Genomic DNA, 125,906 nt, shown 5'->3' on the forward strand with positions numbered 1-125,906 from the left:
CATTTCCCTACTCATATTGAAATACTGCCTCTCAATGAGGCCAAACTTAGATTCACAAAATGCATACCCCTGCGTCCCCCCCAGAAAAAAACACTGCCCATAGGTGTAGATATTTATTCACACATATACATTATTTACATACCTTCTTTATTACAGCCCAAAGACCCGCAAAATCAATTTTAAAAGCAAAGTACAGCAGAAATACAGAAAATACATTACTAGGCAGTCACTGTGATTTCTCCAAGACATGTTGATTTCTAATTCTTACTACCTTCGAGAGAAATTTTGCCACACCCAGGGTTATATCATTTTGCTTATCTTCAAATAAGTACTTGGCCACCCCAACACCAACCCAGACAACATCAAATCACACTCCCCATTCCCCAACTACCCCAACAACCCACACTCTCAGCACCCCCCCTGCTCCAAGGACTCCACCCATAACAAAAAAGGGCCACACATACAAAAATAGACACATACACCAACCTCTCCATCTCCTTCATCACACAAAGGCAACAAACAAAATAAGCAGGTAAAAGAAAGGGAAAACAAAGAAAGAAACCCACACCAAGTAAAATAATAACCCCAACCTCAATAAAACAATCCACAAACAGGCTAAAATCTGACATACAAGCAGCACAATGGTGGCTCCAGAGAGTGCCAACACCCATATTCCTACCCCAACATACCAATGATGTTGTTAATAACACTGACAACATTGCTTATAAACTTATACCCAACACAGGCGTCACAAAGACGCTTAACACCATCTCACAGGGAAGATGGTCTGTTTTTAAACAGGGCCCTCCATGCCAGCTGAGACCCAGGATGAACCGGCTAGATGTCAGATGGTCCAAGATACCCCAAATAAACACCTATATGACTACATATAGGCTACTTCTGTAATCTACCCCACACTCTTTAACCCAAATCTAATCCTAATCCCCCTCCTCCCCCACCCACTACACTCTAAGTCAGCACACCTTAATAGGTTTGACAGACAATACAACGTGAGAGACACAGGGCAACCCAGATGGGTTGGCAGGGAATCATCCTACAAAGTAGATAAGCAAGATGGCTAGCTGAAAAGCAATTATATTAAATGTGAGGGTGTTGGGAAATCCTATCAAAAGAAAACGTATCGCCTTGGATGTAAACACCATGAAACCACACATGGCCTTCCTACAAAGAAGTACACAATCCACCCAAAGGAAGCAAACTCCTGAGCGATACCCACTTCAGTCCTTGGACCTTCTCCAAGATAGCCTCCATCCCCAAACCACTGAAAGACAGCATCAAAGTAGAATCATACCGCCCAATCTTATTAATAAACCAAGACTACAAGATATTCACATCAATCTTGGCCAACCACCTAAAAAATTTCCTACACAAAATAGCCTGAGACCAGACTGGCATCATCCCAGGTCGCAATATAACAGACCCCAACAGGAAACTACTAAATCTGATTGCAAGGTAACTAAACTCCCACTGACAATTATGTCCCTAGACATCCTCAAAGCTTTTGATTGCTTAGAGTGGAAATACCTACTAGCAGTACTAACTAATATAAAATTTGGTCCCAACTTCTTACAACTTCTTACAACCCTCAAACAAATATACCATGGCAATCCAAAGAGGCGCAAAACAAGGATGCCCACTATCTCCCTTCCTTTTCACCCTGACTCTGGAACCCTTAGCAATCTGAATATGAGCAGCCACAGACATCAAGGGAGTGGAAATAAAAGGCAGAACCTATAAATTAGGGCTCTTGGGAGACGACCTAATGGTCACAACATCAGACCCCATAAACACAGCAACCTCCCTAATCAGAGAACTCAACACATTTGCAGTGGTGTCAGGCCTACAGGTAAATTTTGCAAAGTCTGAGGCTATGTGCTTCAACACCCACCCTCATACCCAAAAAGAATTCTCCAACATCACCAAGATAAAACTTTGCCGCACCAAGTTCAGATATCTAGCGGTACAAAAAACCAGAAACCTCAACAAATTATACCTCCACAACTACAACCCCTTGTGGTGACAAATCAACAAAGACCTGAGGAGATGGAACAACACCAACTTCACTCTCTCAGACAAGATATCCATGATCAAAATGATCATCCTCCCAAAATTAACCTACCTATTCCAACCCCCCCCCCCAAATCTGGATTATCCCAGCCCAACTTTGCAAATGGCAGAAAAAATTACATTTATTTATCTTCTCACACAAAAAACCAAGAATAAGCCCCAAATACCTGGACCGCCCCGCCTCAGAAGGAGGATGGGGAATCCCAAACATGGGAGCATATTACATCACATACACAGCCCAACAAAACAAGAACCTGCCAACAGCATGTGAATCAATCTGGCTAACCTGATCCAAAAAAAATCCAAAAACACCCCCCCCATTCACACATGAAAACAAATTTCTCTACAGCCAATCAAAGACAACCAACCACACCTTAAGCCACCCCCAAACCTCTCTCACCACCAAAGAAATACAAGCGGATAATAAAGAGAACCCACACAAGTGACGCTGACACAAAACCCCACACATACACTACGTAGAATAGAAGCATTGCCACCCACTCACCATTCCCCCCTCCACCTCTTTCCCCCTTTGCTTCCTAATGTAACACTAATGTCTCAACAAATGAACCTGATCTGCAGAAAACGTAGCTTGAAAAAAGAAACATTGCACACACTTTTGTAAACCAAGAGATCTTTAATAAAAATATATTATAAAAAAGGAGATAATTGGGATAAAAGATATCAGAGTTTCCAGGTAAATTTACCAATGAGGGCTTAATTAATTGGTTCCTAGCTTGTTTATAGGGACACGGGTGGCTCTGTGGTCAATCAGAAGGTCAGTGGTTCGAATCCCCGCAACGGGGTGAGCTCCTGTTGCTCGGTCCCAGCTCTGGCCAACCTAGCAGTTCGAAAGCACCTCAAAGTGCAAGTAGATAAATAGGTACCACTCTGGCGGGAAGGTAAATGGTGTTTCTGTGATCTGCTCCGGTTTCGCCAGAAGTGGCTTAGTCATGCTGGCCACATGACCCAGAAAAACTGTCTGCGGACAAACGTTGGCTCCCTCAGCCAGTAAAGCAAGATCAGCGCCACAACCCCAAAGTCGTTCGCAACTGGACTTAGCTGTCAGGGGTCCTTTACCTTTACCTTTTTAGCTTGTTTATACAGTCCACAGTGTGGTAAAAAATGTTTCATGCAATCAACAGCCTGAGAACATAAACAGAGTCTATTCTGGTAAGGTATACCAGTCAGTCTGCCATTTACAACTTCAGATGGGAATACATTTAATCTAGCTTTGGTACTAACAAATTCGTAAGATATGAGGGTAAACAGAAAACACGCCCATAGTGAATTCTGGATGCAAATGGTCCTCAGGTTACATATGATCAAGAATGAAGATCGCTGTATGCAATATCTGCCACAGCCTCTGCCTCAAGGATTTAAGGGCTATCTATATCATAACCCAAATGCGATAAAAAAGACGGTGAGAGCACAGTTGAGGAGGCTTTCTGGCCATACTTTTCGACCAAGGGCTGATAAACCCCTCATTGGATAAATGTCCCAGTAATCCCTTATCCAGGCCGAAACTGACATCTTTAATCAGTTCAGCTGTACCTTGGTTCTTGAACGTAATCCATTCTGGAAGTCCGTTTGACTTCCAAAACAATCGAAAACCAAGGCACAGCTTCCAATTGGCTGCAGGAGCTTCCTGCACTCAAGTGGAAGCCGCATCGGATGTTTGGCTTCCGAAAAACATTCAAAAACTTACTTCTGGGTTTTCAGCGTTCGGGAGCTAAAATGTACGAGCACCAAGGCGTTCAAGAACCAAGGTATGACTGTACAGTGGTACCTTGGCTTTTGAACAGCTTAGTTCATAAACAACTTGGAACTCAAACACCGCAAGCCCGGAAGTAGGCGTTCCAGTTTGCAAACTTTGCCTCAGAAGCTGAATGTCTGGTGCGGCTTCCGATTGGCTGCCGGATGCTCCTGCGGCCAATCGGAAGCCAAGCCTTGGTTTCTGAATATTTCGGAAGTTGAATGGACTTCCGGAACGCATTCTGTTTGAAAACCAAAGTACGACTGTATTTCAAAACAGCCCACCACACTTGGATGGAAAGAAGTCATTCATCAGTTTCCAGAAACAGAACTGAATCAGGAACACAATTTGGGACCTGAAATAGGGACCGAAATAACTTTGCCTGGAACCTGTCTAGCTTTGGAAATGAACCACAGTACCAGACATTTGCAGCATTTAGGAGTTGGGAATCAGATTTTGCATTAAAAACTCTTATAGCTGATGGAACATACTGACCTCTATTTTGGGGGGGGGGGGGGCAGAGCATACTGCAAGTTTGCTCATCTCCACCTTCTGACAGCTAATCTGCCAGTGGAAGCTCCAAGGCTTTGTGCGGTGAAGCAACAACCCCAAGTACCGGAAACATTTAGTCTGCTCTAAATTATGGCTAATACCTATTTAGAAGGGGAATAACTTTCCATGAAGACAGGTGCTAGGAGCACCCTTAGAGGTAACTTCAGGGAGGCTTTGCATGTCATTTGCCTGAGTTCTGTGAAAAAAAATCACTTTCCACAACTGGAAGCAAGTGAGAAAACTAGGCATGTCGCCTGGTAATATGTTACTTCTGTCACTATGTATAAAATCATGCATATGTACAAATCTGTTGTCAAAGCAAATGTTCCTGTAAACAACTTCAAAAGCATCCATATGTACCCCAAACACTTTCTCATAGCTGCTGTCTTGAATAATTCTAGGCACATCTCCTTGGCACCCTTACGCCAGAACCCTCTCCCTGGAGCCCCCCCCCCCCAGCCCTTATCTCTGGCTTATCTCACGAAGCTTCAACCAAAGGCAGCTACTTCCACCGCCCTCGTCATGACACTCGCTTCTCCCCATGTTCCTGATGGCTACCCTCGAATCTTCCTTTGTTATTACTTTTATGATTACCAGCGCCCATGGCCCATGACGGAGTCACTCAAAGCAGAGGGATTCCTGGGATCTGTTAGGTTCCCCTCCCCTGCAATAACTTCGCCCGCATCACCTGCTTGCTGAGGAAAGACTTCGCTGGCGGCGTTCATTCGCCTTTGCCCCAATGTTGCGGCGCAACTTCGACAGGGTTTTTTGTGTCTACACATGGTCTGAATGGATGCAGGAATGGTAGAATGCACAAGTTCAAAAACTTGGGCTTACTTGTGAGGAAGAGAGAGGTGGTTGCCCCAAGTGCTGCCGTCCTATGCCCGCTTCTTTCCACGGGAGTAATGCCACTGAACTGGGGGGGCAAGCTCCTCGGGGCAGAGACCCCGGCGGAAGCCCCCCTCAAGGCTCTCGGCCGCTGCCCGGCGCCGCCAGAGAGCGAGCCGACGGACCCCTCCCCCCCCCCCGCCTACTCTGTGGCGGAGCCGCCGGAGAGCCGTTGACGGCTGCGCGCCTCCCGACGGAGGAGAGGGAGGGGGGCGAGAGGGGCTCCCGCGAGACACGCGGGCGCGCAGCAAGGCGGAGGGGGCGGGGCGGGGAACTCTCCCCTCCCCGCGCGCGAGAACAAAGAGCTTCTCCCGCCGCCCTTTCCCGCCCGCACGTGGGGGGCCGAGCAGGCCCTGGCCCCGCCTCCCGCGGCCGCCGGTTGGTGGGTTGCGCGGCGCGCGCGCGGGCGGGCCCGTCCAATCGGGGCGCCGGCAGGCCCTCGCCAAGGAGCGCGCTGCCCATTGGGCCGCCGCCGCCGCCGCCGAGTTTGCCGCCCGCGCTCTTGTTCTGAGCGGGAGGAGGAGGAGGCGGAGGGAGAAGGCGCGCGGAGACGCGGGCGGAGAGAGGGCGCCCGAGGGAGAGAGCGAGGCCGGCGGAGGCGGGAGAGGGCGCGAGGGTGAGCGGCGGGCGGGCGGGCGGGCGGGCGCCTGAGGGGGCGCGGGGGGCGGGGCCTGCCCTCCGGGAGAGAGCGCCCCTCCCCCTGCAACTGCCACGGGCGGGGGGGGGGGGTCGGGGCGCCGCCTCTTCTTCGGGGAGCAGCAGGTAGGGAGGGGGCGCCGGGCGGGGGGGGGGCCGGAGCCTCCTTCCCTCCCGGGGCGGGGGGGGGCCGGGGCGCTTCCTCCCAGCCCGGGACGCGGCGGCGCTGGGCTCGGGCGCCGAACTGTCCTTTGTTTGAATGGGCGCCGCCTCCGCGCGCCCGAGGAAGCTGCCGAGCGGGAAGCCCGGCTCCGGGCGAGGCGTCCCTGCCGCCGCCGCCGCGCCCTTGCCTGCTTCATTGGGCGTCGGGGGGTGGGGTGAGGGAGGGGACCCTCCTCGCACCTGGCGGACCCCGGAGCAAGGGGGGCTTCCATGCATTCGCCGTGCGCTGGGCTGCTCCTCAGACATGCTGCTTTTCAGTCTCAAAATGCTAATCGCTATAATCGGGATTTACCTTTTCTGGGGGGAATCCAGTAAGTGCAAACCCCGCCTCTGATTCCCCTCAGTAGCGCCCCCGCACCAGAGCACCCCAGGACGCCTCAGCCTTTTGAATCGAAGGTGCTTTCCCACTTTACCAGAAGCATGATGGGTGATGCCGGTGGAAGAATTTTGAATAAGTTGTTGCCGCTACTGTTTCCAAAATTGAAAAGCCTTGCGTATCGAAGCAGAATTCCTGTACATGTGTACTTCAAAATAGACATGCATAGGATTGTGCTGCAAGTCTTTTGTGTGACTGGTATTGGTAGAAAAGATTAATATAATGCTTGCTTTAAAGTAATCCACAATTTTGTTAACCCGGAGGATGGATTTAAGCAGATCCAGTCCTGCTGATGGCAGTGGTAGTTCTTAATTTTTGTGGCTGGTGTGAAGCCTGAAAATACAGTGTAGCCCATTGTGGGCTTTCACTAGAATTTCCATCAGTGGAAGTCCTGACATTCATCTGATGGCTGCAACTGTGTTTGAAGGTGTCACTTGATTAAACAAACAATGGATGGATTTTATGTCTGCAAATGAATGAGCAACATGGAAAGGAAAACATTTGCTTTTAGATAATGCCTGTATATGTCGCAGTAGGTACCATCTCAGAAGTATTTTAATTAATAAATAACCATGTGTAGAGGGGGGAGTGGTTGTTTTTGTTTGTTACGATGTTAGTATTCTTGTGTTTTTATATTGTAAACCAACCTGTGATCCTCAGATGAAGGGTGATACAGAAATTTAATAAATAAAGCAAAAATTTATTGCTGTAGGGTAAGGAAGAATTCCTATTCTAAGAAGCTAGCTGCCATCAGCGGTTTTTGTAAGCTTTATATGAAATAGAAATCAGACTGGAGTCCTAGGCATACATTATTTCAGAGCTTTCCAAACTGTGTGTCATGACACACTTGGCTGCAGTGTGTAGGTGTGTTGCGCGAATGCCCCACCCCCTGCTCCTCTCAGGGCTGGAAAGGTGTTAGTTTAACCTGTGGTTTGCTAGTAAAACTGAATTACTGTGTCAAGAAATGATGCATGTCCTAAAAGTGTGTCACCAACATGAAAAGTTTGGAAAGCTCTGCATTACTTGCTAAGGAGTAGGCCTAATTGAACTCGGTTACTTCAGAGTTGACAGGTGTATTGTTGTATTATCAGTTTCTTTTAAAAAATGTGCTGCCAAGTTGATCAGGAATAATCAGAAGATTTTTGGTTGGTCAACCAATTAACAAACATTTCAAGCTTTATTAAACTGGTATCACTTTCTAGCCCACTTTAATATGTTCCCACAAAGCTTATTCTTGCGCAATATAAAAATAATTTTCTCTCTCTCCCCGGTATATTTAGTGGGTATAACAATTTGATGCTTTTAAAATGGGTAGGCTAATGAATTGAACAAAATGAGCATGATACTTAAAAGGAAATAGCATGTCCAACTGTCTTTCTTTGTGGTTTTTAAAGATACCACATTGTGAAGATAGACATTACTTTTCTTAGGCAGCAACACTAATTTTGAGAGAAGCCAGCTTAACTGTGTCCTAGTGCCACTGTTACTCATTGTGGAAAAGTCACAAGGAGGATGTTTAGTTTGATGCACGTTTATAGAGTATGCCTAATTGGCTGTGACTTTCTGTCATCTGATATATTTCCAGTATATACTGTTTACTGGCAACATACACACGTTTCACTTGTGCAAATTCAGCTTGGCCAAATATGTAAAAAATCTGCCATTGCCCTCATCTTGGGAGAGCATTCAGAGGTGCAGGTAGAGTACATTTTTTGACAATATGCAATTTTGTTCAGGAAGCTATCCTCCAGCCTTGGGAGCCCGGCGCTTCCCACCGGGCTCCCAAGGCTTGCGGACAGCAGCCTGCAGGCCGAAACCCGGGGAGCACAGCGGAGCTACTTCCGGTGCTCCTCCAACCCAGAAGTGGGCAGCCACACAGCACAGCGCCGGTAAGAGCGAGCGGTGGCAGCGGGCGGTGGGGGTCACCATGGGCCGGATAAACGAGTCCCGCGGGCCTTAGTTTGGGGGCCCCTTGTAGGCTGCCATCTGTGGCTGATAGACTGCATTTGAATTTGGCAGTCACAAGTTTTGTGAATACATTCGAAAGCCTAAGAGGCAACTGCATTCATTTCACAACACAGTTTCTCATTTAGGGGAAGTTTTTGACAATTATATATTGCTGAGTATTGCGGGGCATGGTAGCACATTCCTAATGTGCGCTTGACTAACATCTGTGTTCATAATCCACTAAATATTTTCAAACTTGCTGATGTAATAACAGAGCTTCCTTTTTCTAAATAATCAGCAAGCTATTATTGTAATAAACTGAAAACGTGTACATTGCAGTGCATTTTGGTATGCAAGGGGAGCGAGATCCATAGCACCCAGAAATTGCGTCCTGTTTTCTCTTCCATATTTTCAAATTCTTCTTGGTAGTAACTTCAAGATTAGGATCAGAATCCAGGTAGCAGTACCTGGCCCTCTTGAAGCAGAGCAATAGTTTAGTTAGTTGATGTGACAAAGTGGCAGAGTTCAAAGTTTGACTTGGTTGCTTTTGGATAAAGTGTTTCCGTTTGGAATTGGGGGAGAGGAAGGAATACGGACTTAATGGCCAGTGGGGTGTGGAGAGAACAAGACCCAGAAACTATTAATTTATCACACAGTTTTTGTAAAAATAATATGATCCTGCTTATTCCAAGAGTATGTGTGTAGGTAGTTTTAAAAGTAGTTTTAAGAACTGTGTTAGTCATATTTTAAAATCCTACAAACCTTGTTTAAAATGAGCCTTTTAAGCGAGTTCCTTTAAAAAAAGAAGTCCCTAGTCTTCTAAATTTCCTTTTCTTTCTCTTTTAACCTCTCTTCTATTTCTTTTTAAAAAAATCTCTTTATTCCTTTCTTTTCCCCACCCCAATGTTATTAAGTTCTGTATTTTTCTCTATAAAGCCTAATAAAAGTTATTTATTTTTTTTAAAAAGGGGTTTCTCTTGGAGCATACCTGTGTAGTATTTCAAAACAATTGAGTTCCATTATCAGGATCTAACTTGTGCCTAATAGGAGCAAAATGGAGCTTAAAAGGAAAGGGAGAGAAGTTGTTGGCTTGGCCCTGTTACTAGTTGTTAAGTCTGGCATTTAGATATTGCTGCTGTTAATCAATAGTCTGGACTGCATGGTGTTGCAGTGCGAGCCACATACAGCCTCTGGTGGTCCCATTTGTCGGTTGACTCAACATAGCATACATGTGGTGGCCATTAGGCAGGGTTTTTTATTTGTTCTTTTTTCTTAAGAAAACCAATACAAATGGTTGAATATTTAAGGTGAGCCAGAATGGTTATCAAAATTAAGACAGCATGGCATGTTAGACAATAGTTGTTCTTGCAGTCATGAGATGTGCAGATTTCAACCCAATAAGTATGCAAAGAAACAGTACTCCCAAGCACTGTTATTGAAAGGATAATCTCAAGAGCCAAGAGTCTAAGAAGAGGGCATTGTGTTTCTCTGCATATTTATTGGGTTGAAATCTGCACATCTCATGACTGGAAGGCCAGCAAGTGAAATTGTACTAGAAAATGAATAGGAACTTAGCAGAGGGCAATAAAATAAGGTACCTAAGGATCTTGATTTGAGTTCTTCAGTTAACCTACACTGTTGGTTGTCATTTCCAAAAAGACCTATAATTGTAATTTTAATGAAACAGCATTTCATTTTATCTTTGTGTCTGTTTTGGACATTCCTCAATCTGTTCAAAGAAATGAATATGGAAAGTCAATTTTTATCATATTGTGAGGGGACTGTTTATCATATTGTGAGGCAACTCCCCATTTGCATGCTACCGAACACCCATGCGGTGCCAGGAACCCAGAAGTGTAAACCAGAAATGGGGAGCATCCTGGAGAGTCCTCATGGCTCACAAGGAGACCCTTCCCAGAACCCAAAGAGGACATCCTCTTTGGGCTCTGGAGAGGGTCTCCTCATGAGCCGGAGGGACAGTGGATCTTGTTGAGCAGCTCAGCTGATGCACAGGGAAGAAGATTCCCCATGCATCTGTGGTGCAAGCCCCGCTGCCCCTCCAGGGTGCTCCCAATATACATGATTTTGGTTACACGCGGGGAGGCCTGGAACGTAATCCTCACATATATTGGTAGTTTCCTGTATGTTTCCTTCTCCTTATGAGCAATGCTGCTAGCTGCTTCCACCACTGTATGCCAATTCCATATATTTATTAAAATAGCTACAGAAACTTGCTTATTTCAGATGCAATGATAATGTCTTCATTATTACAACCCAGGGCATAGACATGTCAGAGACCAGGCTGAGGAGTTCTGCTCTGATGAGGAATGGTGAGAGCCTCTTCCTCCCCCTGCTCCTGACCAGGATCCTGAAGCTGCCCAGGAGCAGTGGAACAATCTAGATTTAGAACAGTGGTTTTGCAGAGGAGCATAGTTCTGAAGACAAAAGTTGGGGCGAACGGGGAGGGGGGGTGAACAGCAAGGTGAAGAAGAACTGGAAGAGAGAGCTAACAGACTCTCGCTGGAAAGTGTCCAGTCTATCAGTCCAAGGTCACGTAGAGCAGATAACAGAAAAAGCACAGAGGTTGCGAGATCAGGTTGCAAGGCACGGAAGTAACTAGGGGGGAAGTTGGTGGAAACGTTAATTGGGAACATCTTCATTCTGAGAATGGCTGCTTTGTTCTTTTGCTGTGATCATTAAATAATCTTTAAATTGTAAGTGACTCTTTTCACTTTGTCCTGCTTATCTACGGCCAAAGGTGGGGGAAGGAAGCTGTGTCCCTGAAGCCTGACAGGACATGAAGCAGATCTACTAATTACACAGTCATTAATGTGTGTGGTTTATTTTAATTTGGAATCTAATTAGGAAAGAAGCTATATTCTATGTAACCCCATACTATGAAAAGCCTTCACTTTTATCATCCCTTTCCAAAAAGAAGTAGCAGCTGCCGGCTGTATATTTTCAGCTACTCACCTTCATAGAATCATGGAATTGCACAAATTGGAAGGGACCCCAAGGGTCAGCTAGTCGAACCCACTGCAATGCAGGAATCTTTTGCCCACGTGGGGCTCAGACCCACAACCCTGAGATTAAGAATCTCATGCTCTCCTGACTGAGCTATCCCAGTTCTCAATTGTAGGTAAAGAATTATCTTCATATTCTTATAAAAGCCTATTATGTTTAAAATAAATAATTGAGGGGTATCAATTGCTAACATGCAGATCACTTATTTTAAGAATGTTAAGGAAAGGCTCGTGTACTATTTATTTATTTATTTATTTATTTATTTATTTATTACATTTATGTACCGCTGTTTTCTTCCAAAGACCTCAATGTGGTCCACATGATTCTCCTCCCCATTTCATCCTCACAACAACTTGGTGAAGTAGGTTAGACTAGGAGATGGTGACTGGGCCAATGTCGCCCAGTGAGCTGCAGGGCTGAGTGGGGATTTGAACCCTAGTCTCCCATGTCCTAGTCCAACACACTAACCATTATGCCATTATTCTTACTTAGTTGTAATGAATTTAGTTTTGAAAAGAAGGCAAAGGCTATGATCTCTTTGGAGATAGATGGGGTACATGTAAAATACAATGATAATGTGATCTCCAGTTCTATTTATTATTGCATCTCAGGCCATATATATCTTCCAGCATTCCATTGTTTGCTTATTGTATAGGATTTAACTTTACACAGACCTTTCTGTATGTGTACAAAAATAATTTTACAAATGTTAAAGGTAGCCCTGTTCTCCCATAAGAAAAAAAATCCAAAATTCATATTAGCACAGTAACTGTTTATTTGCTCAAAGCATGGGCAAGATAGAGACCTAAAGGAATACCGTGACAGTTCATCTCCTTCCCTGTTAGTTTTGAACATGCATATTGTCAAGAAAAAGCAGTTGCCTTTAAGATCCTTTTGAAAAGAACAAACATAGTATATGCAGAACTTTCAAACACCTATCATACCAACTCCTTACATTAGAAAAAAATTCAAATTACTTCTGGTACCTTTTGTAGTCTACATCTAAAACTGAAAACTTTTACTCTGATGAGGTTTTATTGCTAAAGTTGGTATGTCACTAAAAAGGCACCAACCTTCTCATTGCCGTTGCAGTTGTCACGTAGATATATCATTTGCATCTCCTGCCTTGGCCACTGTCTCATCTTTCTTAATCTTTTATCTTTACTTAAACTTTTTTTTAAATGAGGTTGTATGTAAATGAGGTCACCAGGTTCAGATAACATTTTTAGCTGGGTTTTCTTTTTAAATCTTGCACACACCTATAATTATTATAGAAGTTGTTATACAATGATTCCTCTCCACTCATAAATTGGGGCTTGCAGTGTCTGGGCCGAGAAAGGGGTCTTTTGGGGGGGGGGGAAGGGGGGCAGCTCAATGAAAATGTGAAAAGGGCAGATGCTAAGCATGAGGAGGGATCATTAGGAAGGCGGATGAATATAAATCTGCCAGCAGCACAGTGCCAAATCACAACATCACAATTGTTGGAACAGCTGAGAAGTGGGAAGGAGGCACATAGCATTTTTACTGCAGCCCCGTACCTCCTGTATCTGCCACCAGTGCCGGGGCTGTGAGAGACGTATGTAGCAGCCACCGAGGGAGGACATCCTGGCTTGTGTGAGACTGACACCTAGCCTCTTCAACAGCAGGAAATTCAGCTCCAGAAGGAGATTTGGCATCCCATGTGCTGTAATGCTAAGAAAAGAAGAGGAATGGGGACTTCAATGCATTGTTGCTTTGCTGTAGTAACTATTATACCGCCGTCTATTTTAATTGTTATTTGAATATATACAGGCATTGCCCCCCACTTACACGGGGGTAATGGGCTGTGCCCCCGCATGCATCAGTGAAATTGCATAAAGTGAGGAGCATCCTGCTTTAATAGGGTGTGAATGGAGGACCCCCTGGAAATCACTGCTTGGTATACGTAGTGTTGGGCCAGAGAATGAGAAACTTCCATTGGATTGTCTGCTGCAAATGTTGCAAGTAAGTGCTCTAACTTAGATAGGACAAGTGGAAAATAGGCAAAGCTCTTGGCTTCCTAGAACGGGGGTTTCCAAAGCGTCCACAGACCACCAAAGGTCTGTGAGCTACACTTAGGTGGCATGTGGCCCCAGCTCTGTGGAGCAGGATAGCTGTGCAGGTGAGCAATGGTGTGCTCCATTGTTCTCAGAACGAGCAGAACGTGACCGAGGTGGCGAGGTGCCTTTTGTCTTCCCAGAGGGACAAAGCTGCAATTGGTAGCAACATGGGGGATGGTCCCAACCGGGGAAAGAGGCTGACAAGGCACTTAAGGAGCAGAGTGTCAGTGCATGGGCAGAATGAATGCTGACTCCGACTGAAGACTCAAGCTGACATAGATTACACCAAACATTGAAGAATGTTTAACATTTCCATTGCTTTTAAATTGCCTTTAATTGTATTTGTACTTTTTCTTACCATGCTGAATTCCATATCCTTTTTTAAAAAAAAAAAAAGTTGAGCATTTAGTGCAGCAGATTACAAATGCTAAACAACAGGCAGAAAAACCATTAAGTGGTCTGCCAAGACACCAATTTTCAAGTGGTCTGGTTGAAAGAAAGGAGAACCACTGTACTAGAATGAAATGCTCCTGGTAGTAGTAATCAAAGGGACATGGAGTTGAGGACAGTGACATTTACATTGTGTACCTCGCTGCGTCAGTTTACTTACATTATTGATGCTTGCGTGGCTTCTGGCTAATACGTTCACCATGTTCTATATGCAATTCTAATGAAGTTTAAATTCTGCAGAAACGCCCTAAACAACTAGAGCTGCCGTTTAGTTCATTTTCTTCAAACCCCACCCCTCAACATAACCATGAGCTTTATGGTCCTCTTAATAATACTTCGCAAGTTGAGTGTGCTCTCATTTTGCCTGTTGAGATTTTATTTTTATTTTTACAATAATTTCACTCTATTAGACGCACCGGAGGATAGGATGCACCCAGTTTTTAGAGGGGGAATGCAAGAAAAAAAAGTATTCTTTAAAGGGAGCACTGAGCAAAGCCTGTATGCATCCCAGGCTCTGCTCAGCGCTCCCTTTCACTAGCTGCGTGGAGTGTGTGTGTGGCGCTTGCAGGCTTTCCCCCGGCTCTTGGGGGCTTTTCTGGGAGGTGGGAGAAGGGATAGAGCCATACGCTCTCTCCCTTCCCCCACCTCCCGCAAAAGCCAGGGATAGCTGCACGAAGCCTCCGCAGGGCAGCGGGATGAAGGCTCTCCGTGCCCTGCAGCGGCTTCTCGCGAAGCTAGAACAGCTAGAGGGAGCGCTGCGCAGTGCTCCCTCTAGCTGTTCTGGCTTCTGGGGTAGCCCGCAAAGCCTCCGCAGGGGAGCGGGATGAAGGCTCCCCACTCCCCTGCAAAGGCTTCACGCAGCTGAGCTAGAAGCTAGAACAGCCAGTGGGATCGCAGCGCAGCGATCCCGCTCGCTGTCCTGGCTTCTGGCTTAGCTGTGCGCAGCCTCTCCGGGCAAGGGGAGCCTTCATCCCCTGCTCGGGAGAGGCTGCGCGCAGCTAAGGCTCCCCCAGGAGCCGCGCTCCCTTTAAAGAGCCGTGGAGAGTGTGTGCGGCTCTTGGGGGCTTTTCCCCGAGGAGGGAGAAGGGAGCAGAGCCTCCTGCCTGCAGTCACTCCATAAGATGCACACACATTTCCCCTTACTTTTTAGGAGGGAAAAAGTGTGTCTTATGGAGCGAAAAATACGGTGTATACCACATTTAAGGTAGACCTCACAAGGCAGTTTACATAAGATTATTTCAATAATAAGCATTTTTAAAAAATTTTGCAATGGAATGGAAAAGGCAACTTGTTTGGAAAAAATATGTAACCGCCCCTTCTTATTTGGCTCAGGGTAAGATGGTTCTGCCCTATCCATTCTTAAGGAAATCAGCCCTGAGTGCTCACTGGAAGGACAGATCTTGAAGCTGAGGCTCCAAGACTTTGGCCACCTCATGAGAAGAGAAGACTCCCTGGAAATGACCCTGATGTTGGGAAAGATTGAGGGCACAAGGAGAAGGGGACGACAGAAGACGAGATGGTTGGAAATTGTCCTCGGAGCTACCAACATGAGTTTGACCAAACTGCGGGAGGCAGTGGAAAACAGGAGTGCCTGGCGTGCTCTGGTCCATGGGGTCACGAAGAGTCGGACACGACTAAGCAACAAAAAGATGGTTATGCAGACTTCCCTGGGGTAACAGATGATGGGGCACTATGGGAGCTGCATGGCGACAGTTCCTTAGACTTCTTTCTTTCTTTGAGCCAGCGAACTGGAAGGAGACACTGAAGGAAATCAGTGGTCCCTTAGACATTTGAGAACATAGCTGGTCCTTGTGCGTATCCTTGGTTTTCAGATACCCTGTTTATAAAATGATACCAATGCCATGGGATGACTTTTTAGGCTTAACATCTGGGTCTGGGAAAACTAAACAAATCACAGTTTGTATATAACAGCCCTGTCTGTCGTCTTGCTATTTTTTGTGTGAAACACAACAGTTTGGTGGAGGAGCAGAACAAAGAAAAGGAAACTTTTTCCCCCTTTGATGCAAGTGATGGGAATACCGTCTCCATTTCAAATCTTATCTGCTCTGCAGATTAGCTCTGCCTGTTTTTCAGTAGAGTATGTTTATATTTACTTTGAGAAGTTGTGAATGTTGTTGCAGCTTTGCAGTCTGTTCTGCAGTGTTAACTAATGTTCCGTAGAGGAACTTGTCCTTTTGTTTTTTACAGTGAAGTTATTTCTTCTATAGAAGTAATACAGTACTAGAATTTCTGTGCTCTGAAAATTCATGCAGATGGTGTTTTCTTTCTTGAGCATGCAGTGAAGCTCCCTATGGCACAAAAATGTATTTACTTGATGAAGAAGCTGCAGGACATGAAATGTATAGGAATTAAATTAGTCAAAAGGGACTGATACAGATAAGAGGATTGGAATCTGTGCTGGACTTGTAGCCTTTTGATTTGGTTTGCATGATGTCTGGGATAGTCATGGGCTGTGTTTTGTCTTGGTTCAGTGTGAGAATGTTCAAGCCATTTGTTGCTTTTTTAGAGAAGGTCTTTGTAACTGACTTAAGTATTGACTGCTGTATACCAAATACATGCAGATAACAGCTTTGTAATTGTCTAGTTCCTTTTTAAGTTATTGGGGCAGTCAAGAGTTTCTGAATGTAGCATAATTGACTTCCTTCATTTTGGTTTGATATACTTTCTCTTTCTTAAACTTACTCATTTGTATATTTCTGCTCTTTGGGTTTATGCGATAATCAGATTCAGAATTAATTGCTGTTTTGCAGAACAATGCCAATTATTGTGCCATCCAAACCCGAGATCCATTGGAGGGGGCTAGGATACAGCAGAACTGGTTCTGTCCCAGATACCAGGAAGGGGCCTTTGGGCCTCCATGCCTCTCCAGAGGACGGGAGAAACTGGCATCCTCAGGAATAGGCCTTTTTTGTACCAGATTGTGGTGGCTAAACCCGAGGTGGTCTTGTGCATTCGTGATGGGGGCCTGGATAAGGAGTGCAGCAGGAAATGGTACACAAATGCTGTTGAGAAGAATAGCACCCTGGGCACCCCCCATTGGGGATTGCATGTTCGAGTGATGTAATAACACTGTGTGCTTGGGAGATCAAGTTTGTTCAGGCATGCCATTCCAGGAGGCACTGAACAAGAAGGCACTCACACCTATCATGTCTTATGAGCCAGTGCACGGCAGTGGTGTTGGCACCCTTACAGAAGGGACACACTAATGGAGTGGGGAACACAGGTGGTGGATACTGGGGTTACTTCAAGCATAGTGGTCATGCCTCTTCTCCTTCAGTCTTTTTGTCCAGTTCCTGTTAATCCCATGCTGACCCAGAATGTATGACAGTCAGCAGAATGCTGGTGACCCATCTGCACCTGTGAGCATGGTGGTCCGGCAGAGGAAGTGGTGGAGGGTGTGGAAGCTGCCTGCCTGGTCTGCCCATCCATCCCTTTCCTCTTTTTCTTTAGAGCCCCAACAGCGAAAGTGAGTTTCGTGCATGTCTTCCTGTGTTCCAGGGGTAGCCCCTATGGGCTTCTTTGTTGGGCACAGGGATGGTTCCCTGGACCCGGATTAGTAATGCCCCTTCCTTTGGTCCCCTTGCAGGCATTCTTCCCATCGGCCCAGCAGCCTTTGTGAACATAGTGGCTGGGCTCCCTCCGGCTGCCTGCCTGCCTTCTCTGGCCACCCTCCCATAGCACACACCAATGCTGGTTCTCATACTGACACTGCTCTGGGTAACCACAGATGCCTCCAAAGCAGCTATGAGGCAGAACCTGAGTGGCCAGTGGTGACTATGGTAGAGTTGCACAGAGACATTGCGGTGGGGCTCTCCTCGCTGCGGGGGGGGGGGGAGGGTTCTGTGGTAGGGGAAGGTGGTGCTGCCATGTCTGATGCTGCATAGCAACAAGGGTGCCAGAATGCCCCTATGAGCAGGCTGTGGAGCCAGGCAGAAGTCCACATTTGCATAAGGCATTTTGTTTGCAGTAAAGGGTTGTTTTTGCATTGGCCCCTGTGAAGTGCCAGGTTTCCTTGGTCTGATGTGGGGATCATTGAGTGCTTGCGCTGCTGGCAGAGCCATGTGCATGAGTTCTGTGTGTGCTGATGGTTGGCCACGTGTGTTTTGAGTGAGGCAAGTGTTCCTTTTAGGTGGTGTGTTTGGATTGGCTGGCAATGGCAGCATTGCTGTGAATGTCATGGGCCTGTGTTTGGGGCTTCTGCTGAGCTCTTAAGTTTTTAGCTGGCTTCAGATTCTTTTTTCTCTGGCAGAGTGCATGAATTTTTTTTAGCAAAGTGGCCTGCTCAACTACAAGCTAAATACTAAATACTAAAGGCCCTTGTATGTGTAATTGATATATCCGAATATTTTAAATTTCCTATAATTTAAACTTAAAAAGCATTAAGGCTTATTCAGCTCTGCAACCTTGTAAATTTCTGTTGTGCCTTTCTTTCTAACACAAGCTTCCATGGCAGCTATCAACATTTCTTCATCATAGTAAAAGAATTATCTACACAACTTAAAAATGATTTCTAATTGGGAGGCCCAGGCTAAGTTATCTTAGCACTGAGATCATCTCATGTTTAAGAGTGAGGATTGATGTTCATTATAACTCTGCTAATAACAGGTTCCTTTTCCCCACTCCTTGTGAGCACTCTGCATTTGTGACTAATGAATTGCTGGAGTTATTTGTCATGACCAGAAACTGCAATCTCTTATCAACACGCAACCCACATTTGTAAGATTTGCAGTGGTGAATCTAAGGAACGGAGCAGAAAACAGCTGCCGCACATTGACCCTCAACCTAAATGTCAAGGATTATATCTTGATACTTCTGTGGTTTGTGGAACCCATACTATTAGAATGGAGTGGCAGCAAAGCCTAGACTTCTTTACTACTAAGGCAGGGTTAAGGATAGGACTCTGGAGTATACTATCATTTGAATTTTCCAGCTGAAAAAGTAGCACTGTAATGTTGGAAATGAGTGCTGCAGACGGGCTATAGCCCATTTCAGATATAGGCTCCGTTGCATGCATAAACAGACCCTTGGTGTTAGAATAGATATCAGCCACTTAGTAGGCCTGACTGTGTTTGATCATATATCTAGGTTCTGTTCCTTGCAGGGATAATCATGGGTCAGACCGGAAAGAAATCTGAGAAAGGACCAATTTGCTGGAGGAAGCGTGTAAAATCAGAATATATGCGACTTAGGCAACTCAAGAGATTCAGACGGGCAGATGAAGTAAAGGTAACTAAGACACCTAATCCCAATAATAAGGTATTAAGATGACTCTTTTTCAGTATGAATTTGTTTTTATACTGTAGTTTTGTAGTAAAATATTTTGCTTTTGACTTTCACCCTGTATTGGTTCTCATAAAAGGGCAACCATGAGAGGATTCAGCATTAAAATGAGGCTGTCCCTCGTTGAGTTTTAACAATTGCTCATGCATGTTGTGATCTATTTAGTTCTGACGATACCCTGACTCTGGAATACCCTTCTAGGGAGCCTTAACCAGTGCTGACATTACAATTTTTTTAGAACACCAGGTTTAAAAAGTTATTCCCTTGGGCATTTTAAATTGTTGTTATGGCCTCTGTTCTGCCTTTGTATCTCTGTTTTGTTTTGTATTTTTATTGTCTCAATCAGGAATTACTGTGAAAATAAGGAAGGGGGGGCACACACCAAATGTTATTCTTGCTCAGGGCACAATATTACCAACAATGTACAACAATAAAAATACATTATAATTCTAATGCAACAGAATATCCCTCAAACATTGATAATATTGACAATTTATTATTATTATTATTATTGCATCCCCTTGGCTCCGTGCCCTGTGCAGGGGAGCTGCCTGCACAGCCCTAAATCCAGCACTGCCTGGAATCCATTTGAGCAAAGGGCAGTCTAGATATTTTAAAAATAAGTAAATAAATAGCTGTTTTCCATTCAGTATTGTTGTCCCTTTTAGAAAGATTCATATACTGCATTGGCATTAGAAAAAGTTATACTTATATATGCAAAGTGCATAATATCTTACCACCCTCAGTACAGAAATTGTATTTTTCCAACAGAGCAACTATACTCTAAAGAGCCCAATGGGATTTCTGACTTTGAACAGTGGACACCCATGTCATATTGCAAACTACTTTTGAAAGTGTTGTCAATTTCTGAAGGGATCTGCTAAGTGGCACACAGGGCTGCTGTTTGAAAAACACAACCCCCAAGGAAATCTTGGGCTCATTGGCCAGCCCCGAATTATAATTGCCATATAATGCAAGTGGAGTAAGCAGAATGAGTGGTGTCCTGCAAAATTTAATTTAAAATATTGTATTTGTTGAACACAAATTTAAGTACCTTCTAAAGGTGATGCTTTATTAAAACAGCTTTCATCTTTTTGAACTGTTTATTCACTTTAATATTGTTTGGAAAGAACTGTACTCTGTAACTTTTCAGGACCTCTTTCCCATAGCATCAGTCAGCCCTCCTGTTGCCAGTTGCTCCTAGAAGTCTGGGAACATGGAGTGGCATCTGGTACAGTGTGAGGGCCTGCGGTCAGAAATCAAAGTTGTAGACAGTCCAATGCTCTAGGTGTGAACATGTGGTTCTTTAATCAATATATTAAAACAATAACCCTGATGGTAAGCTAATATTACCCATATATTGCAAGGGGTGTGGGCTGCGAGAGATGGTTGCCCAAAGCTGTCTGGAGAGATTCCTAGTTCATAAATCATGTTCTTAAGCTCTACATTACACTAGTTCGCACCTGGTTTTGCTGTCTATAGCATTGACATAATGAAGTATGGTATTGTATGTGCATAGCTCTTGGTCCATCTTTATATGCTGCTTAGCAAGTCTTGTGATTGTCCATAATAGAATGCCTAAATTAGTTTACCTCTTATTTTGTCAGATGCAATGAAAATATTCTAGTGGACTATTTTTGAGAAAAGGTGTGTCTGAAAATCAGTACGGGTCAAGAGTTCTTAAGCATCATTGTTTTGAGGACCTTGGGAACTTGCCCAGTGCAAATAGTGCAAACCTCACGGTTCTGCGCATCTTGTTTTAAGCTCCTGGAGTCCAGCATTTTGTCATTATTTGCTTTTGAAGAATATATTAGTTGTTTTCTTTCATTTTTTATATTGTCAGAGACCATTTGAAAATATACTGTGGACCACAGTTTAAGCACTCTTAAGGTAGATGATAAAATACCCTTGCCTCCTGAAATATCTGGACAATAATGAAACCTCTAGCAGTTTTGGTCAGATGCATATGGCATAGTCATCAGAAGCTGCTTTATTCTGAGTCTGATCATTGGCCGTGGGTGTCAGGGCTGAACCGGGGGTCTTCTGTGTGCAAAGCATGTGCTCTGCCACTGAACTACAGTGAAGTCAAACTCCAGTGTTTCAGATGGGAGACTTTCCCAGTCCTGCTTGACAATGCAGGGGCTTGAATCTGAGACCTTCTGCACGCAAAGCAGATGTTCTGCTATGGAGCTATATCCCTTCCCTGTCTTTCACAGTCAGATGAGCATTGTTTTTAGATACCCAAATAACTTTACAAATGCTTGTGGGTTCTCGGTTCTTAAAACATTATTTTATTTCCAGAGCATGTTTAATTCTAATCGTCAGAAGATTCAGGAAAGAACAGAAATATTAAACCAAGAATGGAAACAACGCCGGATACAACCTGTGCACATCATGACTTCTGTGAGCTCATTGCGTGGGACCAGGGAGGTTGGTTAACATGATGTGTTTGCTTGAAATGTTGTTAGAAAGTACACATTACCTTTACTATGTATGGTGTGCACCATACCTAAGGAACAACCCTATCTGAGTAAAAGCAAACATTTATAAGCACTTTTCAATGTTAGCATTTCTTTTTGAATTAAAACTGTTCACTTTATCCCTTCGAAATGCACACCTTTGTTTGTCAAGTCAGGTTTTTGCTGCTATTTAAAAACAACGTACTACTAGTAGTGTAATTGTATCTCTTCTTCCAGTGTTCAGTCACCAGTGACTTAGATTTTCCAAAGCAAGTAATTCCCCTCAAGACTCTGAATGCTGTTGCTTCAGTACCCATAATGTACTCTTGGTCTCCCCTTCAGCAAAACTTTATGGTAAGTGAAATACGGGACTAAACCAACTGAAATGGAAACCAGCAAAAGAGTCTGCTGAATAATAGTTGATGCCGTCTTTCTAGTATAGTGTGACTCTGCAGTGCTACTATGCCCAATAATAGTTTTAATGGTTCAGCAAACCTCATTGTGTGTCAAATTGATTCCTGATAAAATTAATTTTATTATTTGCAAACGCTGCATTTTGCAGAAAGCATCTGAATGCATCTTTTGAGTAAAGTCACAGTGTCATAATTCTTCATGGATGAATAAATCTGGGCATTTCTGTTTGAGGAAATTTTTACAGAACTTGCACCAAACATTTAAGAAATGTAGGAAGTGTTGGCTACTCACTGATGCTTTATGGTCTTCAGAAGCTGATTCACAAAAGGACTCAATTTTGGACAGATAATTTGGCATCCAATAGACAACTCAGAGTAGCCAGAATAAAGAATTAAAATAGAAGAGTTGCATTGAACTGTGCTTCTCGGCTGATGGTTTGGTTCGTAAGGTAAGTGGGAAGGGAAGCAATTTTCAGTGTCTTTCTCGCGGACTCTCCTTCGTTAGAGGTTTTAAAGCAAAGGTTGGATGGCCATCTGTCATGGATACTTTAGTTGAGATTCCTCCATTGCAGGGGGTTGAACTAGAAGACCCCCAGGGTCCCTTCCAGCTCTATAATAGCAGGTCACCTGAAGTCATTGTGATGTCAGGGGATTGGCAGATGACTCTTCCCACCAGTTAAAATTAGCCTGCAGAGGGTGAGAGAGGTAAGGATCTGGCCCACCAGCCTGATCCAATTCCCTTTCCCCACACCTTAAGAGGCATTTAAAAAGAATCATTAAGCCTATTTTTATTTGCTTTTATTTTCTGTTCAAAAAATAACACCTCCAACAATAAATAAATAAATCATCCATTAAAACCAGTATTAAACTAAACAGAAAATTTGAAGGGCAGTATAAAATGTGTAAATAAATTGCTGGCGTTACCATGTCAGTTGAGCAGCTTGCAATAGATAAAACTGATTTATAGAATTGCATTGACTGTAGCAGGTATACAAGCAGGTTTAGAAGAAATAGGTAGGCCAAATGCACCCTTTTCTCTACATATACATTGGTACCTCGGTTTACGAACAGGCCTGTTTATGAACGATTCAGTTTACAAACTTCGCAAAACCAGAAGTAGTGTCCCAGTTTGCGAACTTTACCTCGGTCTAAGAACAGAATCCGAATGGTGGAAGGGCAGCAGTGGCAGGAGGCCTCATCAGGGAAAGTGTTCCTCGGTTTAAGAACGGTTTCGGTTTAAGAATGAACTTCTGGAACGAATTAAGTTCATAAACCGAGGTACCACTGTATAGAGAAAATTTATTTGAAAAAAGGTAGTAGCACAAAAAATAGTATAGTCACAAAATAAATATTTTATGCAACATTTTCAGCAAGGGCATTCCTTAATAGACTTCCGCCTTGTGGGATCCACTTTATTTCTTTTTGCCAGAACCTATATAGAGAAAAAAGAAATACATTTAGAATTAAATATTTCTATGTCCAGGTATTTGTTTTGTGTACAGGAACTAAGCTGAGCTCCGTCATCCCAAGCAAAAATTCACTTCTGGTTACCCTTAGCTAGCAATATAATTTAGAGCAGGGAAACTTCAGTTGGGAGTCCTTGCTAATCTTTGCAGATTACCTACAGATCTATCAATAAATTCCAATCTACCTTCTGCCCACCCCTCCCTAAATAAATAGGTTTTTAAAAGTATTGTTTAACTATGATTTTATGTATTCACACACACATTCGATTATAAAATACAATATGCCTTTTATGTCTTAATATGAGTACAGAGCTGTTTAATCTATGCAAATGATTAACTACAGAAGGTCACTCTTCCCTCATAAATGCGCAGGAACATACACAGAAATGCTGTTACATGAGCTTCTGCCTCACATGGTGACTGTATACTGCATATGACTACTGTAATGCGCATGACTATGGCATTTGGGGAAAATTTCCACTGGAATGTCTGCTAAAGAAATTGCTATGGCCCTTTGTGTATATTCTACAAGATCACTCCTGACTACACCCCTTGCAATGATCTGGATGTCCCTCTTGCACTTTTGTAGGGTCACAAAGTATGAACTGTGCAATAGTTTAGCTTACAAAACAGTTCATTACAGTGAATGCTCATTGCACAGCAATTTCTACCACAAGCCTAAAGGAAAACGAGTAAAGACCATTTAGACCATTGCCCAATCCAGAATCTAGCATGTGTGCTGGCCTCTTCGTTTCAATGGAAAAATCACATGCATGTGTACAAAGGAATGTGCAGTTGGCTTTGCTGATTCTGTTCTTAATGAAAGGGACATCGCTTTCAGATGAGAGGAGGAAGTAGAGATGAGGTACCATTCTTAGGAGACCTTGCTATATAGAGGTACCATATATTAGTGGACGGCTATGGAATTTTGATTAAGTATCCATGGAATTGTTGCTTTTGATGCGAGTTGTTAGTTGCTTTGCTTTTTGGCTTTTCCGTGCCAGGGATTGATGAGTGATCAAAATTTGTGCTTGTGGTGAGAGACTTCTCTCCCCCCCCCCTTTGTTATATTTTTTACCTTATGTCTAGGTAGAGGATGAGACAGTTTTACATAACATTCCTTATATGGGAGATGAAGTGCTTGACCAGGATGGAACTTTTATTGAAGAATTAATCAAAAACTATGACGGAAAGGTGCACGGAGACAGAGGTGAGTTCGGATGTGTATGTTTGTAAGTTGACTGCTACTGATCGCCAGTCTGGGTGGCCTGTGCTGTTCTGAGCTTAACTACCTAAAAAGCCAACCACGATATAAAAAGCACAATTATTTTGCTTCACACAGAATGAGAAACGCATGATTTAGTACAATAATTATGCCTTTGGAAATAAACATCAATTCTCATATTTAAAAACAAGAATGAGCAGTAGTACGTATTTCCAAAAATGTAATTATTATTCTAAATCACATGTTTTCCATGAAGCAAAATACTGCATTTTTTGCTCTATAAGACTCACTTTTTCCCTCCTAAAAAGCAAGGGGAAATGTGTGTGCGTCTTATGGAGCGAATGCAGGCTGCGCAGCTATCCCAGAAGCCAGAACAGCAAGAGGAATTGCTGCTTTCACTGGGCAGCGATCCCTCTTGCTGTTCTGGCTTCTGAGATTCAGAATATACTTTTTCTTGTTTTCCTCCTCCAAAAACTAGGTGCGTCTTGTGGTCTGGTGCGTCTTATAGAGCGAAAAATACGGTAATTGTACTCGCTGGCTTTCCAGATAGTTGGCTCCACCTGCAGAATACAGGAATATACCCTTTTTTACTTCTCACATAAGGGTTTTGTGGCTCTGCAGAGCTCATTCAAGGAGCTTGTAAAAGCAGGCTAGAATTTTGACCTGTGTCCTACCTTTTTATCCCTTCAAAGTATGTGGCTCCTTCTCACTTTTTACCACAGCAGTCGCTTGTTCAGAAATCCCTTTGGGCCTGGAACGTTCTGAGAAGAGACCTGTGTGGACCACCTGGGCTGTTCTGCACCCAGTCGGCTGAGGGTGCTTTCCCATGGCCAGAGTTGATAATGTCACAGAGTCCACAGCCGGCCCAGTCAGCTTCTGCAGCATTTTATCCTTTGCCTCAGGAAGCAAAATGTCTTTGTCCAACCTTGTCATTTGTCCATTTGCAGGGAAGATGAGCAACTTTCTTGGTGTGAGTTTATTTTGCAGCTGTTTCTGTTCACAAGCAACATTTTAGTTGTAATAGCATGTGCTCTGAGAGCAAGTGAGGTCTGACCGCTGTAACTTGGCTCTGTATTGGGGTGGAGTGCTTGTTGAGACCTGATGCTTTCCTCCTTCTAAAACTTGTCATTGTTCCTCCTCCCTTGTCCTACCCGTATTTCTTCCAAGCCTGGCATTGGACATAAAGAGGGCTTTAGATACCTTGGATCTGATCCCTCCTTTTACTTGATGTGTTAGGGGGAGTTGGTGGCAGTTCATCTGCTATAAGATGGCAAGAAGAATGAACCTCTCTCTACACAACATTTTGCTTCTGGATTTAATTGAAGGTTCACCTCCACAATGAGCTTGGCAAAGTTCTCTGTTCTGGAGTAAGTCCAATCTTACTCCACTAGGGTGTCTTCCCCAAGAGTCCTGCTGATGGACTTCTGCTGTGCTAACTCTAGGTTTCAACCTTTATTCATCTGCCATTTCTGACTTTATCTGAAAACCTGGGCAGGTGACTTCTCTGAAAGGACTATGCTCATCTCTTTCATTTCATAACACGTGCCTTGCATCTGGTAAGTGAGCTTACTACTGCACCTGTATATGGGGATAGACAAAGACCACAAGAAGGAATACATTGCTCCCTTGTCTATATAGTTGCACAACCCACCTGCCTCTCCCGCTGCATATGCTGCTGTGCCTGTTGCCCTTCTCTCCCTCTCCTGCAGGGCTGCTATGTCAGTCCAAAAATGGAGCTGAGTGGGAAATTGGGAAAAATACTTCTTAATGCATGCACATGAAAGAGTCAGGTGGAGTTCCTGTGAAAACTCTAGCCCAGTTTTGGAAGCTTCCTGTTTGAGTTCTGCACAAGCACAGAATCCATATACATGGCTAAACAGATGACTGCTTTAATATCTAGCACTAGATGTGCAACCTGTTCTTTATAGCACAATCCTATTCATGTCTGCTCAAAAGTAAGTCCCATTGAGTTCGACTGGACTTATTCCCAGGTAAATGGACTAGGATTGCAAAATAATGCTGCTCTGAATTATCTGTGATTAGGGATAGGAATGATAATGAAATATTAAATATCTTTCTGTCTTTGGCTTGGCTACTCTCTCATTTTCTGCAAGAGAATTATCCCAGGACTCAGTTATAAAGTTGCAAATATAACGTTTTAAGTGCATGATACAAATGTGACACTAGATGGTGATGGTGAGCTAATGGGAAATTCAATATATATATTACAATTTTTTTTAAAAAAGGCATGTTCACAGTGTTTTTTATATGTGTCTAGATTCAGCGCAAATAAAGTTCTGTGTTGTGTCCTGAAAGACTAAAAAAGCATAGTTGAAGAGAAATAGCTACAAGATCTTACTCATGCCCATTTTCCTGTGTTTCCAAAGTTAATTTACTTTTAATGTTTTTCTGCGTAGTGAGCTATGCTACCTGAGGATATGCACAGCCTGTTTGCAAATGCATATCTCTTCCATTTATGTCTATACCTGATTTCAGAATGTGGGTTTATCAATGATGAGATATTTGTGGAGCTGGTCAATGCTCTTGGGCAGTATAGTGATGACGAAGACGATGAAGATGACGACGATGATGGTGGCGAAGACGACAATCTTGATGGGAGAAATGAAAAGCAAAAGAACCGAGAGGCCAGCAGAATAGGTAGGTTAATATGGTGCAAAGACATTTATTTAAATGCCTTTCCCCTTCTGCAGAGGTGGGAATGTATTAGAATGGTCCGCTCTCAGATGGTGATGGCTCCAAATAGTTTTCAGATGGCTCTGGGGGATTTTCCAGCTGATATATATGACTGGCTCTCCTGTTGAACCCCTGGGTAATTTGTGGAATACAGAGGACCTAGACCATGGACATAATTGCTTCTGAAGGCCTTCCTCCTGTTGGGCTTCCCCTCAGGCCCGCCCTCAGGCTCTAGCCTGAGAGGGGGCCTGAGCTGAGGGCAACAAAGCAAGCCGTGAGAAGGGTTGAATGCGGGTGGAGGAAAACACCAGGTGTGACGGCTAATTATTGAGCCTACTTAGTGGCAGTGAAGGCAATGAAGAAGAACCACTTAATTGTTTTTATTGCTTTGTTCATATGATGCCTAGAGCTGCTTTCCTTGGTAGTACAGGGCCTCTTACAGTCTCACCTGAAGGGGAAAGGAACTGACGGTGGCCTGTTGTGACTTCTTTGTGAAGCATTTGGAGGACAGAAGCCACATCTGCTGGCATCTTGACTCCACTGTTCCATCAGATGAATTTCCAGAGGCATCTGGAACACTTTCTAGGCTTCTTGTGTTGGATAAGTTTCAGTTAGTATGGCTTGAAGACACAGACAAGGTTCGGTTGACTGCTTCTGATCTTGCCCCTCATGGCTGATTAAATCTAGCAAGGAGGGGACAGCTTGTTACAATCAAAGCCTCCATGGGGGAGTGGGTTGTCCGTGCCTGCCTATATAAAGCAGTGGTAAGAAACTTTAAACCACAGAGTCTAGGACTTGCCGATCAGAAGGTTGGCGGTTCGAATCCCCGCGACGGGGTGAGCTCCCGTTGCTCGGTCCCAGCTCCTGCCAACCTAGTAGTTCAAAAGCACGTCAAAGTGCAAGTAGCTAAATAGGTACCGCTCCGGCGGGAAGGTAAACTGCATTTCAGTGCTCTGCTCTGGTTTGCCAGAAGTGGCTTAGTCATGCTGGCCACATGACCCGGAAGCTCCCGGCTCCCTCGGCCAATAAAGCGAGATGAGCGCCGCGACTCCAGAGTCGGCCACGACTGGACCTAATGGTCAGAGGTCCCTTTACCTTTAAGAAACTTTAAGAAAACTTCTATGGACCAGAAAATCTAAGCAATCAGTTGCTAGTGTCCCCTTCTTGGACAAGGTTCTTCAGTGTGTGGTCACAGGTCACATCCAGGCTCTCTTAGATGAGACTTGATGTTCTAGATCAATTTCAATTGGAGTTTCGACCCCGTTTTGGCACAGAAACTGCCTTGGTCACCCTGTATTATTATTTTTGTTGGGAGAAAGACAGTGGGAGTGTATCCCTGTTAATTCTCCTTTATCTCTCAGTGGTTTTCAACACCATCAACCCTTGTATTCTTCTGCAGTGATATTCATTGTATTCTGGAATGGGCTGTACTTCTTTGCAGTGGTTCCAGAGGTTCCAATCCTACTTGGATGACTGTCTCCAGGGATGATGCTTGGGAGGATGTTGCTTTCAGTGTGAAGTGCCACATTTTATTATCATAAAATATATGATAATATATTTTAGTATGTCAGTCTCTGGTAAATAGCACCTTGTACCATTGAATGGCACTGCAAAAACCAGTTACTGGCCCTAAATATATAGAAACCTCAACTGTTTAAATCAAGGCCACCTCACATGCTGTTACACATAATTGTATAGACCTAGTTACTTTTAAGTGTATAAAGCATTAAAGCTACTTTCTGTAAAAAAAAAAATCACACCGTACGGCCAAGGGTATAGAATTGCTAAGAATAAGGTCATATCAAAATGGGGGGTGGGGAGGCTATTACATATGGTTGAAATACATACAAATTCAAATGTTCATCAAATTAAATGAATAACATTTTAAAAACTTTTAAACAAATGTTTTCCATAGCTCACATTTCAGAACTGCCTATGGTGAATGACACAATTCCTAGTAATGTAACTGGATAAAATATAAATTATTCATTACTTACACTGGCAATAGCACAGCTTGACTTATTATTTACTAGATTTTTAAAATGTGGGTTGTAAAAATGGTTCTTACACTAGAATTTACAGTTTGTGGAGAATATTCTCTGGATAATTTTCTAGCAGAGAATATTCTCATTCTCGAGAATATTCTCACCTCACATCACTAGGCCGGCCATATTGGGCCAATGACATGCTGGGACAGCTCCATGGTCATCATGGAAGTCATGAAGTCCTGAGCCACCCCAGAGCCAGTCGCTTTGGCATGGAACCTCAGAACCAGTCTGGGGCTTCCGGTTCTGGCTGCCTTAATGGAACCAGGTCCCACGACAACGGGAGATCGTTGGCATAGATGAATCAAGGATGATTGAGGATAATTATCCTTGCAAACTCCCCCCACAGGGATGGGGAAAACAGGCTGCACCTGCATATCGTCTCGGTACCTGGCTTTTGCTCTGGCATGGAATGCAGGAGGCAGGGAGGCATTGAGTGCAAAAGCACTTCGCCTGTTGGTAACCCACCTACGCCACCATTAAGAAGGTTCTGTTCATTAGAGATTATTTGAAACTAATGTACAGACGTACGCTGGAGAAGATGGGATAAGATCACAAACTGCCAAATTGAAACAGCTACAAGGTCGTTAAGATTTGAATTGGAAATAAGACTTCATTTGATGCAAAAGACAGTATGTAGTATGGAAAATCCAAAGTTCATAGAGGATTTCTAAACCATATTGTTAGAAAATCAATTTATGCTGTTTGGGGAAAATATAAGAACTTATTAGAGAATAAAACCCCATGATAGATATCACCATTGGAAGCGTCAGTTTTAAAAAAAATGGAAAAAGAATGGGCAATGTATAATGAGTTGACCATGGAGGGAAATCAATTGAAAGTAAAAAAGTTTGAAGACATAAGGCATCTGTTAACTGACTGGCTCCAATATCACCAATTAAATGACATCTTTAGGTTGGATAAAGGGGTTGGTTTTGGTAAAGAATTTTCGAGATTACAGAAATAACTGTTGGGAAATAATGAAAAAGTTCTGTCGAAAATGTTTAAATTGTTGCTGGAATGGGAAAGAAAAGATGAGGAATTAAAATCTGTAATACACTGGGCAAAAGATGTGGGATATAATATACAACTTGCTTCATGGGAGAAGTTATGGAATGAGGATTTAAAATTTACAGCCTGCTGTACGTTAAAAGAGAATTATATGAAAATGATGTACAGATGGTAATTTGACTCCTACAAGATTATCGAAAATGTATAAGAATTCGACCAACAAATGTTGGAAGTGTAAAGCTAAAAGATACATTCCATCATATGTGGTGGACTTGGAAAATAGCAAAGGCCTTCTGGGAAATGATTTATAATGAACTGAAAAAAAATTTTAAAATAATTTTTGTTCAAAAACCAGAGGCCTTTTTATTAGGTATAATAGGAGAAGAATTACCAAAGGATAAGGAAGTACTGTATGTATGCGACGACAGTGGTAAGAATGTTATTTGCCCAGGGATGGAAAGAGGAAAGAGCCCCATCGAAAGAGGAATGGATAATGAAGTTGATGGACTATGTGAAAATGGCAAGGCTGACCGGGAAGATCAGGCACCAATAGGACAGTAAATTCAACAAAGAATGGCATAAGTTGGCCCCTCTATTAGTCAACTTATTTACTTTGACAAATTCAGGATATTACCAGATGTTTGGCTAAACATCATCACTCCTAAGAATTACCGTCCAATAAATCCTTGGCAAAAAGTATGATTTTTCCTCAAAGTCATCAAATTGTCAAATGGAGACTAGATAATCACCCCACTGACCAGGTAAAATCTTTCAAATACCTAGGGATACCTACCAGTCAAATTTAAACTGAACAACACACAGACGCCGAATGATCATCCAAGCAAAATGCACCAGATCTGTGATTCTTCATTTTTTCTTCCTCAGATGCAACCAGATGGTCCCGCTACAATAAATATTTTTAATGCCAAGGTCCTTTCTCAGTTATTGTACAGCATTCCAATTTGGATACAAGCATTTAATAGAGAAGTTGAACAAATTCAAGCAACTTTTCTTTGTAAGATCCTTGGTGCCCCTAAATGTATAAGTTACTTAGCCTTATGTGTTGAAACCGGTCAACGTCTGATGGAAACCAAAGCATGGCTGACTACAACCAAGGCCTGGCTGAAAGTCCACTTTAGAACAACAGCTAACTCCTTCTTAACCTCTGTGGTTGAAGACCGCATTTCATCTAGATGGTATAGAGCAATTCAAGATAAAATTCGTAGTTTGGGCATTGCGCTCGAGAGCCTTGAAGCATGTGACGCAAGTTACAAATTCCAAATAATCGAGCAGCAACTCTACGACTACCAAAGACAGCGCTTGTTACTTCATACTCCGAGATCCTGTCCTCCGGAGGCCTTAGGTATTACAACATCCTATGGAACCTGTGCCAAATATCTACTACTCCCCTCCCATTGAAGAGCCTTTATGTTCACGAGATTAAATGCTTTCCCTTCTGCAGTGACCAAAGGCAGATTCTCACATACTCCATATCAAGCCTGTTTGTGTGCCTGCAACGAAGGAGTACCTGATTCAATGGACCACATTCTCTTAGTTTGCTCTCTACACAGCAGACCTCGCCAACTGATGCTGAGGAAAATGTTGGACTTCCAGCCTATAACTCCGAGAAGAAGTCAAATGAGGTTTCTCCTGGCAGATCGGGACAAAGATATCACTGCTTTAGTAGCCTCATTTTTAGCCAGAATCTTAACCAAAAGGTTTCCCAGTGATCCATCCTTTTGGGGAACAGACAGGGTGAAGCAGAATATCTAAGTGCACACGATCACAGTGTGACCTTATGACCCTTGACAATTTTTAATTATCCCAGTGACTTGAAATGTTTTATACTTTAATGCCAGTAAAGGTATTTGATTTGATTTGAATGGCATAACTTTATAGAATATATTAAAGAACACTGTAAACATTTAAAAACGTTAGCAGGATTGACATAGCACTTGTAATTTAAAGTGACAAAGGATAAAATTGAAATGTAATAATTTAGATAAATGTAATTAGATACAGTTGAAAAAGGAAGATAATTTTTGGAAGCCAAGGGAGGGGTGGGGGAAGTCTGGGAGTTCAGGGAACCCCATAAAGATACTGATATGAATTATCGTTTAATGCATGGGTCAGCAAACTAAGGCCCGTGGGCCGGATTAGGCCCATTTGCCCTCTGGATCTGGCCCGCAGACAGTCCTGGAATCGCCGCTTAGATCGGTGTGATCATTCTGGCTGTGCCATTTATTATTTCATTTTTTGCAATTTTTTTCGGGCACCATTTCCCCCCTCTCCTCACACACACCGCGGGGGCACCTCCTCCTTCCTCCCTTCCTCCTCCTAGCTTCTCCCCGCCCTGTGGAGGAAGAGTGCTGAGCTTTGGTGCCAGCCAGTCCGAAGCCTCGCCACCTGCCCACCAGCCTCTCCATCCATGGCTGCGCTGTGGGCATCATGACGGGCACATCACAGAGTTTTGGCTGGAGCTTGGTGCATCTGCTGGCCCCACAACTGCTGCCCAGGAAAGCTGACCCGGAAAGGAGAAGCACCACCACCACCCATAGCTGTCAACTTACAGATTTGAAAATAAGGGACCAGCAGCCTTGAAAATAAGGGATCAGCAGCCAAAATAAGGGACCTGCAGCCTCACCTGTTCCAGGCACTCCAGTCTTCCTGTCCTCCTGCAGTCTGGTCAAACTCATGCTGGTAGCTTCGAGAACACTGTCCAACCAACTTTGTAACCAGAGGTTCAACTGAATAGAATCTGAATCACATGCACCACAAGGCCTACGCAGCCTCAACTTAAGATGGCTCCCCGGCCTGGCTTTGCAAAGTTTGCAGCAGCACATGCAACAAAATGGCGTCCAGCATTCAAAAACCCCCTCAGCTTGCATTAACTAGCCACACACACACAGCCTCCCCCCTCGCCACGAGATCGGCAGTCAATAAGTCAATCGAAGGAGCCTCCAGAACAAATTCAAAAGCCCCCCCCACGAGATCTCCTTTCCTTTCCCCCCACCATGTGCCCCCACTCCAGACAGACCTTTTCGCTGGCAAAGGTGAGTGGGCCGTCGATGACGTATCCATCCGATTCCGATCTGAGCACTCAGCACAGGTATGTTCAACTTCTGAGCCCCTCTGAGCCAAAGGCAGAAAGCCCAGCCAGCAGCCAAACGAAGCCTCAAGGAAAACCACCGTCACCTCTCCGCTGGGAAGCGCTGAGCAAAGGCGAGTCCCCAGGCAACGCAGCCGATTTGATCAGCACAAGGCATGCAAGCTTCCAGTCGTTCTTAGACTTCTTATTGGGTGAGCAACACAGCCAAGCAACACAGTTGGGGCCTCCCTCCTCCCTGGCCAGCAGGGAGGGAGAGGAGCTGCTTCCTTTGAAATTTAAGGAACATCATTTAAGGGACATCCATCAATAAGGGACAGCAGCGGGACATGGCGCTGGAATGAGGGACACTTGGCAGCTATGCCACCACCGCAGGCAGAGCGGAGGAGGAGGTAGGAGAGCAGGGGGAGGGGCAGGGCTGGGGGAGAGAGAACCCCCCCCCCCGCTGCGTGTGTGTGCGCGCATGCACAGTCTGGCCCGCCACAAGCTCTGAGGGGTGGTAAACCAGCCCCCTCCTAAAAAAGTTTGCTGACCCCTGGTTTAATGTAAACAAGTGTGTCTGTGTTTAACAAATTATTGTTTTTTGAAACTTTGAAAATAAAAAATTTAAAAAAGAAAAACAACAGCAACAAATCCCCCCCACAAATTAAAAAGGTAAGACAGGGGAGGCAATTAAAAACAGTTAAAACAACGCATCATGTATTGGATCTTCGACACTTCTCAGCTTGACCTTTGGGCAAAACACCCTCTCCCATTTACAAGGTGGCTCTGAGACTAAAGGACCCCTGACAGTTAAGTCCAGTCGTGAACGACTCTGGGGTTGCGGCACTCATCTCACTTTACTGGCCGAGGGAGCCGGCGTTTGTCCGCAGACAGTTTTTCCGGGTCATGTGGCCAGCATAACTAAGCCGCTTCTGGCAAAACCAGGGCAGTTCACGGAAACGCCGTTTACCTTCCAGAGTGGTACCTATTTATCTACTTGCACTTTGACGTGCTTTCGAACTGCTAGGTGGGCAGGAGCAGGGACCGAGCAACGGGAGCTCACACCGTCACGGGGATTCAAACCTCCGACCTTCCGATCGGCAAGCCCAAGAGGCTCAGTGGTTTAGACCACCTTCAATATTTACTGTGTTTTGAGATTCCTGCATTGCAGGGGGTTGGACTAGAGGCCCACCGGGGTCCCTTCCAACTCTACGTTTCCAAGCTTGGAGAGTTTTTCATAGAACAGCTGCATAGTCCTCACTGTTGGTATCATTTCAACTACCTCATTAGGCAGTCACATGATGGCTGCAAACTTGACTCGCACACTTCTGCAGCAACTGCCTTTGCTACAGAAGGTCCTTTCTCTTCTACACACAGCTACTTAACCTGTCCATCCAAAGTTAAGTAGTGGAGATCCCATTGGGTACATAACTGTGAATTTTGCTTCTGATTTCAGTTCCTTGGAGGTGTTGAAGGCCCTCCTTGGTAGGTGCCTCCAGCTGATCACGGGGACCACTTTTCTGGATCAGGGTCTTGAGCCCTCAGTTTTCTCTCTCTTTTCCCCTTTCCTTTTCCACGGCTCCAGTGCCTCCTGCTTGGCTTTCATCCAAAATATTGCTGTAAGTCCAGCCCAGGGAGAGGCCACAAGCAACAATAACAATTCTGACCTCCTTTCCTGTTTTCTGAGGCTGCTCTCAAGACCCTTCTCAGGAATCAACCTTCACAGTAGGATTCAAATAATCCTAGTTACAGATAGGTAGCCGTGTTGGTCTGCCATAGTCAAAACAAAACAAAATAATTTTTTTTTTCCTTCCAGTAGCACCTTAAAGACCAACTAAGTTAGTTCTTGGTATGAGCTTTCGTGTGCATGCACACTTCTTCAGATACTGTCTGGGTCAAGGGCAGCTCCCAGTGGCCCTGGTCTCATGCTGATGGTTGAGTGCACCTGATCTAGGTATAAAACTTGAACTTGCTGTAACCCCCAGAGCATAGAGTGGGACACAAATTCTAATAAGTATGCTCATCTGCGTCATGAGATGAGAGTTAATTAAGCAATCAGCTGTTATAGAAGAATAAAAACAGATTGCTTCTGATAGCTCAAATTCTCATTTTCTCTCTCCATCGATGCCATGGCAAAACAGTAGAATAGCTTGGAACTTTGCCTGAGTGTTGGCGTAGGGGAGTAAGTTGCCCATACTGCATGGCAACTGTGTCAAAGCAGTCATAAGTCAAGGAAATAAGAACAGGTAGGGCATTCTTTGACAATAAGAAAAACCAGATTGCTTGGCTGCGTGTACCTGGTCTTGCCCTGGTTCTGGAAGGCACACATTAAAGGCAAGCGGAGTGCAGATTACTATAGAAGGGAAAAAAATAATCATAGTGGGCATTTATGCTCCGAATAATAATAAATAATAATAATAAATAATAAATCAGAGTTTTTCAAGGAGCTGGAAAAGAAGTTATGGAATTAAATTGGGGAGAATATTGTTCTTATGGGAGATTGGAATGGAGTGGTCTCGGTCGAATGGGATAGAACTTTTAGAGGGAAACTTACCAATGAAGGTAAATTACCACTCTCCTTTTTCCAGATGGTGGACAATTTTGACCTCTGTGACTCATGGAGAATTAAACACCCTAATGGGAAAGATATTACACACTTCTTGGAAGCTAAAAAATCAGGGGGGAGGTTAGATGCTATTTGGATCTCTAAAGGGCTGACCCTCTTCTTAGAAAAAGCAGAAATTCTGGGAAGGACTATATCAGACCATAATCCAGTAACAATACATATGGAAATTAAAAAGCAAACAAAGGGAAGGTGGAGGATGAACGATGAGATATGGAGAGACGACCAATGGGTGACGCAAGCAAAAATCAAGTTAGCTGAATTTTTCGAGATAAATGGGAAACAAAATACAGATATAAATGTAGTTTGGGATGCAAGTAAAGCGTACATGAGGGGTCTTGGAATACAACAAATGGCTAGGCTGAAGAAGATAAAAGACAATAATATCCAAGAGCTAACTAAACAGATAAGAATTAATGAAAAAGAGCTGATCAAAAATCCAAAAAGTCATGAAATATTACAAAAAATAAAGATGTTGCAATCCCATATCTCTAGTATATTAAATAAGGAAGTAGAAAATAAAATTAAATGGGCAAAACAAAGGTATTTTGAGTCCGCCAATAAGCCCGGTAAGTTGTTAGCATGGATGATAAAGGAAAAGCAAACAAAAAAAGTTATAAATAAAATTTTGGACCAAGGGGAGGAAATAACAGACCCAGTAAAAATAAAAATAAAATTCTTAAAGCTTTTATAAAGATTTGTATAAACAAGAACATTTAGAGGTTAATAAAATGGAAGAGTATTTACAACAAAATAAATTACCAAGAATTGAAAAAGAAGTTGAGGCCCTAAACTCCAAAATAGAAATAGATGAAATAGCACAAGTAATAAAAAAAATGAAGAGTGGCAAATCGCCAGGTCTTGACGGAATCACATTAATGTACTATAAGAATCTGGAAGAAGTATTCCTCCCTATATTACAAAGAATAATGAATAATATACTGGGAGGGAAAGATATACCACAATCACGGAAAGAAGCACAGATCACTCTAATCCCAAAACAGGGAGTGGAGTTGACAGACATGAAAAATTATAGACCAATCTCCCTGTTGAATACAGACTATAAGATCTATGCTGGGGTGATGGCTAATAGATTAAAAAAGACCCTAAACAAAATAATCAGCAGAGACCAGGCGGGCTTACCGGATAGACATATAAAAGACAATACAAGAATAATAATTGATCTGTTGGAATATGTCGAAATGAAACCAAGTAAAAAGATGGCCATGTTATTGGTTGATGCAGAAAAAGCTTTTGATAGAGTATCATGGAATTTCCTATTGGAAACTTTCAAAGGTCTGGACATAGGGGAGAAAATAATTAATGGAATTAGGGCGATATATGATAACCAAAAAGCAAAATTGCTAATAAATAACGAGATCACCAAAGAGTTCAGCATCGAAAGGGGGACAAGCCAGGGGTGCCCTCTCTCCCCACTTCTTTTTATTGCCACCTTGGAACCACTTTTAATAGCAATAAGAAAGGATAAAAATATAAGAGGAATTAACCTAGGAACTCGATACTACAAAATTAAAGCCTTTGCCAATGATGTAATTGTAACCACTGAAAATCCAGTGGAAAGTATCCAAAAAACGCTTGCACAACTGGAAGAATTTGGGAAGGTCTCTGGGTTCAAACTGAATAAAGGAAAATCCAAATTATTAACGAAAAATTTACGTAAGTTGGAACAAGAGGAACTGGAAAATACAACGGGTTTAAAGGTAGCCAATAAGGTAAATTATTTGGGGGTTTGGATCACCAATAAGAATATAAACTTATATAAGGACAATTATGAGAAGAAGTGGAAGGAAATAAAAAAAGAATTAGAGACTTGGGGAAAATTGAATCTGTCCCTGTGGGGGAGAATATCCACAGTTAAAATGATGGTATTGCCAAAGATGATTTTTATGTTCCAAACAATACCTATAATTAGAGGCGTAAAGTGTTTTAAGGATTGGCAGAAAGACCTTGCCAAGTTTATTTGGCAAGGGGAAAAACCACGCATAAAATTTAAGCTACTAACAGAGTTGAAGGAAAAAGGAGGCTTCGCGGTCCCTGACCTTAAACTGTACTTTGAGGCAGCGTGCTGGACATGGATTAAGGACTGGATATTAATTAAAAACACGGAAGTCCTAAATCTGGAGGGATGGGATAGTTAAATCCCACAAAGGATTTTTAAATCATATTGTGAGAAGGACATTATATGAAGTATGGGAGAGGAGTAAAAATCAGTAGTAACCAAAACACCATGGTGGCTGTCACCAATGGAATCTATGTCGGTTCACAGGATGAATATGAACAGCGATTGGCTAACATATAAGGATTTAGTAGAGGAAACAAGTAGTGATCCGAAAATAAAGGACCTAAGCGAATTGAAACAGAAGGGAATAACCTGGCTGGAGTATTACCAATTAAAAGCCGCCCTTGAAAAGGATAAAAGAACCAAAGGATTTGACAAAAAAATATCCAATCTGGAGAAGGATATTTTATATAATAATCAAAAGACACTTTCTAAAATGTACAAACTACTTTTGAATTGGCAAAGAAAGGAGGAAGATATCAAAGAAATTACAGTAAAATGGGAGAGGGATCTGGGACATACGATCAAACCCAATATTTGGAATGAATTATGGACTAAAAATATAAAAATATAAAATTCACAGCTTGTTTCCTTATAAGGGAAAATCTTATGAAAATGTACTATAGGTGGTACTTGACCCCTGTAAAACTTGCAAAAATAAATAAATCAAATAATAACAAGTGCTGGCGATGTAAGGAGCAGATAGGAACATACTACCATATGTGGTGGTCCTGTCTAGAGATACAAAGATTTTGGAACATGATTTATGAAGAGATAAAGAGATTGATAAAAACTACATTTAGCAAGAAACCGGAAGAATTTTTACTAGGAATGGTTTCAGATAATATTCCCAAAAACAAAAATAGGCTATTTATGCAACGTCAGCAGCAAGGGTTATAGTGGCAAAACACTGGAAAGATAAAAATACACCCACTAAAGAGGAATGGGTAGTCAAATTGTGCGAGTACTTGGAGCTCGCAAAGCTGACAGATGCAATAAGAGATAAACCTAAAAAATTGGTGAAAGAAGAATGTTGTTGTTGTTGTTGTTGTTGTTTAGTCGTTTAGTCGTGTCCGACTCTTCGTGACCCCATGGACCAGAGCACGCCAGGCACTTCTGTCTTCCACTGCCTCCCGCAGTTTGGTCAGACTCATGTTTGTAGCTTCGAAGACACTATCCAACCATCTCGTCCTCTGTCGTCCCCTTCTCCTTGTGCCCTCCATCTTTCCCAACATCAGGGTCTTTTCCAGGGAGTCTTCTCTTCTCATGAGGTGGCCAAAGTATTGAAGCCTCAGCTTCACGATCTGTCCTTCCAGTGAGCACTCAGGGCTGATTTCCTTCAGAATGGATAGGTTTGATCTTCTTGCAGTCCATGGGACTCTCAAGAGTCTCCTCCAGCACCATAATTCAAAAGCATCAATTCTTCGGCGATCAGCCTTCTTTATGGTCCAGCTCTCACTTCCATACATCACTACTGGGAAAACCATAGCTTTTACTATACGGACCTTTGTTGGCAAGGTGATGTCTCTACTTTTTAAGATGCTGTCTAGGTTGGTCATTGCTTTCCTCCCAAGAAGCAGGCGTCTCTTAATTTCGTGGCTGCTGTCACCATCTGCAGTGATCATGGAGCCCAAGAAAGTAAAATCTCTCACTGCCTCCATTTCTTCTCCTTCTATTTGCCAGGAGGTGATGGGACCAGTGGCCATGATCTTCGTTTTTTTGATGTTGAGCTTCAGACCATATTTTGCGCTCTCCTCTTTCACCCTCAATAAAAGGTTCTTTAATTCCTCCTCACTTTCTGCCATCAAGGTTGTGTCATCTGCATATCTGAGGTTGTTGATATTTCTTCCAGCAATCTTAATTCCGGCTAGGGATTCATCCAGCCCAGCCTTTCGCATGATGAATTCTGCATATAAGTTAAATAACCAGGGAGACAATATACAGCCTTGTCGTACTCCTTTCCCAATTTTGAACCAATCAGTTGTTCCATATCCAGTTCTAACTGTAGCTTCTTGTCCCACATAGAGATTTCTCAGGAGACAGATGAGGTGATCAGGCACTCCCATTTCTTTAAGAACTTGCCATAGTTTGCTGTGGTCGACACAGTCAAAGGCTTTTGCATAGTCAATGAAGCAGAAGTAGATGTCTTTCTGGAACTCTCTAGCTTTCTCCATAATCCAGCGCATGTTTGCAATTTGGTCTCTGGTTCCTCTGCCTCTTCTAAATCCAGCTTGTACTTCTGGGAGTTCTCGGTCCACATACTGCTTGAGCCTTCCTTGTAGAATTTTAAGCATAACCTTGCTAGCGTGTGAAATGAGTGCAATTGTGCGGTAGTTGGAGCATTCTTTAGCACTGCCCTTCTTTGGGATTGGGATGTAGACTGATCTTCTCCAATCCTCTGGCCACTGCTGAGTTTTCCAAACTTGCTGGCATATTGAGTGTAGCACCTTAACAGCATCATCTTTTAAAATTTTAAATAGTTCAGCTGGAATACCATCACTTCCACTGGCCTTGTTATTTGCAGTGCTTTCTAAGGCCCATTTGACTTCACTCTCCAGGATGTCTGGCTCAAGCTCAGCAACCCCACTACCTGGGGTGTACGAGACATCCATATCTTTCTGGTATAATTCCTCTGTGTATTCTTGCCACCTCTTCTTGATGTCTTCTGCTTCTGTTAGGTCCTTACCACTTTTGTCCTTTATTATGGCAATCTTTGAACGAAATGTTCCTTTCATATCTCCAATTTTCTTGAACAGATCTCTGGTTCTTCCCATTCTGTTGTTTTCCTCTATTTCTTTGCATTGCTCGTTTAAGTAGGCCTTCTTGTCTCTCCTTGCTATTTTTTGGAAATCTGCATTCAATTTCCTGTATCTTTCTCTATTTCCATCGCATTTTGCTTGCCTTCTCTCCCCCGCTATTTGTAAGGCCTCATTGGACAGCCACTTTGCTTTCTTGCATTTCCTTTTCATTGGGATGGTTTTCGTTGCTGCCTCCTGTATAATTTTGCGAGCCTCCATCCATAGTTCTTCAGGCACTCTGTCTAGGAAATCTAAATCCTTAAACCTGTTCCTCACTTCCACTGTGTATTCATAAGGGATTTGATTTAGATTGTATCTTACTGGCCCAGTGGTTTTTCCTACTTTCTTCAGTTTAAGCTTGAATTTTGCTATAAGAAGCTGATGATCTGAGCCACAGTCAGCTCCAGGTCTTGTTTTTGCTGACTGTATTGAGCTTCTCCATCTTTGGCTGCAGAGAATATAATCAATCTGATTTCGATGCTGCCCATCTGGTGATGTCCATGTTTAGAGTCGTCTCTTGTGTTGTTGGAAAAGCGTGTTTGTGATGACCAGCTTGTTCTCTTGACAGAACTCTATTAGCCTTTGCCCTGCTTCATTTTGCTCTCCAAGGCCAAACTTGCCAGTTGTTCCTTTTATCTCTTGATTCCCTACTTTAGCATTCCAATCCCCTATAATGAGAAGAACATCCTTCTTTGGTGTCACTTCTATAAGGTCTTGTAAGTCCTCATAGAATTGGTCGATTTCAGTTTCTTCAGCACCAGTAGTTGGTGCATAAACTTGGATTACTGTTATGTTAAAAGGTCTGCCTTGGATTCGTATCGAGATCATTCTATCATTTTTGAGATTGCATCCCAGTACTGCTTTCGCCACTCTTTTGTTGACTATGAGGGCCACTCCATTTCTTTTGCGGGTTTCTTGCCCACAGTAGTAGATATGATGGTCATCCGAACTGAATTCGCCCATTCCCGTCCATTTTAGTTCACTGTTGCCCAGGATGTCAATATTTATTCTTGCCATCTCATTTTTGACCACATCCAACTTACCAAGGTTCATGGTTCTTACATTCCAGGTTCCTATGCAATATTTTTCTTTACAGCATTGGACTTCCCTTTCACTTCCAGGCATATCCGCAACTGAACGTCCTTTCGGCTTTAGCCCAGCCGCTTCATCAGCTCTGGATCTACTTGTACTTGTCCTCCGCTCTTCCCCAGTAGCATGTTGGACGCCTTCCGACCTGAGGGGCTCATCTTCCAGCGTCATAACTTTTATATGCCTGTTGTCTTTGTCCATGGAGTTTTCTTGGCAGGGATACTGGAGTGGCTTGCCGGTTCCTCCTCCAGGTGGATCACGTTTGGTCAAAACTCTCCACTATGACCTGTTCATCTTGGGTGCCCTGCTCGGCATAGTTCATAGCTTCTTTGAGTTCTTCAAGCCCCTTCGCCACGGCAAGGCAGTGATCCATGAAGGGGGAAAGAAGAATGGGAATGTTTAAATAATTATTTACGGGACAAGGGCTCAGCAAGAAAGATCTGGCTATGTTTAGAATGATACCGCATAGAGAAATGTTCCCTGATACCAAGATGAGGGATTCCTTTGGAATGCAGATAGAGTCAATTGATAAGAATAATGATCTGTTGTGAGCTTGATGGAAGTGTACAATAGATGAGCTTTCCTGCTTTGACTCATCTTCCTTTTTCTTTTTTTTTCTTTTTCTTTTTTCTTTTCTTTTATCTTTCCCATAATTGCTTATGTTCTGTGTCATGTACTTCAGTTTTTTTTTGTAGTTTTTTTAGTTTTTTCCCCCATTACTATTAAGGAATTTTTCTTTGTAATTTTGGTTGTCTATATTTATATGTACCTGTTTACATGTACCTGTTTAAAGCAAAATAAAAGTATAAAAATAAAGGCAAGCGGAATGAGGAAGCCAAGCACTCTGTCAGCCCCTGCCTTCAGTTTCTAAAGGAGGGGGGAAGCTAATGCCTTGACCACCCCCAGCACTTCCATTTTCGTTGCCCTGGGGTGAATGAGATGTCAGTGTGGAATTCTGACGCAATTCAGTTTGCCTGCCCCTTTGAGAATCAATGTGGGAAGATTCTAAGCTTTAGAGAACATTGCTTGTGTTTTTGTTTCTATGTAGATAAAGAGAGTCATCCTCCTCGTAAATTTCCTTCTGACAAGATATTTGAAGCCATTTCCTCAATGTTTCCAGATAAGGGTACAGCTGAGGAACTGAAAGAAAAGTAAGATGTATTTTATTTATTTCATAAATCCATACACCGTTTGAACATGGACATAGCCAAGGGGGACAGGGAGAGGCAGCTGCCCCCCCATGTTTAAATAGGAATTGTTGACCAAGTTTTGTACAAAGGTTTACTTTGGTATGGGATATGGAATCTAAGTAATTTTGAGATGACTGGGCAGGGAGTCACTTTAACGGAACCCTGTTTAGTTTTATTCTTTTTTAATTAAAACATCTCATGGGTGCAGCTGTAACCTCACAGAGGGTATTTCTCTAGATTTATTAAATTACCAGAATGAATTATTGCAAGCAGGTGTGATCCAGCAAAGTTAAGGAATTCAAAGGCCCATTGATATTGATAGGCTTGCTGAGCACCTTTATAATTCCCTCTCCCTGAAACAAATAGAATTTGGCTAGGGCAATGCCATCCTCATAGCACTTAAAGAATGTCAGCGTTGGCTATTTGATTAGGCAACTTCTTCCCTTTTCTTTACAGCATCACAGATCAATGAAATAAGCAATGAAGTAAATGGTTTTAGCCAGACAAATGTCATTTATGTCAATGCCCATTATTTAGATTAACTGCATAAGCTGTACTTTTCCTGCAAGGACAATAAAGCCGGGCTTTTGGCATATAAAATAGGAACGTTTTTACTACTTCTGTAGATACAAAGAACTTACAGAGCAGCAGCTTCCAGGAGCTCTTCCTCCCGAGTGCACACCAAACATAGATGGACCAAATGCTAAATCTGTTCAGAGGGAGCAGAGTCTACACTCCTTTCATACTCTCTTCTGTAGACGATGTTTCAAATATGATTGCTTCTTACATCGTAAGTACTAAAATATTTCAGTCTGTCCCTTGTATTCAAGAACGTTGAGATATTTTGCTTGCTCTGCCCCAAGCCTTGGACTGCCTATGTCCTTTTAAACATGTTTGTGGGAGGGGGTGTTGGTTTGTTTTTGTTTTTATTATGTATTTTTAATTCTCATCTTATTTTTTATGTTGTAAACTAGCCTGTGATCTTTGGATGAAGGGCAGTATACAAATTTAATAAATAAATTTTATGTAAGTAAGTCATGGCTACCCCAGCTGTTAAAATCAATAGAAAAGGCTGTATATTAATTGGAACCTTTAAGTGTGCATGATTTATGTCAGCTGCCTAATTGATCCACTTTTGTGAGATGATTAAAATTTGATTTTATGCCCTTTCTCAGCCAGAAGTACACCCCTGCAACAGTATATAACTGGTTAAAGTACAATACAGTGGTACCTTGGGTTAAGAACTTAATTTGTTCTGGAGGTCTGTTCTTAACCTGAAACTGTTCTTAACCTGAAGCACCACTTTAGCTAATGGGGCCTCCTGCTGCCACTGCACCAAGAGCATGATTTCTGTTCTCATCCTGAAGCAAAGTTCTTAACCTGAAGCCCTATTTCTGGGGCAGCGGAGTCTGTAACCTGAAGCGTATGTAACCCGAGGTACCACTGTATGTTAAATAAAAGAAACAAAAATCCCACAATCAGTTATGCCGCACAGTGTGATGTACAACCAGAGAAGAGAGAGAGAATGCACAAAATCTGGGAGCAAAATAAAAGACTGAAGTATTATAAAAAGCCTGATTGAAGAGGATGGTTTTCACTTTTTGTCAGAATGAGGAAAGAAAGGAGGCTGAGGGAGGGCATTCCAGAGGCCCGCAACTGGGTCTGGGATAAAAACCTCACCAATTTCATGCAGGATTGGATTCTTTCTTCACAACCAGGGAACCACACATCCCTCCAGACCACATCCAGCCTTTCACCCTAGAAAATGGTCTAGAGAAAAAATTAACACACTCCCCCCCCCCGCCCACTCAGAGAAACAGACAAACAACTCCACAAATAAAAGCATGGCCATTTTTTTAAAAAAATGTGTTAAAAGCTCTTAAGAGAGCACATCGTTTTTTTCTTGGCTATTGAATCAGTTTACTTAAATGTTCCTCTCAAATTTTATTTTATTTTGGTTTTCTTTATGTGACCATATTTTGTTCACTTGTTTGCCTATTTGTTTAAAAAATCTCCAAGCAGCATACAATATAAAAACAATAAACAATATAATTAAAATAAAAATACAACATAAAACCAGTAAAATAGTATAAAGGCATATACAGTCAATCCTAATTTTCCATTCGACCCCAGTGCATGTCAGCAGGGTGCACAGAAGCCCTCTCTGCCACTTTTCATGAGATTTTATGACGTATGGGAGCTGCTTCCGGATTTGGTGCTGTGCACGTGGCACATGTTTGCAGTCCCACATCATTTGGACATGGCTAAACTGGGAGTTGCCTGTAAAACAGGAATTATGGTGATTCTTTCAAACGAAAACAATGTTGGAACAAAAGCTGGAACAAAAAGCTCCATCTTTATCAGATGCCTCAAGTGTCTCATGTGTGGCAGAAGGAAGGACATTCTATGTTGTAGGGAGAAGAGCGGGAGACTCCCATTTTGGGGTCACCAACCTAGGACATTTTATGGAGCACAGAAAGACAAGTAGAATTTGGATCTTCCATCAGGGGTATCCAATGGAAGGGGATACCTGCAGGGGCTCTTGGACTACCACTTCCATCATGCCTGATCTTTCTCTCTGGCTGAGCTGATGGGAGTTGCAGTCCAGTGGCATCTGGGGGAAACCACCTTGTCTTTGCTCAGTCCAAGTGTTACTACCATTCTGTACCATTCTGCTAGGTGGTCTTCCAGGTAATTTCACTTTTAATATAATTTCTCCTTACAAATATTAAGTTTGTTCTTCCTTGCATCTTTCAGCAAGCAAGTGCTCATGGCCAACACCAAGAATTAATTAAACAAACATCACACCACCCCCAGTTCAGCTGGAGGCCTCTCCGTCAATGATGTGGGGTGTAGCTTTTCACAGAGCAATGTGTTGTGCAACACTTTCTAAAGCACCTAGGCTTCTGTATACCATGGTGCCAGTGATGCTCTGGATTGTAGCTTATTATGCAAAGGGTTTTCTTAAAATTGTAGTGTAGCCATTATTATCCCTGCAGTGCAAAGTAGCCTGTAAAATCCTGGGTACTTATAATGTATTACATTGTTTTTATATTGTTTCATGCTGGTTGGAGACTCTTTGTTTAAATGAAGATTCATTATCAACTTTTTCAGTATTATGGTCTTTGAAGGTATTTCTAAGAAAACGGCTTATTCTTCTTTTTAAACAATTTTCTGTAGCATTCCATGCAACTCCTAATACTTACAAACGGAAAAATACGGAAACAGCAATAGATAATAAACCTTGTGGGCCACACTGTTATCAACATCTGGTAAGACAAATGTTCCTTTGGCTTAAGAGTTAATTAGCTCTCTTTTTCACTCTTGGAATAGAAAGAAAGGTACAGCTGATGATAAAGTTGATTTTATTTAGCTGTTCCCAGGAAAAAAGTGCTGGAATCAAATAGGATTTATGATTTGCTGAATGCTAACATCTTTATGTGAAAATTCCTGAGGAACCTCCTACTGGCTTTGAACAGCATCTTTGGCTTATCCTTGTGTCGATTGAACTGTCATTTGGCTAGAGATGGGGCTGAATAAACTGGCACCCTTCTGATCATTGCGTGTTGCTGTTGCTGCCAACTAATTTGTGAATTCTTCAACAAAAGCTCAAAACTCTGTATTTTTCAGATTCTATGGTTGGGATGCATAATTTTAAAAAAGGTTGACCTAATTTGGCTTACACCTCCCACTTTCACACTTTGGGGTTTTCTTGACCACAGGCTGTCTGCACATGGTCAGAGAGACCTTGGTCCTGCAAGACTAGTGAGCAAGTATGTGCTGATTCTGGGATATTTCTTCAGAGCTAGTGCGCACTTAGAGTTTTGTGCTGGCAGTGTTGGAATACCAAATTTTGTGATGAAGCTAATATTTATCGTTGCTTCTTTCCTGGTAGCAGTGTGTGTTTTTCTGAGCTAAACCGTTTCTCACTCATAACTGATTCATATTACACTGAGGGTATTTGTAGGACTATAAAGGCAGTTTATAATTAAAAGAGAGAGTTTATACATAGGAGCTTGATTGGACTCATTAGATGCCTCTTACACCTACCTTAATATGCAGAACAAAAGCACTGGAGAAGTGGAGTGGCTTATGGGGATGCAAATGGAGAAAGTCTTGGCCTCCATACTGCTTGGCTTTTTGATCTCTACTAGCAGCAGTCTTTAGTAATTTTGTGAAAACTGTCAAATGTTACCTACTTTCTACACTCAAACTCACAGAGCCCTTGGGAATAAGCACATTGCAGTGCTTCGTATGCAAGGCTAGGTGGCTTTTCAGTTCCTCTTTAATTCCAGCCATTTATTTGACCAGCAGTAATCATCTTCCTGCTTTGTTTAACTCTGAAGGCCATGATCCATTAATTCTTCTCACACCCAATAAAAATTGTCACAAATTGAGCTCTCTGGGTTATCCCTCCTACTTATTACCTTTCTATAGATTGATCTATGTCTCATGAACCCACTTTGCTTAAAGCTTTTCACTTCCAGATTTTGTATGTGCCCAAAGCAACCAGTTGCACCCTCACTTTGTTCTTTAGAGAGAAGAGAAGAACGAATCAGCTGTCTTCCCTTTGTCCTTGTGCAGGCAGCATGTCAAGTGGCATAGTCCTGTGAAGAAATAGCTATGTCTGAAAAAGCAGCTTTCATGCTTTTCTTTCTAAAAAAATCTGTCATGTGATGAGATGAGTACAGTGGTACCTTGGGTTAAGAACTTAATTCGTTCTGGGGGTCCATTCTTAACCTGAAACTGTTCTTAACCTGAAGCACCACTTTAGCTAATGGGGCCTCCTGCTGCCACCATGCAATTTCTGTTCTCATCCTGAGGTAAAGTTCTTAACCCGAGGTACGATTTCTGGGTTAGCGGAGTCTGTAACCTGAAGCGTCTGTAACCCGAGGTACCACTGTATCTTCACTTTCAGTAACAAAGATATGACGCCAGATAATCTCAGTTCTTTGGAAGGATTGTTCTCTTGTCAGAGTTTCACCACATTCATATTTTCCTTTCTATATGAAGGACTTTGCTTTTCATTATTCGATCAGATGGTGTACACTAGATGAAAAGAAATTACCTACAAGTGAAAGTGCCTGGAAAGTATCCCCATCTTTCCATGCTACATTGATAACAGGAATGCCCTCCCATTGTCACTTCAGCTGCTCAGTAGTTCAGACACTGAAAGCCTCCTAACACCGAGGCTTCTAAGACTTGAGAAGCGTGGACTCTACTGTATGACAAGAGTGGACTGCTTTTCAATAACTTCATCAGCTTAGGGAGTTAATGAGAATCACCCCATGTGTTGAATGAACAAATCATGCTAATGGTTCCTGCAGCCATTTATATGAGTAGCATTTATACTGCACTGTTATTTATTTGTTTTGAACAAAAATATTGCTCAGAACATAACTAAAGAGAGAATGTAGGTGGACCACTAAAATGAAAGCTACATAAAACAAATATTTCTTAATAGTGCATCCCTCTTGTGTAGCACATATACCTTGTGAGCATGAGGTTGAGTGGCATCTGTCATGGGTGCTTTACTTGATATTCCTGCATTGCAGGGGGTTGGACTAGAGGACCCTCGGGGTTCTTTCCATGTCTACAGTTCTAGGATTCTCTGAAAATTATCCTGAGTTGAAATTCAGCTAAGCAGTTGCATTTACAAGCACTCAACATTTGCTGTCTAAACAATAGAATAATAACGGAATATAACTTCAGCCAAAGAGCTGACTACCACTGTGCATCCAAGGAAGGTTGAACTTGGATTTTTCAAGAGCAATGTTACATTTTAAGGTCTGGCACAAAAGTAAGCATCTGTTTTCCAAAGGTGCAAAAGGCAGCAAGCAGGAAATCACCCTGAGCCCCCATTGCAGCTCTTTAGCTCTGGTCAGCCTATTTTCAGCTAGGATACATCAGCCATACTTTTTTCTCCTTTCCTTAAAAATCCATGTCGTGCATGTGTTTCTATTCCTACGTAGGAAGGAGCCAAAGAATTTGCAGCTGCTTTGACTGCTGAGCGAATAAAAACACCGCCGAAACGCCCAGGAGGTCGTCGAAGGGGAAGGCTCCCTAATAACACCAGCAGGCCTAGCACTCCCACTATAAATGTGCTGGAATCTAAGGATACAGACAGTGACAGAGAAGCTGGGACTGAAACAGGAGGTGAAAATAATGACAAGGAAGAGGAAGAGAAGAAAGATGAGACTTCAAGCTCCTCTGGTGAGACAAATGTGGAGGGTTGCTGGTTTTACTAAAAATAGTCATATTTTAAAATGCTTGTTTCTTCCAGTAATAACAACAACTACAATTTTGTTATTTGTACCCCGCCCATCTGACTAGGTTGCCCCAGTCGCTCCATATTCGGGGGGGGGGGATGTGTGTGTTTGATGGACAGGAGGTTCCTTACAGATTTTTGTATTCAAGTATCTGCTTGTGAAACTTTAAAATTGATTTGCAGCACTTTAATTCCTTGCATTATGTTGCTATAGATTCTGTGGAGAATGAGAGTTTGAAGGGCTGAGTTGAACTCCAGACAGTTCAAGTTTGTGTTTCAGGTTTCAGTGCTCCAAAGGATATGGTCTCCTTGTGTACAGGGCCCTGAGTGAACAGGGCACTCTTCCTGGGATGCTGAGGTTTAAAACCAAGAGGTCAAGTGTGGCAATCAGTCCATGCATGTCTCCTGCAGGGACTGTTGAAAAAGCTAGATTAGTCATTCCCCAACTGTGTATTGAGGCATGCAAGTGTGACTTGAGAGAACCTCTGGGGTACCATGAGAAATCAATTTAATTATACACTTAAAGGTTCCCCATAGGCTCCAGCCATGCCTCCTTCCAGTCTTGACTCCTCTGAGAGCATGGTATCCTGCTTTCTCGCTGAATCAGGTGTGAATGAACAATATGAGGATTGTCTCCCCCACAAGGAAATTGCTGTGTTGCTGCTCTGGAGGTGCTGCTAGTTTAAAGTAAAAATATTGTGTCCCTCAGCTGACAGATGTTTTGGGAACCCTGAGCTAGGCTGCCTTTTAGGAGCTCAGCTGGGGCCAAAGTCAAATCATGTGCTTTTATATATGAAGCAGCAGCCTATTCCATATATGGTCTCTGTTTTTTTGTACATAGGTGTTATTTCAGCAGTCTTTTAAGAACTGCTTTAGTGTTTTGTTTTTGATATTGCAGAAGCAAATTCCAGGTGTCAAACACCAATCAAGATGAAGCCAAATATTGAGCCTCCTGAGAATGTGGAGTGGAGTGGAGCTGAAGCTTCCATGTTTAGAGTTCTCATTGGTACCTACTATGACAATTTCTGTGCAATTGCGAGGTTAATTGGGACCAAAACTTGTAGGCAGGTAAGAGTGGAATGGTATCTAAAAGAGAATGTTTTCCAACTGAGTAGTGCCTTGATATTTAGCCTTTTTTGTAGAGTGCAAGCAAATGACACACTGTTTTAATAAAAACCTAGTTGTGCATCATTAAACACCTTCCAGGCTCTAAAGCCACTGTTCCCTCCCTGCCCACCTCTGCTCCCTAGGGCTGTGCAGTTGCTCCACTCAGTAGGTCTGCCCCTTTCTTTGCTGCCTCTGGGGTTGTGGTGAATTTCCTCCTCAGACCACTGCTCACTGCTGCTCTGCTTACCTCTCTCCCATCTGTCACCTTCTGTGGAGGCAGAGGCTGAGTTAGCGAATTCATTCAGTTCCTGCAGCCACACCAAGCCCCTTCTGGTTTACACTGTTTACATCCAGTCATGCCAGATGTAGCACAGTGCGGTGATCAAGGTTACCCTGGTTACCTCCCAAAAGTAGAGAAATAACTTTTAACAACAGGATTAATTAACAGAATTAATTAGTTCATTATGTTAATATGTTGCCTATGTAAATATGCAGTTTCGCCCAAGGTGGAAGAAGCACATATATGCTAATGGGAATTGGCTGACTTCTGCCATTGAGGATCTAGTCCACAGTATGTTTGTCTTTACAGGTTTATGAGTTTAGAGTAAAGGAATCTAGTATTATTGCTCCTGCCCCGGCTGAAGATGTTGATACTCCTCCAAGAAAGAAGAAGAGGAAACACAGGTAAACCAATGGACTGCCGGCTTCCTGGCAAACTGAGGGCTAAAAGGCTTTTTAAGGGGAAAGAACAGCACTGAAAAAGTAATGCCACAATCAAACAGGTGGGGGACTAAACAAATATTAACTTTCCAATGTAGAAAACACATTTTTAATTGTATTTGCATGTTTTATGGCCTGATCACAAAATTTTCTGTACGTGAATATAAGTGCTTTTGGTAGATCAGCCACAAACCTGCCCATAAAATGACCAATGCAGTGTTTGTTCAGGCATTGCAAGCAAATCCTGGTGGAATTTTTGTTCTGGAAATCCCACCTTGTGTTTGTGGTCTTGTACTAATAATGTTTTCTCTTTACCTTGGAGTAATAATAGAGTAAGCCACCAGCTTTTTCTCAGCTCTCTGAATGACTCGGTCACTATCTTTCTCATTAACACTCCCTATCATCCACTTTGGAGAAGCAGAGAATTCAAATTAGTACTGTGATTGTGATGTTTAGGCAATCACTGCCAATATCAATTTGAATCTGACCAGGAAGTGGTCTGACTATGATAGTGAGGTCATCACAACCCGCCTCATTCCAGAGCACCCCTCCCCCCATCCTGTGGCAAACACCAGATCAAAGGCACTGCCTGTGCTACATGTTGGAGCCATGATTTATGAAAACAGCTCTCTGGCAGCCATAGAGTCCTGAAATAGCCCGCTGAAGGCATCCTTGGTGTGGATGCTGCAGTCCCTCAGAGCAGGCTTGTAGCCACCCAGGCACATTATGGAGGGGCAGAACAAGGACCTGACTGGCCAGGAAACTGATATTAGATGAAACATTCAGCTGAGGCTCTCCAATGCCACACCACAGCTATAAGAGTTCTGATAGATCCTCTTAGTAAATAGGAAGCAAGTGCCTACGCCACCAGCATCAGAGCGCACCAGAAATATTCTTAAAATGCAAAGCTCAATAAAAACTATAATTTGCAGTAAGCTATCAAACAGGCAGTAATGTAAAACTAATATGATTGCTGGGCATCAGGGATGGTGACCAAAATGCTAAACCAACCAGCATACATAGATATACACGTACACAGCTATGCCACTCACTCCAGCAACATCCAATTCACCCTTTCTTCCCAGGAGTTCCCCTACCCCATTAAGCCCCTCACACTTACTTAGGAGATAACGAATCCCAATCACTGGTTGTGCTATAAGACTTTCACCCTAGTAGGCCACCCTCAATAGGATAGGCCTCTCGTGCCTCTGCTTCAGATATCCTGTCTGATTTTGAGCATAAGCCAAATCAGAGAAAGGCTTGCGTGGGTGGAGAGAACTTTAGACACTATTGGTCCAGTAGATACTGTGTTGATATGACTTCTTTTTTTTATAACGAGTAGAAAAGAGTGCAAAACTCAGCAATGTACCAGAAAGCAGTTTGATATGTATCTTTCCATTTCAGTATTTAATTCATTGTCCAACCAAGTAAAGTGCCAAGTATGATGTAAATAAATTAAATCTGGCTTCATAGTTTAGGAAATATCATATATAAGATGCAATGTACCCCAGGCAATCCATCCATAAAGTTCCATGTCTGTGTTGATAAACTTAGGTTTTTGTCTCAATTTCCCAGCTGTAGAGTTAACAATGATTTATGATAGCATTGACTTTCAAAGACAAAGACTCATATACAGTGGTACCTCTGGTTGCACACGGGATCTGTTCCAGAGCTCTGGTCGGATCCCGAGGTGTGCGTATCCGGAGATGCTGCTTCTGCACATGCGTGCAGTTTAACGCTTCTACACACACACAGCGAAACCCGGAAAAATACTCCCAGGTTTGCCGCGCATGTATCCCAAAGGATATGTAACCAGAGGTGAACATAAGTAGAGGTACCACTGTACTGAGCAACTATCCAAAGTGAAACATACACTTAAATGTGTTTAAGCCCACTGAAATTGATGGACAAGCATACCTAACTGAATTGGATTGTGCTTGAAATGACTATGATTCAAATTGTAAGAATATTAAGACATGCACTGAAGTGAACATGAAATACTACACACACAGCATGCAGAATCATAGGACTTACTGCTTCCATTTTCAGTGATCATTCTATTCAAACATTTATTGTTATCTTAGTACATTTGTGTAGCCAAGGAGAGACTGTTTGCATAGAGAAAGTATTGTGTGATCTAGCCCTGTATTGAATAGAAAGTTGACAGAATTCTGCACCCCCCCAAAAGGTGTCCCTGTTCATTTGAAATATTCACTGATGGTTCTTAGGTAACAGTGTTTGTTTATTGAAGTTTTTTATTTACTAAGAAAAATACATATACAGTATTCAGATAGATTTCTTTAAAAATGGAACATATTGAAATCTCTTGTTATCTTGACTTTATTTAGGCTAGCAAAAATAAACTAGATGTGTAAATAGAAATACAAAGGGTCAAAAGCCTTCTCATGGTTGAACTTTGAAATCTTAGCCTTTAACTTAACTGTAGTATGATTAAATACTGTAGAATAGTTTGACTAGTGAAAATATCTGTTCAGCCCAACTTCAGAGCAAATTTAGATTTCTGATAACATTTTAATAAATTTTATCTTTACAGGATATTTTATTACCAACATGTAGAAAATGATAATTTTTCTCTGTGTTTAGCTTGTTGTTTTACTTGTACAAGACAGGCTCTCAGAGACACTTTCTGAGATTCAGCTGGACAGTTGCATTTTCCAGCTCAGTACAGCCTGCCAACCTCATGCTCCGTTTGTGTTTTTACAGATTGTGGGCTGCTCATTGCAGAAAGATACAGCTGAAAAAGGGTAAGCATCTTTACATTCTACTTTATGTCCAGAAATTCTCAGATGGTGTTTCTTTTAAATAACAATAATACTGAACAACCTGGGAAACCAGAGCATACAAATCCCTCTTCCAGGGAATCTTTGTAAACAAGCGTTCTCCCTTTCACACATGGCAGTTTCCTGTCTCTCAGGGCTTCCCAGTTGATTTCAGGGAAGCAAACTGTATCCCCCCCTAGTAAGGAATGTGTGCATAGGAACATGAGTCCTGGTGAGCAGGAAGATTTATATGTCTATTGCAGGTGGGGTGCTGAATTGCAAAGAAGAGGTAGGCTTTAAAGATAGTTTGAGAGAGATGAAAAAGTATAAGATGCTGTCTTGTTAATTGTGACTTCTCTATATGTACATGTGTTCTATCTCTTTTTTTTTAAATAATATTTATTACTTTTAAAGATTACAGAAAAGGAAAAGAAAAAGAAAAAAGAGAAAAGAGAAAAAACAAAGAAAGAAAAAAACCAATACAATATATAAACAATACAAAACACAACCTAAACATATTAAACTAAACTAAACAAAACCCTAACCCACCTTAACCCTAAACAAAACAAAACAATAACCATTTAAAAACATACATCACACCTTTTCCATACTCTATCTTTCATTCCCTTGTTTCCTCGACTTCCTCTCACCTCCCTTTTTGTATTCCACTTCTTTTAATTGTTTCAGCAAATCCTTTCCATCTTTCTCTATTTTCTGTCATATTATAAATATCTTGACATATTTTTTATCATTAGAACTAAAATACTTATATATGCTTAACTCCTTATAACATTTCTGCTAAGGCCATAAAATTTCTTTCCACCATTTTTCTATCATTCATTAATTTTACAGTATTTCTATATATAAACTTTAAATTCTCTAATCTTCTTCCACCATCTCTTCTCCCTGGTTTCGGATTCTGCCAGTCCTTTCCGTCAATTCCATATAGTCCATCAACCTGGAGATCTTATGTTCGAGGCTCTTAACTCTTTTGCAGGTCTTCTTCATATTCTTTAATGCCAAAGAGCAGATCTTGGGAAGACTCCAACCTAACAATGCTTTTATTCCTTCCAGGCAGGTCAGCCAAATTTCCATGGTTGAAGCTGAGGTCTATAAGATGTTTCATGACATGTTTCAAAATTCCTCCAAATCCAAAGGCCCCCAGAACTCCAATCTCCTCCAGACCCAAGTCCATGTCCCAAAAGTCAGTTAATCCCTGCATAGAGGGATCTTTCCAACTTTCATTCTTCCATCCAAGCCGGGATCCAATCCTCAAAATCTGGCTTTTTCTAGATTCAATCATAGAAGGCCTCAACTTATAATCCTCAATTTGCTTCTGTAAGACTAAGGATCCCGCTTGTATTACTTTAGGCTCAACAACCACAGCTTTCTCTTTCTCCTCCACAATTTGTCCTGCCAAAGTAGATTCTTGTACCAAGTCCTGAATTATTTCTGTGTTGGTGCTCACTTTTTGACTCCAATTACCGTATTTTTCGCCCCATAGGACTCACCGGCCCATAGGACGCACCAAGTTTTTTGGGGGGAAAATAAAGAAAAAAATTATTTCCCCCCCAGGCGCTTGTGCCTCCCAGCTGTGCCTCCCAGCTGTCCCCGGAGCTTGCGGGGCAGGCGGCGGGGAGAAGCGCTCTTCTCCCCGCTGCCCGCCTGCAGACCAGGTTCGGGGACAGCGGGAAGACGCGCTGCGCCTCCCAGCTGTCCCCGGAGCTTGCGGGGCAGGTGGCGGGGAGAAGCGCTCTTCTCCCCGCCGCCCGCCTGCAGAACAGGTCCGGGGACAGCGGGAAGACGTGCTGCGCCTCCCCACTGTCCCCGGAGCTTGCGGGGCTGGGGGCGGGGAGAAGCACGCGTCTCCCCGCCGTCAGCCTCCAAACCACATCGGGAGACAGAGGGATGGCGGCGTTCCGCCTCCCCGCTGTCCCCCGACCTTGTGGGGCTGGCGCTGCGGCTCTCCTGAAGCCTGGAGAGCGAGAGGGGTCGATGCACACCAACCCCTCTCGCTCTCCAGGCTTCAGTGAAAGCCTGCATTCGCCCCATAGGACGCACACACATTTCCCCTTCATTTTTGGAGGGGAAAAAGTGCGTCCTATAGGGCGAAAAATACGGTAGTCACTTTTTGATCAAAATTGTCAATTTTAAAAGACATGTCATCCGTCTTCTTATGAAGCTGTTCCAGCGAGTAGCTTATCTTGCATAATACCGTCACAATGGCTTCTCCTGTCAACATTTTGAGTGGTCCAAGGTCAATCTCTGGTTCTCACAATTACTTATCTTGCAGCTGGTGATTCCCCAGTTGCACTCCTGTGACAGTTTCAAAAACTCCCTCTAGAGGGAAACAGTCTCCACTTGTATCAATCCTTTCAGACACAATTCAAGCCATAAAAATAGTTTCAATTTCCAGTTACTTTTCCTCCTTTTTAAACGCAGAAGAGGACAATGGAAACAGTATCTTTCTCTTATTTAACTAGCTGTCAAAAATGTTTTGTTCTCAGTCAATGAACTCTCCCAAAACTTCATTCTTTCTGGCAGCCCTTTCCAGGTTCGGAGCAGTGGTAATTTGGTTTTTCACTCTCTCCTGCAGGCTCGCTAAGTCCAAAATTTCCCCCCTCTTCTCCTGCTTCCAAGGGGGGTTTTGTAGTTTTAACCGATGAAAATTTAATCCTTTGCCAAAAACTTTCAAAGACTTTAGCTTATAACGTCTTTGCTTCAATCTATTTACAAAAGGGGAAGGCGGACTTCCTGTTTAAGACCTTCCCCGTTTCAGTGCCAAATTAAGGTATTTAAAGATCCAAATTTCCGTTCTACTCACGGGTAGTTGTTTAAAATCCAGTTGTCCACAGGAAAAAGTCAGCGCTCTCCGGCAACAGCAATGCGGCTTCACTCCGTGAAAGAAGCAGTCAATTCGAAGCACTGCGCCACTCACCCCATGTCCCTCCGGATCCCCGAAACCGGGTTTCCCCGTGAGTAGGGGAGGCGCAAAAGGTGCCAGCCGAATCCCAGGTTCACAAGCTTCTCCTGCTTGTGATTTCAATGGGTCTCCGCCTTCGCCGTGGCGGTCAGACCCTGCTTTTCACAGAGCAAGTTCCTCCCGATCGGAGGAGCTCCGCCATTGCCGGAGGCGCCAACCCGGAAGTCTCCATGTGTTCTATCTCTGTAGGCTTTTGATTCTAAAAATAAAATTGTGGCTTTATCATCTTGATTTGCATTATCTGTTATACTGCAAATACGCTGTGAAATAGACATGTTTGCAGTATTATGTTAATTTACAAGCATGGAAATGCTTTCTCTGTAATACATTCATAACGGTGTAACCTTAATACGTTGTAAAGTAATGAGGCCAAGACAAGTAAACTCGGTTAAAGTCCTAGGTTCATTTTACAGTATGTTCATCTGTTCCAACTTGAAACTTTAAGTATTATAGCTACGGTTTTCAGAGGATCTTTTCTATCAAATGCCATTTTCTTAAATTTTTCTTAATGTTATTTTTTTTTATTCAGATGGGTCATCCAATCATGTTTACAACTACCAGCCATGTGATCACCCACGTCAGCCTTGTGACAGCTCGTGTCCCTGTGTAATTGCTCAAAATTTCTGTGAGAAGTTCTGTCAGTGCAGTTCAGAATGTAAGTCATTTTGGAAATGGGTATATTGTATGAGAGTCAATGCTTCAATGAGTTGGTGGAATTTAAAAGCTCTGGAAAGTTTCATGTCTTGTAGGGATGGAAGTGTTCAGACCAAACTAGATGCGAACCAAATACGTTAGGGGTTTGCAGATGGTGAAAAGTTTAAAGGGCTCTGTCCCAGGAAGTTCTGAGAGAGCCATTTTGCTATGACTATTTTCAAATTTGACTTTTGTCTACATCTTTTTTTTTGGCATGTTAAAGAAAGTTATTGTTGCTATATGAGAAATGAAGACAGCTCCAGCTACGTACAGGCAACTCCCCATTTGCATGTGTTCAAGGCACGCACAACCACTGACATGTGCACTCTTTTCGGATCCGGAAGGGGGCGGGCTGACACACACGGTGCCTCAGAACACAACCCCCACGCCAGTGGGGAGTTGCCTGTAGATGATTGCCTATTTGAAAATACTGTCTGCCACTTCAGAGATTTATCAGGTCTCATGTTGCATGAAATAAATTTACTAGTGTGAAAATAAATTTATTTTAATGTACTAAGCATATCAAATTGAAATGACATTTGTAACTTTTCAGATGAACAAAATTCAGGTACAGGGCAGGTCTGTTCCATGCAAAATACAATGTTGGCCAAGCTGCTCATTCTTCCTGCTTTGTTCTTCTTAAAGGCCAAAACAGGTTTCCCGGATGCCGCTGCAAAGCTCAGTGCAACACGAAGCAGTGTCCTTGCTACTTGGCTGTGCGTGAGTGTGATCCAGACCTTTGCTTGACATGCGGAGCAGCAGATCACTGGGACAGCAAAAATGTGTCTTGCAAGAACTGTAGCATTCAGCGAGGATCCAAAAAGGTGCTTCCACTTTTTATGCTAATCCCCAACAGCTCAGGAAAACGCCTCCCACTATAAAAGCAAGTGCTTTCTTGGCCAACAGTTTGGAATATGGTTTCTACTTAAACCAAATTGTATAGCACCACGTAGATTCCTTTAGAACTTTCACATTGGCCGTTTCTACTTTTTCACCCCAAGGATGATTAACGCTTGTAATTTGTTTCATGGGATGCTGGAAACGGTGGATTGGGTATTTCCTCTCACATGACCTACGGCAGGAGCAGAGACTTGTGGGAGGCAGGCACTTCCTCCTCAGTTTTTTCTCCTGCCTGACTCAGTAGTATGGTTCGCCTGGCTCTCCTGCTTCTTCAGATAAGTTTTTCAATTTGGATCTCATTTTATTGTTGCTTTATTTTATCTAATCTTCCTTAGTTTTAGCAACTTAACACCTGTCTTTGAGTCTTGCACGCATACACACACACGCACGCACAAAATATTTTTTAGAATATATATCTTCCAAAAAATATTTTGTCCCTCCCTGCCACCATGTTTTCCCTTTAGCAACCTTAGTTCTTCTCGTTTTTATTTTATTTAGTTTACTTTCTTGCAGAGCGTCCCTGTATACTGCTCTCCTACAGGGTCACTGAATATGCTTGGTTTTTTGCACACTGTGGCTCCGTTTTGCCGTGTGCCATTTTACAGATCAGATTTAAAGATAAGTTGGGGGGGGGCGGAATCCTACCTGAGGTTTTTTGCAATTGCATCTCACTTTCAGTGGCCGCTGGCTCCATATCACCACCTCATTTCTTTGGTGATTTCTACAGCCTTTAGCCATTATTTTCTGTATCATTTAAGGCTTCATATTGACTGCTCTCCTAGTCCCTGGTACAGCAGAAGGAGTAGGGGTTATTGTTCCTCAGCAGTATATTCCCCTCCCGGTTCGCAGTTGTGGTGATGGAGTAAGCAGGCACTGATAGATTGCTTCTGAACCTCCTAGTTAAGGAGTGATTCATTCATTCATTCATTATTATTCTTTACGCTTATTATTCTGTGACTTGCGGTCTATTTCCTCCTAGTCCACTTGTGACAGCATTGGAGAGATGTATATTTTTCCTTTTCCCATAGTCCACTTTTGTGGCATTGGAAGTGAACGCTACTCAGTCTGCCCTGTGTGGCTGCGTGCAGAACAACTTCATTTGTTTCCATTTATTGATTTATTATGGAGCCTATACAAGGAGCCCCTGAACCTCTTCCCAAAAAGGCTAAACAAAAGCTTAAACACGTCCTACCCTCTAAGGGAAATAGGTGCAATGAAGCTTCTACTACTTCTGTTGCCCCAAGAAAAAATATTTCGACTGCAGTTTTATTGCAAGCTAATGAGCCTGGCCCTCCACAGACTCCAGTTCATAGGAATCAGTCTGTGTGTGTTGCTGTTGATTCTGCTCTTCCACCCTATGTTATAGAAGATATATATGATTCTGAACCAGAAATGTTAGGATTCACGGATGACCAGGGTGCAAAAGGGTCTTTAACATCACTCTCAGACCAGGCCAACTTCTCAGCTCCCATCTTTCCATTCACTCCAATTGAACAGTTGAAACGGGCACCGATTGCTTCATTATCAGAGGATTTACAGTTTAACATACAACCTAAAAAATCTACCTCTGTGGTTAAAAAGGTGACCTCCTCTCAACGTGTGGCTAAATGGGGGGGGGGGCTCTGTGCCCAATCCATTTCCCTCTATGGGGGAGGATTTATCTGATGCTGAGGATGTAGCACTTTCTTCCCAAATATCTTTTCTAGAGTCAGAAATTGAGGCAGAGTGGATTGATAGTTCTGTCTTTCCACTAGATTGTTCCAGGAAGCTAATGCTCCTATTTTAAAACGCAAAATGCATAATGCATGCACTGGAAATGGCCCCCAAGCCTACCACAATTCCCAGTCCTGCCTCTGAGAGTCCAGTTACTTTGCTCATTGATAACCGCACGAAATCTAACTATATGCTAGTTCCTTCAGTGCTAAAAACAGTAGTCAAATCAGAGTTATGCAGTCCAAAAAGAATTTATCTCTAGCCTGTAAACTATATGATCTGGATCCTGACTTCATATCATATATTAAGACACCTACAGTAGACAGTCCTGTTTTACTTTTGTCTTCTTGGAATCTTGTTCCTAAAGAAAGAGACGCCCAATTGAAGGATGTAACTGATAGGAAGTTGGAGTTTGCACTTCGAAAAATCCAAGCTGCAGCTGCCCTGTCTATAAGGGCATCTTGCGCAGCATCTTCCTCTGCACACGCCGGCATTGTGTGGCTCAAGGACCTTTTGCACTCCCTTCCCCCAGGTGCCATTCATCAGCGCCAAGCCATTTCTAAACCTTTACAAGCACAAGCCTTTATGGCAGACGCAACTATGGACACACAATTTGCAACTAGAGCTATGGCCTCTCAAATAGTGGCACACTGCATGCTTTGGCTTAAGAACAGGCATGCTGATTCCGCGTCCAAAGTAAAGCTCTCTACTGTGTCCTTTGCTTAGGAGCAAAGGTCACTTCAGTTTCCTTAGCTAGAGGGATTAGGGTGTGCATTTTCTTAGCTTATGATACTATGAAATTGCCCCACCCATCTCATATTTTGCGCAGTCCTCTGGGTCAGCCTCGACTTCTGCTGCCTTTATGGCTGATGCCACTTCAATAGAGAGTTGTAGGGCAGCCACTTGGTCTCCTCCTTCCACTTTCACTAGGCATTGTGAGTTAAACTAAATGTCTTCAGCTCAGGCAGCTTTTGGCCGTACAGTGTATACCAAGTTTGGTAATCAGTGTGTCAGCCATGTGGACCCACCCAGTTATTGGGAAGTGCTGTGGTATGTCCCAATCCACTGTTTCCAGCATCCCATGAAATAAATAGAACACTTGGCTTACCTGAAGTGTAGATTTGTTAAATCGGGACGCTGGGGACAGTGGAACCATCCCTGTGATGGTCTGCAGTCACACTGGTTTTTTTTCCTATAAGAGGGGTACTCAGTTGCTGCTCTATTTATTGATTTATGAGCTGGGAAGGGAGGGAGGCTGCTATTCTTTCAGGTGCTTTGGTGAACATTGCTGCTTGGCAAATCCAAAAAACTGAGGAGGTGCCTGCCTCCCACAAGTCTTTGCTCCTGCCTGAGGTCATGTGAGAGGAAATACCCAATCCACTGTCCTCAGTGTCCCCATTTCACAAATCTACACTTCAGGTAAACCAATCTTTCCTTTTAACTGCTTAATGATGACAACAGCAAGTGGGGATTTGTACAGACACCACTACTTGTGATTGTAGGTTCATGCATGTGTGAACTGCTTCCGTGCAAAAACCACCTGCACTCTAATAAGGATTGGTCCATAATACCGCCAAATATGGGTTAACTACACCCCCCCCCAATCCTAGGCCACCTTTGAAGAATTTGTTCATGATAGCTTAAGTAGCTTAGTTTGCATGTAATGCTAAGCCCCAAACCATGATGTTGCACACAGAGGCAAGGATGCGGGTTCCTTATCCAGCGATCACAACAGCAGCACTCCTCTCCCAGACCTGCTGCTCCCTGGCTTCTTGGGGCTAAGCTATGGTTTAGTGTTGTTTGAACTTGGGCTCATGGTTTGTCTTGCTCTAGACGTACCATGAGAAGCCAGCAAGGTTTGTTCTTACAACTTGAGGTTTCTGGGGAAGACAAATCGCAAGCTTGGGTTCAGGTGTAATGCTAAGACAAGCCATAGTTTAGCCCCAGGTAGAATGGCCTGGGAGTGGGCTGCTGCTGCTGCAATCCTTGCTCCAGGAGCCCACAAATGTGTTTGTTCACACTAAGCTGTGGTTTGTCTTATTGTTATGTGTGAACTGGGCCATTCTTGTAGCAGGCAGGAAACTGGGGGGAGGGGAGCATTCAAGAACTGGCTTTGTACTTGCTGTTGAATTCCTGCTCCCATCGGGGTCAGGGGTCAGGGGTCAGGGCTGGTGGGAGCTGCAGCCCCACGTCAGGAGAGTCACAGATTCCCTGCTCTAGAGATTGCGACATTAATTTCAACAGAAATTAGCAGATTCAGAATTCTTGTGAACAGGTAGTTCTAAAGTAACATAACTATCAAGAAGATTGCTACCTAATCTTTCATTTGTCACTTGCAAAGCCTTTCCTATATCCCAATACTGAACTTCCCTCTTGCTTGCTTTCCCACTTGTGGCAGTGCTAGAGAGATCTCTACAGCAGAGATGCACAGCTCAAAAAACTTCTAAGTTCCGTTCATTATTTAATGTCTGAAAAGTGGCCACATGCTTTTTAAATAATAATTTTATGTATTTAAATAAAACCAGGATTAGAGGTTATGGCAATATGATTTACATATTATTAATCTCCAGATACTGATTTTGGTGGGAAAATAAAATACATGACAGTAGAGCTGTGAACACACACAGCAGCAGAGGTGAACTAGTTATATAAAATAAATGCTATACACTGCTAGAAGAATGGTCTACGGCCTGCCTTACATGGGAGCATGCTCTGCAGGGATTAGCTCTTGGGATCGTTCTGTACCACCTGAGACAGTCATTGTGTGCACACCCAGGTTCCATTCCTGGCGGCGTGGCTTGCAGAGAAGACTCATTCTGGCAAGGAAGCTTTGGGGAGGAGATGCTCCTCTGGAACATGCCAGCCCTTCTGTGAGTCTCAGCCAGAGCGTGACACTATTCACCCAAGTAGACTGCTGACAGGAACATTTGTCTGAGCAAAGCAAGTGTTACTTTACTCCAGCTGGTTTCCTTTTCTGTAACAGCTGCATAGGTATTTGGATAGAGTTACATCTTTTCTGCATGTTTAAGGGGCTTCCTTTTTCATTCTGCTAGCATTTGCTGCTAGCACCTTCTGATGTGGCAGGCTGGGGCATTTTCATTAAGGATCCAGTGCAGAAAAATGAATTCATCTCTGAATATTGTGGTGAGGTAAGAAACAAAATTTGAATAAAGTTAGCCTTTTCATCTACTACTTCATAATCCAGTCTTCAGGAAAGTCCTCTGTATTGCATGCCTCTTAGTTAATACAGTGGAGCTTCCGGATACGAACTTAATTTGTCGCGGGGGTCCGTACTTAACCCCAAAAAATCCTTATCAGGAGGCGCCACTTCTGCACATGCGTGCACAGCAAAACCCAGAAGTATACATTTTCTGGGTTTGCTGCATTCGTAACTCAAAACTATGTTACCAGAAGGTAACGTAACCCAAGGTACCACTGTAATTCTGCTGTATGTCAAGCTGCAGTTCCTCAGCCCTTTTTCAAATAAATCATGACTTTGAGAGACAGCAGGGACAGATGTGAAAAAGAGAGTAACTTGATTTTTATGCTGTTGGTGCAGATAGCCTAAAGCAGTAGCAGACTTGCAAATGCTGACGTAATGTGGTGGTGGAGGATGATAAATTACTATTTTTTAAAAAATCCCACCTTCCTATTTACATGATAAGATGCCTTTCAGGGTGTACCAATAAGCAATACAAATCTTCAATAAAAATGTATCAACTTTATTGTTTTAACATATCAGCATGAAGTACTGCATGCCAAGGTTTAAACTGAGTATTAGGATACTCTTTCCCTATAATCTTATTAAAAGTCAGTTTTGGCATGCAACTGCTGGAAATATCTAAATATAGTGTTACCTTGTTTCCCGAACTCAATCCATTCTGGAAGTCCGTTCGATTTGTAAAACGTTCATAAACCAAGACGCAGCTTCCAATTGGTTGATTAGCCCTGGAAATAATGCTGACAGCTGAAATTGACATTTGGGTTCCAAAAAAACGTTCGCAAACTTACTTCCGGGTTTGCGCCATTCGGGAGCCGATTTGTTTGGGAGCCAAGCCGTTTAGGAACCAAGGTACCACTGTATCTGAATTCACCTGCCTAGAAGGCACACAGGTTTGATCTGGCTTTGAGTCCTGTGAGACTTTCTGCAAAAGTTGCCAAAAGGCAGTTTCTCTACTCAACTGCTGAATCAGCAATCGTGTAAAGATAGCTGGTAATTTGGGGGATGAGAGACAGTTCTGTTTGTGCATGTTACCAAAACAATGTCAAATAAATCTTCCTTTCAGATAATTTCTCAGGATGAAGCAGACAGACGAGGCAAAGTATATGACAAATATATGTGCAGTTTTCTCTTCAATCTGAATAACGGTATGTGTGCTACTCTTAATCCCTCCACTATTTAGCCTCTCTTGGGATATGAAAAATTGCTTGTTTTCATGTGACTGTTTCCAGCAAAGTGCATCCTCAGGTTTCAGACAGTAGGAGGGGCATGGGATCAGAACAGCATTTATATTTAAATTAGCTACCTTGTTGGGGGTGTCAACATTTAGTCCAGACTTGCATAGATCGTCACAACAAACCTTTTTAGGTGGTGTTATAAACAAGGCTGGTATATAAGGCAAGCAGAGCCGTGATGTAGCCTGTGGGGGTGGGGGGCACAGGAGTGGTTGCTGCTGAAAACAGCTTCTCCATGTGAACCAGGAAGTGACCTCTCCAGACAATGGAACATCTTTTCTTACCTCTGCGGCTGCAATCTCCTGGGTGATGTGGATGCCGTTAGGCAGTTGAATGCGCAGGCGCACTCCGTCCGTTTCCCTCCCACCCTCTGAGCGGCCCTGGGCCCTGGCAACCCAGGCTACACCACTGAAGCAGAGAAAGCGTTTCATTAAAAAACATCCATTGTTTGAAATTAAAAACTTTTAAAAACGTGTGTAAGATAAGCTTCTTGTATAGCATTAGACACGTATGTAAGATTACAAGTAAACATTTTCATAGATAAACTGGCTGTGTTCAATGTTATTACAAGTTAAGCCAGAGACAATAGCATTTTAACTGTAGTGACAGTCTTCCAGATAGCAATTTCAGTGAATATTGCCATAGTATCCACTTTTCAGTCTGTTGCAGACATTTTAACAACAGTCTTTTTATTTAGATTTTGTGGTTGATGCAACAAGGAAGGGTAACAAAATAAGATTTGCAAACCATTCAGTCAATCCCAACTGCTATGCAAAAGGTGAGTGTTTATACATTTTACGGGAGTATAGCTAAATGAGCAAGGAATCCGATTAGCACTCGAGATATTTAAAAAGCCTTGCACCAACTTCACTTTTTGTTTTACAGTTATGATGGTTAATGGAGATCACCGAATAGGCATATTTGCTAAGAGAGCCATTCAGACTGGTGAAGAACTGTTTTTTGATTATAGGTATGTATAGCGTGTTCAATACCAACCACATTTCTCATTCAACAGCCCAAATTTATCAAGTGTTTCAGCGTTTAGGTCTTGGGAATGCAACCTGATCATTTTACCAAGAAGGAAATGCCGAAAGTGTGGTAGCCAAAGAACTAGCAGATGACAGAAATGATTGACTACAGGAGTCATTTCTGTGCCACCCAGAAAATGTTTCTGCCCTGACACCCACAACAGCACTTGCTCCAGCCTGGGATCTTCCACAACTGCCCTGCTAATCTGACTTGACTTGTGTAGAGGTTTTGAGTGGTAAACTCAATTTGCAGACAAATTGCTTTTCATCTTTATTTTTCCTTTTGTTTTGACACTTTAGAAACTCCTAAATTTAACAAATCATTTTGTACTTTGTTTCAGATACAGCCAGGCTGATGCCCTCAAGTATGTAGGCATTGAAAGAGAAATGGAGATCCCTTGATACCAACTACCTCTTCTGTAAAACAGCTGCCTTATCTTCAGGAGTTTCTAGTACTGTGGGCAATTTTTTTGAAGATTGAATTGATGCAATTTCAAATGCAGAATTTGCAAAGTACTGTACCTGTAATTTATAGTGACAAATTTTAAATCAACTTTTTATTGCCTTCTCACCAGCTGCAACCCTGTTTTGTACCATTGAACTTTTGCAATAATGCAGTATGGTACATTTTTAAACCTTGAATAAAGGATACTTGAACTTTGAATTTAAGTGGTCTACTTCCATCATTAATCCAGGTCCAAGGCTGGATGAAAGTGTGTTTGAGCTTTTGGCTGAGAAAAAGCTCATGTTAGGTACTCGCCATGACAGATCAAACTGAATGCAATGGATTCTCCTGTAGTAAAGCCTGTAACTATTGTTTGCAGCTGCTGCTAGCAAACTGTCCCGCCTCCTAAAAAGGAAGAATGTTGAATCAAAAACATACTTGAGCTTACAGCCGGGGTGGATTCAACCTAAGATGACAACAAGAATCAGTATGCTTGGCAGAACTTGGAGGCATAGGTTCAAATCCATGAACCCCCATGAAACTTTCACCAGTAACCACCCTTCATTTGATTTTTTTAAGCAGAGGTTGGAAGGCCACCTGTCCTGGATGCTTTAGTTGAAGATTCCTGAATTGCAGTGGGTTGGACTAGATGACCCTCGGGGTCCCTTCCAACTTTGATTCTATCATCACTCTTACAGGTTTGCAATTTTCATCCCTTTTCCCATCTTCAGTCAACAGCACAATGAGCAGTGAGGGCCTCAAGTATAGATGTCCTTTTCTTGATCACACAGCTGACTTTGTCTCCCTAAACATCTGCTTGATTGTAGAGGGTCTAAAGTAAGAATAAATGTTTTCATAATTTTGTGACATTTGACATTTATCCACTGAACTTAAACTATCAAATGCATCTTTGTGAAGTCATCTCTGTAAAGCACCCAACAATAAGAACCAATTTTAAATCTTCCCAGAATACCCAAAGATTTGTGTATTATCACAGAATCATCCAACCTCTCCTTAAAAACCTCCAAGGCAGGCACTGGCTGTTGACATTCAAGAGCAGGCTGGTTAGACTTGGGCGAACTGAGCAGGCATCAGGATACATAATAGGAGCTTGAAGGGATAGCTGCAGAATCTGGGTAGACTCGCACAATTTGGCTGAGCTTGCCCCAAGAAATGCCTCCACCTTTGTAGTACTTCTGTAGTAGTAAACAAAACAGGAGGAAGGGAGGCATCAGGTTCATGACAGGCTCCCTGTTGTTACTGGAAGGATCAATGAAGTGCTGAAGCAGCTGCTGCTTTAGAAAAGGCAAATTTGCAGTGTGCTTTGGTGGCAGCAGGGACACGGGTGGTGCTGTGGGTTAAACCACAGAGCCTAGAACTTGCCCATCAGAAGGTTGGCGGTTCGAATGCCCATGACGGGGTGAGCTCCCTTTGCTCGGTCCCAGCTCCTGCCAACCTAGCAGTTTGAAAGCCCGTCAAAGTGCAAGTAGATAAATAGGTACCGCTCCGGCGGGAAGGTAAATGGTGTTTCCGTGCGCTGCTCTGGTTCGCCAGAAGCAGCTTAGTCATGCTGGCCACATGACCAGGAAGCTGTATGCCGGCTCCCTTGGCCAATAAAGCGAGATGAGCGCCGCAACCCCCGAGTCGGCCATGACTGGACCTAATGGTCAGGGGGTTCCCTTTACCTTTGGTGGCAGCAAGCCTTATTCCAAGCAGTGAGATTGGGTGTATCACAGCAACCGCATTTGAGACAGCCACCATAGCAGGCCTCACAGATGACCAGGGTTGTTCTAGAGAATGAGGCAGCTGCTATTAAGCTGTTAAAAACAAGTGTGGCTGCTGCCAAGTCAGCACACACACTTGAGACTCATGAAACACACAGTATTAGTCATAAGGACTGAAGTAAAAGGCAGAGGCTTAAAAAAATCAGCTGCCCGTATAAAAAGCAGGAAATGGACGGGATATTCAGTGGCCCTACTTCCTTGAATTTGTGTGCATTTCCTGCCTTGTACGCTAGGTAGCCACAATAGCCCCTTTGATGGACCATCATCCACTAAGAATGTTCCAACCATTAAGTTCAATAACCTGAACAATCTTAATTGGCATAGATTTATTATTAAAAACTGAAATCATTTTAACTTAGGTCCAAATTTCTACCTGATTTCTATGCAGTGTTTATATGCAACTGACAAACTTTAAAATTTCTAAAAATTAGAATTGCTCAAAGCTGTCTCTGTATTTTAATGACCATGAACTGTGTTCATAGCATCTTGTCATGCTTGAAGTTTGAATCAACTGCAATGCCATGTCACATGTCCCTGTATCTGTAAATAATCATGGCGAGTTTCCATATACAGTACCATCCTGGGGCTTTAAAGTCAGTGTGTGTAATATGGCCAGGCAGCTGCTTGTGTGCCCCACATATGCTAAATATCACATGCCCCCATACCTGATGATTATGATGATGTATTCATCCACCTTGGTATAACTGGTGATTCTATGAAAGTGCATGATTATTGGGAAAAGGTGGATTTGTAATACCAATATTAATTTCAGATGGAAGATGGATTTTCTGGCCAAGGAAATATTCCTTTAAACTCCCTCTCACTTTTCACATTGCAATAAAAGTTTTGGGCAAACTTCACTTTTCCAGTACCTGCAACCAGACTTTGACATCACTAGAAGCAATACAAAAAGCAAAACAGGACTAGTTTATCTGGCTTTCATAATTATACCTTTTATTTACATTTAAGAAAGAACTCATGGAACTTAACAATAAAACCAAATGCAACTTGTACAGAAAGTTTTAAGTTTTTATTTATCACACATTAAAAAATGAAACACACTATACAAATGATTTTATAGCAGATTACACATGGGCCAAATTAGACTCTCTCAAACTGCTGCCAACATGTATGTATAAATGCTGCCTGGCAACAACTGTTGCTGTATAGCCAATGTATTGATTTAAATGCAAGTAGCATGCAACCTCCAAGGGAGGTTTCAGATTCCTTTCTGTTCTTAAATTAGGTTAAATGGCATTGGTGTCCATATTTACATACTTGAAATGTATCAATCCTGAGCAGGTCTGATGTAATTTCAAGACTGGCAGATGGAAGTCCTAGTCTTGGTTATAAAAATGGAGGTCCAGACGGCAGCAGGCCAACAAGTTCTGTTCTCATTCTTCAATCACTTAACTACTTGCCACCCAGACAGCTGCTGAGAACCGTTAAGCCAAGTAACTGTAGGTGTCCTTCTCGCCATCCACTCGCTCCAAGTATTCCTTCTCTATTAGAATGTCAATGCACTTCTGAAAACAGAAAGATGTGACATTGTTCATAGCCATTTTAGGAAAAAGGAAAAAGTACTGTATTTTTCTGTCTATAAGATGCCACCTATTTTTGGGGAGTCCAATTTAAGAAAGTGGGGGGAGATCTATCAGTGTATAAGACGCCCCCAAATTTTGGACATTATTTTTTAGGGGAAAAGCCTAGTCTTATATACAGAAAAATACAGTATGTAAACTACAGCACTATGCTATAGTACAACTTCAGTATTGTAGTATTTTTTTAATGGGACTTAGGTAGCAATAGAGGGGGAACAGGCTAGAGGCAGTAGCACCAGCATCCCAAGTCTGAACCAAGTTAAATGTCCTCAGAGACGACATAAGCGCAGCAGGCACTGCATGGAGCCAGAGGGTTCTGCTGGATCTCATCTGAGCAGCACAGGAGTACAGTCAGCCCACAACTTAGACACATTTAGCTTGTGCGCAATCATTTTCACATGCTTGGCAAAATAGTAATAAATAAAAAGAGGGTGGGCATCTGGGGGAAAAAGACTTTGGGCAATCCCACCTGCCATTGCTCCCAATGTATTTTGACTATACGCAATTCTGGCTTTAGGCGCAATCCCCTGTGTAAGTTGAGGGCTTACTATATCCAAAAAAGAATTTACAGTCACGGGAAATAGAAAGCACACCCTTGAATTCTGTGGTTTTACATGTGAGGGTATAAGAACCAACATCTGCTCCTTAGCAGGTCTTAAATCTAGGTAAATACAACCTGGGATGAACAACACATGGCATATTACACTGTGTCATGGTTTATTTCCCCAATACTAGCAGTCATCTGCATTTGATAACAGTAATCTTCGTTACAGCTGATAAAAAGTGTTTGTAAGAGTGCACAGAGCAACTTTAAAAAAACCACACACAACAACCATGGCTTTCTACAAGAACCATCTATGTAATTATAGTAGCTATGTAATTATATAATGATTGTGCGCGCACACACAAACGGGGGGAAGGGAGAGCGAGATTTTTTAGGGCAGGAAACCTTTCCAACTTGATTCCCTGCAAGGCATCAGAATGTGAATAGTGAAAGGAGTGAAGTCCTTTTCGAAATCCTGCAAAAGGCAGGCAACTTTTGCAAGAGCAAAGGAACAGCTGGTGCTGTTGTAACAAAAAATAGTCAAAGATAATATATTGGGAGGTAAGGAACGGTAGAGAGATCTCTACGTGGTGCTCTTGCACAAGAGCCTGGGGTGCGTGTCCAGGAGTCACCTGATCCTAGGTCAGTTTGCCAAAATTGCAGTTTTTCCTTGCCACTGCCCCACGACCCCGAGCGCTGAAATGCAAGACGAAGCTGCCTTCTAGCAATCGTGGATCTACCTCCATATTGTCTACACTGACTGGGCAGCTTGTGTCCAGAGAAGGAGCAAACTGGTAGTGTGGAGAGAGAGAGGTCACCCAGAACTTGTAGCCACACGTGGCCAACCCACCAAAAATGCACTAACCAGCTTCTAGACAAGCACAGACTACAGATGCTGATTTTATTTCTTGCATTTGCTGCAGAAAATCTATATTTAAATGGGGTAGTATGAGCCGTGATTTGGATGAAGGTGATGTGAGATTAGACACTATGGAAACCTGTCGTGTGGAAGCACCCTTTAAAGTGTTGCTGAAAGTTTTACATTGAAGTATAATGAAACAGGATCAGACAGTGTCATAATTCTACTTGAAGCTTGGTATATTTTATGCTAATCCCTATTTTTCTGTATGTGGAAAGGGCTGCAGATGCATACTTCAGGAGAAAGATTTGTTTTTCCAACTACAAGATGGCGCTTTAGACAAACCTTTATTACTGGAACTCGTGGCTTGAACCTTGATGACAGTTGTGTGAGAACTTCTCCCAGCAACTGCTGGTGTTTCAGGACTTTTCTCATCTTCATAATCCTTACAATGGCAGCCTAGCATGCAAGGGGGGGGGGGGGAATCGTTTTAGTCATCCAAGATCAGCCACTGGTTACCAAAGACTTTTGACCAATCACAATTGTTATTATGGAGACCGTGTTTTATAGCAAAACAAATCTATTTGGCTGTAGGAACATTTCAGCAGAAATAGCCAATCTTACAGATTTTCCCCCTTCTTACTTTATTTCATAAAATTTATATACTGCAGTTTAAATGTTGCTCACTTATGTGTTTGGAACACACAATTTTAAATTCCTAGATGGCAGAATATTTCCTTTATAGTATCAGATGTCGCAGCCAGATCGCCCTCACATCCTTGTCCTTTGATGCTATGGCCTGTGGGCTACGCAAATAAAGTCTATTCATTCATATTCGTATCACCTGAATTAAGTACCGTATATACTCGAGTATAAGCCAACCCGAATATAAGCTGAGGCACCTAATTTTAGCACAAAAAACTGGGAAAACTTATTGACTCGAGTATAAGCCGGTTCACCACACCACAAACCTGGTGGTGGTGGCAAAGGCAGAGGAGGAGGAAGGAACAGCCCAAAAGGGCTCATTTCAGGCCACTCGTCCCTCTGCCACTCGCAACAGCAGGCATAGGAGCCGCGGTTGGGAGAGGCGCAGCGCAGCATAGTGCCTCTCCCAATCGTGGCTCCTGTGCCTGCCCTTGCAAGAGGCGGGCGGCGGGACCAGCGGTGAGAAAGGGCTCCTTTCAGGCCGCTCGTCCCTCCGCCGCCACCAGCCGCCTCACTCGGATATAAGCCAAGGGCGGCTTTTTCATCATAAAAAATGTGCTGAAAAAGTCGACTTATACTCGAGTATATACGGTAAATTTAAAAGCCAGCTCTGCATTAGATATCCCACAAGATCAATGAGCAATTCCCTCAATCTAGTCAAGAGACTGACCTCCCCCCTGGCTGTTGCATGGAGGAACCTGCCCTTTGGGACGGAGAGCTGGAAGTTAATGTGGGAGTCACTAAAATACCTGGGCAAGTGCCGCCGCCATTCTACTGCCTCAAAAAACCTTTTTGTTTGTTTGTTTAGATAAGCTGAAGCAGACATGTACTTTTATATGTACATTTGCTTTAAAAGCTGTTGGTATTCATTTTATTATGTCTACTGTTTCTAAAATGTTTTCATTGCCATTTTAACGAGCATTGCTATACCATTTTATAAAAGGTATTTAAATCCTGCAGGACTGCATTCTGCCCCATGGACATCTGAACAGCAGCAGGCATGTTCTGCGTGCAAAAGGGCCCTGCTCAGTCCGGGGCTCAGGCAGCTGGCCTGGGAAAGATGGGAGGTTTTCAAGAGCCTGTCTGAACAGACCAGGGCGAGATGGAGCAATGGGTCCAACTCTGGCGTTTTCCTTTCTGCTTATAGCCATGAATCTGTACACTTCTGACACAAACCTCTGGCCAATGTGTTACAATCCTGGGAATGAAGCCCCTTTAGCTCTTGTGGGGCTCCTCCAAAAAGAGTCTTCTGTAATTTCACTTTGCTAATCACCAATATTAACCATTGCAGAGGTAAGTTCTGTTAAAAGCAAAATTATTTCATAATTCTGCCAGCCATGAGAACAAAGAGAACCCCACTAGATAAAGATCAGCAATATTCAGAACTTCTGCACATGGTCCAAGTTCCTGAGCTACCTATTCCAAGTCACCTGGATTAGTAGTTTTCGGTCTTCCTCTATATTCTTATGTGTAGCTTCCTGTTCTTGTTTCTGCTCAGTCTTCATTGGCACATTAATGTTCACTCGCAATTTTTTGCTGCCAGGAGAAAGGCAGATAAATAACTTTACAACGCACAGATAAAGAAAAACAACAACTATAGAACTGCCTGGAAATTTTACTAGATAAAAAATGTATGAGCCCTATTCCACTTACTGGCTTTGCCTTTTTACTTTTCACTTCGGTGCATTGAGGAATGTTCTCCTTTGGCCAAGGGCTGCAGGCATCCTGGGGGTGGCCACAGCCTCTCCTTTCCCCCCTCCCTCCCTCAGCCACTCATTCTCCCTCTCCACCTCCCAGGCCACTGCCTGCCTAGGTGCTCCTGGGCAAGAGAATGCCAGAAGGTCTTCTCGCAGGTGCTAAGGCAGCCCCATGCCAAAGCAGAAGGCAGACTCTCCCTCCAGCGTGTTCTGTGTCAGCCCTCTGCCCAGGGCAGCTGGAGCATCTTGTGGAAGGCACTCAAAGACATGGACTTTGGTAGACTGAGAAACTGGATGGATGGACACCATGGATGAGCCCCTAGGACGGACACAGCAGGACTTCTCCTGCATTCTCATGACGTAGAAGGCTGCAATAAGACTTTAAATGGCAGGGGAAATGTGCTGGGAATTGGGGACAGGAAGGGGCTGCAGGGGAGACAATGCAACTGACACTGCTCTTTCCTGAGCATTTCCCTTCCCCCTTCTGAGTCCTCAAGACGGCTTGTTTATTTTGCCCCCATTTTCATTTTAAAAAACTGATATATAGACATTTCCAAGGAGATGCAATGGTTCCAATTGTATTCTTTAAATATTCCTATATATGCACTTTCTTACATTTATGCTTACTTGCAAGCCAACTTCTGTTGTTTAAACAATGCCAACTCAACCATTTAGAATCACAATATTAACATCCAAGTTATTTTCTAATGACTAAACGAGGGCATTCCCAGTGAAGTTGTGGAACTCTCTCCCCAGAGATGTGTCTAGCACATTCGCTAAACAATTTCCTGCAACTATACCTGAGGTGTATATGTTTAGGACCTCTTCTACTTTTGTCACTGAAATTTTTTTTAAACTGTTTTTCATGCTGTGCTTTGAATTGTTGTGGCCTGGCACATGTACCCAGGGCACCTTAGGGTGTAGGGCAGGTAACAAATCAAATTATTAATGTCTAATAATAATAATAATAATCAGGGACACGGGTGGCGCTGTGGGTAAAACCTCAGCGCCTAGGACTTGCCGGTCGTCAGGTCAGCGGTTCGAATCCCCGCGGCGGGGTGCGCTCCCGTTGCTCGGTCCCAGCGCCTGCCAACCTAGCAGTTCGAAAGCACCCCCGGGTGCAAGTAGATAAATAGGGACCGCTTACTAGCGGGAAGGTAAATGGCGTTTCCGTGTGCTGCACTGGCTCGCCAGATGCAGCTTGTCACGCTGGCCATGTGACCCGGAAGTGTCTGCGGACAGCGCTGGCCCCCGGCCTCTTAAGCGAGATGGGCGCGCAACCCCAGAGTTGGACACGACTGGCCCATACGGGCAGGGGTACCTTTACCTTTACCTTTACCTAATAATAATAATAATAATAATAATAATAATAATAATAATAATAGCAGCAGCAATCACTATTCTTCCAACAAGTAGCATTTGCCAGAAGCACTAATCCACTTTATGGCAGATTCAAAAGGCTTTTTACCCCAATCATTAATTTTATTATTATTGTTTATTAAATTTGTAAAGGTAAAGGACCCCTGACAGTTAAGCCCAATCGTGGACTCTGGGGTTGTGACGCTGATCTCGCTTTACTGGCCAAGGGAGTAAACATTTGTCCGCAGACAGTTTTTCCGGGTCATGTGGCCAACATGACTAAGCCACTTCTGGTGAACCAGAGCAATGCACAGAAACGCCGTTTACCTTCCCGCCAGAGTGGTACTTATTTATCTACTTGCACTTTGTCGTGCTTTCGAACTGCTAGGTTGGCAGGAGCTGGGACAGAACAACGGGAGCTCACAAGGTCTTTCAAAATTCAGTCATTGTGAAACAGCATTTCAATTCTAAAAATATACTGCAACAAATTACACAGTTCTAAGAAAGAAATATTCTATGGTTATGCATAAATGGTTTATATTAGTTGATCTGCCTTACTTTTTGTAACCAAGATAAAGTTTTATTAAGGTATCTGGCTTCAACTCCACCTCGTCGACATTTGCATTTTCATCTTCCAACACCTACAAACAAAAGAAACAATGCAGGAAAAAGTTGTCGACAAATCATTTCTCTCACATCCTACCCCAGCAAATCAAGAAGACTTACCAGCAACTTTGACTTTAGCAAAATCTGTAGAACTTGTCCCAAAATATCCTAAAAGACAAAGGGAAGGGGGAAATATTAGTCCTTCATTCCATTTACAGTTAGGAGCACACATACTTATTTTGCAGCTGATGGGGAAGAAAGCAGAGTGCTTCTCTGCAAGCGCATAGGTGCACTAGTGTGTTAGGTTTCCCCTCTCTCAAATATTATACCCTAAAGAAAGACAAAATTAAGAAAAGCAAAATGCCATCCTGGGCTCTGCACTGTGAAGAAGGGCCAGATATGAAATGAACAATATAAAATTCCACAAAAGTGGAATGGGGCAGATTAAGTATTTTACTTCACTTCTACTAGATATGGGAAAGGTCAAAGAGTTTATTATCCAGGGCGCTCCAGCTCTACCTCCCTCAACCAAATCCAACAAGAACCCTTTTATGGCTTTGAAGGTTTCACCATATTAATGTCTTTCTAGCCTGCCATTAGTCATCAGAGCTAGGAAGCCTGCTTTCTTTTTAAAATGAAAGACGAAATTGTCAAGATCTAAATTTTGGAATAAAAAAAAGCCCCCAAGAGTGCAATAAAAGCGAGGATATTGTTGGGTTTCCAGAGGCCTACAGCAAAAACAAATGCTTGGGAAACCTACTGTGAACGTAACCAACACTTACCATTTTTATCTGAGTGCTGTCTGTCAGTTGTTGAACAGTGTAGGCATCTTCTGTGTTATATTGCAGCAAGATTGCCATTTGGAATGTAGATGCCTTCAAGGGAAAAATGGGACAAATGTTCTTTTTGAAATAAAATTCAAATTTAAGCAACTCAGAAATGATTTTACTGCTTCATACAAAAAGCAAAGCAAACTCTAGAACAAACCTGTTCTCCTAGACTCAGCTGTTCTGCTTTTTGTACAAATTCTTATTTTTAAAAACCCCTTCCTCCTAGGTACTGATCATTTTTAAAAATCTGGATTATGAATAAAAGCCTATTCATGAAATGTTCCAAAAGGCTTTCTCCCCACCAAGAGCCTCAGGACACAAAGCAGACAAATGAACAGAAGAGCTCGTCTGCATTTCAGTCCCTTTCTAAGGGCATCCAAACTTTTTTCAGAGGGACAGATTTGATGAAGTGAACATGCCAAAGTTGTTGAGCTTTTTTTAGGGTTTTGCCACAGGAAATAAACTGCCACAGGGGCTAGATTAGGCCCCCGAAACATACTTTGGACATGCCTGCTTTTATCAAACAAATGGATTCAAATGAGCCAACTGGCAGTGTTAGCTATTTTGGCTTTACAGAGCACCCTTCGCCAAGAACTCCTCTAAAATCGGTGCACGGGTGCGTGTGTATGCTCAGGACTTTGCTATCGAGAGCCGGCCAAGAGCCTTATAGGAGTGAGAACGATGCAGGGGAGGGAGAAGAAAGTAGAAAGTGGCTATTTAAACCATTAACGGGCAGCATAAAAATGAATCTGGGGAGAGCTGCAGCTCCTGTGTCTCACTCCTTTGCACCAAACCAAACCTCACTCCAGCCTGTATACTTCCTTATTCTGGGAGATAAAGCAGCTTCTGCAAGCTGCTCTCCATATGCAAACGTAACTCTAAGAGCAGCAGTCAAGTACCGATTTCTAAATTTGTGGAATTGACTCTCACAAGAGCTAGTGGACTCTCCTCCCTTGGAGGTTTTTAAGCAGAGTTTGCGTGGCCATCTGTCCTGGATGCTTTGGCTGAGATTCCTGCATTGCAGGGGGTTGGACTAGATGACCCTCGGGTCCCTTCCAACTCTACAATCCTATGATCCTACGAACTCTATACTCAGTTACTGATACTTGTAGAACCTTCGTATCAACAGCACAAGGGTGCACCTTACCTGTAAAGTGTATCTGTTTTTGAAGCAATTGGTAACCAGTTCCCCTTTGGAGAGCTGATACAACCAGGTCAGTTTTCTTCCACTATGGCGACTAGCATAAAAAGCAGTAAATCTCTGGTAACTGCGCTCCAGCTACATATTGCAAAGCAAAGCAAAAACACAGCCATGTAAATGTCACGTTTTCAGCCTTATTTTACCAACCTAGTTTTAAAATCAGATTAGACCTTTTATAAGCGTGTCTTCATTGAAAAACTAAAGGGCATTTGCAATATGCATGTAATAGAATTGAAACAATTTGCAGGAAGCTCCTGCACTATAACAGAAAAAGCCCGGTTCCCTGATGTTCCCTGGGTTCCCAACAAGGGCTTATCGCCCGGAGGTCAGTAAGGTCAGCACCTCAACTGCCCCGCTGAGTTCAGACTTCCCTCAAAATACCTGCTGCCATTAGCCACTGACTTAAGAGAGCAAGAGAATTCTCCCTTTATATTTTTACTCCATTACAGCTAACCCAGACAGTTGGAAAGAGAGTCCCCTTAGAATCCACCCAGACCAGAAGACAGACAGTTCCAAATAAATACACTAGTTTAATTAAGGGACCTAATTACATTCAGAATATGCCTTCTTTACACAGGGTTACTATAGTTCCAGATTCCTGATCTAACATAACTGCCCAGCTTATGTCACTGACCGTAATAAAAAGGGTATCTTAGGTTTCAGAATAGCATCCTATTTAAAATATAGTTTCATCCACCTCCCTTACAGCTACACTCTCCAGCCAGTTGCTCACTTTGACTCCTCCCAACATCCTCTTCCACTCCCCCCTACTGTGAATACTGTGGTGGAATGAATATCCACCAGCAATTCTGCAAGAACTGCCTGGCTCTTATTGAGGAAGGCAGTCCAAAAGCAAGAATACAGACAGAAGGCAAGAGTTCCCTTTCTTTTGACTGCAGAGATTCAAGTGCTGCCTAGTACAGAAAGCATGCTGAAACTGGACTGTTCTCGAAATGAAGTGGAGAGGTTGGAACAGTAATTCATTGTAAAATCTGACCATATGCCATCACGGTTAAATGTGTTTCACCAGACCTCTCTGGGGTGTTGTGATTCCTGCACTGCAGGGAGTTGGACTAGATGACTCTGGAAGTCCCTTCTGACTCTACCACTCTATGATTCTTGGTCTGCTTTACATCTGTGACAGCCACCCACTAAGACCCCACCATTTCAAGTGTTTAAGGAGCAATTTACAGATGGCTCTCATCCAGACTGAACACATTATAGTAAGCGCTCACTGAACTGTGCACCTCATAGATGTGGGAGGCGGGGAAGCCACCTTTATAAATTGCACAAAGCGCCTTGGCTTCATTCATTCATTCATCCATTCGTCCCACAGATTACAACTCTCATGTAAATGGAAATGCAAGCTTAAAACACTAATGCACCCACCTCTGAGGGGAGGGCAAATGCACAAGACATTTGGAAGGGCCACGATCCGGAGCTCAGAACCTGTATGCTAAAGTCCACTGGAAGAGAAAAAAGGAAAACACATATACACTCTTTCTTTCAGTATTTATATACTGAATATATAAAAACAGAGCTTTCTGTTCTTTCAAATAAAATGTATTGGGGAAGATTAAATAGGCTTATATTTAAAACTTAGGGTCTAATAGATCACATTCTGAATTACAGTGGCTCTTGCCAAATTAGACCAAATATGAGCCAGTTGCACAAATAGTATGTCCAATGCACTTTTGAGTTAACCAAACCTACAAGACGACCAACACCACTGGCACGAGACACTTTGCTCGACTCAAACACATTTTACCAACACTTGCTTATTCTTGAGAGCAAGAATTGTCATTTCTTCATCAATTGTTCACTTTCATCAAATAAAAAAAAAAAAGAAATTGGCTACTCAACCATTCAGGTTTTAAAACAAATAGTTAGATTAACTTACAATCCAATGGCTCCGAATTGGACAGGTGCTTTTTAAACTGTTCATTCAAGTCTTTGCTTACACCAATATCTTGGAACATCCTCTGAAGCTTTGAGGTGTACTCAAAGCCACAAGCTTGCTGTAATTAACCACAGAACAGTTTATGAGAGAGGAGAAAAGACCCACACATCTTACAGCAGGACCGTTTCCAAAATTATCCAATAGTAGAAACTACCAACAACAAAACACACCTATTTAAAAAGGCGGAAATTCCAGACATAAGGCAGCCCTAGCTGAGCAGAACTAGAACACAGCAAAGCCAACAGAAAGAGCAACCACACAGCAATAAATTTGTAACTTGTCATGGTTGAGGTCTACCTCAAGTTGCAGAAGACAGACACACAAGTGTTATGATCCCCCCTCTTGTTAATTTGACCCTACCAGTCACTGGGCTAGAATGGGTTCCTCAAAGGCAAACCTAATGGGAAAGCTGGATTGTTGCTTCACCTCACTCGCTATTGCTTTTCACAGGCATGTAGACAATTGAGAAAAGCCCAGACTGTCACTTTTGTGAGCTTACTTGGGATGTCGTAGCTCAGTGGCAGAGAACGGGCTTCACATGTAGAAGGTCTTAAAAAAAAACAACCCAAATGGCAGGGCTGGAAAATATCTCTGACTTGAGACTGCAGACACCAGTCAGCACTGACATATCTGAATAACCCCCAAACTAAGACCCCGGGCTGGCAGCCACTGAGCAGGCTCTTCCCAGCCACTGACAGCCAGCTTGTGTGCCACAGCCACACAAACGAATCACCAGGAGTCGCTGTGTGACAGGATTTGTAGAGGCTCTTTTGGCCTATAGATGCTTCAGCAACATTCACTAAGAAAGTTTGGTGAGCCGTTTGGAGGCTGATTACTATTCTACAGCCATCTAACTCTAGTAAAGGAAGTATGTAAGAATCCCAGTACATAAAAAAGAGAAAATCCAACCAGCATGCTTATGTATTTTTCTCGGGATTCTTTTACTGTGGGGGTGGGGAGCCTTATTTGTCTTCCACCAGCATAGCTGACAGTCAGGGTGATGGAAACTGTATTCTAGCACCTTCTGGAGAGGCTGCTTTGCAGTGTAATCCTGGAAAGGAAGGTGGTGAGGGAGAGGCCCAAACACAACTCACCTTCAATTTGGAGATCATGCTTGCCTCAGCATCATCACTAGCACTGTTCTGGTGCACAAGCCGTTTTGCCAACATTTTGGCATAGAATTTTTGAAATACGTCTTTGTCTTCAATATACTTAAAGACAACCATCTGGAAAAAGCATGTATTCTTAGTATTATTTTCTAAATGCAAACAATTCAAAAGTATTCAAAGACCAAATCTGAACTTTCAGCTCACTAAAATATTATAACACTTTTAAAAACATTTAAGATTTCAAACATTTCAAATCTTTCAGAACATGTAGCACAATATAAATTTACATAAATGTAAGCATACACAAACCAATATTCACTTTAATTATTTTTAAGGGTTGTAACAAATAGTTTAAAACATATGCACAGATGTTGATAAGTTTTCTTCCACAATTCTCTCAATCTTCATTCAATTTTCATTCTAAAGCGGTCTGCAAAAAGAATTACTGGAATGCCGAATACAGCTCAGAGTAAGAACCTTACCACTTGATTGAGTGTGTCTTCAAGCTCGGCCTCCTCTGGATTCTTTGAGCTGTGGTAAAAAGGGCAACATTTTTGTTACAGTTCAACATGCTTACCATTTGCAATTCATAAAATCTCCTTTACTTTCCAGTAAAACAAGCTCAGGATACGCACAGCTTAGTTGCAGCAGTAAAGCTCTCCAAAAGGCAGCAGTTTACAACAATTAAGCAGCATCTAACCCATGGGTAGGGATGCAGGTGGCGCTGTGGGTTAAACCACAGAGCCTAGGACTTGCCAATAAGAAGGTCGGTGGTTCGAATCCCCGCGACAGGTGAGCTCCTGTTGCTCGGTCCCTGCTCCTGCCAACCTAGCAGTTCGAAAGCACGCCAAAGTGCAAGTAGATAAATAGGTACTGCTCCGGCAGGAAGGTAAACGGCGTTTCTGTGTGCTGCTCTGGTTCGCCAGAAGCGGCTTAGTCATGCTGGCCACATGACCATGCTGAGCTGTACGCCGGCTCCCTCAGCCAATAAAGCAAGATGAGCGCTGCAACCCCAGAGACGGCCACGACTGGACCTAATGGTCAGGGGTCCCTTTACCTTTACCTTAACCCATGGGTAAACTAAGGCCCGGGGCCCAGATCCGGCCCAATCACCTTCTAAATCTGGCCCACGGACGGGCTGGGAATCAGCATGTTTTTACATGAGTAGAATGTGTGCTTTTATTTAAAATGTATCTCTGGGTTATTTGTGGGGCATAGGAATTCATTCATCCCCCCCCTAAATATAGTCCGGCCCCCCACAAGGTCTGAGGGACAGTGGACTGGCCCCCTGCTGAAAAAGTTTTCTGACCCCTGATCTAACCGTTCCCAAGCATTGTACCAACAGGAATGTTAGTCTCCCCCAGACAGACTGGACACTGATCTCTCACTGAACTGCTGCTCCCTTACCTACCCTCTTTTACTGCTGTGAGTCATGAATGAATGAACCAGGAAATTCTGCAGATATTTTAGCGCAAGATTTTTCTTAATCCTGGAAGACTGCATCCTCATTAAAGAGTACACAGTTTCAGTCTCTCCCTGTGGAAAATCCTGAGTCAAAGAGGGGCCCCAGAAAGGTAATGTAGCTGAGCATTTCTGACAGAATTTTTCTGTGTGTAAGGGATTAAAGGAGGTTAACATGTAGGAATAACCAGACTGAAACCTACAAATAAGTTTTCCCAGCTACAGGTAAAGATTAGAAGTGTGCACAAGACTCCTTGATCAACAGTTAGAATGGAATTTCATTTCATGAATGGTGTGTGAACAACTCTAGTCTACTACTAACTTGCAGAAGTCACAGAGTTCCCCATGGAACACATACCTTTTCTTGAGCAGAGAGTCACAATACCGTGCTAACAGCTCTGGGGATTTACTGGATGACTGGGCCATTTTTGTTACTGCGTTGTTATTTATAAATCGACCACAAGCCTGTGATACACACAAAGAAGTTAAACTTGCAGACATCCTCAAAATGAGTAATTATCAAGGACAACTACAAAGTTTAAGTCCATTTACCTTGTCTAGAGCAGCCACAAAGCCAGCATCATTGTTGAAAGCAGACATGACCAGTGCATTGTATTTCTTATGGACATCCAACACGGTCTGTACATACATTTTGGGATCCTAGAAATTAGAGAGGGAGATGACAAAATTGCCCTATTTCAGAATTCTCTCACAGCTACAGATTTTAAGGCAACATTTTCAGCACTTAAACAACCGATAAACAATAAAGACATTTCAAAAGCAGAACTTGGCTGAGTGTTAAGTTTCAGAAAAACATACTAGACTGAACACCTCATCATTTCTTCCGACAGAAAATCCTTTAATTACTTCACCACAATGCAAGCTCACCTTGGAGAAAGCTTAACACCCCTGGACCCTATAATATCAAATACGATTGTAAAATGTGAATCAAATAATGAGTAGTCCTCCTGACTGCCAAAAACCTCACAAGAGAGTTGAGGCAGAATTCAGGAAGCTCCACGTCCGCAACTAAAGCAGTAATTGAAAATAAGATGCTTATAGCCAACGAGAGACCAGGATATCTTCAACAAGTCACTTGTCTACTTAGGGCAAGTTCACTGGCCAAGCAGCTCAGGATCTCACATACAATGACCCCCTTTCTTATCAAGAAAAAATACCCAAGGTTAGATGAGGTGAGAGCACCAGTCTATTATCCGGCAGAGATGCATTCAAGCTTTTTAAAGCCATATTTTGAAGCCATCATTTCTCTTTAGCTCAGTTTGTATCACAGCACGAGGCTACAGCTTGAGAGGTCACGGGCACCCACCACCCCCAGCCGTAACTCCCTGCTTGCGTATACTGTCATATACTGTATACTATTACAGACCCAGTCCTGAATCAGCAATGTTTGAAGTCCCTGTAGATATTCCTGACCTGCAGGAAAAGTCTATTAATTCTTACACTGCAGTTGGTCTATCTCTTGCTCTTTCAACTCCTTATCAAACCTATGGTGAATCTGGGGCAATGTGCCCAGATTCAAGATATCAAAGTTCCTTTGGAAGAAATACTTGCATTAAGAGCAGCTTCTCCACACTTTTCAATGGCAGAGAGACCCTGGCTGTGGATGTGTGTTTCCAAAAGTCTTTTGAGCTCCCCAAGGCCATCTTGGATTCGAGACACAAGGCTGTACATGCGCCCCAAGTCTGGAAAAGAGGAAACAGATCCTTTCAGTTGTACGAACGTCAGTTCTGCATCTGAGAACTGCTCAGGAAACAAGAAATACATTTGCAAACATATCAGAACCATCTAAACCATCATAATTCCAGAGCAGGAAAACTTTAAAACCTTAACGCTTAAATTTAACTATTGTCAAGGTTATCCAAAATCATGAATAAGCAGGACAAAATATGCCATTGAGTTTTAACTTGATGATGAATGACACGAGTGGTGCTCCACAGAACAGCTTCACTGAGGTTAAGGGTTCCCCTCTCAATAGCGGAATCCTGATAAATTTAAGGCACCTATAACTGGGCAGGTAAGTGAAAGAAATGTCTGCCAACCAAAAATCCTTCAGTAGATCTAGAGCTAGCAATCAAAAAACATTTTTAGGAAAAAGTTGATTTTGAGGGATATAAACTTTGTAGTTTTTAAAAATCAAACCACCACTGTTGCAAGGCAAATGACTAAATTTTATAAGCCCACATTAAATTTATTCATCCTTTTATGGGTAACTATTACATGTTTACACTTGCTTGATGTTCTACAAAAATAGGACAATACTTGGTTACTGAATAAGGCTCAGTACTGCTCCGCACAAACACAATGGACTCAGTTTTAAATTGCTCAAAACCAGTGAAGTTGTGGGGAAAGCTTTTAGAGGTAATATGCATTGGTTTCATAAAATTTATTTGCAGTATAATGAATGGATATAACACAAGTCAAACTAGGCGACTACAAAATATACAATACCATTCAAATCTAAAATCAAACATAACAAAATTTTCAGGTGACTATCCCTCAGAAACAAACTTTTTTTGTGTTAGTTTTTAGTATGAAAAACATGTTAATGGTTTACAGTGCCTTAATTTTCATCTTGAAAATTTAAATTATTCTGTCATGTCTAAAAATGTTCAGAAATAGTCAAATAAAAATAAGTTTATTTATTCTTTGCATGAAAATCTACACTACACTAAGTGAATCATAGAGTTGGAAGAGACCACAAGGGCCATCGAGTCCAACCCCCTGCCAAGCAGGAAACACCATCAGAGCACTCCTGACATATGGTTGTCAAGCCTCTGCTTAAAGACCTCCAAAGAAGGAGACTCCACCACACTCCTTGGCAGCAAATTCCACTGTCGAACAGCTCTTAATGTCAGGAAGTTCTTCCTAATGTTTAGGTGGAATCTTCTTTCTTGTAGTTTGGATCCATTGCTCCGTGTCCACTTCTCTGGAGCAGCAGAAAACAACCTTTCTCCCTCCTCTATGTGACATCCTTTTATATATTTGAACATGGCTATCATATCACCCCTTAACCTCCTCTTCTCCAGGCTAAACATGCCCAGCTCCCATTCCTCATAAGGCATTGTTTCCAGGCCTTTGACCATTTTGGTTGCCCTCCTCTGGACACGTTCCAGTTTGTCAGAGTCCTTCTTGAACTGTGGTGCCCAGAACTGGACACAGTACTCCAGGTGAGGTCTGACCAGAGCAGAATACAGTGGCACTATTACTTCCCTTGATCTAGATGCTATACTCCTATTGATGCAGCCCAGAATTGCATTGGCTTTTTTAGCTGCCGCGTCACACGGTTGGCTCATGTCAAGTTTGTGGTCAACCAAGACTCGAATTTACTGAATTTTATCCTAAACACATATTTCAGTTCAACTAATTTTGGCTATGGGAAAAACCTGAAATATAAATAAATTAATGTAAAATGAACATGGCATCTGTTTTAAATTTGTTACCCTAAACTATATCCACTCACTGATTAATTTTATGGGAAAATGTGGTTTTGAACAACTGCAAAAAATTCTGCTGAAGAATTCTGCATCAGAAACTTTTCCACCCCACCATCGCTGACATCTGGTGACATAGCAGGAGACCTAAAACCCATCCTATAGAAAGTGTCTTGACAATTCTTTCAGGCCAAGCTATAAATAACACTTTTAGGTAAACATTTTTATTACAATGGCTTTTAAACAGCCTGGAAAGTCCATTATGTCTAACGAATACTGAAGTTTTCAATCAGACCCATGAAACTAATGTCCTATACCACACACAAAAAAATTCCCCTATTTGCATATTTTTATATGCCTGTTGTCTTTGTCCATGGAGTTTTCTTGGCAGGGAGTGGCTTGCCGGTTCCTGCTCCGGGAAGTCATGTCACGAAGAGTCGGACACGACTAAATGACTAAACAACAACAACAAAATTTGCATATTTTAACCCATTTTCCTATGCTTAGCATCTAGCAGTATTTATAACTAGGCCAAACTGAATTTGTCTACTAATGCAAGTGATGGTCACCTTAAAATCCTTGTCATTTAATTTTAAAAGCTATTAATCACAGAAATTGAAAGTAGATTTTTCATATGGCAAAAATACACTCCTATGTATTGTAATTCTTTGAAAAATTACAAATCAAGTATTTTTAAATTTGTTCTTCTCCCCCACACCCAATTTTATGTAAATTTTAAGTAGAGGAAGCCACCCTGGGCAAAGGTCTATCACATTCTTCACATTACTCATAAATGTCTAGAAGTCAAGCTTGAGAATGCTAACCTTCATTTTTGTCAGCATCCAACAGGTTCTGAAATTCTGTATGAAATATCTCCAAGTGTTTTTCAATCAGTACTTGTTCACATTTCCGAGCCAGCTCATCTTGCGTGCTCTCGTGGAGATACACCTGAACCCTCCTCTGCTCCTCCAGGAGGCGGGCTTCGGCCTGCAAATAAGCAAAGTCTGAAATGGTCCTAACGTCCAAGTCGCAAGAAGTCGCAAGTGGTTTTGCTGCTATTTCTATGATGAAATGTTATGAATTCATATTTGAAGAAGCATAGTAAGAACAAGTTTTCAAACCCTTTCCCAGTGGCACGTATATGGACCTACCTTAGACTCAGATCACTGATCTATCTAGCTCAATACTGTTGAAATGGAATCAGTTTTCAACAAATCTCAGGAATTATTATTGCTGTTATTGATTATATTTCTAAGCTGCCCTTCATCCCAAAAGAACCCCAAGGTGGCATATAAAAAGGAATAAATACAAAACAGGTGGGTGTGGGTATGAAATAATGGCTGGGGAACCCGATAACCTAAGAATCTACAAAGCACAAACTGTGCCGTTGAGTTATGTGTCACCTCCATACACTTATTTGGATCATCAGGGGTTATGCAAGTACTGGCTTGGCCGACAGTCAGCCTCTACCACAAACCACTTTCCTTTTCCTGAAGCCCTCTGACATGTGCAAAATGGGCAGCGCGAAGAGGCAGAGATTTATTGCATTTGCAGTGGGATATGGATAAGGTAAGAACAGCAGCGGTGGTTCCTGTTATTTCTTATCTTCTCCAAACTGTGGTTGAAGTGAGAACTCAAGAGAGGAGCCTGTGAGCTGCTCTTGTCAGAGTGCCAGAAAAATAGCAGAAGGATGCTCTTTTTTAAAGAAAGGTTTTAGTAGAAAGATGGCTAACAGAGCAATCCAACCCTCCTTTGTATCGACTTTTTTGGGGGGGGGGCATAGGTTGGATCAGGCAGGCCTTCTGGCATCCACTGGCATCTTGCCACCTGCAGAGTGCTTGCCATTCCGCCTGACAACAGACAGGCAGAAAGCCCCCCATGGCTGAGCTGGACAGGATCAGGCAAGATTCGGAGCTGGTTGTAGCGCCAGCTCCAGACTGGAAAGCACCCCCAACTTAGAATATAAACATTCTATATTAACGTTAGACCAGCTGACAAATGAAGAGGAGGAATTTTATACAAACAAAACCTAAACTACAGGAATTATGAAAAGAAGATGAGGGATTCAGCTTGACTAGAACTAAGTAACCCCTCGAACCTCTACCATGCAAAAACAATCCTATTACTTCTAATTCCATAAGCAGTTTCAAGATCTTGGCAGCAAGTACTGCAAGTGCACTTACTTTTTTCATGTATTCTGTAACTGGATTCTGTTGCAAAAATTCAGTGCTCTCTCTTGTGTAGAACCTCTCTGTGTCAGCAAGAAACTGAGACTCAAAGGACTCCTTATACACTGTCAGTGTAGGGCCCTTAGCAAAAGTATCATCTTCATTCAGACCTAGCTCCACTAGAAACATAGGGACAAAGCAAATAAATAAATCATACAGTTATTCTGCTGAATAGGAAAGGTTCTGTTTGTACCTATGCCTAATGAACTGCAAAATTATCAATCCATTCAGAAAGATTCCATCAACTTTATCTAAGAATGCTGAAAGTGGGATGAAGAACCTGCACATAAAAGTACAAGATTGCACGCTTCTGCAGTTCAAGCCAGTCTCACAGCATAGCATATCGCCATGGCTATAAATTCTAATAATTTTGTTTTGTTTGCAGAGGTGTTTTTTAAAAGTTCAAAATGGTAAATATTTTCTCTTTTAAATTCAAGCTGTTAGAACTGCAGACAAAACTATTATTTCAGTAACTGCAGCCCAAGAACATGGATTGTGAACCTTTTCTGGCCACGAAGCCACATCTTCATCTTGCCAGCTCCTGACACAGTGATGTCAGGGGATGCTTCTCTTTCTAGCCCCCAACACCGGGACTTCAAAGCAAACCACAAGGCTTTCAAATGCCCCCTTGTGCTTCTGTTTAAACCCCCACAAGGGTTTGAAGAAGAAATGCAGAGGGAGTGTCTGAAAACTCAGAGTAAGGTGAGCTCCTACCAAACCCCCCCCCATACTTCTCCTTCAAACTGCAGAAGGCTGGAGTGCTACATTTGATCCACAGACTGAAGTTCCCTATCTGTGACTTGGGAGCAAAATCCCAACCAAGATTAAAAAGATTTACTCATAAATAGGAGCGCCCTAGGACAGCAGCCTTAAAGGAAACATTTAGACAAAGTAGTTTTCATTTGTGGCAGCTGCATCACATGTTTTCCCCCAAAACAACATTGTTTATTAGGCAAAAGTGGCTTCCTGAAAAGGCTTTTCACTGCCACATACCTTCATAGTGCTCAAGTCTCTTGCTTCTACATCTGAAGCCAGCTCTGTCTTCCACATCATAGTTGAAGGTGTCCACAAGACTTAGCGCAGAAGTGCATAACTTTTGCTCCAATTCCTTCTTTCAGCACAATCCTAGCCACGTCTACTCAGATGTACTACTGAATTCAGTGCTTACTCCCCAGTTGGTGGGGTTAGGATTGCAGACTTTTTCTTCCTTCAGTCTTCAATTCTCTATTGCTCTATTCCTACCTCTCTCCCCTGCTGTTTTATACTCTTCGATCGATCATTGTGTGATTTACAGTGGTACCTTGGTTTACAAATTTAACTCAATATACAAATGGAACACACTCAACAGGAAGCAAAACATGTTCTGCTTCCAAGGCAAAGTTCACAAACCAAAACACCTACTTCCGGGTTTGCAGCGTTCTTAATCCAAGTTGTTCTTAAACTAAGGTGTTCTTAAACCAAGGTACCACTGTACTGTGTTTAGCAAGCAGCCATTACACACATAAAAATAAGAAGAATACAGCTAACAATAGTGATTTACATTTCTACTCCCTGACCTTTACACAAAAAATCATTTCCCATCTCCCCTTTAAGTTTTATTACACGAATCTGTAAAGTCTTGGCAAGAAATCTGAATGTTCTAAAGGATATATACCTCTCTATATCAGACAACAAAAAACAGGTCTTTGTAAGAGATGTTCTTCCCTTCTGCCATCTTAACAATGGGTGGATGTAATTGTTTCTAAGGGCATTATAAAAACGGCATTCAATATAAGCAACATATAAAGCTTTCACTCTCCCAACTATTTACACACAGAGAGTAGGCAGGTATATTGAACTTCATGACGAAGCAGGCATTAGACCCAGATTGTGTCATACAGTTTGTTGTTGCAACGAAGTCTTAAACACGAGGCTATGCAACTTAACTGATTAGCTGAAGCAGCTGAAGCAGCTGATATTCTGCTAACTCTACAACACACCAGGCATGGGGTGGGAAAAGGACTGCAAATAAGGGAGATTTCAAATTCGTCCACAGGGTTGCAAATAGTTGGGAGTTGTACAGGTCTGGCATGGAGAAGTTAGCAATAAAAAATATTTTACCATAAGACTGCACAACTCCACTGATCAGTCTTGTATTGATTGTTTCACCATTTCTTTCCTTTTCAATCAGCTTCAGCACAGCATTTGTTACCTTAAAAAAGGAAATAAAGTGAAGACAAACTAGTTATTTAAACCAATTACACAAAGCACCAATGCATACATTTGAAAGCTTAGGGTCACCCAAAAAATCCTTATAGTTCAAAATCAAAGGTGAATATTAATTATTTTCATCTTAATTGTTTTCCTCTGGAGCATGTTTAGCTCTCTTGAATCATGTGTAACTATCCAGTCTTCAGAAGCATTCTGCCTCCAGGTAGATGGCACGTGACTCAAGTGGCTGCTGGGGAAGGACATCACCAAACACTGGCCTCCCATCAGCCATGCTTACGGGGCTTACTGGGAGATGGGGAAGGTCCAGTGTGGTGCAAGCACAGCAGTGGGGTCAATCTGGTCTCCCACCTCTACACCAACCTCTACTCCCCTGAGAACAGTGGTGGGGCTTCGGGGAGACCAGTTCCATGGCAATGCCCCCTTCCCAGGTTGACCCATTTCAGCCCTTTCATTCTTACAGCTTCCTATAGGGATATAAGGACTGAAAAGTAAAATGATTAAAAATGCATTTCCAAAGTATGCTGTTATCAGGAGCTATCAAGATGCCTCTGGTATAAAACATATTTGTTTTGTTTTTAAAACATTATAGTTAGAACTATGAACTTATATAACATTACAGTGGTACCTCTAGTTAAGTACTTAATTCGTTCCAGAGGTCCGTACTTAACATGAAACTGTTCTTAACCTGAAACACCACTTTAGCTAATGGGGCCTCCTGCTGCTGCCACGCCGCCGGAGCACAATTTCTGTTCTCATCCTGAAGCAAAGTTCTTAACCTGAAGCACTATTTCTGGGTTAGCGGAGTCTTTAACCTGAAGCGTACGTAACCCGAGGTACCACTGTACTGTATGCTATTAATAACACAGAATACTTATGTACAATCAAATGTGATTAACTACTGTTTAAGGCAGCTATTAACTATATGCATAATGATAAACTACTTTTCAGCAGACCAATTTTTTTTTAATTAAAGATTTAAATGAGAGCTGCACAGCGCTCCCTCTTGTTGTTCTGGCTTCTGGGATAGCCCGCGAAGCCTCCACAGGGGAGCGCTGCCCTCTGCCCTGCGGAGGCTTCGCTAAGGCAGAAGCTAGAACAGCGAGAGGGAGTGCTGCACAGCACTCCCTTTCACTGTTCTGGCTTCTGGGATAGCCTCGCAGGCTGCATTCGCTCCATAAGACGCACATGTATTTCTCCTTACTTTTTAGGAGGGGAAAAGTGCGTCTTACAGAGCGAAAAATACAGTATGTCTTTTCTGGGCAGGATACTGACTTATTTGACAGGTTACAACTTTTACTTAAAGAATATGGATATATATTTATACTATTAGTCCTATAAATAATTCATTAGTCCTATAAATAATTAAGGCAAACCTTATAAGAAAATACAGGAATCACTGCAAATACATACCTGCTTATTTAATGGCCTGAACAAACAGTCCCTCCAGGTGACAAGGGCAAGCTAGGATTTAACAGAAGAAAATAGAAGTTTGTGGTCTACAGCACAAACACACTGTGCTTTTCAGAACTTTCTTCTTTCAACAAACATTTTCTAATGAACATTGTCTTTCAAGGGATTCCCAAGCCCTGTAAAACTGCATGGAGGCTGCCTGCTAAGTGGACTTACTGAGCAACACCTCTGCCTTAGGGCAAGACTGGACAGACTGCAGGCTTGCTGGAATGTGGGGTTTCTTTGTTTTTAATTAGAACCCGATGTTCTATCACCTACAATCAGGTGCAAAATAGTGAACTGCAGGAGAAGGAAAAGGGAATGAGCATAAGTTTGTAGTACAATCCTATGTATGCTTACTAAAATGTCCAGGAAATTGTTTTCAGTGAATTACACTTTCACAGAAAAAAACAATTGTGGTCTTTCCCGTAAGCTTTCTGTTTCTCCAGCCTAATTTCGGAGGCACTTCATGCACAAAACGTATGCCATAATGCATTTATTATTCTCTGAGAGAGTACAAGACTCTTTTACTGTCACATATCAGTGAATGGCCAAGATTCAGAAACTCTGCAAATTACCCAGAGATTCAACAGCAGGTCCCGATGATGTTCAAATGCAGCCACTGAGAGATCCAGAAGACAAGGAACACAACTGCCCCTCTCACGCCAGTAGTGCATGTTCTATTTTATAGCAGAAGTGTGACCCTCCAGGAGTTGCTGAACTCCAGCCCTATCAGTCCAAGCCAGAATGGCCAATGATCAGGGATGAGTCCAAAAACTTGTGGATTGCCACAGGCTAATGGCTCATGTTTCATAGCGGTAGAGCATTCATAATAAAAAAAACTTGCTATGAACATTTTGTGATGCCGCAGTAGAAACAGAGCTACACAAAGCTCTTGTGTCTACCCATTTAAAAACAAACAAGGCATCCCACAAATACTTTTCCATTGAAAGTTACCACCTTCTAGGAATACTTACTGAATAGATTTCATATATTCCCTTGCGGCCCTCATCGCACTCACGACGAACCCAGTGTCGATTGAGGTAGGCACAAATCCCATTCAGCACTTTGCTTGAAAACCTATAATCCTCCCACTGTTGAGTGTAGAATTTCAACACACTTTCATCCATCAAGTCTTCGCCATCCTGAAAGAGAAATTGGGGGGGGGGGGTCATGCCAGACACAAGCAGGACGTCTGTGATATGCCCGAGGTCAGAGTACAGCGGGAGCCTTAGCAATCCTTGATTGCTTCTCACAGTGATTTGGATCCCAAGGAGACACGTTTTCTAAGGCATGAGACCATGTCCATCTTTGCTTCCTGCAAAGTCATAGGCTTATAGAATTTCTTCAGTTTTCATCATTTTGGAAAACTGGTTACAGCTCTCCATCATCTCAGAAAGCCAGATATGTTTCTGCAACTGTTGCCATATTATTTATGTACTTAAGCCCCACTCCCTGCGTTAAGCATTTCTTTTAACCCCAGAGGGCTTACTCCAAATTGACACTGGGAATGCAACCACTGGGCAGAAAGGTAGCACCAATTTTATGAGAGACAACAGACATCTTAATACTTCTGTACCTGAGCAGGACAACCATAGTTCAATTTAAATCATCTTTAGGAAAGTGCCTCTTTAATTCTATTCCAACTGGAATGACAAAAGCTTGCTGGGAACAGGTCTGTGAAGAACAGACAAGCATTTGAAAAAATGTTTGGTGGGATCAACCTATTTAATCCTATTGCTGAATACTATGTTTCAGAGCAGTCTATGAACTAATGAGAGGCGCCAAGCACTGTAATTCAGAATCTGAGATTCCAGAGACTGGCAGGCCCAGAGCAGGTGTTATGCCAAACCATGATTGTTATGGGCCCAAGCAGTAGCAGAACAAGGCACCTGCTCTTAAAACCAATTGAGAGTTTCTCATTACATCCAAATTGGGGGAACTCTGAATAAGCTGAAGGAAGCAAAAGCCTTCTTCTGGTATGCCCCACAGAGGACCTTACAGTCTGCTAACAACACCACCTTGAAGATCCCGGGCCCCAGGGAAATTAGACTGGCCTCGACTAGAGCCAGGGCCTTTTCAGCTGTGGCCCCAGCCTGGTGGAACGCTCTCCCACAAGAGACCAGGGCCCTGTGGGATTTGACATCTTTCTGCAGGGCCTGCAAGACAGAGCTAGGATGCAGTTTGACTTACTTTCCTTTGTATAAAACAAGCCCAAAGGAGGCCCCCAACCCGTTCACAGGTCCTATTATGATCAGTGGAAACAGTTGGTCCTAGCAAGTATTAACCACTCTCAATTCCAACCTGATAATTGCCACCTGCCCAGATTTTAACTTGTCTGAATTACTTTTAAGATGTATTTTAATTAATTGATGTCTGTTTTTATGCATATTGTGTTGTTTTTATGATGTTAGCTGTTCTGAGCCCAGCCTCGGCTGGGGAGGGCAGGATACAAATAACATATTATTATTATTATTATTATTATTATTATTATTATTATTATTATTATTATTGCAGCTTATCTTCCTCATGGTCACATCTAAGAGTGAAGTGTACAAGGTCTACACTTCCAGCTGCCAGTGTTTGAAGTGCTGAAGTATGGCTCAATATTACATCCAAAAGGGCCACAGTATTAGGCAGAAACCCAAAGAAACTGGTGTACCAGAACTGGTTACTTCCAGGTTTCGGCACTTTGCGCATGTGCAGAAGCGCCGAATTGCGACCCACACATGCGCACACGCGGCGCTGCAGGTTGCGAACGTGCTTCCCGCACGGATCACGTTCGCAACCCGAGTGTCCACTGTACATGTATTTTAAAAGTGACAGCAAAATGCTCCACAGAAGTTTAAAGGCAACTTGTGCACTACCTTAAATCCTTAGCTTTTGAGCTGATACAATTACTGTCTTACCTTAAGAAGATTTGTCAAGTAATTCTTCAGAAATTCTTTAAGCCGCTTGTACAGCTCCAAGCCAACAAACTGAGCTCCTCCAGGTGTTTGGCCTTTTTTAGACTTAGAAGTCGGCACACCAGCCCCTCGTGCTTGATTAGACTGATGGACACTAGTACAGTAGTTATAAACATGACTGGTAGAAAAGTTAAGGAATATGCAGTGTAGACTACATGCTATAATCAATTAACAAACGAGTGTGAAATTAATACTTTTAAATATTCAAAATGGTTCACCTACGTCATCTTTTAAATCTTGAAAATAGTCATATATAAAGGTAAGTCAGGACTATCCCTATATTCCAGAAGAGCTGAAGTAGGTTCAGGGCAGAGGTGGATGTCCCGATTCATACAACGGCGTACTTTTAGAAGGTTTCAGTATGGCAGACTTAGATTGGTTGGTTGGGGCATGTTTTCTAACAGCAAGAGAGCTATGGAAATAGGATGTATGGAAAACCTGCCTTACCTTCTTTTTTGGAGAAGGAAATAAAATGAACATCCGTTGAGGATAATTACTTTTGCTTTTAACTACAGCAATGATAAGTTACCTTCCAGTTCTGAATCACAAAGACAGTTCTCTACATACTATGGATTTGAACACAGTCTCAGCTTTGTTGACCAACTTTAATTTATCTTAGAAGAAACAATAAATTTACATGTACTGAGAAGAGTCAGTGAATACGTTTACCTAAATAGAAGCCAACAGAACTAACAGAAAACCCAAGGAAAGTAAAACATGGGACAGCAAAACAACACTTCTGAAGGTGGGGGAAAGAACTAGCTGTAACAGCCAAGGCCATTTTTACTCTCAATTAAGAGAACATTATATGTCCTCTTTGGATATAGGGTCCTAGTCATACAATACATTTACAACATATTTAAAGCACATGGTTTTCCCCAAAGAATCTTGGAAACTGCAGTTTACATCTGCCAGAACTACAGTTCCCAGCACCCTTAACAAACCACAGTTCCCAGGATTCTACTGAGGCAGGTTACATTTTGTGTGTGTGTGAAGAAAGTAAAATACGAAACCCTCTATCAAGGTTATATCTTTACTCTCAATCCACACAAAGGTAGGTAAAGCCCTCCCAGCTCCCCCCGGGCACTTCCCCCCCTTCCCACAGCCTCCCACCGTGGGAGATCCTCTATACCCTGCCTCTCATGTAGGGCTTTTCATCATCCATCCTTCACGGAACATATAGAGTTAATGAAAAAGAAAAATAATTATAAAGAAATCAGAAGGACTTCCGATTCTCCATCTGTCAGTTTTGAGTTTGAAGATGATTCAAAATTTTCAAAACGCGCACTCCAAAATAACATCTAGCTGTGTTTCAAGATAATATCCAGCTGTTTTTCACTCTGCTAGTCAGTGTTCTCCTAATTTCAGCCCCAGACACCTCAAGATCATTCATTCCTTTTTCCACCCAAAAAGTCCAGAGAGGCTCTTCTTGTTATTATTAAATATCAAAGATAATCCTTCTCTGATCCAATAGGAGGAATTTCCTTCCACGGGTTCCAACAAATCTGAACAATATAATAGTCCGTAATTATTTACTTCTTGAGTCATCATTAAATTGTACCCAATTCCATGTATTCCAGCCCCATTTCCTGTTGGCCATTCTTCTCCATCTTAGATAATAAAAGTCACACACACCCCATTTTTTTCATTCACAAAGAGTTTGGAGGCTTTTTCTTCTTCACTTCAGCTTGTACACAAGGCCCCCCCCCCACTCAGCTCTGTCTCCGCAATCTCGTTCTTTCTTAGTGTCTCCGATTCCATTCATCTCTTCCAACATCCCAACAGCATTCTGTGTCTGCTTCACTCCTGAAGAGCTCTATGGGTATCCACTCAGTTTCAACGCCTGCTGTTACCCACCTTGCCTTTGTCTTCTCAAGTTCAGGCAGACCTAGGTCAAGATCTTTTCCCACAGGTCCTGTGCGTTCTTTAACCCGCTGTTTCTCTGATGGAAGTGCATTTACCATTCTGCACATCTCTCGAGTTCTATCAGCTGTTCATCTAACATATGAAACCAACAATCGATGAAGCATTCATCAGTATCTTTGCCATACTGGGTGCTGTTCATCTCCCCCTTGGCAGTCTCTGCTTCTAGAAATTTGGGCCTGTCTCTTCAAGCCAGCATTCCATTCCCCACTGATTAGCTGCAGCTTCACTTTTGCAATCAATACCACCCCAACCAGAGAATCACAGGTAATATAAAGATTTTATACCAATTTCTCATCTGTTATCATCTTTTGTAGTCACCAGTAACTAAAATATGCCTTTGAGCCTGCTCCTTAGCCGGCTGATTAGTACTTTTTCACCCTCCAGCAGTCTGCTTGCTTTCTGCGTACCAATCAAGTGGCAGATAGAAAATCCAAGTTGTGCTTAATTCCAGTCTTGAAATAATCAAAAGAATGTGGTTTTGCTGACCTGGTGCCCTGAATTATGCCATGTGTGGGCCCAATGAAAATTCCTCACTCAAGATGTTCTTCCATCCCTGAAAACTTCTTGTCTCTGGTGTGATGAAGTTGATCCCTGACCTGCCTTATTTCAAAATGGAGTTTAGTAACCAAGATTTATACCATGATTACTTTTAAATCACTGCATTAACTATTTGTACCAATGGGAGCACCAGCAGTCGTCACAGTCTGCCATCATTCCTCCACGTAAGTCCAGAGCCAATGAATGTTCAAGAGATGTGACCTAATTCAGGGGAAGGTGTCGCTGGGACTCAAAAATAGACTTTGTTTCTTCCAAACCCTACCCACACCACTATGGCAAAGGGCTTAAATATAAATGGAAACAGATGATCAGAGAAAGTTTCAATATACTTTCCCGCAAATATTTAATTCGCTCTTATGGAAAGACACTGTAATTCTGACAACAGACTGTAGTCATTTGGCATGGAGGACAGGTGAACAAGTCTAAAAGACCCTTTGATCACACTGAACTAGTTCTGTACTTCAAAATCATCGCTATACAACAATCCCACTCTACTCAACAATCATTCCTACTGTAACCAACATTAAGCTAATTTTTGCCATGCCTGCCATGTGAACAAAACCACGGATTGAAGAATTAATATGTAAATAACCTGATAAGTGGTTTTCAGTTAGCCAGCTACCCAGTAAGGAAAATACAAAAAGATTAAGCATGTAGGAAATCACCTAGAAGCTGCATAAAAAGTAGCAAGCAAATCAGCCAATCCATTATAACTTTACATGCACCATTCACACAAAAGCTGCTCAAGGCATTTTCTATCTAAATGCTAACATGCTTAAGACAGAAACTGGAAAATGATAACTGGGAAGTTGCTCCAAGACTGTCAGCTTCTCCCTATCTTCTAGTGTAACCATGTAAATAGAATGTACAAAATTTACTTCCAAGTAATCTATCAGAATACTGCTCTTATAAAACTTTCTATATTAAATATCCAAATCAATTACTTGTGCAACTGATGTTTACAGTCTTCTGCCATCTGTTCTGCCTCAGCTAATGTCACAAGGACTGATTTAAAAACAAAACAATCCTAGTATCACAAGGATAGATTCAAAACAACAGAACATGTAATCTATCTGCAGTGTAGCAATGAAGTACACTGCAGCTAAGTCAGAAATTCCAAGGAGTCCTATAAATGTTGATTTGTGCCAAAAAGCAGCACATATTGGAACTCCAACTCTGGTAAAAGATACCAATTATCCTAAATTTAACACTGTCCAATTACAAGCTAGATAGAACATTAGTAATATGTACCTGATAATCCTCTAAGGACAAAGTCCTATGCACATTATTTAGTCAGTGGAACTTGCATCTGAGTAAATATGCATAAAATCAGGCTGTCAAATACGAATTAAGTTTCAACAGATTTTGCCTGCTTATAATAAAAATCCTCAATATCTGCACAAAGAAGTTCAGATTTCAAATATGAATATCCTTTAAGTATTTGACAACTTCTTTTTATCTTTAATCAGCTTTGTTACTATTTGGAATTCTAGTAATAATATTGCAACACAAATAGGGAATTTCAATTCAATATTAAATTTTATTTTAAGGGGTTTTTTTATATTTAGATTGTAAAACTCCGTGAAGCATGGAGCTTTTGCTCTCTGGTAAACACCATTCCTTCTTACATAAAAGTAAAAATGGAGGCGGCTGGTGTAAAATATTTGGATTGCTTACTCACAAAGTTGTCATCAGAGCATTGTCATCTCGCAACAACCATTCCTACCTACATGAACTCGGCAGCAACATGGCATAACAAAGACAGAATAATTTAGGATGACATTTATACCAAAGAGGATAACCCTGCTACTTTTGTCATTTAACAACTTTTTTTTACAGAATATCAAAAGTGAGCCAAAGACTCTGGTTTTGCCAAACAGCCTCCGAGTCTCTCATTTAAGTTCCTAGGGCAAAAAGTGAACCGAAACACAAACCAGAGGTTCAAGTGAAGTCAAACATCCTTTCTCTCTCTCCACCCAAATACTGAGATCCTGGGCATTCAAGGCCTGATTGGAAAAAACTAATTAAATTGTATCATCGTAAGTGAACAACTAAAGTTGCCCATGTAGAATAATTCTACATCAACAGTAAGATTAGTAGTTGATTGTTCAGAAATGTGTTAGGATACGTGTAGAGTTCCATATATCTGGACTTTGCCATACTTTGCCTTGTATAAACTTGCTGAATTCCAGCTCTAAGGTCATCCCATATCTGGTCAAGACCAATTTGTTTAAGTCCATGTGGGTTCTGACTCCGATTTGATGACATTTTGTATCTCCTGTGAAGTCTTTCAGTGCAGGAATGAGAAATCTGGTTATTCCTCCATCAGAGGCAGAAACAAACTAACATTCCAAGTTCTGCCACAGTCGCTCAGAAGAGATGCTCTTTGCATATGCAGGCTGATACTGACTCACAAGAAACCCTGCAGAGGAAGAGAAAAGATGTTTATTCAATTGTCCACTTAATTTCACCAGTAACTAATATAAAGCTGTAACATATTTGCTATAATACCAAATGGAAAGATGTCCTGGAACATTTGCAAGTATGTCTGGCTATTTTAAAATCGTGTCTCCCCAGTGGTGGTCAGATATTCTTTCCTCAATGTACTAATCACCATATTATCAGTTGAACACAAACCAGTGAAATCAGAATAGCTGGATTTAAACTGCATTAGCTCATCTGATTTGAAACAGTTTGTGAATTACAGCCTACAATTTGTACAACGATACACAGTTCCAAGGCATTTTAGTAGCAAGTCAGATGGACCACACCACGGGCTTACTCTCAATTCACTCAATAATCAAACTGATAGTAAATATGAATTTGGATAGCAGGGTAAGTGATACGATTATGGTCTACACAAATATCCCAAGGTATAATCTATCTGTTCATGACTACTTTATAAAGACAAAACAAAAAGAAGAGAGACTCTCAAACTAGCATTACACACACCAATATTTATTCATGCAACTTAAGAGTACTCAAATGGGCAGCATTAAATAACAGTTACTGAGCAGCATGAAGCAAACCAGCATTCTGCTTACTAAATTTCTTTGCTTGGCTACCTAGGAATAATTTTTATTAGCTGCAAGCAGCTAAGCAACTGACCATTTTAAAAGCCTAGTTTTATCTATTTCTTTTTTAAAAAAAGCTGAAAGCAACTCCTGAATGAGAATCATTTAATACTTGGTTATCCTGACCCTCCTCTATTCAGTAGTTTATTACAACTCCAATAAAAAGCACTTAAAATACCAACTTGCCACCTACTCATTTATGATGGATCCAATTCTAGGGATAGAAGAGGGGCAGGGAGGAGAGGCCGGCAGCTTTGCTACCTTTAGCCTTCTGCACTGACTCCCACACTATTCTAGCGTCCCCCCAACCCTCTTCAGGGGCTACCAAACCCCGAGTGTCCTATTCTACAAGGAGAACTCCGGTTAAGAAACTCTGGATTCAACCCATTATGTAGATTCAGATGGTAATGCAGTAGCACCAAATTATGGAGGCGGCTGGACCCTTGGATGACAAACAGGGCTTCCATACACCCTGCCCTGGCTTGTGTCCCAGAGATGTCACTGTGCTGCTGCTAACACAGCAAACACAACATGGGAGGCAGCAGTTACGAGTTCACAGTCTCTGTGTGAGTGTTCCTGCACCATTTACCGGGAAATGCTTTCCTTTACAGAAATAGAAGCATTAGAACTGAAAAGAATCACATGATGTGGGCATGAATGGACAGAATGAGACAATGCCCCTCACTGGCAGCTCCACCTATCACAGAAGTTGTGACTTTGCAAACTGAAAGAAAAAGGTTCTTCCCAGTGAGTGGTTAGTGTCTGCAGGACTAGGATCTGTGAGACCAGGGTTCAAATCCCCACTCAGCCATGAAGTTCACTGGACGCTACTGTCCTATTCATGCCTAAACTTAAGCCCCACTGTGCTCTGTGCACAACCTGGTTTGCTCTGGCTGGTTGCAACCCTCCAAATAACACAAATTGCAAAAAGAACTGATTAAATTATCTATGCAAAGCTGTTCGCAAATTTATAAAAACAGGTTTTGGCAAACTACCCACTCCAATTAAGAGAGGATTGGTTTTTAGTTTTCCTAGAATGAAACTGCAGTCACATTTCTCCTAGCCTACTTTTTCACTTGATTTTTTATTTTAAAAGAACTTGTCTTTTGTGCACAGCATTTATTCCATCTTCAGCTAAATCCCCCATCTTGTCTTCAATTGTGTTGTAATAGTGCTTCGGGCAGATGTCCGCAAGCCTTGCGAGCCTGGCGGGAGTTCCCGCCGGGCTCGCAAGGCTTGCGGATAGCAGCCTGTTCTGGGGGCTGGGGTCGGGGGAAGCTCGGCGGCTGGGGGGGGGGGAATAATTCCCCCCCCCAAAAAAAACGAGGTGCGCTCTATGGGCCAGTGTGCCCTATAGGGCGAAAAATACGGTACTGTTGTGGCGACTGAAAGCTAGGTTTCATATGCCATTTGACTCCTAGCTTTTATATCTCAGTTTCTAACACTTGCAAAAAAATAACACTAGAACTCCTGGGCATCCACAGACATTAGAACAATTGGCTAAATCCTATGAGACTAAAAAGCCAGTGGCTATCTTTTATAGATACTTGTTATCAGTGCTATTTTTATGGAAAAAGAGGTGCAGGAACTCACCATGAACAGCTCCCTCTTTCTCTTAGAATGGCACTTGCACCCACCATAGAGGTGCCAGAACTGAGTTCCGGCGAGTTCTCCCTGAAAAAAAGCCCTGCTTGGTATCAACAATTCAATTTGATATGCAGACTCGGAGAAACAAATGAAATAACGAATTGGAGGCTTCTATATGGGTGAATGTTATAGTTTCAGCAGCAAAGTTGTCAATTGATTTTAAATTGTATCTTATACAACAGAAAAGATTTAGAATTTATTGGACTTCATAACATTTGTACAGAAAGGAACTAAGACAACATGCTGTTAAGAGATGAAATAAGAATAATGCTTCTTTGAAACATATGCAACATCTAATCCAGGCTTCCTGAAACTCAGCCCTCCAGATGTTTTGAAACTACAATTCCCATCATCCCTGACCACTGGTCCTAGGGATCATGGGAGTTGTAGGCCAAAAACATCTGAAGGGCCAAGTTTGAGGAAGCCTGATCTAATCCTTATGAAGTTTGCGGAGAAAGTACTATATTGTATAAATATAGTATACTATCACAGGATAATAATATTCTAAAGTATTTACCTACTATATGGAATTTGACAACTTGTCAATGTAAATGGATTCTCTGCACCCTCACTATGGCTAAAAGACTGATATTGATCCAAATCTATGGCCCTCATTAATCAATGGAGAGAAGATATATGACAACTCTTGAAACATACAAAGGAAGGGGAGAATACACTTGTGCTCGAATCCTATTTGCAAGTTTCCCTGCAAGCATCTATCCGGCTGGCTACTGTGAGACCAAGCAGCTGACCCATTCCTGCAGGCTCTTCTTATGGACTTAGTGCCTTTCCCACTCTACAGCGAAACACAACACCACCTGGCCAATGTAACTGGATTGGAGTATCATTATCCTGGACGCTAATTCCAGTCGAATTTTCTGACTACCACCACTTATGTAGCCATGCACAAGATGGCAGCATCAGCAGACATAAAGGGATCCTATGGTTCGCATGAATACTAACTTTAAAAATTAAAAAAGCAACAACAGTCCAATGAGGACGGAGAACACTTAGTAGCCACAGAATGCTGCCTGTTGGGAGGGGAAGAAGAGCTGGGTGGAATAGAATGGCTGTGTCAGATTGATAACCCATAATCAGCAGCATTGGTACACCTATAATCAACAGCTTAAACTATGCTCATGATCAATGGTTTTCATTAGGGCTGCACAATATCTGTTTTTCAACATCGCTATATATTCCCAGCTAAACACAGTGATGTACTGATATATAACGATGTCCGAAATAAGGATAGAGCTATGCAGAGGCTAACAGTAGGGCTGGGAGATGTCTGGTTTTCAACTTCGTGATAGAAGCCAGCTAACAACATGATATACTGATATATCATGTCTGAAATAAGGATGGAGCCAGGTAGAGGCATTGGCTGGCTTCAAATTTTTCCCCACATCATGAATACTGCATTCTCTCTCTCTCTCTTTCTCTCTCACACACACTGATTCAGAATATATTTCCAGGTCAAAAATTATGAAACCAATATCATAATATACCAGTGTGAAAGCAATGATTCTTCAACATTAACTTCGTTTGACTGGTCATGTTGTTCAGAATCCTATGTCCCCACTGTGGAAGGATGTGTGAAGGTCCAGTGTGACTGTCTGGAGGCAGTTGGAGGATGGATGGCAGCTAACAGATTGAGGTTGAATCCTGACAAGACATCAGTACTCTTTGTGGGGGGACAGGGAGGACTCCCTGATCCTAAATGGGGTAACTGTGCCCCTGAAGGACCAGGTGTGCAGCCTGGGAGTCATTTTGGACTCACAGCTGTCCATGGAGGTGCAGGTCAATTCTCTGTCCAGGGCAGCTGTCTACCAGCTCCTTCTGGTATGCAGGCTGAGAATCCAGCTGCCCGTGGACTGTCTCGCCAGAGTGGTGCATGCTCTGTTAATCTCCCGCTTGGACTATTGCAATGCACTCTACATGGGGCTACCTTTGAAGGTGACCCGGAAACTACAACTAATCCAGAATGCGGCAGCTAGACTGGTGACTGGGAGTGGCTGCCGAGACCACATAACAATGGTCCTGAAAGACCTACATTGGCTCCCAGTAAGTTTCTGTTCACAATTGGAAGTGGTGGTGTTGACCTTTAAAGCCCTAAAAGGCCTCGGCCCAGTATACCTGAAGGAGCGTCTCCACCCCCATCATTCTGCCCAGATACTGAGGTCCAGCTCCGAGGGCCTTCCTTGGCGGTTCCCTCACTGTAAGATGTGAGCTTACAGGGAACCGCGCAGAGGGCCTTCTCAGTAGTGGTGCCTGCCCTGTGGAACGCCCTCCCATCAGATGTCAAGAAAATAAACAACGATCTGACTTTCAGAAAATATCTGAAGGCAGCCCTGTTTAGGGAAGTTTTTAATGTTTGATGTTTTACTGTATTTTTAATATTTTGTTGGAAGCTGCCCAGAGTGGCTGGGAAAACCCAACCAGATGGGCGGGGTATAAACAAACAAACAAATTATTATTATTATTATTGACTCACTGTTAAACCCGTGTTTATGGAAGACAATCTTACTTGGCTACGAGTGATTGCCAAAGAAGAAAATGATAGACTTCAAACCGGTTTTGAACAATATGACACCCAGCCCTAGTTTTCATTTCTGGTAAGTTGCAACCTCCATATTGATCATTTAGCACTGGTTCAGTCAGCTTTGCAACTTTAGAGCGGTTTGAGCTTCTGCGCATGCGCGAGCAGCAAACCCGGAAGTAACCCGTTCCAGTACTTCTGGGTTTGCCACGGACGTTCGCTGGAATGGACGCTAGACAGGGCGGATGTTCGCAGAGGTATTACAGTATTTAGTAGCACCAGGAAGGTAACTGTGTTCAGTGCTGTAGGCCTAAGCCTGTGGACCTCCCTCCCAACAGAGGGAGGCACACTCCTTGTTTAACATCCGGTGGATGACAAAGACTTCCTTATTCCAGTAGGCATTTTAGGGTAGCAGTCAGGTTTCTGCTTGATTTTTGGTGTTTTCTTTGTCTTATCCTCCATATGTTTTATTTTAATGTACTCTACTTAGAAATGCTATCTTTTAAGCAGTATATAGATGCTTTTTAAGCAGTATATAAATGCTTTAAATAAATAAGATGAGACCTGTTGGGTTTCTCTGTAGTTAGAATCATAGAATCGTGGTGTTCGAAGGGATCCTGAGGGTCATCTAGTCCAATCCCTTGCAATACAAGAATAAGAGCATTTGTAGCCAGCCATCAGAACAAGGTGGAAATGTCTTATTTCTGCAAAATACAAAATCTTGTTGCCTTTGCTAGATATTTAAAAAACAAGAAACACAATGACATTAAGTATAACATAGGTAGAGACACCTTTCTGAGACAAAAGTAAGCCTCTTGGATCTTGTAAAAGCTGGTTTCCCTTAAAAGGCCTTGTAACTTTGGGGAGTTAGCCTAAACCAAAACAAATGTCACACACAGCTCAGGGTCCTTCTTGGTCCTGGAGGTATCCATGCATGCTAGTTAATATCTTTTGTTACACAGCTTCTGTTTTATGTAACAGAGAGCTTGCTATTCTAATTAAAGTGTTACAAAAATTTGTCTTCTTGACTGGGTAACCAGTCACTCTCTCTTACAACGTTAAAATTTCAGCCTGATGTGGAAATTCAGTGGTGTGGAAAAAGAACTGTTGATTTGAATTTTATAATTAATTCAGCCCATTAGGCATACTGTCATAAAGTGAAGTTCAAAATTCAAATTAGCAAGCCAACCAAGAGTAACAGAAGAGTGATTATCAGATTTTCAGTTAACAAATCAGTAAACCACCACCACCCTCTATTTTGTTTTTTAAAAGCTATAAATACAGAGTTAGAACCCCCCCCCCCGTAGGTCACGTGTAGATAGATAGATAATTTTTGCTGTATTTCTTAGTATTTGTTTATAAGTTTTAGCAAAATATAAAGCAGAATTAATATTTCTACTATTAGTTCAACAGAACACAGAGCTCAGAGCTCATATAGTTAGAATGGAAGCTGGAAGAACAGGCAGAAATTTTCTCAATATGAAAAATGATGTAAAAACAGTGCCCCAAATTGTTCACAGATCAGAATAACCAATAGGTTTCTGATTCTGACTACCACAAGTGTGCAATGACACTTCACCAAAGGCTAGATGAGAGATAAGACATTACCAATTAAATGCCACAGTTAAACACTTACTGGATACAGATATAGGAAGGAAGAGCTCTCCTGAATAAACCCTCTACTAAATTCCATGAACGTATACTAAACCTATCACAGAAACACATGTAAACTGCATTTCAGAGGAGTGATTATATAATACTATCATAACCAAGTTATACCTGCATTCAATGCTGTTGTTTTAAAAATGTTAAGCTACATAGATATTACTCCTATTTAATTTATTTGTATTTCTTTCTACTTCTTTCGTCTTCTGGGATGCTTGAGACCAGCATTAAACATTAGAATATTAACAAGGGAGATGAAATACAGTACACTCAAAATTGATACACCTTTAACTTGTGCACATTCAGCTTTATGTGCTTGAAGGAATTAAAACAAAAATTAAAGAGGGGGCATCCAAGAAATCAAACCTTGGCATTCCACCCGCCATTGTACCTAATGTGTTTTGACTATATGCGATTTTGGCTTTAGGCACTATCCCTCACACATATACATTAGGAAGAATGAACATACACTTCAACCCTTGTTTAGAAAATACAGAATAAAATATCCTATGTGCTTGATGCCTATGTAAGGCAACTGTGGCTTAGACTGGAATGCAGGACTCCAGAACCAAACTCAATATACAGAAGACAATCAGAATTCAATTTTAGGGTACCCTTCTCTAGGCTTGACTGATATTTCTTTTAAGGGGCACCTGTTATGTGATCTCAGACTCTTGGTTATGGATTCAGAAAGTCATTTAAGACAACTGAGTGCTGTGTGTTTTTCTTTTTCCTGCCCCCAAAGCGGGTGGGGAACAACACTAGAAGCAGAGCAATACTTCTCTGATTTCAGAACTGCATGTACAAGCTCACATGATACTGTGTAGAACAGTATGAATACCAAGGCCATGTATATTAAGCCTAACATGCAATCTAATGCCTTTTGAACACAGCAGGCTATGCAGTTAAGTTAGAGAAGTGGTCATATCTATATTGCTTCCTACTTTCTACAGAAAGGATCTCTCTATTATTTATAAGATTTGATGCTTACTACATTTTTTCTCAGCGCAGCCTGCTTTTTTTTTTTTAAAAAAAAAGAGAACTTATAATTTCACATTTTAAATGCACCAGAAAATTGCAGAACATTATTAACTAACAGTGTTCATCCTGGAATAATATAAAGAGGACATTCTAAATTACATTAATGGGGGAGGGGGAGCTAATAGTGTCCTGATAATTGGGAGATTTGCTGCTCAATTGACACCCCACCAATACAGTGGTACCTCAGGTTAATAACTTAATTTGTTCTGGAGGTCCATTCTTAACCTGAAACTGTTCTTAACCTGAGGTACTTTAGCTAATGGGGCCTCCCGCTGCGCCGCCACCACACAATTTCTGTTCTCACCCTGAAGCAAAGTTCTTAAACCAGGGTACTATTTCTGGGTTAGCGGAGTCTGTAACCTGAAGCGTATGTAACCCGAGGTACCACTGTACACTGTTCTGTTCACCAACCAGATTAGATTCCAGTCTCTCCTTTTCCCACATTTTCACACTTCATAAGGGTATATGGGCTACCCAGAACAAAAAGAGTATTTGCAAAGGAAGACAGAACACATTTTATGCAAAGGAGGTTCAATGAAGAGTCAGAATCTAAGTGTCTCTGACAATATGCACACTGGTTTGAATCATAGAATTGTAGTTGGGAGGGATCCCAAGGACCATCCAGTCAAACCTCCTGCAATGCAATAATCTCCACACGTAGTCCCTGTCCAATTTGAAGCTGAACAGATTGCCCATTGTCAGTTTGCCTCCGTTATATGCATACAAGTCTACAATCCTGCACACACTTACTAGACAGTAAGTCCTCTGAGACATACTTCTCAGGAAACATGCATAATTTTGTGCTGTTAATTTTTGAACCAATTTTAGCATTGGGCTCACACTTGGGGTTTATCAGCTTGTACAAGAGGAGCAGCCTAAGATCACTTTACCATTCAAGTTGTTTGACATAAAGAGGGGGTTTTGAACAATGACATCGATGGGCGTGCATGTGACTTTTAACTTCAATGAACAGAATTACAAAACTTCCACTAGTATTAATAGAATGACTGATTTAGAAGGCAAATCCCCATTTGTGCATACTCTATTTGCACACAACCACACATATGTGCAGCGCTGGGATCCCAGAAATGGGGGGGGGGGGCATGCATGCTGGAAAGTCCTCCTGGTTTGCAAGGAGACCCTCCCCAGAGCTTGAAGAGCTCTCTCCTCGTGAGCCACCAGGACTCTCCAGGGTGCTCCCCATTATACATGATTTCACGTACGCATGCAGGGGCCCGGAACAGAAGCCCCACGTAAATGCAGTCTCACTCCTTAGTAAACATGGTTAAGAATGCGCTTAGTCAGGTACCAGCCTATGTAAAAAATCACTTGACTGAAAAAATCCTACAGCAGTTTATCTGCAAACATTATGTGAAAGCACAAAATATGTTATAGGTACATAATTTCAGGACTGATTTGGTATTTACAGGGGTTTATGATAGGTAACATTGCTATCTAAATTTGAGGGGGGCCCCCTTTGCACATGAGAGTTGGCCCAAATGGCCCTACTACATCACCTCCATTTGCCCTGCAGCCAATTAGTATAGAGCAGGGGCTGGCAAATTTTTTTAGCAGCAGCTGGTCCACTGTCCCTCAAACCTTGTGGTGGGCCAGAGAATAAGCACCGGGAGCTGGAAGAAGAGGCAAGGGGGGCAAGTAGTCCTCCTCCCCACCCCCCAGCCCCAGTGCTTACCTTCCCAGGGGCTGACGCTGCCGCCGCCACCACCACCGCTGCTTCTGCTTCTCGTGGGTAGGCAGAGCGAGCTCATCCGCTCCACTCTCTGGCCCACAGGAGCACCAGAGCAGCGACAGTGGCAGCAGCCGAGGGAAGATGAGTGGCACGAAAGGGCTGGCTCCAGAGAGGGGGTTCTTAAAATGGCACTCAGCCCAGCTCCCTTCCTCCTCTAGGCAGGGTGGGGAGAATCCAGGAGGGAGGGAGGAGGTGCCACCGCAGTGGGGGGGGGGAATGCCACAGGGGGGGAAATGGCGCAGCTCAAACGAACAGAATCCCCACGCTGATCCATGGACAGTCCGTGGGCCAGATCCTGAAGGTAATTGGGCCTGATCCGGCCCGCAGCCCTTAGTTTGCCGGCCCCTGGTATAGAGCAACCCCTTTTATTTAAGAAAAGCTCATTTTTTTAAAAGTACAGTCAAACCTTGGCTCCCAAACACTTCCGTTTTGGAACATTTCAGCTCCCAAATGCTGAAAACCCAGAAGTAAATGTTCTGGTTTTCGAACGTTTTTTGGAAGCCGAACGCAGCTTCCGCTTAAGTGCAAGAAGCTCCTGCAACCAATCAGAAGCCGTGCCTCAGTTGTCGAACATTTCATAAGCCAAACTGGCTTCCAGAACAAATTACATTCAAGAACCGAGGTTTGTCTGTATTTACAATAACTTCAGGAGCTGTCTCAGAAGATGGAATATATTTTCTATTGGCCATTTATACTGCACCACAGTCAAAGCTTGTGTCTTCTTCAGTGCAATTACTTTATTAAACACACATCCACGTAAATTTGATCAATCTATTACAGCTCATATAATTTATTAAGCAATATTTATTAAATAGGTAATCAACCCAATTCAGATCCAAGAGAGGTTGAAGAGTTTGGATTTGATATCCCACTTTATCACTACCCGAAGGAGTCTCAAAGCAGCTAACATTCTCCTTTCCTTCCTCCCCCACAACGAACACTCTGTGGGGTGAGTGGGGCTGAGAGACTTCAGAGAAGTGTGACTGGCCCAAGGTCACCCAGCAGCTGCATGTGGAGGAGCGGGGAAGCGAACCCGGTTCCCCAGATTACGAGTCTACCGCTCTTAACCACTACACCACACTGGCTCTTGTAAACCAGTAACATATAGTTTTAAAGCTGAAACAGATGGAATATCCACCATGCTTCAGAAACAAAAATGGAAACTTTAAAAAAGTAAAATGAAATAAAGAAACCAAGAGAGGAGAAGATGCACAAGAACTGGTAAGATCAAAAGGTGTCATGCTAATAGAGCCAGTAGCCTATGCTGCACTGTTATACACAAGAAAGCATTAAAGTACTTCAATATTGGTGTCTCATTTCTTATTTGCACATAGTTTTGTAAAAGAGGAACTCATCTGAATACAGAAAACATGTGTAGCAGAGCAATGGAAAAAAAACCTTTCCAGCTACTGTTTTGTGTTCAACTGTTTTGTGTTTTTAAGTCTCCTTCTGAACACATATACCATGACTCAGCCCCACAGGCCCTAACCTATTTGACAGTGTATTCAGAGAGTATTATTACATCTCACATAAGGGTTCTCCCAATTATTACAATGTGAGCATTTGCAGAATTATGCTAACACTTGATCCACTGTAGAAAAAGGAGCAATTATTTAATTCACAAATAAAAAAGAATAGCTTATAAACAAGTCATCTAACATGCCTCAGAGCAAGTTTTGAGCAAAGCAATATAGGAATTGATTATAAAGTACCCCAAGAACAAGTGTCTGTAATAAAGAGGTATTTATGAAGAAAAATAGCACAAATTTCATTATATATACATGTTTCCCCTGGTGGTTCTACTGAGATACTCTTCCATGAGAATATAATTTATTTACAGTCCACCAACCACAAAGCTACACTTCTACACCCAACTTAAGATGCTGATGAGTCATTTTATGTTGTACTTTTTTTAGTACGTCTCTATCACAATACCATTTTGCCAATAAATTTCAAATGCAGTGAACAAGAAGAACATTTTGGAGGTGGCAGTTAATACTACCCCAGTTCATGCTTTTATGCAAGTGACATCCCTAATCAAGCTTGCAATTAGATTTCACTCAATTTGTCTGATCAGGAAATAGTTCCTCAATCCCACTAACCTACTTAGCAGTATGCACTTCCTTGTTTTCTCCTGCTGAAGAACAAAATGTCAGGTCTTAGGTTTTTCCAAAATGCACTAGCATTCCCGCCCCCCCCCGCCCCACTTAATACAGAAGTGCAAACTAGAGACTGAATCTTATCGCAAGTTACATGCAAATGTTTTACCACAGTAACATACCATACTATGTTTGGCTGTTTACAATTTAATTTAATCAGTGTCATTTACATAATTCCCTCACTTATCCATTTTGTCTTTGCACAACCCTGTGATGTAGGTTAGGCTAGGTAAAAAAAAAAAACCCTCCCAAAGCCTCATACTTTTGTTTTCCCATACTACAGAAATCAATGTGCTTATAACATGTATACTGGCTAATTTTGTTTCACTATTGAAATACGGCAAATTTCAGGGGTTTGTATGAAAGACTTTAAACGGGAACTCCACTAGGAGCTACGAAAGTGCGGTTTTATTTTAAAAAAAAACATACATAATCCAAAATTAGCACAGTACAGTATAGGTTTCTCCTCACCAGTCTCTCAGCCCGCACTCTTGATTAAGGTGTTTGGCAGATGAGCTTTCAAACATCAATATTCTCTCTCAAAATACAGCTACGTATTAGGACAGTTAGAGCAGGGATTCAGTGGAATGAATTATTAGCAAATTTAAGAGGAATTGCGCGTCTGGCAGAGATGCGCTTGCTTCCTTAGGGAAACGAAATCTAAGCAGTCGTGTTTCCTTCCTGTCCACCACAAAGCGACTGCGAAGCGGAGGGAGGGCGCCTAAGGAACGGGCGGGCAGAAGGAGCGACGCGGCGGATTTCGAGGGGGAAAGGGAACTATGGGCGAGGGAGCGAGGCGGAGCAGCCGCCCTAAACAGGGCGAAGGGGATCCCCAGGCGGGCGCAGCTGAGCCTCGGAGTCCCTGCGGAGAGCCATGGGGACCAACGGGGGGGGTCCCCGAGGGGATCCCCAGGGAGGGCTTTCCGAGGGAGAGGCCAGGCCCTGACGGCGCCCGAGGGAGGCCAAGGCAGCGCCGACCGAAGCCCTTCCGCTCTCCGCGAGGACACGGGACCAACGAGCGAGGGAAGCTCCGGGGGCGCCGCCGGGGGGCAGCAACGGAGCCCCGGGGAACTCGGGACGGGCGGGAGGCTCCCGCGAGGCCTCCCTCGGAGGCGCTGCGAGGAGATGCCGGTTCGTGGCCGCCCTCGCGGCCCCCCTGCGCCGCCGGACTCCCGAGGAGGAGGAGGAGCGGCCCCGGCCGACCCCCGCCCTCCCCTCCGCGAAGCCCGCGCGCGCCGCGGCCTCCCTCGCCCTCCCTCCCTCTCGGGCTGCGCCACAGCCTCGGCCAGGCCCGCGCCCCCGCCGCCTCCGGGCCTCTCCTCCCGGCCAGGCCCCGCGCCGCCTCCCGCGCCCGGCCGGGCTCCCGCCTGGCCTGGGCCCCCCAGGCGACGGGCCCCGCCGACTCACCGGCCCCATGGCGCGCGCCTCGCAGAGTCCGTCAGGCAGGCAGGGCCCGGCGGCCTCGTCTCCACACAGGCCAAGGCAGCCCGCCTCTTCCGCTTCCGGGTCGGGCGCCGCCGAGGAGTCGCGTCACCGGAGCGTCACCTCTGCGTCATGGCCCCGCCGGGCGGCCTGCCGGCTCTGCTCCGCCTGCGCGCCCGAGGCCCCGAGGGAGGCCGGGAGGGGCCAAGGCGGGGCGGGAGCCGGGGGATGCTGGGAGTTGGAGTCCTCAGGGCCAAGACGAAGAAGGTGCAGCTGCGGCGCTTTAGGCTGACCTCGGCCTAAAAATGCAGGCGGCGTCATCTTCATCCTCTTCGTATGCCGCCTTTCCACAGGGAAAAGTGCTCCAGGCCTCTTACAGCAAGTCAAGAGCTGCCCCATTGCAACTACAAGAGAGATGGGCAATAAATAGAAAACAAAGTACACAAGACAATTTCCATGTACCGTGGTACCTCGGGTTACATATGTTTCAGGTTACATACGCTTCAGGTTACAGACTCCGCTAACCCATAAATAGTGCTTCAGGTTAAGAACTTTGCTTCAGGATGAGAACAGAAATCGTGCTCCGGTGGCGCAGCGGCAGCAGGAGGCCCCATTAGCTAAAGTGGTGCTTCAGGTTAAGAACAGTTTCAGGTTAAGAACGGACCTCTGGAATGAATTAAGTGCTTACCATAACCTGAGGTACCTCTGTAATCATAATGAGACCTAAAAATAAAGGCACAGAGAACAACCACCACCCAAGGAAACACAGAGCAAGGCCACAGCCCAGCAGGCCATTCTGCAACTTTTGCTGCCGGAGTCCGTCTGTCCGCCTGCCCACCACTCCAGGCCTCGCCCTCCCCACTCTGGGCAGCTTCCAACAGGATATTAAAAACACAATAAAACATCAAACATTAAAAACTTCCCTAAGCAGAGCTGCCTTCAGATGTCATCTAAAAGTCAGATAGTTGTGGGAGGGCGTTCCACCGGGTGCATTTTTTTATGCTTTACTGGTCTCCAAATATAAAAAACATTACAAAACAAAAACGACCAAATCAAACAATATATAGTAATCGACACAAGGCATTCCAAAAGCGAACTAAAGACGATTTACACTTCTTGCATACCAAAATTGAGTTCATCCTTCGCTTGATCTAATATGATTTCTGATCCCCCCACTGTGGTTCCAAGGTTTCCTTTCGCTGCACACTAGTCTTTATTTCCAGCTCTGCTTCCCGCCAGCCACTGGAGGACATTGCCGGCTACTCTTGGCACAACAAAAGAGAAGAGGCAGGAACAGAAGCCAACTTGTACCTGGATAGGTTCCTTCACCCAGAAGATGTTCCAGTGTCATTACCTGGACCAGTGGAAGCTGAGGGGATTGAGGCAGGAAGCGAGAACAGTATTGCAACAATAGGGGAAAGCAGATATAAATCACAAGGAATAACTACAGCCCTATTGTGAAGTATGGACTACAGCAATATCAGGTAACTTGGACCGCCCACTTCATATGTTTCTGAGATCTCTTTCCGGTGTTCCGAGATGCGTCTCAGGTGCAGCCCTACGACTTGAGTTCGCCCAGCCCTCAATTGTAAAACGAGCATGGTGTCAAGCCATCTCCTATAGCTCCCACCTACTAGCATCGGATGCTCGAATTAGAGGTGGTTTTTCCAATCTGATTCTAAGAGATATTCATAATTCCCCTTGGAAAACTACAATTAACCTCAAACTCCGCTCTCTTTTTAATCTGAATTGCAAAACTGTTCTTAAATTAGAATGTATCAGTCCGGTGGCCCTACCTTCAATTAAAAAGAAGTTACAGCAACTTGACTTCTCTAACACAGCTGCCGATGCAAGAGGGCCGTGTTCAGGCCTAGCCCTAGCTATTCCTCCCCCTGAAGGAATACCTCTATACTGCTTCACAATTTCTTCGGAGGCTAAGCGAAGGGCCTTTACTTGTGCCCGTCTCAACTGTTTTCCTACAGCAGTTCTGTCGGGTCGTTATTCCAGAGTCCCCATCGCAAACAGAACATGCACCTGTAATGACACGGCTCTGGAGACTATGGAACACGTAATGCTCTTCTGTCCTAACTGGTCAGATGAAAGATCTCGGTTTTTAACTCCTCTCATGAACAAGCTTCATCTCCCAATCCAGCCCTGGATAGTGTCCCTTTTTTTGCAGGATTCTGATTGTTGGATTACCGAGATGACAGCTAACTTCCTGCTCAGTGTGATGAAGAGGAAAGCGGCACTAACTTCTTTTTTAACACCACAGCTGCAGTCGATACGCTGCACAACCGAACGAAGTTCCAAGTAGCTTTATTGTACAAGGACAATGGAGCTAGGACAAATCTGAGGAGCTGAAGGACCTCTTTAACGATCCTCCTCCAGCCTCAGCAGTTTTTTGTCTTTTTGTTTCTGTACTATTCGGTCACTCGATGTTTTAAATCCTTTGTTGCTTCTGTTATCTCTTTTTTTTTCTTTCTTTCTCCCTTTAAGTATTTGCCCAGGACGATATCTACCTTTATCTTCCCACCCCCATTTTATGTTGTTATTTCTATGTATATCATGCTATGGCCACACGGCTAATGCAATAAAATCTATTATTATTACAGCCCTATTGTTATGCTTGCTAATAGTATTTTAACTCATTTTGCAGTTGGGAGCTCTGACCAGGGAGACTTCCACCATGAAGCCCAACTGGTCAGGTGGTACCCTGTGCGGAATATTTCTTGTCAAACCCCCCCCCCCCTTTGATATTTATTTTTGTCTGCAAAAATGGTTTTACATTATTTCATATTTTCTTACAATGGAATGTGAATTCTGAGCCTCTGATAACAAGTAGGCGACTATGGACAGATACTTAAATCTACAGGATGGATTGTGTTTTGGTTTGTGCTATTTTATTTATATTTATTGCTTATTTATTTAATAAAATTTATTTTAAAAAACTTGCAAAGTGGTTTACCAAAACAAAAAACAAAAAAACACCACAGCAGTAAAATCAAGAAAAATTAACAATCCTACTTTAAAACATACAAAAGTAAAATATTAAGATTAATATTACTTCACCTTCCTAAGCATCTAGGTATGCTTGCCTAAAGAAGAAAAGAGTCTAGCAAAGTCACGTGCTTTGTTGAAATTTCAGCCTTCACGACATAGGAAAATGGCCAAGTAAACAGCTATTTTTGTGGAAGAGGGTCAAGATATTAACTGATATGCATGAAATTTCATATGTAGCTATATAATCCCTAGTGTAGTAAGATAAGACCTTTAGAACAGGCATTTTGAAAAAAAAAGTATTTTATGAACCGCCGGGTGGCACTGTGCGTTAAACCACAGAACCTAGGACTTGCCGATCAAAATGTCGGCGGTTCGAATCCCTGCAACGGGGTGAGCTCCCGTTGTTCGGGCCCAGCTCCTGCCAACCTAGCAGTTTGAAAGCACAAATTGCAAGTAGATAAATAGGTACAGCTCTAGCAGGAAGGTAAACGGCATTTCCGTGTGCTGCTCTGGTTCTCCAGAAGCGGCTTAGTCATGCTGGCCACATGACCCAGAAGCTGTCTGCGGACAAACGCCGGCCAATAAAGCGAGATGAGTGCCGCAACCCCAGAGTCAGTCACGACTGGACCTAATGGTCAGGGGTCCTTTTACCTTACCTTTAGTAGGGCAGTAATTGTTCCTTGATAATTTGTCACCCCCCTCCATGATGCCCCCCCTTTCCTACGCCCCTGGATCCTTCCATTTCTCCATGCTCTGAGCTGAGCCCCTACTTCCCATATCTTATTTGCATCTCTATTTCTCTGCTTTCATTAACATAGAAAGCACAAGTCTAATTGATACAGTCTAATTGATGCTCTAAAACCATTTCCCCCAAAGAATCTATTTCTGTCTGGAGTCCAATTATGGCCTTGTAAGTGCTGTTAGCTAAGCCCTCCATTCCCTTAGAAATCCAGGATCAGGCTACTCCTAGGTTAGGGAAGATTATTGCAGGAAACCAATCCCCTTCTGTGATGTCACTGCACCCCCCCCCATTGTGCTGAGGTGGGGGTTAATTGATGGAACCCTGCTGGAAAATCATAGGCCAGTGTGCAGGTTCCATCCTATCATGGAAGAAGGAATTTACCTGCCCATGTTCCACTTACCCAGTAGATTCCTGCTGACAAGTCACAAAGTACCTAAGGTTGGTACACAGACTTCTGCAGGGCAGCTACAGTTTGGGTAACACCAGGAAACCTTGAAATTGTCAAAAGGGACAAATTCACCTTCTGTCCTTTTACACCATTTCCCAACAGAATGTTGCTATGATTCCCATAGACCCAGGGGTCACTAAGATTTGTGAGGCTTGACACATTAGCTAATGGTACAATAAATGGGCAATTTGGGTACTGGCCAACATTCTGCTTTTTCCAGGGCCTAGTGCACTTATTCTTTGGAATTTCTCCTTCCCACTGGAAACATACTTCTGCAGCACCCAGAAATCTCTTGTTTGGGGGTAACTTTCCAAACGTTTGCACCACGCGATGGGAAATGTGAGTAACATTTACCTGCAGTATCACTGGGAACATTCGGGTGGTGTTTTGTTGTGAAATACTCAGGGGTTGTGCACCAGAAGGAAATCCTTGCTGGGAGTAGGACATGGGGAACAATTAGTGAGGTTAACCTGTTTCATTATCGTGTTGGTGTATGCTAGGAAAGTATTGCTTTCCCATCCTGCCCAAATCCAAGCAGGGCCAAAGAGCAACATCCAGGCTTTCATTGTGGTGACAGTTACAGATAGGTAGCCGTGTTGGTCTGCCATAGTCAAAACAAAAGAAGAAGTGTGCATGCACACGAAAGCTCATACCAAGAACTAACTTAGTTGGTCTTTAAGGTGCTACTAGAAGGAAGAAAAAAAAATTTTTTTTGTTTTGATTGTGGTGACAGTTGGAATGGTCTCAGGACAATGAGTTTGGCAAGACCTTCCTATGACAATGACCACTTCAGGAGGGTTCTGGTATCTCCACAGATCACATCCTGCCTTTACAGTAACTGTTGTCTTGTGTTACTATAAAATGGAAATGTGAGAGGTGTCCCCTTGGTTCCCCGGTCAAGGTAAAGTGTAAAGTCCTATGCCTAATTTTTTGTTAATCCAAACCCTTTTATGTTTCCTGTTGACGTGTGTTTCCTGTAAACAAATGATGTCCTATTTCTTTTTCATTAATATGTGCTTTATTTTGTTTCTTTTTGACTTGTTGTTTTTACATTTATATTCTATGAAATAAGTTTTAATTCCATAACTTTTTATTTCTGTAGACTCTTCAAATAAACAAAAACATAGATACACCAATAAAAAACAAAATATTTTTATTCTATATTTCTTCTTTCTGTTTCTTCCTAATCCCCTTTGGAATCTTCCTTTTCTTTCTGACATGCCTTGTAGACCACCATTTTGCCTGTACTTTCTCTCTTCCTTTTTCCACCTCCACGCTTTCCCCTCACCTCATTCTCCATCACAATGAGACCCCGCGTCACTGCTCCGCTTTGTTGGGGACCATGCAGACAAGCCCCAGCTTAACAGCAAGGTCAGCCGTCTGTCCTCTCCTTCCTCGGTCACCCCGCCCCGTTCCAAAAGCCCTGTTCTTCCTTTCAACAACAGTCTCTGATGGGAACCAAGCCCCAAGTCTGCAAGATCTCCCAGTCGTAAATGCCTGTAAGCTAGCCAGTTCTTATGCCGCTCTTTAATATGCAATAATTTTTTTATTCTTTAGAACTTTCTCTTTTGCAAAGTTCTTTTCCACAGTTGTTAAAACTGCACTGAGGTAGACCTCCTTTTCTCCTTCCCTCTTGCCTTTGTTTTAAATTCCAAGTTATTTCTTTTCATTCCACATACCTTCGTTATGTAAAATTCGTTCTTTATTACTGAAGAGCAATGTTTGTAACTTCAATTCCACTCTTCAGAGAAGTTTAGCACTGGTTTGCTAAAGTCCTGAGGCGTCTCACAGCCGGAATTGCACTGTTCCAAATGCTGAGGTCCTCCCTTCCTCTGTCACTTTTTAAGCAGTGCTGGAGCAATCGATAAACCCCTTTTCTGTGTTGCTTGATACTCCTAAAGCTTAAGACCCCCTCTTAAGCCTTTTCAGAGGTTTATGTTGCCTTTGTTTCACCCCTCAACACACCAAGGCAACTAAACTCCCACTGACAATTGTGTCCCTAGACATCCTCAAAGCTTGTGATTGCTTAGAATGGAAATACCTACTAGCAGTACTAACTAACATAAAATTTGGTCCCAAATTCTTACAAACCCTCAAATAAATATACTCCCAAGCCTCAGCAAAATGCAGGACTAACAGTATGGACTCTAATACCATAGCAACACAAAACAAGGATGCCCACTATCTCCCTTCCTTTTCACCCTGACTCTGGAACCCTTAGCAATCTGAATATGAGCAGCCACAGACATCAAGGGAGTGGAAATAAAAGGCAGAACCTATAAATTAGGGCTCTTGGGAGACGACCTAATGGTCACAACATCAGACCCCATAAACACAGCAACCTCCCTAATCAGAGAACTCAACACATTTGCAGTGGTGTCAGGCCTACAGGTAAATTTTGCAAAGTCTGAGGCTATGTGCTTCAACACCCACCCTCATACCCAAAAAGAATTCTCCAACATCACCAAGATAAAACTTTGCCGCACCAAGTTCAGATATCTAGGGGTACAAAAAACCAGAAACCTCAACAAATTATACCTCCACAACTACAACCCCTTGTGGTGACAAATCAGCAAAGACCTGAGGAGATGGAACAACACCAACTTCACTCTCTCAGACAAGATATCCATGATCAAAATGATCATCCTCCCAAAATTAGCCTACCTATTCCAACCCCCCCAAAAAAATCTGGATTATCCCAGCCCAACTTTGCAAATGGCAGAAAACATTACACTCATTTATCTTCTCACACAAAAAACCAAGAATAAGCCTCAAATACCTGGACCGCCCCTCCTCAGAAGGAGGATGGGGAATCCCAAACATGGGAGCATATTACATCGCCAACCAAGTACACCACATAATCCTGTATAGCCTAGAAGATGAGACAAAACAATAGGTACACCTAGAAAGGACACAATTGAAAATACCCGCACCACAGCATACCCATTCCTCCCAAAAAAACTAAGGAAAATCCCCACAACACTATACAGTTCACACAGACCATGCTTAAATCATTGAAAGAAGAAGTAGGTAAACTGTCCCTAACCCTATCCCCACTAATACCCACTAATACGCCTAGCAGACTTCTACAAAAATAACAAACCCAAATCAACGCAAGAAATAGAAGACAAACTAGGGGACACCCAAATAGAATAAGATGCCTTCACCCTGGTGTCAGAGAAGTTCCCTTTCTGACAGATGGAGCGGAATCTGAAGGAGAGCCAGAGACTAGTAGGAATCTGTCTTCTTTTCACAGTGAGAGTGAGATAAACTTATCTCGCTCAGGAGTGCAGCCTAGCAATTCTGAAAGTAACAGAGAACAGGGAAGGTTAGGAGGAGTAGAGCCACCAAAAAGCCAGAAATTGAGCGCCCCAAAAAGTGTGTGACAGGAAAAGGAAAGGGAGGAGGCGGAGGGTACCTTGCTTCCACCAGGGGGAAAAAGAAGCTAGATCCGGCAACTGACTCCGAAAGTGACGAATGAGTTAATGAAGCTCAGACTGCTGATTAATTGCTGAATTGTTAATTGCTGTTAATTGTTAATTGCTGAATAAATCTGAAGTAATAAATCTGTCAGAGACTGCTTTGTGTGAAAGAGCCTACCAACCTGACACCCGGCATGGTTCCCCTTTATCACATACACAGCTCAACAAGAGAACAACAAAAACCCAACAACGGCATGCAAATCAATCTGGCTAACCTGATCCAAAAACACCCACCCACCCCATTCACACACAAAAACAAATTTCACTACAGCCAATCAAAGACAACCAACCACACCTTAGGCCACCCCCCAACCTCTCTCACCACCAAAGAAATACAACAAGCAAATAGTAAAGAGAACCCACACAAGTGAAGCTGACACAAAACCCCACACATACACTACGTATAATAGAAGCATTGCTACCCGACCCCACCCCACTCACCATTCCCCCCTCCCCCTCTTACCCCTTTTCTTCCTAACCTAAACAAAAAGAAAAACCACTTTGTACTATGGATAATTATATTTGAATTTCATTTATTACTAAGGCTTCCAGTGTTTAATCAGTTTTGATTGTGTAAATGAATAAAGTATGTCAAAGTGGAAAAAAACCAAACAAGCAACCCTATCCAGAAGGTTCATAGCTTTGAGAAGGTTATCGCCTGCAAAATAGACATCAGGGTAAAGTTGTCCCTCTTGGCTGTGGACTGGCAGGTTGGTGGCTAGCGCCCAGCCGAGGACAGCTGTGGGCAGGATTCCTGCATGGCAGGGGATTGGACTAGATGACCCTTGGGGGTCATATACCTTTAGGCACCAGGAGAAAACATTCCCCTTCAACCAGGCCTTGGGCTGATTAATCTTCTACAACCTTTTAGATGTATTTTGGGGGCGGGCGGGTATAGTTTAGTTTTCCTTTTCTTTTATCTATTTGTGCTTTTTATGCAATATTTTTATCCTTTGAATTGCCCTGAGATCTTCAGATGAAGGGTGGTATATAAATTTTTTTAGGGAGGTATCATAGAATCATAGAATCATAGAGTTGGAAGAGACCACAAGGGCCATCGAGTCCAACCCCCTGCCAAGCAGGAAACACCATCAGAGCACTCCTGACATATGGTTGTCAAGCCTCTGCTTAAAGACCTCCAAAGAAGGAGACTCCACCACACTCCTTGGCAGCAAATTCCACTGTCGAACAGCTCTTACTGTCAGGAAGTTCTTCCTAATGTTTAGGTGGAATCTTCTTTCTTGTAGTTTGGATCCATTGCTCCGTGTCCGCTTCTCTGGAGCAGCAGAAAACAACCTTTCTCCCTCCTCTATGTGACATCCTTTTATATATTTGAACATGGCTATCATATCACCCCTTAACCTCCTCTTCTCCAGGCTAAACATGCCCAGCTCCCATTCCTCATAAGGCATTGTTTCCAGGCCTTTGACCATTTTGGTTGCCCTCCTCTGGACACGTTCCAGTTTGTCAGTGTCCTTCTTGAACTGTGGTGCCCAGAACTGGACACAGTACTCCAGGTGAGGTCTGACCAGAGCAGAATACAGTGGCACTATTACTTCCCTTGATCTAGATGCTATACTCCTATTGATGCAGCCCAGAATTGCATTGGCTTTTTTAGCTGCCGCGTCACAGTGTTGGCTCATGTCAAGTTTGTGGTCAACCAAGACTCCTAGATCCTTTTCACATGTACTGCTCTCAAGCCAGGTGTCACCCATCTTGTATTTGTGCCTCTCATTTTTTTTGCCCAAGTGCAATACTTTACATTTCTCCCTGTTAAAATTCATCTTGTTTGTTTTGGCCCAGTTCTCTAATCTGTCAAGGTCGTTTTGAAGTGTGATCCTGTCCTCTGGGGTGTTAGCCACCCCTCCCAGTTTGGTGTCATCTGCAAATTTGATCAGGATGCCCTTGAGTCCATCACCCAAGTCGTTGATAAAGATGTTGAATAAGACCGGGCCCAAGACAGAACCCTGTGGCACCCCACTAGTCACTCTTCTCCAGGATGAAGAGGAACCATTGATGAGCACCCTTTGGGTTCGGTCAGTCATCCAGTTACAAATCCACTGAGTGGTAGCATAGTCAAGACCGCATTTTACCAGCTTCTTTACAATAATATCATGGGGCACCTTGTCAAATGCCTTGCTGAAATCAAGGTAGGCTACATCCACTGCGTTCCCTTCATCTACCAGGCTTGTAATTCTGTCAAAAAACGAGATCAGGTTAGTCTGACATGACTTATTTTTCAGAAATCCATGCTGACTATTAGTGATCACAGCATTCCTTTCTAGGTGCTCACAGACTGTTTGCTTAATGATCTGCTCCAGAATCTTCCCTGGTATTGATGTCAGACTGACTGGGCGGTAATTATTTGGGTCCTCTCTTTCCCCCTTTTTGAAAATAGGGACAACATTTGCCCTCCTCCAGTCTGCTGGAACTTCGCCTGTTCTCCAGGAATTCTCAAAGATGACTGCCAGTGGTTCTGGCATCACATCTGCCAGTTATTTTAATACTCTTGGATGCAGTTCATCTGGCCCTGGAGACTTGAATACATCTAGACTAGCCAAGTATTCTTGTACTATCTCCTTAGTTATTCTGGGCTGTGTTTCCTCTGCTGAATCATTTGCTCCAAATTCTTCAGGTCGGGCATTGTTTTCTTTATCGGAGAAGACTGAGGCAAAGAAGGCATTGAGGAGTTCAGCCCTTTCTGTGTCCCCTGTTTGCATTTCACCATCTTCTCCTCTGAGTGACCCCACTGTTTCTTTGTTCTTCCTTTTGCTACGAACATACCCATAAAAGCCTTTTTTGTTGCTTTTAACCTCTCTAGCAAGCCTGAGTTCATTCTGTGCTTTAGCTTTTCTGACTTTGTGTCTACACGTGCTGGCTATTTGTTTGAATTCCTCTCTGGTGGTTTCCCCCCTTTTCCATTTTTTGTACACATCCTTTTTTAATCTTAACTCAGTTAAAAGTTCTTTAGATAGCCACCCTGGCTTCTTTAGGCACCTTCCATGTTTCCGTCTCATTGGTATTGCCTGAAGTTGTTCTTTTACTATCTCCCTCTTAACAAACTCCCAGCCATCATGAACTCCCTTTCCTTTTAGTATTACCATCCATGGGATCTCACCCAGCACTTCCCTAAGTTTTATGAAGTCGGCTTTCTTAAAGTCGAGAAATTGAGTCCTAGTATGCTTGGCTGCTCCTTTCCGCTGTATAGTAAACTTCAGAAGAGCATGATCACTCGCGCCTAATGATCCTTCCACTTCTACCCCACTAACCAGGTCATCAACATTGGTTAGGACCAGATCTAAAATGGCTGTTCCTCTTGTTGCTTCTCCCACTTTCTGGACAATGAAGTTGTCTGCAAGGCCAGTGAGGAATCTGTTTGACCTTATGCTCTTGGCTCAGTTTGACATCCAACAAATATCCGGGTAATTGAAGTCCCCCATTACTACTATCTCCCTTCCTTTTGCATGCTTGGCCATCTGTTCCAGGAAGGCATCATCTATGTCCTCCGTTTGGCTTGGGGATCTATAGTAAACTCCCACAATGAGGTCACTGTTATTCTTCTCTCCCTTAATTTTGACCCAAATGCTCTCACTTTGGCTTTGAGGTTCTAAATCTTGGATCTCTTCACAGGTATACACATCCCTGACATATAACGCCACTCCTCCTCCTTTCTTGTCTGGTCTGTTTCTCTGAAATAGATTGTATCCCTCCATTATTACATTCTAATTGTGGGACTTATCCCACCAGGTTTCAGTGATTCCTATTATGTCATATTTAGTTTGCTGTACCAAGAGCTCAAGCTCATCTTGTTTATTTCCCATGCTTTGCGCATTAGTGTACAGACATTGAAGTCCATTAATCATTCCCCCGTGTCTCTTATTTAAGGGACCTCCCACCACTAGGTCTGCGTGCTGTTTGCTCCATTCGGTCTATGACATTTGGATGATTATCTTCATCAGTTGATAGACTCCTACCTTCAGGAGCACTGTCTCCCTCCCCCACATTAGTCAGTTTAAAGCCCTCCTGATGAGGTTTCTGAGATTTTTTGCAAAAACATTCCTCCCAACCGTATGTGTGTGTATATTCACGGACACACACACACACACACACACACACGTGTTTCCTGTGGCGGACCTGCAGTTGGTTCATTGGAAGTGAGGGATTTAGCAACCATAAAAGGGATCCTGAACTACTCCTTTTCTGAACTGCCTTGTGTTTTCACTTGTTTGATGTGACAGAGAGTTGCACATTTTGACTAAACAACCCCCAAATTCACATATTTGGCCGCTCTTAAGTAAGTACAGAATAAAATATGTTTTTTCATCTCATTGGCGTTCTTCCCTTATGCTTGGCAGAAAAACCCATTGCCTCAGATAGCAGAACCAGTCATTTTCATAAATTGACAGCAGGTATAGTCTACCAGCATGGAAACACCTTGTTGTTTTTGCTATTTCTCCCATTAAAAACAAAACACAAAACAAAATTCCCCTCCCTTTAACTCTAATGAAAATCAAGAAATTGCAATAGCTCTCTCTGCCCCCCAGATAGAGAGATCTAAATAATCCCATGGTCCCTGGGTCAGTCTCCTAAGCCTAAAGTGGTGGTGAGGGGGGGGGGGAGAGACACCTCCCAAGCAACCTAATGAGAACAGTGTTAGCAATGGTCACAGATTGCTTGATGGCTGACTGCTGAGGGGCGGGAAGGGGAAAGGGGGGGGCGAGCACTCCACAAGGCTCCATTCTGTTGCAGGTTGCCTTCCTTTCTTTCTTTCTTTCTTTCTTTCTTTCTTTCTTTCTTTCTTTCTTGTAGAATGTAATGGTCCACTTCAGTTTGTTTCCTACCGCTTATAACATGAAAAGGTTGTGATACACTGGGAAACAATTTTTTTTCATTTTCTGTTGCATGAGATTTTTCAACTGTTCTTATATGTTATTTCAATGCTGATTTCAAATCTGAAATAGATTTTCGTGTACGTGCTATAGTTATCTTTCAATTTCCAACTTTTGCAGATATGTCATATTAACACTGGGGATAAGTGGACACGTTGATCTAACCTAATCAGATGGTAATTATTGTTTTGCAAACTTAATTTTTCTTTATTTTTATAGTTTTGTAACCTAAATATTAGTATTTTTCAGAATGGACACATGACAAAAATGGGTAAACAAGCCTGATGCCTTTTGTTATGTATGTGGCTGCTACGCACTTCCTCGTCAAAGACGCAATATAACAGTGTTTGTGAGGCATGCCTATAAAAGCTATTTTAAAATTCCCCTGAGCGACAAGACAAGAAATGGGCTCCGCATATTGTTTGTCACAATTGTGAGGAAATGCTTAGAGACTGGACAAAAGGAAAATGGAAGAGTATGCCTTTTGGGGTTCCCATGGATCACACAAGTGACTGCTATTTTTGTCTGGTCAATATGAAGGGTATCGGCAAGAAAAACCTATCCCAGTATTCCTTCAGCATGTGGGACAGCCGAGCTCGAGACAAACACTGGATACAGAAGGAGTGACCCATCTGTGAAACTCTGGAAGCAGGGATGCCAAACATTGTGAATGAACCAATCATCAGTCGAGACAGGATCATTTCCCCTCCACTTCACATCAAGCTTGGATTGATGAAACAGTTTATGAACTGTTTGTAAATACTGAAGGTAAATGTTTTCAACATATAGTTGCAGCTTTTCCCGCTTTGTCTTTCGAGAAGATCAAAGCAGGTGTGTTCGATGGACCTCAAATTCATGCCCTTGTTCGAGATGAGGAATTTGTCAGGAGGATGAATGGCAAAGAGAAGAAAGCATGGCAGTCTTTCGTGGCAGTTATCAAAAACTTCCTTGGCA

At 42.6% G+C, this 125,906-nt stretch overlaps 2 protein-coding genes across 12 annotated transcripts; one reads left to right on the forward strand and one right to left on the reverse strand.

Annotated features, from left to right (window-relative positions):
• Window positions 1–5,733: 5,733 nt before the first annotated feature.
• On the forward strand, window positions 5,734–66,810 carry EZH2 (enhancer of zeste 2 polycomb repressive complex 2 subunit). 9 transcript variants are annotated; one of them, XM_083577946.1, is made up of 20 exons: window positions 5,734–5,900; window positions 19,140–19,264; window positions 21,620–21,748; window positions 22,015–22,131; window positions 24,746–24,866; window positions 27,378–27,539; window positions 43,358–43,460; window positions 44,126–44,289; window positions 46,680–46,771; window positions 49,472–49,712; window positions 50,666–50,835; window positions 51,464–51,558; window positions 54,319–54,359; window positions 57,887–58,012; window positions 58,696–58,874; window positions 63,717–63,812; window positions 64,950–65,031; window positions 65,816–65,896; window positions 66,004–66,088; window positions 66,488–66,810. In XM_083577946.1, exons 2-20 carry the CDS (start codon window positions 19,148–19,150, stop codon window positions 66,546–66,548), a joined length of 2,262 nt encoding a protein of 753 aa, XP_083434072.1. In that variant the 5' UTR covers window positions 5,734–5,900; window positions 19,140–19,147; the 3' UTR covers window positions 66,549–66,810. The 9 variants fall into 9 exon arrangements, with proteins under 9 accessions (XP_083434072.1, XP_083434069.1, XP_083434074.1 ...); XM_083577943.1 differs by having other exon boundaries at window positions 5,797–5,900; window positions 19,140–19,294; XM_083577948.1 differs by having other exon boundaries at window positions 5,797–5,900; window positions 21,620–21,721.
• A 2,498-nt stretch (window positions 66,811–69,308) lies between these two features.
• On the reverse strand, window positions 69,309–112,572 carry CUL1 (cullin 1). Of its 3 annotated transcripts, XM_083577941.1 has the most exons (23): window positions 112,377–112,484; window positions 101,765–101,845; window positions 99,226–99,519; window positions 94,557–94,731; window positions 92,625–92,792; window positions 91,609–91,659; window positions 90,088–90,178; window positions 87,943–88,106; window positions 86,584–86,746; window positions 83,880–84,010; window positions 82,860–82,967; window positions 82,666–82,772; window positions 81,329–81,377; window positions 80,832–80,963; window positions 79,678–79,795; window positions 79,167–79,243; window positions 77,724–77,855; window positions 76,529–76,621; window positions 75,867–75,914; window positions 75,699–75,781; window positions 73,515–73,620; window positions 71,725–71,838; window positions 69,309–69,901 (listed from the first exon to the last, which is right to left on the reverse strand). In XM_083577941.1, the coding sequence occupies exons 3-23, from the start codon at window positions 99,363–99,365 to the stop codon at window positions 69,821–69,823; spliced, it is 2,331 nt and encodes a 776-aa protein (XP_083434067.1). In that variant the 5' UTR covers window positions 99,366–99,519; window positions 101,765–101,845; window positions 112,377–112,484; the 3' UTR covers window positions 69,309–69,820. The 3 variants fall into 3 exon arrangements, with proteins under 3 accessions (XP_083434067.1, XP_083434065.1, XP_083434066.1); XM_083577939.1 differs by lacking the exon at window positions 101,765–101,845 and having other exon boundaries at window positions 112,377–112,572; XM_083577940.1 differs by lacking the exons at window positions 101,765–101,845; window positions 112,377–112,484 and adding an exon at window positions 111,441–112,188.
• Window positions 112,573–125,906: the final 13,334 nt, after the last annotated feature.

The sequence above is a fragment of the Podarcis filfolensis genome, assembly GCF_964270895.1.
Source record: "Podarcis filfolensis genome assembly, chromosome: 12".
Lineage (NCBI taxonomy): Eukaryota > Metazoa > Chordata > Lepidosauria > Squamata > Lacertidae > Podarcis > Podarcis filfolensis.

Coding starts and splice junctions, on each gene's coding strand:
- EZH2 (XM_083577950.1), top strand. CDS start 6,387: ATGCTGCTTTTCAGTCTCAAAATGCTAATCGCTATAATCGGGATTTAC. Junction 6,454..19,139: donor CCTTTTCTGGGGGGAATCCA/GTAAGTGCAAAC, acceptor TGTTCCTTGCAG/GGATAATCATGGGTCAGACC. Junction 54,360..57,886: donor AAAGATACAGCTGAAAAAGG/GTAAGCATCTTT, acceptor TTTTTTATTCAG/ATGGGTCATCCAATCATGTT.
- CUL1 (XM_083577939.1), bottom strand. CDS start 99,365: ATGTCATCAAATCGGAGTCAGAACCCACATGGACTTAAACAAATTGGT. Junction 91,660..92,624: donor GAATATATGAAATCTATTCA/GTAAGTATTCCT, acceptor GTTAAATCCTAG/CTTGCCCTTGTCACCTGGAG. Junction 79,796..80,831: donor GCATGATCTCCAAATTGAAG/GTGAGTTGTGTT, acceptor GGTTAATTACAG/CAAGCTTGTGGCTTTGAGTA.